The sequence below is a fragment of the Chroicocephalus ridibundus genome, chromosome 4, assembly GCF_963924245.1.
Source record: "Chroicocephalus ridibundus chromosome 4, bChrRid1.1, whole genome shotgun sequence".
Taxonomy (NCBI): Eukaryota; Metazoa; Chordata; class Aves; order Charadriiformes; family Laridae; genus Chroicocephalus; species Chroicocephalus ridibundus.
Window position 1 is genome coordinate 78,287,939 of NC_086287.1, and position 144,179 is coordinate 78,432,117.

The 144,179-nt window shown below is 40.1% G+C and overlaps 2 protein-coding genes and 1 long non-coding RNA gene across 4 annotated transcripts; 2 read left to right on the forward strand and 1 right to left on the reverse strand.

Annotated features, from left to right (window-relative positions):
- Window positions 1–19,634: 19,634 nt before the first annotated feature.
- Window positions 19,635–26,664, reverse strand: LOC134514865 (basic salivary proline-rich protein 2-like). The gene is made up of 4 exons (XM_063333182.1): window positions 26,659–26,664; window positions 26,454–26,595; window positions 25,888–26,254; window positions 19,635–23,881 (listed from the first exon to the last, which is right to left on the reverse strand). The coding sequence occupies exons 1-4, from the start codon at window positions 26,662–26,664 to the stop codon at window positions 23,743–23,745; spliced, it is 654 nt and encodes a 217-aa protein (XP_063189252.1). The 3' UTR covers window positions 19,635–23,742.
- TOX3 (TOX high mobility group box family member 3) lies at window positions 26,579–105,014 on the forward strand. Of its 2 annotated transcripts, none has more exons than XM_063334350.1 (7): window positions 26,579–26,764; window positions 79,140–79,205; window positions 83,119–83,373; window positions 97,707–97,976; window positions 99,305–99,532; window positions 100,897–100,977; window positions 103,173–105,014. In XM_063334350.1, the coding sequence occupies exons 1-7, from the start codon at window positions 26,663–26,665 to the stop codon at window positions 103,905–103,907; spliced, it is 1,737 nt and encodes a 578-aa protein (XP_063190420.1). In that variant the 5' UTR covers window positions 26,579–26,662; the 3' UTR covers window positions 103,908–105,014. The 2 variants fall into 2 exon arrangements, with proteins under 2 accessions (XP_063190420.1, XP_063190421.1); XM_063334351.1 differs by having other exon boundaries at window positions 83,122–83,373.
- Window positions 105,015–112,475: 7,461 nt separating this feature from the next.
- LOC134515439 (uncharacterized) lies at window positions 112,476–133,154 on the forward strand. The gene is made up of 4 exons (XR_010071014.1): window positions 112,476–112,537; window positions 126,910–126,998; window positions 130,590–130,729; window positions 133,018–133,154. It is a non-coding gene; the product is annotated as an uncharacterized LOC134515439 (long non-coding RNA).
- Window positions 133,155–144,179: the final 11,025 nt, after the last annotated feature.

Genomic DNA, 144,179 nt, shown 5'->3' on the forward strand with positions numbered 1-144,179 from the left:
TTTATGCTTCCCCTCCTCTTAGCGCCTCTCCCACCCCCCATTATTTATTAATGGATTGCACAACTCTTCACCAAGAACCTTGACATATCTTAAAGACGTTCAATAATTAAGCCCTACAATGAGCATCCCTATAAAGGGTGCAATTATATTATCTATTTACCAGATGGCTAACCAGGAACAGACATAAGTTAGGTAAATTGCCTTGGGTTAAAAGTTGGGGAAAGGCAGCACTGGGAATAGAATCCAGTCAGTTGAGTTTCTTTGCCAAAAGCTTGTAGTACTACGAAGTACATATACCAGCTGTTGGAGAATCGTTGTGCTGGCCCAGAATTGTCCTGTTCTAGCTTGGAGCTTAAGATCTATTATTGAATAGCTTTTCAAACTCCGTCCTTGCCCTTTTCTTTCCTAAGGGGACAACAGAAACATCTGAACTTGTAAACTTAAAATAGAAGTCTGCCTATGTTTTCAGGCCTCTCCTATACTAGTTCTGTAGGTTAGCAAAGTCTATGCACAGCTGGATTTTTTTATTCTAAAATGTGTATTAACAGCAAAACTGTTTCAGGAAGAGCGGGTCGTTGTCTGTCTGTCTATCAATCTACCTATCTGTCTGTCTTAGTGTGAGACAGTCAGACAGCCTGTCCATAGCATCAAAAAGCCAGGCTAGGTTTGTTATCTGTGCGACCATCTGGACTACATCCTGGATTCTCTGTCACCATTAAACAGATGAATCACACTTTGTAAATAGTGACTTAAGGGTTTTTTGCTGGAGCTACTTGTTTTGTGAGGCTGGCAAATTCTGCAGCAGTCCTTGTAAGATTAGTTCTTGATGTCCATGTTCACCCTTTTATCACGTGAATGACCTTCTTTGATATGTAGAATACTGAGCAGAACACAACCTGTAGAATATTCCAGATGCAGGGTTTGCAGCACATTTATGGAAACATTAACATGGCACACTAACGATTTTTGTGATATATTTTAGGCTCATTTTAAGCCTTGGGGGGATGGACAGTGTGACATTGCAGATTCATAGTCATTTCACGATCAATTAATACACTGTGATCTTGAAATCTCATTTCAGAGTAGACATTCTTAATTTTGATGCTGGGAATTAATCTACAAAGGATAATTCTTATGTTGGACAAAAGTACTGATTCTCTGCTGCAAGAGCTGCAGGCCAAAGCATGACCACTTCTATAAGGTTGGTCCCATCACCAGGCGTTATGTCCCTGCTCTCACTGTCCTAAGCTGCACCACGCCTCTGGAGGGAGAGCTGGCGAGCAAAATATTGTCATTATTCAGTTGTAAACGTGAAGAAATGACTTTTGGTCATTTTGCTTTTTTGGTTTTCGGTGTCTGACTTGAAATATTTGTGGGTTCCTGGAAGCTTTCTGGTAGGAACACCGAGGGCAGTAGTCTCCTAGCCTTTGGTATTCTCAGCACGCTTCCAAATCTTCAAGAATTAGCGCGTTCCAGGGCCCAAGGTGGTGCCTTGCAGTTGGGCTGGCTGCGGTATCTTGCATAAACTCAGTGGAGTTGCAGATCTTTAGAGGGGCCACTTGAGGTTTTGGCACGAGAAGGATTGAATGCTGCAATATAGATTGCCTTTCTGTTTTGTGGAGAAAAAAAAAAGCGCCCATCCATATGAAATTGTGCTCATTACTGAGGGAAATAAATTCTTGTCTGTCAAGCAAATGGCCAGCCTTTAGAAGTGGTTAGACTTGCACATCAATTACTAGGGAAAAACAACACCTGTGTACACTAATTATTTCTTTAATGGAAGGTTTTCAGATAGAGGGTCAAATTCTCCACTTGCATCAATTGTATGCTGGAAAGATTCCCTTGTTGTCAGTGGAATAACTACTGATTTACACTGGTAGGTGTTAGAGTAAATTAGGTGAATGTATGTTACGGCGCACAACAGGAGAGTCATCGTAATACGCAACAGCTTTAAATTTTAAATAGATATTTTATATATTCTTACATGATCGGTGTCCCCTTAAATACTGTTTGAGTTAAATTGAGTACAGTTTTGTTTCTTGTCTTTGTCTCATGTTTGTTGACTTTCTACTCTCCTTACTACTGTCAAAAACATTTTGATGCTATAAATAAAAGCATGGATTAAATACATTCTTTGTGACAAGCAATGTGCAGTGTATTCACTTTTTTCTTCTAGACGAAAGATATATTATCTTTTTTATTATTTTGAATCTGCACTCTTCCATTGTGCTGAAGATCAGTAGAAGTACATCTGAGACCCAGTTATGAAAAAATGATGTGTCTGTGTGTGTGTATGTATATACACACATATACGCGTATATATTCTGCTTGTGACGGGTATACACTTGCACCTGAAAATATCCGCAGTCATACGAACTACAATTTTAAGGAAGTTTCAGACTCTGTTGTTGTTTTTATTTACTAGAGGGGTTCTGTATGATGCTGTGATACCAGATCTTGTGGTATGATGAGATTGCATATGATTAGTAGGATAAGTCAATTAGGCTTTGAGTTTTCCTTCTGGCTAAAGAGTTAAGTGTACAAAGGATCAAAACCGGAGAGTCACCATGTGTTGGTTGTACCTCCCTGTGCCCAGGCACTTGAGGAGTTGTGTCCTAATTCCCACCGCAGCCAACCATTCTGCAATGTGTCTGAAGTTCTGGCAGCTATGTTTATGATTTATACGAATATGGCCAAATCTTTTGCTGGTGTAAGATGACTCGAGTGAAACTGTGTCTCTTTGCATTAAAGGGAAATTTCACTTATGATGTGCATTATCCCCATTGCAGAGGGAGACTGATGCTTTTTGAAAATCTGACCTTGTCACTCGCTGTGGTGCACAGGAATTCACTTTTAAATGAAACCAAGATACACACAGGAGAAAACATCAAGGGCAGTTAGGTATACATTTTAGGTGAAGACAGTAGACATTGTTGTTATATTTTCAAGTTGTATATTTGTACTGAATGCCGTATTAGGCCAGTGATGTGCAGGTATGAAAAAGATAGAAAAAGAGTCCCTGTGTAACTGTCCTAGGGTACTGTCCAAAGTCCAGTAACTGTAAGCTCTAGTCTCATCTCAGGCAATTCTATTTTGTATTTGTCTTCATTATTAACCATGCTTCGTATTCTCTTCCTCAGCTCACTGCAGTTTCCCTTCTTCATTTTATATATCAGGAAGCCGGACAAAGTCAGCTCAACTGGCAGCAGAATTTAGACTTTTATTAAGTCGGATAGAAATCATCCTACTCGGTAATCTGGAAAGATGGTGAGAATTTGTGGGTTTGGCATGATGGTCTTTTTTAATTACTGTGGATTTCAGATCTACGTTTCCCTGCAGTTTAGCATGTAGTTGTGAACTTGCAACATGAGTGTCAAACTCCCCTCTAGTGGTTGCTCTACACAGAGAATAAACATTAATTTAGCTTGATGACAAGTATTTAACTCTGGACTAAAAAAGATGACAATTCATGTGAGATTCTGATGATTGTACATGGCAAAATTTATTTTTTGCCTTTCTCCCTCTTTTAATGATTTAGTTACTTCACATGTTGAAATACTGTAATTAAAACATGAATCATTGTCAAAACAAACAAACAAAAACAAAGAAAAAAAAAAAAGAATTATGGCACTATAGTCTGCAAAATGCGAATGTGCCACCTATTGGTGATGGCTTTGCAGTTCTTGATCACTCGTGCCAACAGGTCAGCAGCAATGTCAGGACGAACAATGTCGTTTGTCCCACACAGCACAATAGAGCCACACACAGCTCTCTGCATAGTTGTATCAATGCAGTACTAGTGCTGCAATAATATACAAGCAAGAATTGAGCAATAAGTGTGAAATAAAGAACTGAGTGTTAAAAATGTGCAAAGAATAGAGTGACTCATTAAGTGTCATTAAGATTAAAGAGTTCCATTTCTTGCTAACAGAGTTCTCAGCAGCAGATTGTGAAACCAGAAATATACTCTACAAGGCAGAAGTTTTTTGCTATGTGTGAAGAGGAAAGATATGGTGAACTTGTATGTTTCTCAGCCATCTGAGCTGTAAATTTGCACCTCTACAATCCTCTCAGAGAATCTGTTAATAACTTTTTGGAAGCTATTCTGCTTGAATCTTATAAGGCAGTAAGATTGGACCCTGCCTGCACAGGGACCGTGCCTGGAAAGGGAAAAGCCTAGGGACATCTGACTTTTTGCAAACTCTTTTGTGAAGGTTTTCTTTCCCAGTTTTCAAAAAGAACCTTCATTCAACCTTTATGCATATTCAGAATTATGTTTTTGTTGATTATATATTTTACACAGGTACCTCTGCTCTTCTGTAAGTGCCAGTAATTACACTTGTGCATGCAGAGATGGAGATTATATTTTAAAACTGTAGGTCTTCTAATTTAATTTTCTTATGGTTTATATAGCAGTTACCAATTTTGCCTACTCTCCAGGATAATATTCAGTCACTGCTTGGGGTACAGTATCACCTCTACTGCATTTTATTAAGTAGAAAAAAACTTAATGGTAATGTTATTAGTTTCCTCAGCCTAAAAAAGAGAAAGTGCTGTCTAGTAAATAATTTTGAAATGTGTTTTTGCTCATAATCTTGCTGCTTAGTTTTGACGGTGGTTTGGGTTTTTTTTGTTTGGTTGGGTGTTTTTTTTTTGTGAGTGGCTCAGCTTAGTGAAAGGGCAGAGTCAACCCTGACTGGCTGCAATAAGCTAAGCACTGGTGTGTGACATTAAATGTACACACTAGAATGTAAGATGTCAATGAAAACAAAACCAGTTCTGGAGAGATAAGGTAATAATGATAGCTAGCATACAGCAAGCATGATTAAAATACACCACAGTATAGTATTTGACTAATTGTCTAAAAATATTGTTTTTCCTTAAACTTGAGATTTGTCAGAATAACAAAACAATGCAGCAACCTAGACAAAACTTGGAATGAAGAACCAAAAAATCTGCAAATATGGGGTATGTTGTTATACCCATAAACACTGTAAAGCAATAGCTGTGTCAGGTCCTCTTAAAAATAATACGTTTTCATCTTATGTCTTAATGTAAGACCGTCTTTTATAGCAGATGTTCGGGGAGTGCTCCCTCCCTTACGCAATGACAGAAGCACACCAATGCTCCTAGAGAGGTTTACCTTTCAGAACTGACAAGTGCTAAAAGAAAAGTGGGGTGAGAACAGGTTTATAATCTACATCACAGATATGTGGGAAAGGGTTTTAAAATATACTGTGTAAGGGAGAGGAGAAAAATCAGACACATTAAATAAAATCTATATAAATAGTAACAGTGAAGTCATACAATGATCTTTAGCAAAATAAGCCCTGCTGGAGCAGACCACGAGCAGTGAGAGCCTGCTATTTCTTATGGGATGCAGTGATAAAGAAATTACATACTTATTTGAGAGGAACATAAATAAAGATTAATAGGTTAATGAGTTATTTTCCTTTCATTACTATACTATTGTACTTTATTATAATTGCTTTGCACTCATTTAATTAAATTTGAACTAGGGCCAACACAAGATAATTTGTTTTCCCTGTACTAAACAATGAGTATGCAGATTGGAAGTACTGAAGCAGTAATCAGCCCTCTGTTTGCAACACTTTTCTACTCTGAGTAGACATTATAATTGATAATTTGATTGTTGCAGCACTCCGTGCAATATATTTTAAAGCAACATTAACATAATGGAAATTATGTTGTGTGCCTAATCCGAGCTTTTCACTGTGTAAGTATACGAATCCCATTCTGTAATGAATTAGGGTGCTATCCACCAAACATTCGTACAACCTCTACATGCCTCATTTTGGAGTAGAGCTATCTGCTTCTGGTCTCCATTCAACGTCTTCCCTATCAAGTTATATCACTTAAGCTGTACTCAAAAAGAGCAAGTGTCACAAGCTAAAATAGCTAAGATAAGCATTTCAGTAAAACCCGATTTGTTCTGGCATAAATCTGTCATTAAAATTAAGTACTTTTTATATAGTCCCTGTACAATTCTTGCATTGTTTCAAAAGAAGACGTTTATCCAGTCCATTAGGATTTATCTTTCTATTGTCTTTTTCCAGCTTCTGAGAAACTGGTAGCAATTCACCTGAGTAGCAAAAACATGATGTGACTCAGATACCAAGGTAGGACTTTTCAATGCCTGTAATATAAATGAAGTTACCTCAGGCTCCCTTTTTTTACACTTTTATATATATTGGACTCTTTTAAGAAACAGAGAGTGTAATTTGTGCATGTTCTACAAGAACAAAAAGAAAGGCTGGGCTTCTGTTTGATCTTTTCTTTATCCCAGTCACTTGCCCAACACGCACTTTTAATATTTAGCTTCCAGTTGCCCCAGTACCTGCTGAGGAGTTAGCCTCTGCATGTCCTTACCGAATGAAGTCCTGAGAACCGTGGGACAGTCCTGAGCAGTTGTGTGCGACCTCGGCAGTCACCAAGGTTACCTTGCCTTCCAAGTTCGGGTCATGAAAAAGAAGTGGAAAAACAAAGTGAAGTGTGATGGCTTATAAAACTCTGCCAACATTGAACTTTATTTGTTTTCTGACAAAATAAGAGTGGCTTTGCTTGCGTAAATGTTTGAGTCACCTCATTTAATATTTGCCTATTTGCTTTTATGGCCTGAAGTGTCCCTGTATTAAGAAGGTGAGTTGTGGGTTTGCAAAATAAGTTCAGTTTGTTTGAGAAAAGTGTTCTGGAGGAGAGTATTTCACTTACTGTCTCTTAGGACTGAGCTTGCAGAGCCTCCTATATTCTTTCTTGTGCAAGGAATCCTACTGAAGAATAATCACAATTAGTATTTTAGAGAAGTCATCCTGATGAGGTTAAATGTGCCCGTCGGTCTGGTTGGGAAGCACTGCCAGTGAGTGTGGAGTGGTCCAGGTTGCCTGCTTGGGCTTCTTTTGTTCTCTGCCATGTTTCCAAAGGAAGTTCTTGAAGAAGACAGGAGGCCCGACTGACAGGCTTGACTTCACTTTTGGTTTTGGTTCTAGTGTGTCATTCTTTTTTTCTTTTGCTAATGAGTATTCAACATCGTTATAAAGCCCAATATGTTAGGAGAGATGCCAGTACAATAATCCTGGAGCTGAGAGAAAATTAGAATCAGGACAGGAGAAATGAACAGTGTTACATGTATTTAAGAAGGTGTCAGAGAATGCTCCCTGCGTCGCCAACTGGCTCTAAAATGACTGATCCTCCATGAGGTTCTCTCTCTCCTTTGCTGTGGTCTGACACTATGTGCCACACCTTCATCCTTTTGGAACTTCTGCAATTTTCCAGCCATGTAATAAGTAGTTGAGGAATCCTGCCCCAGATAGCTTCTCTCTCACATACTGATTTTTCACTAATTTGGTCCTCAAGATCTATTTAAAGTCCAGAAGTAATGAGGTGGACTTTGTGTCAGTAAAATGAGATGGAGCTGACTGCCAGTGGTGGTGAGGCACCGCGCATTGCCAAGGAGCCTGGAAACCAGGTTCCCTTCTGACAGTTAGGATGTAGGGAGCTCCACTCTTCTTCATTCAAAGCCTGTAGGCAGGTTTCTTTCCCACACATAACAGCACAAAGCACAGAAGCCTTTGTAACTTCTCTACTGTTAGGCCTAGCCAAAAAGTAAGACTCTCCTGAGTCTTAATAAAGGTTGCAATCATCTCGGTATGGCTCGGTTTTGCAATAAAGGCTGGTGCCTTTCAGCAGCTTTTGAGCTTCCCAGAGATGGGTTTTGCCTGAGCAAGGAGACATGGAAGACACAGCATCATTTAGTCTTCATCTTGAAGAGTGGTGGGATTTTTCCACACCACTTTAGAATTTGTTACAGTGGGCTACGCCTTCAGAAAAACTAATTTCTATGTCTCAAGTAAAAAGTGGATCATAAGTGCTCTCTCTTTTTATACAAAGCCACTGCTATCAGCCCACAGGGCAAATCCAGGGAGGTTTCTGTTTTCCATTTACCGTACTTTTCAATTGATTGGTCAGTGGTGTGTGTCCTTTTTCAGTTTCTTTATTCCCTCTCTTTCAGACTTTGGAATATCATTGCCTGAAATCCTGAGGGTAACATTATAGATTTCTTTTTCTTTCACACAGAGACCTTTAAACACACAACATACCTGAATTGCCCCTCCATCTATCTTTAATTCAGTCTGGGTGTGTAGCCCAAATCACAAACTAAACACTGTAATATTGCTTCTTTATGCAATTTAAAAGGTTGGACTAAAAAGGGAGCAATCCTTTTCATAGACGTGCGTAATAAATATACCATGGCTAGAGTTGTAAGAACGGGAGAATATCTTGATATGAGGTGTTATAACCGAGTTAAGTTTATAATTAAATCAAAAAGTGCATGAAGAAAGAAAAGCTCTAAAAAGCATGAGGATCATGGAAAAGTACAGAAGGAAAATAAAATAGGAGATTTTCAAAGCTGAAGTTTTGGAGCTAGAGAATTATACCTGCCATCCAGTGTGGATATTTATTTGGGATAAATTAAATAGCGGTTGAGACTACTGAAATGCATGTATCAATCATCTGTAAGATAAAGCTGGTGGAGAAGATTGAAAGATTACAGAACAAAGGGATGAGTGTAAGCAAAAGGAACAAAATAAAACAAGTTTGTGCAAAGGGCTAAGATAAATAAGAGATTTTCTGAATACAAAAGAAATGAGGTCACTGGAGAAAGCAGTGGAGTTTGAGACGTTGCAAAGGTAACCTATGTTTAGTTGACAGAAACGTATTTTTCAGATGTTAAACGTTTTGACTCAGTTTTCTCAATGAAGATAAGGTTAATACAAATAAAAAAGAGACAGAAACCGACTCTGAACACTGACAAAATCCAGGACTTTAAAAAAACCAACCCAGATTTCTGTGAGAAGTTAGAACACGCAGGAGGAGACATGAAGATGCTGAACATGTCATGGGAAGTAGTAGCTGGCTGGAAATGCCTCATGACTTGAAGTATAGTAAAGACTTTTAATTCTTGGCAGATTTTAAGTCATGACAGATGTTTTGGATAGTCTGTGGTTACAAGAGAATAGTTTTGCACACAGCAGTTTCCATTATCCTGCTGTAGGACATGCTTTTTTTCTCGTTGGCTGTATAGAGAAGGGCACCAAAATGCGACCAAGTTGAGGCTGGTGCGGAGGAGCAGTGATGAGAGGCCACATCCTCCTTCTATTTGAGTAGGGTGTTTAATGGTAAATTTAACAAGTAGAGCAGTCAAAGAAGAGAAACAATCTGCCAAAGCAATGTCTCCCAGTGCTTTGCTGGTGCTTGTGTTCATCATACCGTATATAATCTAGCCCAAATTCTTCTATTATAAATACAGTAAGAAAAATTGGACATATGGAGTTTCTGTACAGGCAATTTTGGGTTGTGTATACTCTTAAGGAATATGTATCCTATTCATCATCATCTCATATAGTTCCAAACACTAGGTACATGTAAATCCTCCCTAGAAGGAGAAGATAAAGATATACAATGACATTTTTAGATAGAAGTAGGGGTAATTTTCAGAAGCTGACTTAAAAATCTGAGAAGACACAATGAACAGTACTTATGAGAATAGAAAAGACCATAAGCTTGCAGTCAAGTAAAGAATTATAAAATATGCTGTCAAAGACAGCACAAACCAATGGACAGCAGTAAGGCTGAAGAGTTTTCAACAACAAAGAACAAACAACAATAATAATCAAGGCAAACTGCGAAATGCAAATACAGAGGATTCCTGTAATCTGATATTGGTGAGAGATGATAGTGTTATGGTAGTGCTCAAAAGACCAGTCTCTGGTTTTAGTTGTGTTTTTTTTGTTGTTTTTTTTTTTTTTTTTTAAAGTTACTGTACAAATAAACAAGGTTCAAAACCAATGCTAGTATGGTACGAGGGCAGAGAGACTGTAAGTGTTTGTTAAAGTTCGAGAAAGCAGGTCTGTATAAGAGATGAAATTAAGAGGTCACCTTGTGGAGTTAGAGATAATTCTGAAGGGAATAGGCAGGATAAATGCCGCCTGGTTGGTTGAACTCTTCTGAGATGCAAGAACAAAGGAGCATGAACTAAAAGAAATGGATGGCAAAAATTTTTAGTTGGAATTTCTTATACCAATAGGAAGCAAGTGCATATATAAAATATTTCACTAATGGCAGCAAGAGTAAGAAATAATTGAAACAATAATTTAAAGGTTTAGTGTATCTAAGGTTTAAAACAGGTAGACATTTAACATTAGCATTTACAGTGAGCTGTTTTCTTTGCAAATAATTATGCATAATCTTTTTGCAAGGCAGATCTAATCTAATAAACAGTAAAATAAGGCAGAAAAACTTTGAAATAGAAATTTTAATTTAGAGGTGGTCATAATTCTGGTTATTGGAAATTTTTCTGCAGTGATTCCTCTGCAGCAGTAGCGTGTTGTGTGGAAAGAGGGAGTAAGAATTACTTCACTATTTTTGTGTCTACCATTTACCCTTTTTGAAAACCTGTATAGCAGAAGGGATTGTGTGATGTACAGGTCATCAGAGGAGTTATTTGTTTCTTTAAAAAAAAATTAAAAATTTAATTTTACATCTGTGCAGAGGAGTACACAAATGCACACATCAACTAAAACACAACACAGGAATTTGCCTGTTGTAGCTCTGACTAAAAATGGTGAGAAAAATGGAAAAGTGCTAAGTGAAATGTGAAGGAAACAGGATGCATATGTGAATTTTTTACCAGAGACAAACAAACTGCTGTTTAAATGGCAAAATGGAGAATTCTGTCTGTAGGTGCCCTGGACTAACGTGTGCTATATTTGTTGTTATATGTAAGGGTCACTCAGAAGCTCAGATGAGGCTGTTGGGTCCTGCCTGGAACTGGGAGCCTTTCCACCAGAGTGATGATGGATCATCAGATTCACTCTATCAGATAGAAATCTTAATCTTGAATAACTGAAGCTCAGGTATCGTGCAAGACCACTTCTGTTCATCCAAAGATGACCGTCTGTATAGAAGCTGTCAGCAGAGGTCCCTATGGTCTGCCGAAACCTGGATCTTCCATTTTTCTTCAAGGATATGAAGATGGGCAAAAATGTAAGTTAATAGTAAATGATGAAGCAATTTGAAGAGCAGAGAATGGCATATGATTGTAAAGATTATTGAATATTGAATTGCTGTATACTGAAGCAGTTAGGAACATTGATTACTGTGGATTTTAAATATTGGAGGGGGGGCATCCAGTATGTGCTTCCAGTGTGCGTGCTTGAGAAATTGAAATATATGTGCATAACCCTAGAAAACCCTATGGACTCAGAACTGTTCCTGAAACATGCCTAGATTGGGTTTTGCTTCACTAAGCTCGTGGGTCCCAAATTGGTTCCAATCCAGGTAATCCATCCTGAAGAACGAAACATTCCTGAAAAGAGGGGGTACGCTGTCTGCAGTACAGATCTATGCTGGGGCTGCTGCTCTTACAGGCATATCCAAGCTGGCTTGAAATTAGGTTGCTGGGCTAGTAACGTAGCCACAGCAGCACAGAGGCAGTGTAGGGCAAGCTGTTTACCCAGTTTTTCAGCCACGGAACAACATTCACATCAATGAATGCAGTGGAGACATACCCAGAATAAGAATGTGATTTATTCTTTCAATGTGAGAAGCAGCTATATGTTCAACAAAGGCTTTCCTTAGACTAATGGCCAAAGTAGGCCCCAGTGCAGCTCCTCTATAGACCGAGAAGAAAGGATTGTTTGTTGAGGCCCAACTGTCCCCAAAACCCAGTCTGCTGAGTGGATTCCGTCATGTATGAGTTCTCTGCTCACTTCATTGTCACGGGCGTTTCCGCAAGCCTGCCATGCACAGCATAACTGGGGAATTTACTACAGTGGTTGCTGATAGAGCAAATAATTCAAAGTCCTGTCACATCTTGAAAAGAACAGATGACTACTATAAACCAGTTTAATATATAAGATATTGTTTACCGATGGAATACGGGGCAATGTGATTTTCCACAGAACCTCTCATTCTCAAGGAATGGCAAAGCATTTAATGAAGGAATGAGTTAGAGTTGTAGTTGTTCAGTCCAGAGCGTGGCTGGTTTAGCACTTCAATGCAAAACCATCATGTGCGCAGCAGTGGCTCACAGGGCTGTGGCCAGTAAGGGCTGTGGTGCTGAGACAGGGGACACTGGCCCTGACGCTCTTTGTCCTCCTGAACTATTTGTCATATTGCTTACCCTCTCCTTGGATGGGAACCAGAGGAAGAAATAAGGAAACTTTTGTTAATTCTTAGCATTTCCCCAGTGCTAGCAACAATAACTTTGACCGTGTGGCATCTTTAATAATTCATTGCAAGGGCTGCCATTGGGTGAGCCCTAGTTTGCCTGTAGGAATTCTGTTCTCCACAACTATTTTCTTGGTCAGCACATGCCTCCTGTATTCTTGTGAAACAGATATGTGTTCTCCTGTTCCAGTGTGGGTACCTACCCTTCCTGAACAGGTGAAACAGCCAAGGAGTAAGAGTACACCATTTGCTTTCCAGGGTGATTTGACTTCAGCTGAATTTGAAAGCCGTTTATGCATCTAATTTGTGTAAAACTAATGCTCCTGAAAATTGCTGCTTTTTAAACCCAGTTTATAAGATCACTCATTTTGGATGCTGCTCATTTCCAGCCTTTTGGAATACTGTTTTTATTTGCATATCTCTAGCACTGATTCTTGGATGTAACGCTGCTGCATTCTTTGCCTTTCTTAGTATTCAGTTTAGGTTATCATTACGGAAAAGCAAGAGCACTCTTCCCAGCAATGAGGTGTCTCTCACCAATGTACTGCCAGCACATTCAAGCATGTGATGCAGATGTTTGAACTGCACATTAGCAGGGTTTTGGTGCTTGCACAATTTGCGGTAAACTTGGCTGGAAGTGTAGGATGGGAATAACTGCTCTAAAATAATGGTGATCAGCTGAAGGAGGGAGAGTAAGTCTGGGAAGCTTGCAGAAGAAGGGAAAAATGCACGTGTTCACTTGTCTTAGGTGAAGGTTGGTTATAAACCACATGCAAGAGCAGAGACCAGCCCAAAAGGGCTGAGCCAGAAGATGACACTGCTCATGTGACACAGAAAATTATTTTGCTCTGTTCTGCTGCCTGCCGTCTCTAAATAGCCCATGCAAGTTTTCCATTAGTGGGGGAAATTTATTTAGTTGGACTAATATTCTTCTTCTGTCTGTAAATAATACCAAGGTGGTGCTGAAATTACAGCTTTTAACCTTTGAGTTCTATATGGCCTGAAAACAATGGAAATAGCTTTTGTCCTATGCTGTGGTCATCGGGGGCACTCAAACTGCTCTCCGAAGTCTGCAGCAGACAGTGTAGTTTTCATAATACTCTGGGAACCTGAAGCCCAGTGTGGGTTAAACAAAGCCTACCAAAGCTTGCTGAGCAGGTGCGCAGCCTTGGATGTTGCAAGTGGTGCGGCTCATCTTGGAATGGCGAGTGCATCCTGAGTTTAGCTCTGTGGCAAATGAGGCAGAACTCCAGGAGCGGTGTATCTGCCCACAGTTGGCCACATGGTCCCCCTCTACGGGCACTTTGGCTTTGTGGTAGCAGCACGCTTGTAGGTAAGTAAATGTTGGGTTCCTGATGGAGGTGGCTGGAGGCAGAGTTCTGTTCCAGAATGCCCTGCAGTTTCTCTTAGCGTGCAGCTCTCGGCACGGGCTGATGCCCAGCTATTATGAGATTCTGATTGGTTTTTGTCACATGCATGATATACTGTGCAAGCACTGGCGATGTGCAGCTGGCAGGACATAAAGATGCCATGGAACCATGGGCAGAAATGGCTGGAATATGATGGCAAAATGCAAAAAATCTGGAAAGACCCGAGAGGAGGATTCCTCAAGGGAAAGGACAGATTTTATGGAAGTCAGTAGCTACCTACAGTAACTGCTTTGGAGCTGCCGGGGTCTTAGTGCTTTATTAATGAGGGGCACTGAGTGCCTTTCTTCAGTGTCAGTTTTCTGATAATTATTTAAATACAAATTAAAAAAATAAAAAAAAAGGAAAATTGTCCATTCCAATTTTTTCTAATATTTCCACTCACTGATTGTTCAGGCAGCTCACAGGTTTCTGGGAGATTTGTCTTGAATAAATACATAACAATAGAATATTTGCAATACTATTATCCCCATTTAAGGCATCGAATATTGAGGTTGCAATAAAACAAATGTGGGGGAGGTAATAGACTTTTCCTGAGAGCCCTGAATTTACTCTGCCTGGAATGATACCCTTTTTAAGCTGAATTACAACAAATCCTTCAATGAGTGAGTTTCAGGACAAATATTAAACATGTGAATTTTAAGTTACTTGTCAGAGAATATTCATCTAGAATTTCTTCTGAATGGACAAAAATGAGATTTTGTAGAAGACAATCAATTACTTCCACTTATCCCTGATAAAGAAGAGGAACTATACAGGCTGACTGCTGAAGCCAGTAAAAGCCAACAAAAGAAACCCGGTCTAGGCATTTCACAATAGATATTCACATAAATATTCACAATTTATAGGCCAGTAAGGTCTCATGCTTGGAGCATGAGACATGTTAATGGGTCCCCAGCTTTGCTCTGCCTGTTCCAGCCCTTGCGTATCATGCAATGGTGGCTCAGCCCAGAACTGCAGACACTCTCCAGCCCAGGTGTTTGCTGGCCCACACGTGGTGTGTGGAGCCCCAGAGCAGGACAGAGATCATGGCTTCGTGCTCCACAAAAGCAGAATTTCATCTGGTTGGGCTCAGCTCTCAGAAAGCAGTTCCTTATGCAGGTCTTCCTCAAGTGTGGCTTGTCATGCAGAGCCTCACAGATCGGTACTTAGAAATGTGGGTGGTCTGGTTTCAGTCTCTGCGAACAAATGCAGATTTATTGGGAAGACAAGACTTTTAAAGGTTCTGATTCAATCAAACACTTAAGCATATCCCTACCTTCAGCCATGTGGGCTATTTGGTTTTTAATGGTACTTACCTTTGGAAAAAACACAAGCTGTTCATGACATTTCGTGAACAGAAAGGGAGCCTGTGTTCATCAACTTTTTTTCTGCTGGGAATTACTCTTTCAGGTCACCCTTTTACTGTAGAAGTATGGGAGCAGGAGCGAGTCATGCTGAGCCCTTTAGGGGTGAAGTTGCTCTGTGGCATGCAGGAGGTGGAAGGATGGGTGAGAGGGTGGGGAGGGAAAGAGCTGCTACCCCCTCATGCTCCTGGGCCCCAAGCACTGTGTTGGTCACAGTCCTCCATGCCCTGGTGTGGCACAGGCTCCTCTTGCTGGCCCAGCCCTGATGCCTCCCATGCAAGAGATTGACTTCACGGTACCTCTCCGTGACTGCTTTGCCTGTCTTCCTTCCACTGTCCCATGGCATTGGTGGCCCTCGGTGTCACAGGGGATGTGCTCTCCACCCTGCGGCACTGCAGGTAGAGCTGCCCCCACCATCCCCTGGGTCACACTCAATTCCCTCTGTGCCCAAGAGAAACTTGCAGAGCCTTGATTGGCGTGAAGGGCCTTGCAGTTACTTCAGCAGTGGGACTGATGTCATTGAAAGGGAGAGAAGAGAGGAAAAAAACCAAACCAAAACCAAGTTAAGTTTTTGAGAAATCCTTGTCAAACAATACCTGTTGTAGGAGCTGCTTTCGGCAAGACACCAATGCGTTATCCTTTCATTTCTGCAACGGTTCTGAGTTGCTTCATTAATGACAGACTTGTTTTGGAGAGTGACGAGGTGGGAACCGGCCCTGTAGTTACACACTGCTCTTTTTGTGAGATCTGCTGTAAAACCAACTGTGTGTTCTCATTACCTCCAAAGACAAGCAGCGAAACAAATTTCTAACACCTTGCCCTCTGTTACAGCTGGACGCTGTTCCAGAATGGTGTGAATCATTCAAAAGTGAAAATGTAACCCATAGAAACATTATTCAGTAGACTTCATACAAAAGAAGGCATTTCTACTTGCCTAATTAAAGGATAACGAAAAAAAAATTGTATATTTTTGGCAGTAGTTGTGGAAGCTCATTGCTTTTTTCTCAAGAGTCAGATCATCATAGCACAAACAATTTACAAAGGAAAAATGTTTCCTTTTCCTGGAGTTGGGTAATTAAAAACTTTCACCCTCATCAATTCACCAAACACCGAAGGAGACATTCCGTGGCTTTTTAGTACCTGGAATTCCATATTTTATTTTTTTTTCAGTTGAAAAACTGTGGTATAGTGAACTAATATACACAGGGCTTACCTGTGCGTTTTCAATAAAGCAATGATAATCTTTGTCGTTGCTCTCTTGACTTTGTTTCAACGTGCTTTTTAATGCAAATTTCCTAATCTAACTTGTAAAACATTTAATATTTAGAATATACTCCTTTAAGATCCATCAAAAGAGGCAAAGCTGCATAACAATGCCTGGTGCTGGAGCATTGTGAGCCGGCTACAAAGGAATGAGGTGATTCTTTCTTTCAGGTCAGAAGGTCAGGCTTCACTGCATTAATTTTGCTGAGTCTCTTTGTTATTTATAACAAACAAGGTCATTTATTTTCATTTCCTTGTTTCTAATTGCATGCATCTCCTTTGGAGTATGAACTCAGTAAACAGGTGGCTGAAATGCTGGGGAAAATGCTTGAAGCTGTTCCAGAAAAAGGGCATGTCCCACACTGGTAAAGCAATTTGATGAGTTAGAGATTTAGTCATAGCAGGATGTGCACCTGCTTGAAAGCAAACACGCTTCTCTTTGGCACACACAGATACATGCAAATTAAAAGAGATTATTTCACTCTGAATGGTGGGTTGATATTTGATCAAATTTAACATTGTATATTTTAAATAAAGCCTTGGTGTATATTCGTGAAACGCAATCTCTTTTCAGCTGCTTTTGATTTTTTTCCCCCCACTTCTCTTTGATGAGTATTACAAATGAATGATATTTCTTCACTAGCTGAGCCTACAAAAAGAGTGTATCTCTGGAGGAGAACTTTATCAGAGAATCTGTATGATGAGAACTACCTCCATGCACTGCAAAAATGGAATAATGAAAAGCTAGGATGTTTGACTGACAAGGAATAAACCAGATCTTAAATTTTTAATTCTAAAATGAATTCCCACAAATTAAAGGGCATTCATTGGAGTGATTGTAGTATGTCTTTTTAATCCAGTAAGACCCACATTTCCAGGCAGCCCAAACGGAACTCCTAAATATATTCATGGGCAGCTTTTGCATAGGTAGTTATTGAATTTGCATTTGAAAATACAGGCACTGTATGGCTAAATCTGTGGCTGCTTTGTTCTGAAAGATGAGATACGTTATGGACTACCTTGATTTTAGGGGCAGTTCAGAGTATAGCAGGAAGCAGTAATTGTCTGGCATGACTTGAGCTTTTGTTGTTGATAGTTGGGAACGGTCCGGGGCTGAATCCATAAGGGAAAGAGAGGGAGCTTTTTTAGCAAGATCCTCTATTTCCCCAAAGAATGGGAGGCACCATCCCTTATGTCCACAGGCTCTGTGGAGAGCTCAGCGGTTTAAGAAACTGTCTCTGAGCAAGGAGAAAATGTGGGAGCAAAGCTGGAGAGGTGGCCCTGCCATTCCAAGGGACAATTGTTTTGTCCATTTTCTAAGATTGGGCATATGGGGGGCGTTTGGAGGAGGCTCCGCAAGGTTGTGAATCCCCCTGCTCTCCCTGTCATTTTTCTAAAGATTATTCCCGAAGAGTGGGGCAGGGAAGGCAATTTGGTTGTAAGGATTACGCTACAGCTTTCATTGTTTAGGATGCATACTGTAGCCTTTCTATGAGAAGATTACTGTCCCGGGGCTTCTCCTTCCATGCATATGAAAATACACTTTGTAATTTCAGGGAGAAAATAACTTTAACCGGTATGTTGGAGGAAAGAAAATATTTTGTATCTCTTAAAAAGATAAAAATCCAAAACCTTTCTGTAGGAAAATATTTGTTTCTTGAATGTAATTATAAATGTCATTGTACATTCTTCCTGACTTCAATGCTTATCTTGAAGAGTTCAGTGAAAATAAATTGTTTTCATGAAAGCAGAGAAGCCATTTGATAAACACACTGTCTCAGAAAATTGTTCCCGAAGCAGAGGTCGTTCTCTCACTTTAAAAGAAAGAGAATATGTTTTAGAAAACAAGCCAGGCAGCAGAAATAAGCATTTTTTGTTTCAGTCAATTCATTTTAAAAAGCAATGTGTAAATCACATGGAAAATTCTGCATTGATTATTTTGACTGCTGTAGAACCCTGGAATAAATGGAGTTGAAATGGACTTCTATCAAAGAACATTGCATTTAGTAGCAAGTTGGAGTGTTATTTTAGTACTGATTTTTTAGATTTGCTTTTGTGATCAGATGTTTTATTAAATATCAGCCATTCATGGAAATGAGGGCTGATTCTTTAAGAACAGCTTGGCACACACTGTTTATGAGCTTGGGGAAATAGTCTAGAGAACTGGATAAAATCTGTCTTCGGCTTTTCAATGTTGAAAACCCGGCCCATTGAAGCATCAAAAAAGAGAGCTCAGCTCTATAAACTGAACGAAAGTCTCCTGAATGAAAGTATAGCAGTTTGTTTTGGAGATGTTATTGCGGTCCCTAGATCACACTTCTAGAACTCTGTTAATTTTTAATCTGATGAATTTATATAAGTGTCTGTTACTACATCCTAAACTCTATTGTACAGGTTCTTAGAAAAAACTGTTTTATTTTTTTTAATTCTCAGCTAGAATTATGCTGCTATTAATACCAGAGTTATTAATACTCTCTCAGAAGACCACACCATTAATTAGGAGACCTAAAGGATAACTAATGAGTCCTTTGGAAGACTACTTCCAGTTATTGTATGGACCTGATCTATCCAAATAAAGCTGTATGTCTACAGTTATATCGAATGGGGATAATTTTTTTAGATCTTTGCATGTTCTCTAGCATTGGTCACTAATTATTTTATGTTATAACCTGTGCTGGTAGAAGGTGATGTTAATATCACGATAAGGCTCTGTACCGTTTGAAAGGGACATGACAACAGCAGCATTCTTAGATAATGATTTTTATTTTTAAGGCATGACTGTAACACTATATACATGGCTTTTTACCTTAAATCTTGGCAGTGTCTCATCAAGTCCTTCAGTGGCTTCCAAGTGATGACCAAAAGCCCATCCCTTCTATACCCACCAACAAAAGATGTGTGTTGCGGTCACTGAGAGTATAGATGACCACTTCCATGGCTTCTGGGGCAGGCAGGACACTGCTGCTCCCATCTCCCCGGGCTACCACGCAGGCTCTCAAGGGTAAGTGTGCCCTCTCTTTGGGAAATACAGTATTATTGCATTAAACCCGCAAAAATCACAGAAAGGTGTTTTCTTGATCACTCCAGAAACATCACCATATCCTTGTTTAGAAGCTTTATAATGAAACGTGTGCACCAGAAATATATCGGAAGTCATATAAATGTGTGCTATATATTTTGAATAATTACCTTATAGAACATTGGATGACATTAAAACTGAAAAACATATATGAGTGAATCTGGTGCAGATACATGGATTAAATGTAACCTTTCTCACCTGGAAATACTCTCCACCATATCTCGCTAAGACTTTTTAGATATGTTTCATTAAAGTAATTCTTTCGGTAATTAGACTTGATTCTACTGTAAAATGAAAGTTTCTGCCTGACATTCCTCTAGACTAATACAGAAATTTAAAGAAGAATTCAAATTGCTCATGGTGAGCATGTTTTTTCTTCCTGTAGACGTTGTCCTGAATCTCCCTTAAAAAGTAGATGCCAGCAGCTTCCTCTGCCCCCCTCTTTTAATAACCCTTTTAGTTTAAATTCAAAAAAATTATGAATGTGGAGAGGGCTGGAGGGGAGAAACAAACAAACAAACAGAAACATACCACACAACTTCCACAGCTTTATATCAACAGATGATATAAATGCAATATATATATATATATACACACACACACACAGACACAAAGATCCATTTCTAACCAAGTTTTCCTGTCTTGCTTTTAAAATGGCATCCCTGGAAGAAAGGAATAGATTGCAACAGTTTCTTAGTTTCAGTTAAAGCTTTTATTCTTTAATGGTAATCTAGAAACGACACTGTTCCAGTCATTGTTCTCTTAAAGACGTTAATTTTTATATTACTGGACAGTTCCTTTTCTGTTTTCAGTACTGCAATCAGTTTGTTTTTCAACGTGGTCTTTATCTCACAATAACTGTATGCTAGTATGTCAGGATACTGTAACGCTGCAGTCAATAGCAACAGGATATGCGCTCTGCCAGAAAGTAATCCTATATTGTCCATTACACACAGGTTATTTTGGAGGGTTGTGGAATACTTTCTTTAAAGCGGCAGAAACCTTTTTGCTGTGACATCGCTCAACAGTGTTAGTGGTTGTCTCTGCTCTGTAGACAACTAAAATACTTCTTCTTCTGCTAGAATATGGTTAAAATTGTTGTATGTGAGTTGAGGTGGTAAAATACTTCAGGTAAGAGAAGAGAATTCAGCAATCCACAGAAATATCAAAGCAGGCGCATGTGAAAGTTTGAAAAGTTTAATAATTTTCTTTTTCCCAGTTTCACAAAGTAATGCATTCCCTGACTTGGGCCTTGGAAAGGAAATGGAATTTCCAAAACCAAAAAACTTTCTGTTGTGATTTACTTTTTTCCTGCAATGCTCCATACTTGTATTTTGAAATAATCATTTGTATTTTTAAGGAATGCTTAATTAAAAATACTTTTTTTTTTTTAAATCCTTTGATTTGTAGTTTTTTAGGTGCAGCAACTAAGACAAAGAGAAGGTAAATGATCATCTGGCAGACAAGCACTAGACTCCAGCTCCCCCGATTATTTGGCTGCTCCCATCTGCTGGCTGACATTCCCTCCTTTACTGCAGGAAACATGGTCAGTGACTAATAAGTGTTTATTGATCTCTGCTTGAGACACTTGCTGAGAAATGTAGATATCAATGAATATTTGATCTGAATTAATGCTAAGAACAAAAGTTTTTTCTTTAGTGCCTCGTTTCTATACGATATTCATGCCTGCGTGATCACTTGTAAACGCCAACTGGCTCTACAATCTGATGAGAAAAGGGGACTTCAGTGAGATAAACTCTAATGAATTAATATGCTGTTAATTGTACTTTTTCTTAGTCAAAAGTTACCAGTGTAGTTGTTGCTTTGAGCGGTAAGTCAAAATATTATTGATTCTCATCAGCTGTACTTGATAAGTAGAATATAGGTCTAATTCAAAGCTCATTGCAATCAATTAAAGGGACTTCCTATTGATTCTAGGAGGCTTTAGATTCTTTTCTAAACCAGACCTGGTTGGCGCTCTGTCTTCCTTTTCTCCTCCTGTATTCCATCCTTTTTGTGCCCTTTCATCCTCCACATGTGCTCTGGGGGGAAGGGGCTAAGACACTGCTCCTTAAAGGTGATGTCGGGGATGTTGTGTTCTCCCATCCCCTCTTGTTCCTCCCAGTTCTTATGGGACCTAATAGATGTGGATGGACCCTGCACTGGGAAAATGAATGTCAGGTCTTTTATAATGTTGATTCTGCAGTCTTGGTCCAGCCTTGGTTCATTCCACCCCTTCTTGCCTTATTCCTCACTTTCCTGCCCCCTCCCCTGTTTGCTGCCCTTGCCCTGAGGGAGGGGGCTGTCCTGCCGGAGACAGGGGGATGGTTGAGTTGCGGTACTCATGGGAGGCTTGGCTGGCCAGCTGCACATTTGGGTGTTTGAGAGCCAGCGCGTCTGCTCTCATCGCTGCGGTTTCTTCCTGACTCTGCTCTTTGGTGGACTAAATCTCCCGGTGCCTTTGACTTCTGGATAGTAAAAAGACCGAGAACGTTACTGAGCCTCTGGTACGGTATCTGTGTTACAGACCGGGAGACTGACACGGGGTTTGCAAAGCAGTTTGCAGAGACTGTAAGGGGACCGGTTAAAGCAGATAAGCCGTAACCATTAGACACATTCCTTTGCTATGTCCTGGTACAAAGAGGACTTGCCAGGCTTGTGTGGGAACGAGCTAGGCCTGGAACGTTAGTATTTACCCGTGGAAGGTTTCTGGGCAGCAGTGAGAATTTGTGCACGCTCACTTTGGAGTTTGTATGTGACTGATTCACTCCAATACAATTTCTGCTCTTACATCAGAAAAGCAGCCTGAGTGTTCTTAATGGCTTTTAAAATTGAATTGTGATGATGAGTCAGAAGAAAGTATAGCTGAGGATGGAACAGAGTCACAGTTTGTGTGTTACTGCCTGAATCATAATTGTTGGCATCGGTAGGCATACATTTAAATCGTTATGGAACAGTGCTTTTTGAAAAGTTTCTTCGAAATCAAAGCTACCCAGGACCAGGGAAGCTACCGGAGTACTCCACTTACTGTAGGTAGATGCTTACTTTTATTAAACCAGCAGAAAAGAAGGGAATACTTACTCAAAATTGCAAAAACTTCATACTTCCAACTGCTCTGGAGGAAAAAAAAAAAAAAAAAAAGTAGAATTCCAAAGCCATAGTTTCACTGAAGGATCTTAAAGAGAATAGCTTGAGAGAAGAATTTGTTGGATACCTTTCAAGTGATATGTACAGAAAGATATAAATACTTTGGCTCATATTCCATCTTTAATGTACTCCTGAAATAAATACATTGTTACTAACAAACAGATTTGACGTCATGTATATGGATTTAAAATGTAGCAGAGATTACTCAAGTTTACTTATTTAATAAACTATGTTGCAGAGGCATTGAGAAAGGAAAACGCACACTTGCCTAGTGTTTTAGTTTGTAAAAGTCTCTCTGGCACAGTATCACATAAAACCTAATATTTTGTTTAAAAAGAAAAAGAAATTAGCATATATACGCCAGTTTCTCTTCTGTTTTTCTTTAAATGACTCATTAATTTCACTGCAGTCTTACTAGTTCTGCAAAAGACTTAATTTGGGCACTCGGTAGAGGTGCCAAAACTAGATTATAGTCAGGAATTTTTTTTGGTTGGAAATATCACCAAATTTTTCTATATTCTAATTTCATAATTGTATAAATAGACAGTATTTCAAAAGTTTTCACCAAATAATATTTTGGGGGAAAATGTTTTGCCTAGCTGGAAATGTTGGTTTTTTGTTTTTTTAATTCTTATTCTGTTTCAATTTTTTATTAACTTCCTGTGCCAGTGACATCAAGATGGAATATTTTGGGGTTTTCCTATTGTGTCTGTTCTTTTCTTTTCAGAAGAAACTGTCAGAAACAGTATCTTCATAGAATCATAGAATGGTTTGGGTTGGAAGGGATCTTAAAGATCATCTAGTTCCAACCCCCCTGCCCTGGGCAGGGACACCTCCCACCAGACCAGGTTGCTCCAAGCCCCGTCCAGCCTGGCCTGGAACACCTCCAGGGATGGGGCAGCCACAGCAGCTCTGGGCAACCTGGGCCAGGGGCTCACCAACTTCACAGGAAAGAATTTCTTCCTAATATCTCATCTAAATCTCCCCTCTTTCAGCTCAAAACCGTTACCCCTTGTCCTATCACTACACTCCCTGATAAAGAGTCCCTCCCCAGCTTTCCTGTAGGTTCCCTTTAAGTACTGGAAGGGGCTGTAAGGTCTCCCCGGAGCCTTCTCTTCTCCAGGCTGAACAGCCCCAACTCTCTCAGCCTGTCTTCACAGGTGAGGTGCTCCAGCCCTCTGAGCATCTTCATGGCCTCTTCTGGACTCGCTCCAACAGGTCCATGTCCTTCTTATCTTGGGGCCCCCAGAGCTGGATGCAGTACTCCAGGTGGGGTCTCACCAGAGTGGAGCAGAAGAGCAGAGTCATCTCCCTCAACCTGTTGGCCACGCTTCTTTTGATGCAGTCCAGGGTATGGCTGGCTTTCTGGCCTGCAAGCACACGTTGCTGGGTCATGCTGAGTTTATTCTATCACAGTACTTAAAATCATCATTATTTACTCACCATTATTTGCTTATCTTCTGAATTTAACACTTCTAACCTAGACGTGATAGTTGCCCGCCCACCACAGCACTTCATGTGCTTCATGTTCCTGGCTGTAGAGCAGAGACCATTGCCAAGGTGGTGGGACAGGAGAGATGAGTCACACTGGTAGCCTGGGGTGAGCTCTCTCAGGGAGCCCCTCGCCAGCCAAGGGAGGAATCGTGCAGCAGCCAAAGTGCTTTGTAGGCCACGCAGTGCCCAGAAGCCACATGCTGCACAGGTCTGCAGCCTTTCAAAGGCTCCTTTCAATATGGCAACGGGATCAAATCCTAAACTTGGAATCATTTGCCATTCATTCCTCACTGAAGGAATTTCCCTCTGAATTCAATGGGAATATGTTTTCATATTTCATTAAAAGTGTAGAGAACCAGAGCAAGGCAGTCTGGAAATACCTGTCTTTATATAGCAGAGCACCTCAGAACTTGGTGCCAATGATCTGCTCCTGTGCCTGAGAACCTGCTCATTCTAACTTTTACACTTGGGCTTACAGAAATGTTTGTCACCTGGTGAATAAAACAGCGCAGGTATTACTTTATTAACCTCCGTTGAAATGCGTTTGCTGTGCCTGTATGCGACCACGTTTCCATCACTGCTTTGGAGGAATGCTCTAACGCAATGTTGCATTCTGAACCAGATTCAATGTCTTTTTATTTCTGACCAATTTGTTTCTCTCAGGAGCGTAACTAATTTGTGCCACAGGTATGGGAGGTGTGCTCGTGTGAACACTGTGCTGTATGTTCCTCAATCCTTTCCCTTCCAGCAACAGAGTAGATTTTGCAGTTTTTTCGCTTTGATTAAAAATGGTTGACACAATGAATATGAAATTGGATTAAGTATTTGACAGAATATGCCTGTTTTCTTTTCTACCGAGGCATTTAACAGTTCTTATACCTTTTTTTTCTAGAAAATTAAATTCTAAATACTCCATATAAATACCGATGTATATCTGTGCTATGTTTAATTCTGCTCTTCGTGCAAAACATCATTTTTAGAAATCTTTCTTTGCTTCAAGCTGTGACACATCAGGATCAATACCCTGAGTAAGGGTGATCTGGTGTCTCTGTGCTAGCAAGGGCTGCTTGTGCCACTGTAAATATTGAAAATATGATTTCTAGGAATGGAGTTGGGAAGATATTCCCTTCCTACATGTTGTAGCTGTTGACTGGTTTACGCTTTGCTCCCAGTCTGCGTAGGCAGTGCAAAATGATGCATGGACATGAAGTGGGAGGCATGAAGCCCCTGCGGTGTGGGCTTTAGTCAGAGTTGGGGCTGTGGCACGGGCCCAGGATACCTGTCCCCGGCAGCCACAGCAGGGATGCATGGACCTTTAGAGAAGGTCTTGATGGTGGTGTACAGCTAAGCCTTGTGTACTTGTGTTGTCATTGCTACTTTGCAACCAGCTGGAGTAAACTAAAGACACTTTGGGATGTATTTCCAGTTGTGTTATAACTGCACAGGACTCGGCCCTGCACCTGAAGGGCCATTCTCCCCAACAAGGGCACATTTTCAACCTCCTCCTTCCTCACACCTTGTCTGCAGGGCACAAATCATGAGGTTAAATGGCCTTTGTACTGCTTTAGTGTTTCCTCCAAAAGTTCTGGAGCAAGGTTTTGGGTAGAGCTGCACGCAGGGTAGCAGCTAACAGCTGTGCAGCGCTGGCTAAACAAATCTGGATTAGTGGATCGCTTGGAGTCAGCAGCCAGTGACTCTGAGAGTTCAGGAAGGTTCCCGTGGGCCAGGCTACTGCGTTTTCAAGTCCTGCTCTTGACAGTACGTTAGCAAAATCTCCTTCTTCTGCCACCTACCCGGTGTCAGTCAATAAAGTGCATTATAAAAAAAAAAAAGGGGGGGGGGCGGGGAGAGAAAACCGGTGGAAGAGGTGAAAGTTACTCACCTAGACCCTTCCCGGGGCGCGGGGGGCCGCGGGCGGGGCCGGCTGCTGTGCCCCCCCGGGCCCGTTGGAGCGGGGGGGCGGCGGGAGGGGCGGCGGCGGGGCGGGGAGGGGCGCGGGGCCGCTCGCTCCTCCCGGGGAGCGGTGCCAGCGCGGCGCCGGCTCTTTCGGCACTTCTCCCCGGCCGGCGCAGCCCCTGTTGCACCAACTCCGGGGCAGCGGCGGGGCGGCCGCCACACCGCAGTGCCCCGCTCCCCCCCGCCCCCGGGCCCCCCTTTGTCGGCGGCGCGGGAGGCTGCGGCGCTCGGTCCGTCCGTCCGTCCGTCCGTCCGCGCCGGGCGCGTGGCTCCTTTGTGTACAGCAGCTGCTCCTGAATGCGGAGGCAAAGCCCGTGGCTTGGCACCGAGCTTTTAAAAAACAACAGCCCTCCCTCTCTCCCTCTTTCCCTCCCTCCTTCCCTCCCTCCTGCCCTCCCCTCCTCCCGCCGAGGTGGACGGGCACCCACCTGGGCTCCGCCGCCCACCTCTCCTCCTCCTCCTCCTCCTCCTCCTCCTCCTCTCCTTGTTTACCTGCACTTTTCCGCCGCCCCTTTCCCTCGCTGCCCCCCGCCGCCTCCCGGCCCTCCGTCGTTCCCGCTGCTCGGGAAGGCTCGGCGCCCCGCAGCTCCGGTCCCTCGGCGGTTTGCCCGTGCCCCAGCCCCGGGGAAGGCACCTGAAGGTGGATCTATTAAACCTCCCGGCGGTTTCTCCAAGTGCACTTCTTGGACCAAAGCACCGGCATGGATGTAAGATTTTACCCGGCTGCGGCGGGCAGCTCGCTCCCCGGAGACCCCTCCAACCTGGACTTTGCCCAGTGTTTGGGTTACTACAACTACAACAAGGTGATTATGCCCGCGCGTGTTAATTCCTCCTTGCTGCTGCCGGGGCCGCTTCCCCGAGAGCCGGAGCTGGGGCTCCGTCGGGGCGGGGGGATGCCCGAAAGCGCCGGGGTCCGCCCGCGGGTCTCTGCGGGGCCGTGGGACGCCGGGCCCCCGGGAAGTTGGAGGCGGCGAGTGTCGGCGGGGCCGGGAGAGCCGGGCCGCCTCCCTCCTCCTCCGGCGGCGGGGTGGCCCCGGGGACAGCCGCTGGCCAGGCCGCAGCCGGCCGCTGCCCCGGCCCGGCGCTCCGGTGCCGAGCCCCGACGGACCCGCCGGTAACCGCGGGGTGCGGGTCCCTCTCCCCGCCGCCGGCGAACAAAAGGCGGCTCTGCCGGGCGCGCAGCCGCCGGGGCTCCGGCCGGGACGCGCTGAACTTCTCCCCGGGCTGGAGCCGCTGCGGGGGCCGGGCATAGCCCCCGTGGAGCCCGGGCATCCCTGCCGGGGAGGGCAGGAAAAGGGACGCCTCCCTCCGCTCTGCTTCCCCGGGTGATCCCGGCTCTGTTATGGCCAGTCTCGAACTCAAGGGATGTAGCAAACAGGAGGATTATCTAAAAGTACATCAGCCGCTAGCACGGGAAGGTAACAACGCTTTGATTTGACGAGGATTGTCAGAGAAGTTGCAGTACCACTTCTGTCTATTCACACCGTCCCTGCGGCATGTGTAGTTTATGGAGTAAGCCTTACCGTCAGGAGCAATGGTCATTTCCCAGTGGCTACCTTCATTTACAAAAATATGCTTTAATAATACGGGGATGATTTGTTTCACGAATTACCCAAATCTGGGAAAGGCAAAGTGAAGAATGACACTGTGACTCATGCTATTTTGAAAAAGACTTAGCTGTTTGCACTGTGATGTGTCAATAGCACATTGAGCTATTAGCACTGGGCCCTCACACATGCACATAAAGATCCCTTTCACACTGTGTTTTTCCTGGTGCTATGTTTGTCCAACCTCTGGGGCCTTTTGTGAGGCACTGTATGAGATGCTGGGGAAAAGAAGGGTGCTGCGCAAAGTTTAAACTTAGGTTAAGACCTGTGTTTTTTAGAATCTTTTCCAAAGGAGCAGATAAAGTTTGATGAATTAGAAAGATCACTGTAAGAGGGAGAAATAATGTGGGCTCAAATAAGGAGGTTCCGTAGCTGAAGAAAACTTTCTCCTAGAGAAATTGCTTCTAAATAGATCTTGTGAGCGTATTTCTCTGTTGCTCTTTACGATCATCTCCATCGCCACTGCTGCGATGTTCAAGTTTGTCGGTACAGATTTGGTGGCTGCCTGCCTTGTGGAAGGGCAGAGATGTACTTCTCTGGAGATGCAGACCAGCGTCCGGGCAGCGCGCACAGCCCCTGCCTCGCGCATGCTCCCTGCGCCCAGGCCGCGAGCACGCTGCTTTGTTAGTAGTTAATATAGAAAGACACAGGAGCATGAATTAAAGATGAAATGTCAGCCTTAACTTTGAGTGCTGCTAAGGACTTCAAGAGCTCTAAAATGCATAGTAAATGTTCACTGTTGTCTGATATGCCAGCTAATTTTGGAAACTCGCAATGCTTACTGACAGCATGCTTACTGTAAATTTCACTTATTCAGTAACTTTATTGTGTTATGCGTGGTATGCATTTTTTTCAGGCTCTGTTACAGGTTACTGTACATGTTCTTTTTATTTTATTTTTTTACGCCCAAAATGTTGAATGGCTTCTGAAAACCAGTGGTTTATTGTGACCATTGAGTTGCTGCAAATGCACAGTTATATATAACCTTTTGACTGTATTTCCCTTCATCGTACAATGAGAACAGAGCACACATTCAGAAAAAGTCAGAAGTGACTAACTTTTGACCTATTCAAAATCGCATTTCAGTTGCTGTGCTCCTGAACGTAATTTTGTCAAGTATCTTGTAGGCCAGGCTTCCAATCTGCAGCAGAAAATATTTTAATTAACAGGGTACGGCTCATGGTGCATGTGTCTTATAATAGATATCTTTGTATGCAGAAGGCCTGATGCGGCGCAGACGGGCACAGGCAAAGCTGTGTTGTTGCTGTGAGCTCTTCTTTGGCTCAGCTGGGAGAGCAGCGACGTGGTGTACAGGTGTTTCAAGGACAGAGGAGGAATTTGTGAATGAGTTCCTAGAAAGGAGGATCTTAACGGTGTTAATCTAATCTCATTTTCTCCATTGTTTGTAACCTGTAACTACAGGAATCATTGTAAGTTTTTTGTTTGTTTGTTTGTCTTAATTAGTCTGGGAAAAGAGTATGTTTATTTTGAAACCTTTCCTCCCTCCCTCACTTTCTATCCGTCCTGTCCTTTTCTCTGTGCTCCTAAGGAAAATAAATGATTACTGTGTTAGGCACTGAGATGACCAGAAGGCATAGGAAAAAAAAGAGTTGAAATATTTACTCTGCTGAAGTAAATGGGAGAACTGTTATTGATTTCACTGGGGACAGTATTTCACCTCAAGTCTTTCTGAAACTCATTTGAGTATCCTGCCCACTCATCCGTGCCTGCTTCATTGTTAGGAGCTGAATCCATATTCTCCTTGTGACAGTGACATTGCTTGTGACAACTGCCAGGAAGCAGGAAGTGTGATGGCAAGGGTAAATACGTTGCCTGGTCGTATATACGTGCAGAAGCAGGATTATTTATGTGAAAGTATTCTCAGGATCGTTAAGACATAGAGTTGATGGCACGTGGCCTACCTGTGGAAAACTGCATCTTGTATCGCAAAGCCTGAAAATATCGAACACAAAAGCCTTTTAGTGTTACTGCATTGCGCCCTGCGAGACAAGGCTGTCTCCCACCTACATGCTTTAAGCAGGGTTTCCCAGGACTGTCCAGTTTTTTTCCTTTTGTGGGTAGAGCCCTGGCAGAGTGACTTGAGGCAGGGATTGGGATCTCCTTGCCCTGTGACTAGCAGTGGGAGGGGAACTGCAGCGCGAGTCCTGGGCTGGTAACCCCACCTGCTTGGGGGCTGTCCTGGACCAGACCCGCGGGTACCCTTCACTTGGTGTCCTTCTCCACAGCTGCTTTATAAGAGCAATGTCGTTCTTTGAAATTGGCTGCCAGTGCTGGATAAGCAGACCTAAGGGCAAGGGATCTCAGCTTGGGGTTTTTTTGGGTGTGAGCATTAGTTTATACGACAGGTATTTCAAAAGAGACTAAAGTACGTAAGCATCCCTGCCATTATGTGTAGTACAGCAGTTTCTAGAAGATTCCAGATTGGAATAATTTTTGTTGAGAATGGTGTGCAACATGGTAAGCGCACGTAAAGGGCAAAAGAGGAAATAAAGACACAGAAATACTGTGATTTGTCCAAGGTTACGCGGTCGGTCACTGACATAATCAGGGCCACAACCAAGGTATTCTGAGATTCAGTCCAGTGGTTTATGCTGAATCTCATTTACTCTAATAGGATTACTTACGTGTTTAAAGTAAAGCATGTGCTTAAGTGCTTTGCTGGAGCAGGGCCATATTTGATAAGTTTTCAGTGCTGGTGTGAGAGTACATAACTTGACCCTGCATGTGTCTGGCCGGTGGTGGTTTGGGGTAACAGCGATCCACCTCTGCTTCGTGGAATTGCAGGATTGAAATCATGGTCTGCCCGTTTCTAGAAGAGTCCTGCTGTGATGTACTAAAAAAAAAAAATTCACTACAAAATAGCTATAAAAATTACAGAAAGTTGAAAGAGACCAGCTGTTGTAAAACATTCTGCTTCTGTTTTGAGCCCTTTTATGGTTCTGCAGATGGAGAATGATTTTGGACATTCGCTATAGTTGAGTAGTTTTTTCTAAACAAACTTTTTCACTTATTGAAATTACATGTCTTGTACTAAAAATATTTAGGGAAGTACTATTCATCATAGCAAATACTTTTTTTTTTTTTTTTATTAAAGGAACCATAATTCTTATAATGCAATTTGGAAAAGGGAAAATAAAACTCCAAACCCTAAACTTGTGCAGCTCAGTGCTTGAGTTATCATTATATTAAATTCCAGAATCCTTACTTCATTATTTAGCTGTCTACGTTTTATAATGTTTATCTCTTCTACACAGATTGTCCTTGAAGGATACAGATTTCAAACGTACATACCTTAATTTAGGCACTAGCATACATAACGTGAATGTCAGAGCTTGATGTTTTTGGCTGAAATATTTTGCATTTTACAAAGGAAGCTCAAGAAGGTTATCTTGTTCTTCCAGAGGTAACGCAAAGACAGCAGTAGTTTAGTAGCGTGCTAAACTGGGGCTATAAGTCATTCCTATTAGTGTGTGTTGTTAGGAAAAAATGGATTACAGTTATGCAAACGATTGAAAATTACTCTTCTTGCAAATTTAGTGTGGCTATATATGCATAGGTTTTTCTTTCATCTAGCAGATGGTGAGAGACAATGGGTGGATGTATGTTGTTAAGATAGAAAGCTCTCTGCTTGCTCATCATCTGCCCTGCATATACGCTCGTTTACATCTGGGCTCTGCCCTGATGCAGGCGGGGCACTCTCTGGCGACTGGAAGCTGATGTGTGCCGTGGTCGCGCGCATAGCTGCAGCCTGACCGTGGCAGAGGTGGCCCCAGGTGATGGAGAAGGCCAGAAAGCACCAAAGAGCTCCCACAAAGCGGAGAGCAGAGATGCATAAGCAGAGATGCAAATATGGGTCTTGCTGGAGACAATTCAAGGAAGGGATTGGGAATTTTCTGTTGCAGTGTCAACTCAGTGAATGCCGCTTTATCTTCAGTATTTCCCACTGGTCTTCTGGCACATGTGGCAAGTGTGCTGAGCTGCTGCTTTCCCAGAACAGCCCTCCCCTGCCTCTCATATCTCAAAACCTCAGGACTGTGCAGGCAACTACTCCTGGGGAGCAAAAAAGTTCCCCAAATATTTGTCTGTCCAATCCAGCACTAAAAACGTTGGCCGTGTGATTCCCAGCGCTTGGAAGAGGGAGTGCAATGATCAGATGTATACGTCCACAAGAATACGAATTCTGATTTGTATCATCACCCCGGCTTGTGTGATGCTGTTTTTCAGGGGCGATCCTCCCACAGGCTTCGTGCCGTGGTTGAGGAGCTAGCTGGGAAAGGAAGCCCCTGTGTGCCACGGGCAGCAACTCTGCAGGACCCACGTTGCTCAGAAAGAGCATGTGTGATGTGTATACCAACTGGATCGTGCAGCATACAGTTTTTCTGTTGCTCAAATAACGCAGCTCCTGTACTGAACGTACCATTTGAGTTGGTTGTATACAAAGCATACCTAGTAGAAGTTGGTTTTTAAAAGTATTTTTAAGATGTTTTTGTTACAATGGGTTACAATTGTATTAGTAAGATAGTTGTAATAATATCCGGTAATATATGAAGAGCTTAACGCTTAGAGGTAATGTGGAGTACTTATGGTTTGTGTGGAAATGACTAGTGTGTGTGTTTTAAAATAATGATAATTTGTAGTGATCACAAGGCTGATGTGTGCGTGCCACGGACATGGACACCGACTCCCAGGTCTGGTTCTAGCGTGGGGAAATACCGACCAAATGCTCTGGGACGGCAAGAGCCATGTTCCCGTAGCATCGCCCGCATCAAACGTTGACTGCACACAGGGGTGCTGAGTCCAGCCTAACCCTAAAATGAATTATTATGAATTTCTAATAAACTCTAAAATAGAAAGACAGGAAATAACAGCTTATATTCTTTGGCAGATACTCAAAATGAGAATAGCTTGCGTCGCCTGTAAGTTGTGTGACTCATTTGTTGTGGTTTTGTGCAGTGTTTGGCAAAGCGAGGCCAATCAAACTGCGACCTTTGGGTTGTGCTGCAGGCTTTTATTAAATTTAAAGTTAATACGTGCCTATATATTTGTAGAATTCTGACACTCCCTAAAAACCTAACTAGTGCTATTGAAAGATGATAATCTAATTTAAGAGGAGAAGAATTTGTACAGCACTAATCCTACCTTTTTATCTGTAATCACATTTCTGCTGCCGTAAAAATTGAGTACTGTTACACAGACCTAATAGCAGGGTTGAATTTTCAAATGCTTCAAACTCTTATCTGATAGCCGTCTTCTATACTGTTGCCTGTCTGTGTGATGTATTTATAGAGTGCCAGTCACCATAGTATCTTTGCGATGATTGCTACCAAAATTGAGAACTCTGAGGTGAAAATCTAATCAGGACTTTAGATAACAATGTCACACAAGAGCCTTCTGGTCTTTGCCACTCTGCTCCCTTCAGATGAGGACTTTGATGAGATCACGCTTGCTGCCGCGTTATTCATTATTTATTTCTGTAACAAGATTTCTATTTCATATCTTTTCCACTGCACGTTAGCACCTGTCAAACCAATCCAAATTCTGTTTTGAATGTATTCTCTCTGTTTGTACCTGAAACAATATATTGAAAAATACAGGCGGTGCAGGGCTGCTGAACTAGCAAAACCAAAAGGGGAGACGGGCGTTTTAGACCTGCTTCTGCCACAGGTACCTCGCATAGCCGAACAGATGTTTTCAAAACTTTTTCAGACACTTCATGGGAATGGGCAGACAGGCTGAAAATACTATTTTTGTCACATTAAAAATAGCTGAGTTTGATGAGCAGACTGCTGGAGATGTGATTGACCAGTGCTGCAGACTCAGGTCTGTTGGAGAAGGTGCGCCACTAAAACTAGGCAATATTAGTTTATTACTGAAAATGAAAAACGTTTTAAACAAACAGTTCATCTAGTTTTCAGTTTGTTTGTATTGTTCACGTGCCAGCTCTTGCCATCAGTGTTCTCTGCTCACTCCTGCACGGCCAGTTTGCCCAGCAGCTTGCATTTTGTTGAAAAGCCCTGTGTTAAGTATCAAGAGGGAAAAGAAAAGCGGTCCATTCTCAGAAATGGCCAGTTGAAAGTATCCCTTAATATCCCTTTAAGCTTGATTAAAAAAAATAATAATCGTGGATAGAAATCTGCTTCTCCCCGCCCCCAGCACTTGTGTCTCAGCTTTGTTTATGCTCATTGGAGACTGATTCTATGTGGGCATCTTTCACTTACTTATATGGGCATTATATCAGGCTTGCCCTTGGCCTTTTCATGGGAGAAGTTGTTATCAATTCCATGTTTTATTTTTGCTGTTGTAAAGTTATAGCCCTTCTTACTGTCTGGGTCACGTCGACCATATATTATCATTCCTGGCCAAAGACTTGTGAGAGCTAAGACTAAATCTTACAGAAAAGAGTGGGTTGTGACATAGTGAAGTTAAAAATGAAGGGTGTGCTGGGATGAAATGCCAGCATTTGGACTGGCAGCCTCTGAAGTAAGGGATCTGTTTGTCTTCTGCTTTTTTTTTTATTATTATTGTTTTTAATTGTTTTGGCATGACCTTGTCTGCTACTGGCTGAGGTGAGAGCTGCAGAGGCAATAGCATGGGTATGTCCTCGCTTTCCTCATCTGCTTTGCAAAGTATGGAACCGATGATTATGTAAAATCATTATGTTAAAGCAGAATATTGCTTGAATAGACACATTTACATTTAGATTTTCTTTCCTCTCTATTTGATATTCTGAAGAGTTTTGATCAACTGGGCAACCTAACAACAGGTTGCAAATATGTAAAATTACCAGCATGGTAGGATTTGTGGAAAATGAAGGCTACATGCAGATGGTTGTGGTCACTTGCAGCAAGTTGTCTTCATCTCTCCGTTTGCTTTCCTTCAGAGAATTTTTCAAGAGAAACTCTTTTGTGTTTAGCACCCAAAGTGGATGCAGTTTACGCTGTAATTTTGTAAACAGTTAATATGAGAGAAATTAGATAGCGATCTAAAACCTAAATAGTTTTAGATATATAAATATAAATTAGTGAAGTATTAGTTTTTCTGTTTTGGGGTGGGTTTTTGTTGCATTTGTTTTGGTTTGAGGTTTTTTTTGCAAGGAACCCATGCATGGAAACAACCTGAGCTGTATGAATCATCCTTTCTATCCCAATGGAACAACTCCTGTATTTAAAGTCACTGAATTATATAAAGGTTTGTGGGTTCACGACATATTTAAACACCTCAGTATTGATTAACTGTCTAATTTTGATATGAAAAATTGTGTTAAAACCATGCAAAAATCAATTGCTGCATAGTGGAGTAGCTTATTTTTGGAGCAGATCATATTTATCTGCTGTTCTTTTTGTGCTACTCTCTTTATAGTCATATGGCTTATACAAATAGTTGAATTTTGAATGGCTTAGGATACTGTATTTCACTATTACTTTTTTATTAATAAAAGAGCTGTTGTTGAACTGTACTTTTATCAGTAAACTATTTTACTGATAGAGGATTAGCAGTTCTCTTTTTTTTAAGCAATTTGCTTTCTGAAATAAATAGGAATTTGATTAGACATGGGAAAATAGTCATTCTGTTTGCTTTAGTAGGTTAATGCTGTTACTTTTGGTGGGTTCTTAGTAGGCGTGTGGATGAAATGATGATAATAATAGGCGGTCATGTAAATATGGGGATATCATGGTATTGATTTGTTCCAGTGGAAATCTCGATAGTTGTGGTTTCCTACCACAACCCAGCATGGTTCCTTTTTTCCTATTGTTTTGCTTGATATGGTTTGAAAAACATAAAACTTCTATAAACAAACAAAAAAGCCTAATCTCTATACATGTGGCAAAATAAGCGGAATTCTACAATGCGTTTTCTGTTCTTTTTCACAGCAGAACTGTAAGTAAAAACAAGACTGATGTCAAGACTGTACACTGGGCATACAGCAAATGTAAATAGGTTGTGAGGTGCAAACACAAGAGCTTAATTTAGATTTGCTCTACAAAGTAATCATTAAAGTAAATAATATGTTTATACCTATGTGACTTCCTGTTTGTGGTTTTCTGAGTGTCTAGTAACTGTATTTCAAGTGATAAAACGTATCAATTTATTTTGTCCTGCCAAATAATTTACAAGTCCAAGATATTATTGAATAAAGGGATTTAACAGATGCTTCTGCTGCCCTTTCCTTCTGACGTTTTAAAAACCTACTTAAAGTTATCTTTCTGCTCCCGAGTGGTAAATCGGACGCTGTGTCATACGAAGCAGCCTGGCTTCCTCAGCGGTGGCTTGGGTCATCGCTGCTGTGTGAGGAGAGACCTACCTCTTGTTTATGACATAGCAGAAGTAAGGGAAGCCGCCTTTTTTTTGTTCTCGTGCCTCCGTCTAAGCCTTTTTTAACATGATAGCTTTGCGCTGGGATGTTGGATGATGTTTGTAAGGTGCATAGGGTGTTGTATGGCTTGTTGAAGATACCAAATGGTTGTTTCAAGGATTTGACGAGCCATACATAGGGGCATTCTCAGTTCTGATGGTTGTCTTACCTTGGCCTTTTTAAAGGAATGTTTGAATCCGACATGTGCATCAGTGGCTCCAGTGCAGTGTTTCAGAACCCCATGCTCTCCCAGTCGTCATGCCTTACGGGATGATGACGTGCTTCTGAGATTTTGCCTTTGTGGGTGCTTTTCCTGTGGGAGGACCCTGGGATCGTGCTCTGCGTCAGCACATTCCTTGGGCGGCTTTCTCACGTCCCCATGGCTTGCCTGCCTGCCTTGGCCTGGACTCCCTGGCTGAGGGCACACACCAAAGACCTGAAGTTCTGGGAGCCGCCCACAACAAGGACAGAATTTCGGTTGATGTGCAGCTCTGACTGAACAAGGCGAAAGGCAGGCAGTGTAATCTAGGGCTAAATATAACTCAGAGAGATTAATCAAAGACCATGTGAAAGGAAAACTTAGTAGTTCTGCTCATTAAATACCAACTTAAGTAGGAAAACCAATAGCACTTCAGTATGTTTCGTACGCACATTTGTGGTATGTCCAGTGTACAGCTTAGAGATCAATCTTGCTGTACCTGTAATTCTGCTCAAAAAAACAGCTGTAAGATTGTAGTCTGAGCTTCTATGTTTGTTTTGCCTCAATCTGCAATGATAGCTTGCCCAGTTTAAGTAGCAAACTGTTTTTTCTAAATTTATTTGGCAAAAAACTTGTGATAGGATAGCAGCCTTTTTCTGGCTTCTCTGTTAGAAAGTGTTTGAGTAAGGATGGCGAAGATTTGCTTTGGCTTCTATCAGCACAAATATGTTGCTGGTGATAACGTATCATTCAAGTGTGCTGCCTATCTGCCTGTATTCTTCTCTCTAGTAAATAGCAGTTTTTCAAGGAAGGTCTCAGAATTTGCCCTTTTGTTAATAGTCTGGCAGAGAGTTTACATACCAGAAAAGAATCCTGATTCTTCACTTGATAACGTATTAAGGGTTGGGGTTTTTTTTTTTTGAGCTTTGTGTTGGTTTTTGTAAAGAAAATTGTCAGCCATTACTTGTAATACATGTAACTAATAAAAGTTGAATCAAAAACGTGACTCTTGTACAGTCACACATTTTTAGAGCGCAGACAATGTGTATTGGTCTGCATCAGTCGTAACAACCTTCCACTGCTTGAGAAATGTTGGGGGAGGCTATTTGCTGCTGTACAGGGTACATATGTCAGGATACAGACATCTTCCTTGGAGATCATGGGGCTCCTTATCATTGCTTGTAATTTCTGGATTGCTAGTTAACTGAATTCTATTGTAGTGCTCTCTGCATCATGTTCCGTGTTATTTGTGTGTTTGTGCAGAATTATTTCTAAATAAAAGCTTTTAAGGTTATTCCATCATGAGGCATAAGTGAAAGACAGCGATGATAAAGAGCTTGATTCACATTATGACTAACTGCAGGTGAACATTGTGGTGTTATGCCTCATTCTCAGTGTTTCTGTGACTCAAAAATGATAATAAACTCCATTAAGATACTATGACATCAATAGAGTGAGTATTTAAAATGCGTATGAAAGGATAAACCATAGGTAGAAATCATAAGGATATAATAGCTATCTATATAATTTTAGACTCTATAAAGTATTTGTAGATCTTCTGAGTTTCATTTATTCTCTGCATGGATGAGAACTGATATCAAGCATACACCTTCCTTTCTGCCCCCCCCAGATGTAACCGGTTTCTTTTAAAATAAATGTGAAAGTAAAAGAGAAGGAACGATTTCCATGGAGGAAAATCAATTCTGGTCCTTCAGAATCGTGAACTCAGATTGATACTTTGCAGCTGCAGTGAGCACAAGCAACGCGCCACAAATCTGGCATGGAATTTTGACAGTGAGAAATCTTTGCTCTCCTACGTCTTTTTAACTACAATTTTTCCATTTCTTATTTTGTTGAGTCCTACTGTTTTACTTCATCTTCCACGCTGCTGGGGTAGGAAACAGTCGTTGCGTTCTCTGTTGCCAAAGGAAATGGCCATTTGTTGATTTAGAAAAGAACAGAGAAATGCCTGTGAAACACCTTAATGAGCAAGAGGGAATGGTGGCTAGGGAACACTGCTCAATATTTACAATTTGAGGATCAAGTATGTTCACTATGCCTGAGTTCCTAAACTTACCGCAGTCCTGGGTGGTGGTTGTTTTTTGTTATGTTTTTTTTTTTGGGTGGGGGGGTGGGCAGGAGAGAGAAGATGGCGAAAATACATGTTTTTCACATTTAAAGATTTCCTATGCATTTTGGAGAACTGATCTTTGGTTCTCATGTGATCAAAAGAAAAAGACAGGTTCATCTTTGCTTCTTCATTCGGTTGGCTTATGGCACCCAAGCAAAGGAGCTCCTATCTGCAGCCTTTTTCCAAAACTCTAGTTGCCAGGGATCTTTGAATGTAGAAATAAGAAATAGGAAGATTTTAGACGATGAATCTCAGTATGTATGCTAGAGCAAGGCCAGTTGCTTTATCGATCCCAACTACTGAAGTTTTCCCTGTGAAGATGATTTATGTTTATCTTAAAAAAACTCCCAAACAATCAATGAGAGAAACAAACTGAACTTCATGTAAGAGCTGATTAAAAACATGCTCAACTTCTTCTTTCTCATCCTTACTTTCTGAAGCCTTCTATGGGTTCAAAAGAAATGGGTGCAGTCCTGCTCTTGCACATAGGAATATATCCTCTTTGAAGAAGAGAGATGTTTCTGCTTTTGAATTGAGCTTCATAAGCTTGCTGGAGAAAATTCAGCTGGGAGGATGTATTTTGAAGTAGTAGTTTCTTGGGCACTGAACCGTTCATTTCCTAAAAGGATAAAGCCACTTCTTTGTACCTGCTGACAAAACAAAGGAGTCGGTGCTGATGATACGTTACGTGGGGACAGGCCGTAACGTCGGTAAGTGTTACTGGGGCTGCTGAAAAGCACCAGTTCTGTCTGGCCTCTCATCCTTACCAGAAGCGACACATCTGCCTCACTAGAAATCGTAAAAATGGTCTCCACTCAGTTTTCTCTGCACTTTTACTAAATGACTGAATCACTATTATGTTTTCTCCAGCTTAGATACCGTATGAGAATGAGGCAAAATGCTATATTCACCTGCTTCAAGTTGGGAAGGTCTAGATAGTCTTCATCTCTGAAGTGTGAAAGAACTGACACATAAAATTGCAGGTCTGGCAGCAAAGATTTTTTTTTTTTTTTTTTTAAATAAGTACCTTACAGTTGGAGATATTTTTTTTGTTAGGAAAAAAGATCTGAGAGACCTGAAGTATCTGTGCTTTAACAGTAATACTGGAAACAGCAGGGTGAGAGAGAAGACAGTGTTGTTACAAGCGTGGCTGTGTAAACACTGGGAATGAGAAGAAAGCCTCTGTCTTCCCAAGGGGTCAGGTGCTGAGGCAGCCTTCCCGTGGTGGTGGGGACAAGGGAGCAGTAGCCGCTTCTGAGGCTCTGAGTTGGTGCTAAATATCATATCATGTAGGTGGCTGAAACAGGAAGCGTATGGTTGATTATAGTTTTAATCTTGTTTAACCTGATTCTTTCAGGCTTGATGTTTACGTTCCTAAACGCGCGATAGTGAAGTTGTGTTATGCACTCTGATCCCACGTGAGTCTCGGGTTTGGATAAGGCGACCACAGATGTGATAGTTACAGACTCAACAACAGTTTTGGAGTGGTGCATAACAGCTAGTACAGAAAATTTGTGTCTGAAGTCTAATTTTAGAGTGGAAAACTATTATAAGTGAGATTTATAGATGCTGGGGAGTTGCCTAGTGTCTGTGAGCATGGAGGGACTGCTTAGTTCTTCCTCCAGAAGTGGTGTGCTTTTCCTTGGTGGTATGGAGGTGGGGCGGGCCTTTAAGTTTCTGAAAGAGATGATGGAAAAATCCACATCTAGAAGTTTGTCAGTCTGTAGAAGCATGGGATCAAATGATTAGATGGTTTGTCTTGGCGTGGGTGTTTTGAGAGTGCACATCTGCCTCCTTACCGCCATGCTCTGCTAACTGGTAACTGCCTCAGTTCCAAGTTTCTAAAAATATTCTGGTCTTGTGGATCTGAATGAGAACTTCATTTTGAAAAAGCATTTGGACAGTGGAACTAAGCAGCCCTTCAGAGACGTATATGAAACACTTGCAAAAATTTGCAGCCCATCTTAGTATCCATTTGTGTTCTTGAGCAATGCAAGTCTGTTTCTCTTCTCTAGAGGTCATAAAAATTGGAAATGATGGTAGTGGGTGTCTTGGTTTTGCCTTCAGTACATGAAGGCAGAGTATGTAGTCTTGTTTGTGTAAAAAGTTCCATCTGCCAGCACCGCTGTGAATATTCCAGCCTAGGAAGGGGCAGCTACGACAACTACGCGGTTCTTTGCAGTTATGCTCCTCCACCCCAAGGCTGGACGCTTAATTACTGGTAGCCTGACCTGTTCGCAGGTGTGGCAAAGGGAAATTGTGTGGCAAAGGGAAAACTGTGATCCCTTCATACATTTGGTGGTTTCTGCTATTGTAGCCTCTTCATTTTTAAATTTAAGCAAAACTGTTGACAGTACCAATTGTTTTCATATACATGATAAAAGTGGAATTACAGTAGGGTAAGTTAAGGATTAGAGTTAAATTATGGATTACTAGTTAATATCAAAGGTACATCGGTACAGCATAATTCCATTCTTTCAATCTGTCCTTGAAAAGTCCAGTTTACAATCCTACTTAGGTAGCAAATTGATGAATTTTATACAACTCCTCATATAATTTTATAGAGTATTTGCATTTGCAGACACAGTGATGAAATATTTCTTCTTGGCTGGCATTGCAAGGATGCTTCTATCTTAACTTTGCTAAATCAGTAAATTAATTTGAAAAGAATTCAGTTCTAAAAGAGCTCTTATATTAATTTTCTGTAAGCAAATTAGAAGTTTTTTAGAATGCAGCATTCCCAGGAAACATGCTTTATGCTTTAACCTGTGATGTTCATCTGTATCTGTTTTTAGTCTGGTGTACAAAAATAGCAACATAATTTCTTACCTACTCATCAGGGATATTTCTACTGCCATCTATTATTATTATTATTATTGTAATTATTATATCTTTCTAATTGCTCTTACAATTTTTTTTCTGGTCTATTTCCTTTTCCCGGACTATTATATGATAGAAAAATATAGGTGGCATGTTTATTCATTTTAAACAAAGATGATCTGGTTACTTCCTGAGACAGTCCTCTGGTCCGAGTATATAGAAGTGAAATTTCCTCCAATTCATTTTCTTTGAAAAGTTGCATTAAATAAGGGTAAAACCGAGCAGAAGTTGTATGGCAACAAACAGGATCTTGAGAATTCTCCAGCTGGGGTGGAATGAGTTTAGTTGTTGTTTGCAAAAGAGATGGCCCAAATGTGTGGTACAATAGTCAAAGGCCCGGTAAATCACAGATGTTTTTGCAAGGCTGTCGTCTGTAGCACTGAACATGGTAGGCTGATGGTTTTGGAAGCGATCATTCAGTTGGACTGGTTTTGAATCTCAGACTAACCAAATCTGTAGGTTAATTTTGAAAGTCCTGGAAAATTTTAAATGTAGCAAATATCTGCTAGTTATGAGGTTTTTAAGAATTGGATGGCTCTTTCTGGACACCAGTGGCCACATTTTTGGAGGTCTGCTTATTTGCATTTGTGGCATGATTTCCTGGGAATTACTGAACTCTGAAAGGTACTGTGAAGATTTGCTGCTTGGTTATAAGGCAGTTCGAGCGCAAAAAATCTTATTGTCAAGTTTCATTGCTGCTATTTCTTAATATGTCCTGGGACAGGTGCATAATTTTGTGCACTTGAAGTGTGATTATAAACCAGTAGACAAGTTTTTAAAGAGGGTTCTAGCTTTGTCTTTTTTTGAAGTGTGGGTTCATTTGTTGTTGGAGTTAAACTTTGAAGCAGGTGGCTGTAGCTGATGTAAAAGTTTTCTTCAAAGCCTCAATTATCCAAAGTAATGATTTTTCCTACTTCAGCTGCTTAATACTAACAATAGGATATTATTTGTTTATGCTCGTGCATCAAATTGGTAATTAAGTATTTTATCTGGATGAAAAAACGAAAAATAAATTATTTTCTTTTCTAGTAAAGTGGACTTTAAAAAAGGGTCGGCGGGATCTGTGAGGCTCTTCTAGCATCACCCAAACCCTGAATCATAGAATGGCTAGAGCTGGAAAGGGACCTTAAAGACCATCTAGTTCCAACCCCCTGCCCTGGGCAGGGACACCTCCCACCAGACCAGGTTGCCCCAAGCCCTTTCCAGCCTGGCCTTGAACACCTCCAGGGATGGGGCAGCCACAACTTCTCTGGGCAGCCTGGGCCAGGGGCTCACCGCCCTCACAGGAAAGATTTTCTTCCTAATATCTAATCTAAATCTGCCCTCTTTCAGTTTAGCTCAATGTCAGTGCATTTATCCTTGGCCTAATGTATCAGAAACCTTTTATGGTGCACTGGTTTGAGAGGTATGGGCTGGGGTCTGACTGGCTGGGAAGCGGATCTCTCGAAAAGGACCAGTGGGTCCTGGTGGATAGTAACATAAATCAACAACCAGGAGCAAGCTCATGGAGGGCCAGCAAGATGATCAGTCCCTGTGCACTTGCCCTCTGAGCTTCAGGGAGCGGGACTTGTCCAGCTTGGAGAAGGTAAGACTTCAGGGGACCTGACAGCAGCCCCAGTACCTGTGAAGGAGATGGAGCCAGAATCCTCACAGGGGCAAATGGGGGGAGGATGAGAGGCAAGAGGAACAAGTTGAAATGAGCGGTTCAGACTGTATGTTAAGGGGGGGAAAAGGAATCACTTTGAAGATAATGAGGTATTGGAACAGTTTGCCCAAAAGGGTTGTCTCTGTTCTTGATGGTCTTTAAGACCTGACTGAAGAAAAGCCCCAAGCAAGTAGTTCCTGAATTCAGTGCAGCCTGTGCTTTGAGCAGAAGTTGGATTAGAGATCTCCTGATGTCCCTTCCAACCTGAATGATCCTATGGTTGCACAAGGTGAATAGGTAGCAAAGATTAATTTGATCCTCCCTGTACTCTTTTAGAAAAACATGGATCTGTAAGAGTGGCATTGTTTCACCCTTTGCCTGGAAGGTCCATGCAGCGGGAGAAGCAAGCACTTGTTTCATGTTCAGGATAACTATCTTAACTCTGACGGTGAAGAGTTTGCTTTCAAGTTGAAGAACTGGGATGGGAATCCCAGTCCTGCAGGGTATGCCTGTGCATGCTGGTGTGAGCGAGCTGATAATTGTGACCTGTCTAGAGCATACGGATTTAATACAGCTGGCTGGATACCTCTCCCTTTGTAGTTGCATGTTAACTCATGACATCCTAAAAGAAAAGATTTTTGTTTCGCTCCATGTAGTCTTGCTGTAAGGGATTGCTAGTTAGAGCCCATCAGATTGGTTTGGCAGATACAACAGTGTAGAAAATAACAGCGTGCAAAAGCCTGTTTGTTTCAAACTCCAATCTGGAATATGTGTCACTGGTACCTCTTAGCTTTTTATACATGTGACTGGGCTCTTGCTTCTCTAATTAAGTTCTAGAGTTTCCTGTTCCTTTCTTTCTTCGGAATTATAGTCACACGATAATTCAATTTTTATTCTCTTTACTCTTTAGAAAAATTCATCCAGAGGAAGGTAGTTCAAGCACCAGAATTTCCTATAAACCCTGTTACTTTTGACACATAGAAAAACAAATCACAGTAGTTTAGCACAAATTTGGAGCTGTAAAGTGGTTTTCCTAGAAAATAAAACTTTGTTGTGCACAACAGTCATGGATGAATGTTTCTTGAAGGACACTTTTAACTTAAGTAGGCATTAATTACTGCATTGTTCATTTCTTCTTCCTCTCTGGTTTGATGCCGATTGCTGGTTGCGTGGAGGCTAAAGTGCCCATGTGTGAGAGGAATGGGGAATATGGTGAACTTTAAAATCATAGATTGAATAATTCGCTATTTTTTAAAGTCCTAGTTCCAACCAAAATCTTTGTGGTATGTAATGGTACCCAAAACAGTTGCGTGCAGTAGGGTATTTTGGATTCTATATTTAAGATACTAGAAAAGGATCTGATTTTCAGAGGATGAGTATTTCAGTTACGAAAACGAAACCCTTTAAAATGTCCATGTCCAAACCCACCCTCCTGATCACCATCTGTATTGTAATGAATTAAGCATTGACTGTTTAGTGCAATCTGAGAATAGGAAGCGTGAGAATCATCATGGTAGTGATTCAGATCATTACTACTAGAGAGCAGCCTCATCAAATTGCTTTGTTGGGGGGTGGGGACAAAGGGGGGACAGGACCCAAACACTAAAATCGAAAAGAGCTCGTGATCATCTTCCAAACCCAAAGATTTCACTGTCATTGAGATCTACTCCAAACATCGAAAGGAATAGTAGGTTGAAAAGAATGTAACACCACTTTTGTATCTTGGTACATTTCGAAGCAGCTTTATTCTTACTGAAGTATTTTATAATCGCATCAGTTTATTAATCAGAAATAATTAGCTTTTCCAGGTTTAGAGATATTAGTCGCAGAAGTCTTAGAGAACATGGACAAGGATTTCTTACATCTGGCAAAAACATGGTGCTACCTTTCTGGAAATGGAGCTTTCCCCATGTTCTTTCATATTAGTTAACAGAAACCCTCCTTGAAGAAGGATACTCATCAAAGAATGTTTCACGAAACAGAAAAACAGTACTCATAAACCCTGCTGGATTCCAAGAGTTATTACATTTTACATCATATACAGTTTATTTTTCCAGATGCCACAGTTCAAAATAATGTATTTTTAATACTACTTGTAGAATTCTACAGATTCATAATAGCACGTGACATGTTAATATCCTCTGTGACATCCTACTGGTCATATCCAACTGTGATAAACAGTTGTATATGCTATCAAAGTGACATCTATTATAAAAATAAGGATAATGCAAAAGGATACAAACAATCCCTTAAATTTGTAAAGACTGTTACAAATCTTGAATGTTAAATTGAAGGAAAAAGTACATGCTAATGCTGAGTTTATGCCTTCAGTTAATAGTCCTTTATTCCTTCAGGAAAAAAAATCAAGCAGCTATACTTTAAATGAATTTAATGAACTGCAAAGACTGACATTTTCACTATAAAAGTCACACTTCATTTAATGAAGTAGTTAAATATTGATGCTATATTAAAATACAGGCTGAATAAAAATGGCAATATGGTTTTCAAAATAGGAATTTGATCTGTTTTTTTCTTGTTATATTGAAAATTTCATGAACGGAGAAAAGGGAAATACAGCAGAATATCTCCATAATAAACACAAAGCACTTTGTTGAAATAACATTAAAGTTGAAAGCCACAAACCCGTAAAAGCAAGAAAATTAAGTCACTGTACTCTTAACTCAGTCTCTTTGTGCTTGAGCACTGAATCTCTGAAACAAATGGGTCCGACATTATCAGCATTCGATGTGCAATATTTTCTAAAATTCTTGAAAACTAAGACAGATTGTAACCCTGTGCTACAGGTGGCACATAAAAGTCCTAGCCATGTGTTTACCGGGGATGAATAGTTATATCATGATATTGTTTGATCTTAATTCAAAGTCCTTATGTTTCAAGTGCTATGATTTCAATGGCAATATTCTGGCAAAGGTGTGTTTCCTGTGTTGTGGCTTCCACACGTGTCCATTGCTGTAATTTGAATTTTCAACTTCATTTTTATATCTGCACTTTCGCCATAACGGCATAACATTGACAGTGGATAAAGGAACATTGATGGCAAACGTGGCTGAGGTTTTTCCCAGCTCCAACACCTATAGAATGGTAAAGGGAAAAGAAAACAAGAATGAATCTTACCATAGATGTCAGTGGGAACAATGATTGAGTGACGATATGATCGGCTTCACTTTGATGGATTGAGTTATGTTGTACTGTAATTTATAAAGCTGTACTAATTCTGACATCAGGCTTCTGTGTATAGTAAAATACTGAGGATGACATCTTTGGCCCATTGAAGTCAATGGCAAAACTCCTATTAATTTCAGCCGTCTGTGATTTCATTCTCAGTGGCTGACTTGTAAAACAATGGCAAATCGATTTAGTATGCTTTTTTTCCCCCTTGGGAAAGATCTCTACTCCATGTAAAATGATTTGTCTTTTGACTTGCATGCCCTTACCCTGAAAATAAGAATTTTAATTCAGGATAAATATAGTCTCATTTCTTTCCCATAACTATTGTCACGTAAACATCAAAGATGATGGAAGAAAGTGGAGGTATTTTGAAGGTGGTTGGTTGTATACACAGCGGTATATGCCAATTACTGATAGAAACCAATGATAAGGAATGCATCTTTCCTATAGAAGACTAACAAATCATTTCTGTAACTAGCAGCTGTCAGATGTGGTTATCTACATGTGTTGGTGGAAATGTGGTTTAGGTGTTTGGTTTCTTTCCCGTTATATGCAAACAGCTTTTCTTTAAAACAGCAACAAAAATGAAAACATTGGAATCTGAAAAACTAATTATATAAATGTATTTGCGTTTGGAAGACCTGCAGTATTTGTGTTTATGGTAGTGATCCTCAAAATTCTTCCTAAGAGGCTAGATCAGGATCTATGTGCATAGTTACGTCTCCTGGTATTTTGCCACAGCAAGCACTGAAATGATCTACTTAATAGAACATAAAATTTTGTACGGTATTATGTAAAATCACCAAGATTTACCTAGAATTAATAGAGCATTGAAGAATTTCTTCCTCTTCTAGACATCCTTCCAGAAAAGAAAGAAAATGTATGTCAAATATGAGTTCGTGCTATTCATTGTCCCAAACTAGTTCAGGTTCTGCAACAGCCGTGGCTCTTGGTTGCTGATGTGCTTTCCGCTTAAGGCAGCGGTCCCGCTGAATAGAGAAGGATAAGGAATAACCCAAAGAGAAGCGCTTGATTGCATGTTTAGCAATCTCTCTCCTTATGTCGGTAAAGCTTTAAAGAAAGAATTGCAAAAGATACCTGAAAAGGTATTTCTATACCGCAGATATTCAATAGTTACATATTAGAATGCTAATATTAAAACTGTAGCAGTGCTGCTGTCTTTAACAGTAGCGTAGGGAAAAATGTTTTATTAAACACTAATTTCACTAGTTATTTAAGAAGTATCTGGCTATGCACACATTAATCTCTTTTTCTTTTTAATTCAAGGTTGATGGTCTAGGTCTTACACATTGTATTTGTGAATAGGGCACTCAATAACTATGCAAAATATCTATTTCTCCCATGGGAATCTGTGCTTTGATATATTCTGATCCTTATTAAATTTAAACAGGATCAAATTTATACAGCTTTGGCAGAGATTTATTAAAATACACTGAGTGGACAGCTTGTGGGAGTGCAGTGTGCTGTAATAACATATGCCTCTTACCAGAGAATAGTAATTATTGAGAATCAAATAAATCTGTAGGAGGTTAAGTATATATGGAAAAGATATCAATTGTAGTTTCCTACAACCAGACAGAAGTACTGTCTGAAGATTTGTTGCCGTATAAAGAAATGAACCACCCTTATAAAACCCTGAAATATTCAAAATGTCATTTACCAACAAAGCTAGTATTCATCCAGTCTTCAAAAAATGTTAACGGCATTTGCTCAGTAGCATTAAATTAGTTGTTCAGTGCTCTTCATCTGCATAAGCAGATATTCGCATTTATACCAAAGATTTATTAAATGTAATTGAAAACTATGTTTGTTACAAAGTTTTGTAAATTTATTTTCTTAATCAGGATCATCATGTCCTTGGAAAGGAAAATACAAACTAATGGTTGCAGATTAAACAGAGAGGTTTTTTAAAGTTAAAAATACATAAAGTCCATCATTCATCTAAAGTTCAGCAATGGTCTGTTTAAGATTAGGTACTTTAACATTTTAAATTATTGTATGTGGTGATTTCACTAGCTTAAGAATTGAAAAATTGCTAGGTGGGTCAGTAAAAGCAATAACTTCTGTCGTGGTTGTGGTTCGAATCTGTATTTTGTGATACAATTCTTAGGAATTTCAAAGCTTGAGACGTGTCAAAATGGTAATTGTGTCAGTAAACGTGGAAAAAAAGACAAACCAACCATCAGTGGGTAGGTGGGAAGGCAACAACGTATATCCTGTCCCTGTCTTCACTGCTCCTGGCAAAAAGATCTATGGTTATGTGTTAAGACAGGAGGATTTGGAGGAATGCGTTCAAGTTTGTGAATCTTGGGCAGGTTGTGCTGTGCTCTCAGGGAACATGGCAGAGACAGTTGGGTGGTTCTGGACCTTTCGTGGTTTGGATCTTCCAAATAAATTTCCTTTGGAAGGCTAAAAAAGAGGTCTCTTCACACAGCCACCACACTGGTTTCTTCAGTTACATATGGAGTTCTCAACCTTGTTTTCCATCCGTCTTCTCTACTGATTACTACAATCTAAAATAGATTTGGTTTTGAAGCAGTAGTTAAAAATCCATAGTTTTTGTGCACTAGTAATTTGTAATAAGCCATTATTGCGGCTTTTATGGGTTTGGGATGTTTGAAAGTTAGCGGTATCCCAGTAGACTCTCTGTGATGTGTGCGCGCGACCGATTCAGCACTAACGTGACCTTCGGACTCTGGGCTTTGCTGGAGATGGTTTAAGCGAGTAGGACTTCATTCGGACTATTCTACTTGCATTTCTCCCTGTGGCATGAAAGGAATGGAGTAATTTCAGCAGGAAATGTATTTCTCAGGGCTTATTGTATTAAGAAAGTGACTTTTTAAAGCAAATGCATTTAGATAGAGCTTATATTTGATTTAAAGCTAGTACCAAATGAATAATTCTGCATTTTATTATGAATATCTAGTGAAAGCTGTCTAGTTTCTTGGTGAGAAATGTAAAAGAGATTAATTTTGGTAAAAATCTTTATGCGTAAACAATTGCATTCTTTTTAAAAATTTCACCGATTCACATGGATGTGGATGTAATACAAATCTAGTTCACTCCTTATCAAATTGGTGGTGGCTCTTTTATTAGTCTTTTGTCCTGTAAGTCTTCTTTCCTCCTCTGGTTCCAAACATAGTTCAAGATTTTTCTAAATAAACTAATGAAACCCAATTACTTCAAGCTAGCAAGGGTATTCTCATAAAATAACATATGTTCTGTTTCTGTCCTTTATTATGAAGAGAAGAAACGCTGCGTATTTGTTAAAATAAAAGTCAGGGCATTTGGGTTCCAATCCCATTTCAGTTATTACATTGCTGTATGACCTTGGGCGAGCCGTTTATTGTGCCTGTCCCTCCCTGACTTTTTCTATGAAAATAGAGATGATAATATATAGGGACCTCCTGGTAGTGTGCTGAAGCTTAATTCATTGCTATCTGTGGAGGGCTCTGGGAGACCTGCCTGGGCACTGCTGCAGACTTTTCTATACCTTCATGCATATTATGACTGTGCGTAATATATGTTGTTATATATTAAGTATATATGCATATATAATGTGTATCAGCATGTTTGACTACCATCCTGTGTAATTATAGTTTATATTAATGAGTCATCTTGTGACACTACTGACATTTTTGTTTCCATTTATGACTAAAGTGAAATAAAGATGTACGAAGTAGGAGGAAATTATTTTTGTTAAATCCACAGGTGTCTATTTCTGTGGGTGTCAGGATTATTTTTTTTTTAAAGTAGGTACACAGTAACAAGATACACATGGATTTCAGTTTGTATCGGGTTAATAAAAACTGAATAATTAAGCTAAAAAGAGGAATTGCAAAGTCAAATCACTAGAATAGCAATCCACTTACATCTTTATGCAGACAGGAATACTGTATGGTAGGTAGCTGCCCAATTGTCCTAAATTTTGGTGTTTAAGGCTGTATGGAATCAAGTAATTGTGGAATAAAACTGTGAGTCTGATGTGCTGCAGTTCTAAGAAAATCTTCATCACATCTGTTAAATATTTCTAGGTCATGCTTTTCATTTTCTAAGCCTATTAAAGAAAACATGATGTTTTGCAACTGATTCCTGTAATGTTTTCTTGGGAATATACTGATTTTCTTTGGTGCAATATAGATTAAGGTGTCCTTTGTTTATAAACAGACATAAGACAGTTTCTAGTTTAAGCACGGGAAATTTATTGTTAAAAAAGATAGCTTTATTTGTTGATGGAGACTGGCTACGTTATGCTGGTTTGTGTTTACTTTTATTAAATCTGATGTGTGATAGAAAAATTGTAAATCTTCCAGGGTTTTAAAGTATAAGGACGATAATGTCTGGAAATTATTTCCTCTTTTAATGTCTCAAATCAAACATTTTGTGACAAGCTATCATAGAATGGTTAGAGTTGCAAAGGACCTTAAAGATCACCTAGATCCACCCCGTGCCCTGGGCAGGGACACCTCCCACCAGCCCAGGTTGCTCCAAGCCCCGTCCGGCCTGGCCTTGAACACCTCCAGGGATGGGGCAGCCACAGCTTCCCTGGGCAACCTGGGCCAGGGCCTCACCACCCTCACAGCAAACAATTTCTTCCTGATATCCAATCTAAATCTCCCCTCTTCCAGTTTAAAGCCATTACCCATCCTGCTATAACTGCATTCCCTGATAAAGAGTCCCTCCCCATCTCTCCTGTAAGCCCCTTTAGGTACTGGAGAGAGGTGCTCCAGCCCTTGGATTATCTTTGTGGCCCTCCACTGGACTCACTCCAACACGTTCATGTCCTTCTTGTGTTGGGTGCTCCAGAGCTGGACGCAGCACTCCAGGTGGGGTCTCACCAGGGCAGAATAGAGGGGCAGAATCACCTCCCTCATCTTGCTGGTCACACTGCTTTTGATGCAGCCCAGGATGCAGGTGGCTTTCTGGGCTGTGAGCGCGTGTTGTTGGCTCATGTTGAGCTTCTCGTCAACCAACACCCCCAAGTCCTTCTCCTCATTCATCACAGTAAATCAAAGTGACACAGTGGCTTGTAAAAGATCGTCATCGATACTGGTATCCTCAGGGTCAAACAATCACATAGCTTCTTACTTTGAATGGGTGCTACTGCCTATGTGCTTTACAACAGGCCCTAATAGAGGGGAAAGTTCTTGACTGTATTGGGGGGATTATTAAGGATTTTAAAAAATACTTTTTCTTCTTTTTGAGTAACATTTTATCTTGACTGCAATATTTTGATGTTTTGTATCATGCAACGATAAAATTTGTTTGCAGATGTAAAACAATATGTAATAATTATGTCACGGTTTTTGTGCCATGACATACTGTTCTACATGCCATGCTGTTCTACAAAGACAGCGTAAGCTAAAGGTAATAGCCTTGTAGTATTTGAAGACAGCTAAAGAATTGTTCTAAAATGTCAGTGGCTGTGGCATTCCAAAGCCACTGACTTTGTCTTGAATGACATCTATTTCCTCTTAGAATCGCATTGATTAATTAATAATGTTCAGGTAGTAAAAGTTTTAATTTGAAGATAACATATTAGGTACAAGATATTAATTGCACCAAAGATAACATGCTAATTAAAAGGTTCATGCACAGTTGTCTAAGGTTAACAGTGTGCGCTGGAATACTTGGAATAAAAAACTAATTATAGTCTATTATCTGAATGCTGTATTTTTGCAAAGGTAGCATCTTTTGTGCTTTCTGACTTTGCTTTTCTGGGGAAGAATTCTTTGTGCAATGTTCCTTTTGCAGTGAAGGTAGTTTGAGAAGAAAACAGGCATTGTAAGCCAATAATTTAGAGCAGTATAAATAGTTCTGCATTGACTGTTAGTTCCAAATGCAGTTGCAAAGATTGCATCAAAACAAATGTATTTAAAGTCGTAGTTTAGAAAAGAAACAAAATGGAAACCTCTCACATCTTTTAAAACAAGGAAATTGTTTTCTTGCTAGGTGCTTTATTTTAGATAGAGGAATGATGCACTGTGTAAGCAAAGTAATTGATAAAAGTCTTAAATATTAGTGCCTGCAGTTTGTGTGGTGATCTGGAGTCTGTCTCCTGGGCCAACTTCCATCTTGTCCTCTTGGCAAAAATGGAAAGGAGAAAAATGCAACTCCTGTGGCTCTCCTATGATTTATCCTATTGCAGTGCAATTTTCCAGCACAGCAGTTTCTACTGCCTCTGTCCTTGGCAACCTTTGGGAAGTCTCAGTGTCACCTTATCTAGCTCACAGGAGCGAAGCAAAAGCTTCTAGTGCTGGGAAGCACTGGCTTTCATCTACAGGAAGGCTGCATGTCAGTGCTGGCTTCAGGCTCAGTGAGGTCGGTCTGCCACTTGTGCCACGAGTAATATAAATAAATAGCATACATAATGCAAGTGTTGTAGTTTGAGATACAGAGATTATCTCACATTTGAACAGTCATGACTTTTTATGCATTCTCCATGCAGGGCTACACAGTGGAATGTACTTCCTAGACTAAAATGAAATCAGCAACTTCATAGCAGAATAAAACTCAATGAAATGGTAGTGAAGTGGGTTCCAAATTCTTACCTGCATGAAGGAATGGCTCTGGACATTGACTGGGAGCTCACACCAGTGTTAACATTCATTATTTGTTGGCTTGGAGGCAACAGCCTTCCTTAAACTCTGTAAACCGTTTATAAAATTCACTAGCTCAAAGTGCAGAGGCTGTATCACTTGTATTTTAAATCATCAAGGTGAATAATGGAAAAAAGTCTCTGTGCAAGACAATTAGTCAAACATTTAAGGAACGTAAATCTTCAGTGTTGGCTTTCTCTGTATGAGGAGAGGCTGAGGGAGCTGGGCATGTTTAGCTTGGAGAAGAGGAGACTGAGGGGAGACCTCATTGCCCTCTACAACTACCTGAAAGGAGGGTGTAGAGAGGTGGGTGTTGGCCTCTTCTCCCAGGTGAATAATGACAGGACCAGAGGAAATGGTCTGACGTTGCGTCAGGGGAGGTTTAGGTTAGATATTAGGAAGAATTACTTTACTGAAAGAGTGGTCAGGCACTGGAACAGCCTGCCCAGGGAGGTGGTTGAGTCACCATCCCTAGAGGTGTTTAAGAAATGTCTAGATGTGGCACTTCAGGGCATGCTTTAGTGGCAGAGATTGTAGGTTGTTTGGTTGGACTTGATGATCTCAAAGGTCCCTTCCAACCATGAAGATTCTATGATTCTATTCTATGATTCTATGATTCTCCAGTGCTACCGTAGGCGGCAGCAGCAGCAGTTGCTGCCCTGTACAGTGATATGCATGTGTAAGGGGAGGTATTGAGTTGCACATGAATACTACACGTATAGCTGAAATAGCTTCATATCACTAATATTCTACATTCTATAGTTATACTAAGAAAAAAAAAAAAGAAGTCTTAAATTATTTGAGCCAGCCAGATGACTTACTAGAATAAAATCCATCATTCACTTGTTATGAGTGGTTGTTTCGTTCTGTAATTCTGTAGTGCCAAGAAGTAATTCACCAAATAATGTTTCTGTCATTTAGAAACCTAAATGGTTTGGAAGTTTACAGCCTAGTGTGTAGGGCTGAGCTCTAGACAGAAAGTGTCTAAATCCAAAAATACTAGCTTTAAAAATCTCTGTTTCAGTGTTCTTCTCCCTAAAGCGTATAGGAACGTGTGATTTTTCTCAGAAGTTTTTATACCTAGAAAAAGTTCCTGTGTTGCTGCAGATAGCCAGCAATGCTGCCATTTGCAGAAAGCCTGGTAAAGAAAAGACCACAGCTTGGTAAGACCTAGATCAAAGAGAATCCTGCTTTCATTCAGGGCAGCAGCCTCTGTCGCGGAGCTGGGATGCCTGCAAGTTATGCGCAGGCAAGAATCAAAGCACAGTGTTTTGCAGATCTAGCCCTAAGCCAGCGGAAGGGGACTTGGTGTCTTGAATGTGGCACTGTTACACTTCAGGAGCGAGCAAATGCCAGGCGGTTTCCAAAGGCAGACTACTATGTCTTGACTCAACCTGTAAGCATGTGGCTTTCTCTTGTTGTTTTTTTTGGTTGTCCAATAGACGTTACGTAACAGAAGTAGAAGCAAATATAAAGAATTAGTGTCTAATCAGCCATTTTCTGTAAATAAAGGCTGTATGAATATTACCCCTCTTTTGGCCTCCTTAATTTGATACCCAACTTGATATTAACATGCGATCTGGTGATTAAATTTTGGAGCCTGATTTATCCTTTATCTTATAGATTTTAGTGCTTTTGGCTTATTCTCTTTGCCTTTGGAACAATAGTCCTTGAGGTTTTCCTACTTAAGTTTTAGTGTTACCTAAAATCTATACCCTGTGATCTTAGAAGTTTTATTATTTTCTTTAGACACCCAGGGCCAAGAGTTACAGAGAAGTTAAGTAACTTGATCAAGGTCGTGCAGATTCAGATGGCAGAACTAGGAATTGTACGTATCTTTTCTTAGCTGTAACTCTATCCTTCCTTTCCTAGTGAGTGTTTCCTTGTAAGATGTGGAAACCTATAGGTAACTCCATTGAGCCTGTTACACGTGTATCAGTGGCTTCCAGGGAAGAAATTAAAAAGCTGCATTGGACTGTAACGAGTAAAAGTCCCTGGGCTGAAGAGATTGTGCTGTAGCATTAAAACTTTTCCCCCTACCCCTTGGCACTGGTTGGGTGTTCCTAGGCTACCCCCTTTGTGTGTCTGAGGCCTCTCTAACTCTTCAGGGAATCGTGTTCAAGAAATAAATAAAAGAATCTGTCTTCCAAGAGTAGTGATTCCAAATCAGCCCTAACAGATGTGAGAACAACTTCTTGTGCCAGAAAAATAAAAAATTCACAGGAATATGTTCCTGTTGGTTATTGCTCAGGGATAGAGACACTTTCAGATTTGATTCTAACTTAAATGACACATACCATTGTTTAAAAAAAGCTCAAAATGAGCATACATAGACATACAGATAAAAGTTATCAAAGTTACATAGAGTTTTTCATGGGGTATTTGTGCTTTTAGTAAAATGCTTTTGTTTGGGCTGGACATTGTTTAGGTGCTCTTAATTTTCTTTTTCTCTTCTTTCAAGAACAGACCTTACCATGCAATAAGGTGCAAATTGATTTCCTCCAAAATAAAAAGATATCTGAACTACCAGCTATTTGCTTAAGCAGTAAAAGACAAAGACGTTACCTTTTGCAAATCAGATTTTCTGCTTATGTTTTTTTCTTACGTAGGCTTCAAAATACACTAAGCCTCATAGAAGAGGTAACATTTATGAATGTTTTCATGAAAAATACTGAAGTATGTGTTCTGCATCACATTGCAAGGAATTTTTCTCTTGGCATTCAAAATACTGCTTCTTTTTTCAAGGCAGCTTATTGGTAGCATGTGGATTTTTGAAAATAAAGAATCCACGTTTCATGGTCAATAACATCTCAGGCCTTTTCAGCCTGTACATGTCTGGGTAACGAAAATTTGGTATGGTTGGTGCTTCAGTTCAGCGAGTGCCAGAATTCTCCATTATTCATGATTTATATTTTTTAGCATAGTGTGGTTCCATGTAAGAAGATGGTCTTCTGTAGACAGTAGTTACCATCTTCACTACGGAAATGAGTTTGATGTTCTTTGCAGCAGAATCCTGAAAGCGCTCTTTTGAGTGGGATGGGCTGAACTGTCCTATCACATTGAGCAGGTGATGGTTAGTACGTTGCCCAGTGGTGTGACAACTTCCAGATGCTGAAAATACGGTCTTTAGGGCAGTTTATCTAACTCTGCGGTAACAGCAGAAGTTAGGGCAGTTATCTAAAAGTTAAGTCTTTCAGTATTTCACAGAGGTTATTGTTTTGGAGTCATTATAATTATCCCAGAGATCGGTATTTCATTGTAAGAGAGGGTCGCATCAGAAAATGTGGAAGATGGTGCTTCAAGGAGTTATTGTCTTGGCAGGTCATGAACAGGTGTTTCGGTTCAAAGCTGGTGAGTGTGCTGTGTTGGAGACAGCAGCCAAATTCCATGTTAACAGAATCTTCAAGGGACAAAGGACTTTTTCTTGCACCTTTGGATCAGCTCCCTCTAAAGAGAAGTGCTGTTAGGAGTATTACTGAAATAATGTCAGTGGTATAGTCCTGGAAATGATCATCGGCAGCTCCTAGCGCAGCATGTTATGTCAGAAGTATTATAGCCAGCGTAAGAGGTGTTAGGTAGAAAAAAATCTATCTGAGCACAGTTTAAACAAGCTGTAACACGAACTAAGGCAGATTAAGCCACTATGCTAAATGAGGAAGAGATGCTCAATGAAATTATATCCTGGGGACAAGATGTGTCAGATGCAAATGTATGACTGCCTCTAAAGGAAAGCAGTGTTGGTTTTTTTTAAATTTTGTTTAAGCGTAATAAAGAGTTGGCGTAACTAACTGGTTTGACGATTCAGGGCTGATTATTGGGGAGGGAAAAAAGGAAAGGAAGTTGAATTTTAAAGTATCATAGTTAGAACTCAGCTGCGTAGAGCAGAGAAGCTGTGTACGTGGCACACATAGTCATTGCTGCTCCTGGGAAGCGCAGCCATGCCCATCTGCAAGTAGTTGAACTAGTGGACAAATAATTGTCAAAACCTGGGCTTCTCTAAGCCCTACCTGTGAATGAGACTGGTGCAGACCATCTGAAATCACACTTCCCCGTGGCCCAAGTTGTTTCAAGCCTACTGAACTGAACTTGGGAAGAATTCTTTCCTTTGCAGGAACTGGAAGCAGGCTAGGTAAAGCTCTCATGAAAGTCAATGACTTTCTAGGCACGATGCAAGAAGTGCTTAAATTTTGAACCTGTGCATTGAAGTCTTTCCTTGCCAGCTTTTTTTATTGATGCACATTTCATAAGTGAATGGGTTCAGTTACAATGCAGTATCGCTGTATTTGTTAAAAGAATCAATGTGTAAAAGTCCAATTTTGAACAAGGGGAGGCTGTAGCTGTGCATACACAATGATTGGAAAGCCCAAGCCTGCGTTGTACGTGCAGCCCGGTCTGACAGCAAGCTGTATCGTTCACTAGGTGATTAGCTGGCCTTCCACCTTGAATGTACTACTTACTCTTTTTAATGTTATAGTTACTATTACATGCTCTTCTAATCACTGTTTCTGATGCCCGGCTAGTATAGCAAGCAGCTCTATAGTCCGCTTAAAATATAAATGAGTTTTCTGTGGTTTTTTTGCTTGATGTCAGCTCACGTATCATAACGAAAAAGAGGAAGAGAAAAGCCACGGCACCTTAAGTTTTCTATTAGTTTGTGTTGAACAGTGCTTAAAAAATTTTACAGAAGGGACAAGAAAACTTGCAAAGCCTTTATGAAAACTTATTCCTTTGTGCTTGATTTTTCTACTGGAATAACTGTATCAGGAAGGGAGTTCAAGGGTCTTAATTCTTAATGTCTTCTCCAACAGTAAGAATGTATCTCTTTGAATTTTGTGGAATTATTTTAATAACTTCACACCTTGTTTAAAATTTCAGATTTTTGCCATTGTTATAACCTCTGCTAATGAAAATGTCCATTAAAGTGTCACGAATATTTTAAATACATATTCATGCTGGCTTGAAATCCTGCACATCATTTTCTAAACTAAGCCATTAGCATTGATAGGTACTGTTATTTTGCAAATCTTCACTTCAGCAATTTGTACACGTCAAATTTAACCACTGCACAATTCCTATATAGAGTAATAAAACCATCTGAGTTTAGCGCTGTCTATACACACGGCTCTCAGTATCTCTTTTGACGGTTGATAACGATCATGCTGCCAGATATGTTTTTCACTGTATAATGCGGAACACAGGTCACTGTTGGTAAACCTACTCTAATCATGGCTTCTCAGAACACAAATCCATTAACCTGTAGCGATAACCCTGCTGCAAAGACTCGACACAAACAATGCTGTGCTATAAATGATGGAGTTCATGGCTGAACTGCATTTGAAAGGGCATTCTGAATAAAGTTAAGAAAGTAATGTGGAAGAAAATTTAATGAAATTTAAGATGAATTGCCTGCTGTCAAGGTACAACTGCTTGCTGAAGTTTCTACTCGGAGAAAGGCTAATTCCAACTAGAATATTGCACGCATGTATGCATAGCCTAACTCAAGCAATATAGAATACTTTCTTTTTTTCTGAAGGTGTTTAGCAAATACTTTTACAGGTTGCTTCAGTGTCACTCAGTCTTGAAGAACTGAAGAGCCACTTCATCATCAAGAGCCATGGAATAATTCTGGCATGACAGACGATGGTGATGGTAAAGCTGACATTATCATAACACATCGTCATCACTTTTGATGAAACGTTCCACAGCAAACATCAGCTAGCCAAGGTGAAAATCTGCTTCGCTTCTTGTTTGACTCCACTTCTTGGAATATCTGTTGCTTGCTTGGGTTTTTTTCCCCTCTTAACTCTAGCATATAGGGATTCTCCCTATATATATGTGTCTTGGAAGCAGATGAAATGATTGCTTTTTTTGCTTTAATCAGGTTCTGAGACCTAAGGGTAGTTTCTGTGACACGCCTTCTTAGACTTTGATGTAACGTTATCTCTCTTGCTATACGTAGGATCACCTCTGGGGCCATGCTGAGATCTCTCTCTCACTTTCGTTTTTTTTTTCAACAAGCTCTTTGAAAACTGCCTCAGGCCTCTCTTTGTCATTGTTCAGTGTTTTGATTTTTCTGGCTCCCAACCTTCGCAAAACAATTGTTTTAATGTTGTTGGAATCGGGCTCCGTTCAGGAACTAAATTCAGTAAAATATTGAAAAGTCGTTGTCATCTTGTAACCAGAGACTCTGATTTGAGTGGTTTGTTTCATTATTAACTTGTTATTAACCTTTTGGAAGAAGTCACCTCAGACAGAGAGAACTGGTAGATAATGGACATGTGGCTGATCTTGAGAACCACTGAATCTACAAGCTGATCTTTCTAAGTTGCTTTATGTTGAGAATCAACTGTCTGCAGCAGTCGTAGGCTGAACCACACGTGAAAACCGCTTGTGAAGTTTTTTAATCTCTCTGTCATCGCAGAGACATGCGCTCATTCTTGAGAAAAATCTGTTCATAGAAAGAAAATGGCCAAGGCTGATGTCGTCAGTGAAAGAAATGTGACAAACTTTGAACTTGGAATTGATGGGGAGTGCCTGAAGTCTTCAGCATCTCGGACAAGGAAGGAAGAGAGAACTCATTTTGTTCCTTCCAAAGAGGGGCTCAGTGTGCATTGGTAAAGGCATTTGCAGTCACAGATACTAATGCAGATCATACTAATACAGCGTAATACTGGGTTGGCTCAGATGAAACCTAATGCCACCGGTGGCTTTCTTGTGAATTGTCCATTGTCTTGTCAAAGCCTGCTGGAAATGGCGCTGGGGATTGTTGTGTGATTGCTCTCATGCTGATGTAAGAACATATAATTATGATTAAAAAGAAGCTCAGATCAGCATTCCAGCTCATAGACAAGCATCCCGTGTGTTGTGCAGGGAAGTGTACCATTTTAGCAGCGATTACTTAGTTACCACCTATAATGTGTTCTGTAGTCAAAAAATTAACGTACCTACCATAAATACACCTATGCCAGGTCTTGATTTTAAATTTTGCACATCTGTTAATATTTTTTCTTGTCCACGCTTTTGGAAATGTTTCAGTATTTCAGCATAGTTTCTGATACTTGTAGAACCCTGTAAAATAATGACAGAAAATAAGATGGTCTGCGTTTTCCCTTGAAGTCAGATACAGTTTGAATGCTCTTAAAAAGAAAAGTAATGATTTTAGTGCTATAAACCCAACTCAGCATGACTGAAGTCTCTGTTCATGAAAGGACTCTATTTGGCTTGTATAAAAGAAGTCTCTGGTCATTTTCTGGTGATCACAGTGAAATCCATCTTACCTCAGTACCGTAGGTTCGTACTCGCCGTTTGATTCTGCAGTCTTTCCTTGCATTCAGCAATGTTTTCCTGGATGAGTAAGTCCCTGGTGTGCTTAGCAGCTGTATGAAACCACTCATGTAAGACCTGATCAACATGAAAAAGGATTGAAGAACTTACTGCCTAAAAGAAATCTATGTGGGTGTATTTTAATTGCTACATTACCATGACAGTCTACAATATTTATAATTCTAAAGACTTCTTTGAAAAAAGAAAGATAAGCGGCTTGTGTGCGATAGAAAAAGCAGAGTCAATACATCAGATGTTTGCCAGATAAACATTGTAGATCTACCCTAACGAAGGTATTGCAATTGCATGAATGTCTGAGATAGTTTTAATGTCAAAAGCTTAATGCCTTTTGGTGCCTTTAGCCGTTCTGATTTCCCTAAGTGATCATAAAGTTATAAACAGTCTTTCTAGGAGGTCTCTAAGAATCCTGTTAGGAGCTTTTTATTATACTGGCAAATTCGTATTGAATTGGTGTTCATTTTCACTATTACAGAATAATCAAATCAGTGCTGTTATTATTATACTGTTGAAAAAGAAAATAATGGGGATGTAATGTAAAATGGCTAATGTGATGAAGCGCTCTTATTATGTTAGGTTAAGAACGCTATGGCTGCTTGTTCGGGCTTGCTTCAAGCAGTGATGGAGGGAGGAAACGGGGGGCGTTTCGTTTGTGGCAAGAGGTTACGTACATTCTCATTTGAACGTGTAATTTTCTTTTGATGGCCGAAAGGGCGATTGCTTTGCCCGCTCGTGCTTTCTGCCAGGCTGTGTTGTTGGTTCTGGACTGTAAGAACTGTCCTACTGTCACACATACGGTGCTGCGATCTCCTTTTTTTAACCATGACTAGCATCTGATGGGTCTCTCTCCAGAAGAAATGGCTCATATATTCTTTTATGTTCATCTGAGCTTTTTTCCAAAAGGGAATAGAGCTTTTAGAGTACATTGTTAGAAAGTACAACAAGCCCCCTGAAGGTTCAAATTTGACAGGGATGTTAGGAGGCAGGTCAAGTGACTGCCTAATGAAGATGAATGGAGAAAATTGCTGGTACAAGAATCACGTGGTGGGCGCTTAGCCCAGGTTGCTGAAAGTGTGATGGAATCTCACGGCTTCATTTATCAGTGTCATATTTGGGCTAAAAGTGAGCAGTATTGTTCTCATTTCTTCCAGATGGATAGGTCAACTTTAATATTTATTGCTCTTGTAGAACATTTGTTTGATGTATTTCCATTAGCCAGGCAATAATAGAAAAGCAGTGGAGAGAAACATAAAACAGCTCCCTTCCTCTTCAGCTGAAATATGGCATACACTAATGTGTAAATATTTCTAAGACTGTCGCTGATTTTTTTATTTTTTTTTTTTAGTTGATGACATGATCATATATATTAAGGACTTTTGTAAAAATAATGGAAAAGCCACATGAAGGAAATATAAAATATTTGACTTTTGGTGTGTGATTGTTAATCTTTTAACTTTTCGTGAGCTTATAGTCCTTTTCAAGAGTGGCTTTTGCTTAAGGATGTCAACTATATATATATATTTTTATATATATATATGTATATATGTAGAGAGAGAGAGGGAGAAAAGACACAATAATGCTGTATTTGAATGACCGTTACAAGACTGGGAGTATTTTAGCAAAATCAACTTACAAATTTGGATTTCTTAAGTGGAATATAAAGATGTTTGTTCCTGTCATCTTTTTTTCTTCATTTCTGTCATCACTAATTACTTTTTCTATGATGAGAACAGACCACTTCATCTGGGTTGATGTAAAATTTTAAATAAATAAGGGATCTAACCATTGCAAAATGGTGGCTTGTAGCTAATAGTGGTAACCCCTGGTTACTGTTATTAACGGCTTTTTTTCCCCATTTATAGGAATCAGGTTCAAGGTGTTTGACATATATTATTTTATACTCTGGAAGGAAACTTAGCTGTTTGTGAAGCAGGTGTTGTGTTAAGTGCAGTGCAAACATCCTAGCCATATGTTTCTATAATTTAAATTAATTTGGTACAGTCATACTGTTAATCTTTAGTGACTTGTTGATTGGCATTTTGCAGACATATTTCTGGAAGGCACCCAATACCATTTTCTGTAGCCTTTCTGGCAGTAGCAGAGAGTAACATTTCCACAAATTGGAATCTTGTACAGCTCTGGGAAGGGAGCCAAGATTTAAATTAGACAATAACCTCTGCTCTGTATATAGCTTCTATTCTTCAGCTGTAGGGAAAGTGATTTGTTTAATACAGTCAGCTCTGTAGCATATAATAGACTGATATATGAGTCACTCCTTGGCAATGTGTGTTTCTTAAATTTATATAGATTGAACAACTAGTTGGTAATGTACTTAGTTACAGTTGTGCAAACAATAACTATTAGCAGAGCTGAGCAGACCTAGAAAAAATTGCATTTGGTTGGTGTTTGCTACGGATTCTGCAGAACTGTTGGATTGTAGAACAGTCCTTCTCTTCAGGTGCAGAGGAAACAATTTCATAAACACGGGTATTGTTTGAGCTTTAGAAAATCAATGACAAAGCTTTTATATCACAGTTTAATGTTTCTTACATTTTGTATATGAACGCGTGTACAGAATGTTCCTTAAAAATTAAACTTCGCATCAGTCTATGTTGTAGCTACATAATTAGGTTGCAGCTCTTTTTGTTTTGCCCTTGTATGTTTTTTTTCTCTCCTCATGTTAAAATCTGTTGCTGTCAATTGATATCTGTGAATGCAAAGAATTCTTTTCTTTCCAAACAGCAAGGATCTTTTCTTAAAAGGAGAGCTCTTTACACCATTCGGTTCATGTTTATTTAAAAGCTTAAAATCATTAGACCAAATCTCACTTTTTGTCCAACAGAAAATTGATTTTGCTAACAAAAATGGTGTGGGCCTGAAAGAGAATATTCAGAAATATGCAAATAAGTAGAGATAGAAATCTGTTTGAGCAGCTGAACAAAGCAATCAAATTTTTCCCATTGAAAGTTTATTTAGCTTCACTGTGAATGTTTTTGAACAAAATTATAAACTGCTGTTAGTGAAATACTTCTTTTTATAGGGAAAAGGGGATTCTTTTTAAGCAGAACTATTTTTAATACTCTACATTTTTCTGCCAGGTCTTGTATTTACCAAATAAAGCACATTGTAAATATTGAACAATACACAGATACATTTCTTAACAGTTTATAGTATGCTGCATGTTCTGGGTGGGTTCCAAGCAGTAGTTAGTATAAATGATATGCCAATCAAAATTATTTTTGCAACTATAACCTGTTATAATGCAGTCTCTTATCTGAAGCGTCAACTTGATATAAGCCAGATCTCTTTTTTTCCTTAAGCTTTAACTCTTACACGTATAATTTCCCTTGTCCTGAACCTAATCCTGCTTCTGTCCCGTAAGCTTCTCGGTAGTGCATGATAGCAAAGCATAATTTATCTGCCGGTTATATAAATCTTAATCATCACTGCTTCCATTAGGTCATGTGCATTTTATTCCTTAGTCAGGATTGAATTATGTACAGAGTATCTGACGTACTTCAGTGAGTGAATGAGATTTGTGAATGTCCAACATGCCCCTTCCAGGCCAGTTTTCTAATAATTCAGCTTCTGCGTAAAAATCGGCGTTTTCAAAAAAGTCCCCTGTAGCCGGCAAGATTACTGAAAATCTGACCATTTCTATTGGTAAATAAATGTGTGGTTTCATAATGTGCCAGATTTGTCATCGTAACTAGCTTAAGGAGTTCCTTCCTCAGCTCTTCATCCCTCCCCCAAGTGAAAAAGAGACTTCAATTGCATTTACCTCCCCAAATCCTTAAGACTTCAGTGTTTCTTTTTTGCAGTGGGACCTCAAAAACCGTTGTATCAGCCTAAGCAAAGGGATGCTGCAGGATAGAGCAAATAACTAACCAAACAAGTGGCTGGAGGTTTGAGGCACGATGTACAACGAGATCTTCTCTGGAGCCCGAGGTGGCACTGAACGACATGGCTGCAGGTGCCAGTGCTCACATTGTGACTTCGAGTCACTGGAGTGTCCTTTACTTTGGTACCCACTGCTGCTGATAGCCGAAATGGAATCCTGCATGTAACCATTGTATGGAAGCTGGCGATGCTGTACACCTCCTTCCTTGTAGTTAATGCTCATTCGAAACGTTGATGACTCTGTTTAGATGACCTGAGAACTTCTGGTGTGAGGGGAGTGTGTGAAATTGCCATTTTTAGATTCTGATAATAATAAAAAAATCCATAAATGAGGTTGAAGCACTGTGATGTTCACAAGCTGAACACCAGTCTTTATCTCTGAAGGAGACAGAGGTTACTGGGCCAGCAGCATGGGTTGTACTCAGACCACAAGGGACCTGACTTTCCCCAGATTTACGTTTATGGAGCAAAACGTAGGAGAATTGAACACAGTAGAAAAAGAATTTGCATTTGAGAATGGTGATGGATTTATAGAGGAAATGTAAGACTTGCCATATTTACAGAGATTGGGTGTTCTTTCAATTTAGTATTCTTTTTATGAAGCATTTAGCGCGTACTTCTCTGTACGGAATGTAATCAATACGTGTGCCCTCACTCACTCCTTATCCCCTTTTCACACATGCATGGTTAAATATTACAACGTGGCAGAAACTTTTTTCTTATCTCAGGAGATGATATATTTATATGTTGACATGAAAATTGATAGCCCTTTTATTTTTTTTATAGTAGCTAGTTTAGCTACAGATGATATTCCAGTTACTGGAATATCGCACACCGCCACCATCTGAATGAGATGGTACAGCCTGATTTATGTTGGCAAATGTCCCTTCACCATTTTTCTCCTTGGTGAGTACCGTTGCAGATTTCTGGTTTTCCTAGGTGACCCTTAAACGAGTTATTGTTTGCGTTTTGATTTTATGAGAGATGTGGGAGTTTTGCCTTTTGGTGTATATGGTTTGGTTTTTATATCTGGTTGGATGAAGGTGAGATGATAGCCCTGGAAGAGATTCCTGTGTCATGTGTAAGCTGTCATTGTTGGTTTCAGTGGTGGTAAGGGAGGTCCCTCACAGAGATGTGTGAAGGCTCATCATGGGCAGGTTACCCAGAGTTTCCCATGGACATGGACAACTGTTCCATACTGTTGGGAAGACAAAACCGAGATTGTATGGGAGACAAAGGGAAAAGACCTTTTTCTCTAAAACTATTTGTGTTCTGGAATTATGAGATTAATTTAAATTCACTGTTACAAGACGCCCAGTTTTTCAAAGTATGAAAAAATGTCATTCATATGAAAGTGTATGTAAATATAGATGCTTTGAATTGCTTCTAGGTGCTCTCAAAACCATGTTTTGCAAGATATCACAAACTTCTAAATCTTTTTTCTTTTAATTTTTAATACCTCTCCTTTGCGTTAATCTTTCCTCAAAGTTTACTTTCATCTCTTTTCTCTTACCAGTTTTCAGTTTATCTTTTCCTCAGTTATCTGATCAGCTAATTTTTATTATCCTGCTCTGATAATCATTGTCTTATTGTACCGTTCTATGTGCCTTTCCTCCACCCTTTCTCTGCCACCTACTACCCAGCACTTGTACTTCATTTTATAGCCCTTGTATATCATTTTATTACTCTCAAAACCAAACTATGTATATTATATTTGACAACTCATTTCTCCCATGAAAACACATATATTTTTATGTGGTTCTTAACAAGTGTTGAAAATACCATTAAGCGACCTTGTTTTGATTAGCAAAGGAAATCTTTTTCACTGGAGAACTGTTTATCCTAGATGCTTACACAAATGAAGAGAAAGTCATGATTTAGAATACCATTTAGTTTTTACTGTGACCAATTAGTTATTTCCCCACCCTTGGTTGGTATTTTCCTCTTTTGGTGGCAAGAGAGCTGCCAGAACGTCATGTGCTTTTCCTCTTGTTCCTGCCTTTTTTGTTGTGCTCACATTAACAGTGTGCAGCGTCTCCCAATTCAGGTAGAAAAAATTACTGAGAAATTTTGTGGTAGAGCAAAATCTGCCCCGTTTTGCAGACAATGAAGCAACGAACCATGTGCGTTTCCTGTGATTTGTTCTTACTATGAACACATTAAGCAATTTTCATGTTTCATACTCCCGTGCATGGTTTTGCATCCTTTTACTTTCTCACCAGAACTGGAAGTGGGATTAATAGTTCTCAACTCTTATGCAATTTTGATATCACAGAAACATAATCTGTCTGTGTCATAAAATTTGGCTAAAGTTATTATGTGGTCCGAAATCTAATACAGTAATGAGACAGCGTTAGCCCTGGATATTTGGGGGAAAAAAAACCCTGAATATATAGGGTTTTCTGAGAGTGCAGCGAGTCCAGGTCTCTACGCAAAGATTTCTGATCTCTGGGAGATTTTCTGTTCTAGAAGTGGGATGGAATGATAAGGTTCAAGATATAAAATAAAAATGAGAGAACTCCGAGTAGTTTGCAGGTGGTTGTAGCAGGCATCCGCCTGCCAGAAGCACATGCTTATGGTGCGAAGTATTATTTGGTTTGATCAGAATGGTTTCTGTGTCAAAAATACCATCTTGGAGACACCTGAAGAAATGTTTCTGTAGAGCTCAGATGTCCATCATGACGTCAGCTGATAAGGAAAACTTGAGCGCTACATTAATATAAGCCTGTAATATTTCCCATTTGAGCTCCAGTTATTAACCTGGCTTGTAATTAACAGGTATTCCTAGGAACATCTTGCATTTTCTGAACATTCAGGCAAAGAAAGTTCATGAAGAGATTACAGCTAATTCATACATCTAGTTTGAACTGATACTGAAGCTTAATCTGATTATTTTAAATTCAATAAGAAGTATGCAACTTCTTGCACATCTTTGGTGTGAACAACATGAGACACTGAATTGTCTCAGTCCACTGAATTAGGAGAATATTTTCAGAGCATGAATTGTGAGCTGTGGAACAGCTTGGCAGCAGAAATGCCACTACTGTCTGGTGTCTTTTATACTTCAATAAAAGAAACTCACGAATTTACATGTATCAAAGCGCAGGCTTGCTTACATCAAGACATGAAGTGTAGTACTTGACTATTCAAGAGAGCTTTTATTACCATTTTTAGGCATATATTAAAAAACATTGGTGTTTCTTTTTTTCTGTGGCATCTGAAAATTATGAGGAGAAACTACATTACTGAAATGCCTGGTGTGCTTTTTAATATGCACTTAATTCTAACGCTAATTAGTCATTTAGTATTTTGAACCCTCAGTGCTGAAGATGACCTGAAGACTTGAGGGGCCTGGCTTTCGTATGGTGCTGGACATTTCCAGCCCTGCATTTGTGAGGCTACTGGTCAGGTTGCATTTGAAATAAGATTATAAAGAGAGCAACCTGATTTGTCTTAACAGGCATGAATTTACTTTTTATAAGTTTTCGATATTTTAACATTAGGCTTTTCATGGTTTGTGTTTTTTTTTTTTTTAATTTTATTTTTATTTTGTTACTGGGAGTGAAGGTTTTGATTGAAACTTTATTCATTTCACTCGTCATAAATGGAATTTGCCATGTACCCTTTGTGTGCCCTCCACTCTCGGCAGAACCTCAGGGGCTGCAATCAATATCAGAAGTAATTTCTGTGCCCAGTTACAAGAAGAAATACACTGACCCAATTAAGTGAAGAAAATGCTAGACTGTAGTAATGGATGAAAATGCAATTAAAGTAGGTTACTCACCTACAAAATAAAGTTGCTGCTGCCCAAAACGTCGCCTTCAGGTTAGAATGAAACAGTGGGAAGCTAAAGATAGATAAATTAAGCCTGATTAGTCTCAGTGGCATAAATTAGGAGTACAAGCTAGCATGAGGGATTATTCCACTCTTAAATTTAATTCTCCTCTAGCGTTATTGTGGAGCATTGCATCCAATTCAATCTTGCATGTTTAAATAAAGTTAGTTGTTGCTGAAGACTCTCCAGAGGCCTCCCTGCTGTGGGATTTGTAATCCAGCCCCAGTTAAAAATAGTGAAGAAATCCTCCAGGTTTAAGGTTGATGTGAGATGAACAGGAGGAAGCGACATGTCATGTGTCTGTTTCCAACATGCATCTATAAACTGTATTATGTCGCCGTACATAATTTTTCCAAATTGGAAACTGCCTTCAGCTGAGCAAAATTCCCAAATCTTGTGCTTGTCACTCAGTGTCTTGTACAACCCCTGCTCTTCCAAGGTATGAAATCCTTGAAGCCTCATCTGGGCTTCCCTGTTCTTCCCCCGCAGAAGGGCATTTCTTACTGCAGCTTAGAGCGTTGGTTGAGGGTAGCCATCACTGGCTCTAGCACTGCAGTGGGTGTATTTCTGGGGGGCTTTTCTCTATTTCTTATTTGGATATGTATGTAATAAGAGCAGATTACATCCTACAGACTGTCTTTGCAATAGATGGCTTGCTTTGGACAGCCTCGCATTTAATGAAATAGAGTTAATATAGATTTTACAAAATACTATTCTTCTATTTGATTATGATTAGTACTTCTGAAGTGGAAAGTATTTAATTTCAGAAAAAAAATATCACAGAGAACCCATGGTATCAACGTGACCGAGAGTTGAGACATTTAAGATTTCATGCGTGTACTGATTTTAGCCTGAAAGTGTTTTGACTAATCCTCCATTATGATTATTATAAAATGTCTGTATCTGCTTCACCCTTTCTCTATCAATTTTATATTTAAAACTTGATATAATTTGCTAGTGTAGTAGAGCTGAATCACAGTCTAGAATGGAATTTACGATTTTCTCTGGAGTGAGTGAAATTTGATATAAGATTCTAAGAAAAGCTACTTAGAGCCCAATTGCAGTATAATCACATCACTTTAAATTCATGTGAGAAAATGTTACAGTAATCTTGAATATAGTGATATAAAACTATTTCTCGGGATTCTAAGAATAAAATGCTGTCATTGTGTTAAGAAATGCTTAGATTCAATGCTTGGACAGCTTATATAAAATAAATATGGAGGGAGGAGGCATGATTAACACCTTGGTTGTATGAACTTAATGCTTCGAAGAGGAAGGTAAAAGAGAAATTTTCATAAGGCAAAAACAGTTCTGTATTTATGCATTTTGTTTTTCCCCTCAGAAAAACCTATTAAAATAACCATTACGTGAGCTAAAAACAAACTGTTGGGGGCAAAAGGATACTCACATGGAGGTGTAGTTAGTTGTCTTACAGCCCTGCTGAGGGGGAGTTGAAGAAGGGCCCTCAATACTGACCTTGGTGTATTAGGGCCCAGGGGGCATGGTGCTGCTCTCCCTCAGGGCCTCGCTGGCTTTCTGGTCCCACGTGTGCCAGAGGATGCTTGTCCACACACAGGGCACGAGTTGGCCACCAGTCGTGGCCCCCGGTGCTGGCATGGGTGCTCCCGTCCCAGCCCCGAGGTGCGTGGGAAGGCAGGGTGGAGGGGCAGCCCCAGAATCAGATCCACAGATTGGGTTGGGGTCTTCCTTGCAAGTCATTTTGCAGTGCCACGTGTACATGCTGGGGCCGTTCTGAGAGGCTGCTGATCTTTTTCCACTAGGTAAATGTCACAGAGAGTAGAGATGTTTCCACCCTCTCGCAGGGCTGTGGAAAGGGAGCAATCGTGCTTTACCCTTGCTTGGGTTCTTTAGAGCTGTTGTGGAAGAAAGCATAATTTAACTGCCATCTGTCCTCTCATGTCACCAGAAATAAGATCTCATGTATAATGTGAGCTGTTTAGATAAATGTAACCCATAAAATACATACATTGAATGGATGCTGTGAAACTGCATATTTGATAAGACCTTTCTCAGGTGGAATCTGAATTGCTACAAAGTTGTAGAAAAATAGATATGAACAAGAGACCTAACCACGTAAGTAACTTCTTTGCGTTTTAGCAATATATTCCTCCATGACATTTACGTCTAATCTGGTTTATTCCAGCAACAAGTTCGTGCTCATGGGAGTGATCACAAAAATAATTTTGTAGTTCATCACCACAAACAACTCTAGGTTAAAAAGCAAAGAAAGAAAACATATTCTTTAAATATTCATATGTTTTTAAGCTAATACTTAAATCACAGTGGCTGCTCCTTGGCTTTGTTACTGAATGTGTTTATCTGAACATTTGGTCCCTCCCCATATTTTAAGCTTCAGGCAACGACAGGGTGTGATGATAGTGAATGTACTTCAGAACTCTTTGAAGTAACATCTGTAGATCTTGTGGAGTCTTTTTAATGCGAAACTTAGTGGGTTGGTCTAAGTTTGATATTTGTATTAGCCTTCTACAGAGGAAAAATAGTCTTAGTATACGTAGGTGGATGCAGCGATATACCCAGTATCCATGTTTGAGTCTCCATTTTACTGCCTTTGAAGCCAAGGTGGGCAGAATGGAAAAAACCATTCTTGCCTACAAAGAGCCAAAACTGTAAATTGAAACTCTTTGAACATGTGACAGCAAAACATTTGGTACATTTGTCTTGGAGAGAACTTTCAAGATTCAGAATAATTTTGTAACACCTTAATCTTGTATAAATATTAGGACCAGGGCTGCACTTTGGACCACCTTTTAATATTTATGCATTTAAATATGGAATAAGTAGCATTAAAAATCTGGCATATATTGAATGGCCTTGACTGTCAGTCAACAGAATAATAATACTGTGCATATTCATACGAAGTTACTTCTTGCATATAAAAACTTTTAGAGACTCTATCCTTCTTAAGAGATCTGAAAATGTCTAACATGAGACCATTAAACATTCCTTTCATTACTGTTCCTAAGACTTGCACAGTATCACACTTGGCAAAATATCATTCAGTTACTGCTTTTGGCCGTGGAATTCACTGAAGGAGTTCATATTAAAGAGTTTGGCTGGGATTAGGGAGATTAAGTCAGTGCTTTTTATTGTTATTGTCAAAGTTTTTATTTGCTGGCTGAAAGCTTTTAAAGTCACTTCAAATATTTTCATTCTAATTGCTTTCCTAGAAGTTTTAAATCTGTACTGTCTGCAAACAGTGTGTCTGATGGAGATTTGAGGATATATGAATAAAATATAAATGTCTATTTTTCTTTAGGATCTTGGTCGAGTATTTTATCCCAGAGATTTTTTTGACTCTAAGCAAAGATTACAGAATGTGTGTGTACACATATATACATGCATAGACACACGTATGTAAACATATATATATATAACAATTCGTGCAGCAGATGTTTAATACTCAAAAACTGGAATCTAAATGGTCCCCTGAATTAAAGGCTTTTAAGATTTTAAATATCAAAAGATTGTCAAATGTATGATTGTACAGACACTTATGTACAGATTCAATAATTAATGAACCACTAATGAGATTATTCATTTGCCTAAAATTCAGCATTGGGGATGCGACTGCAAAACTGGGTGCTTAAATACATTTATTTTAATATTTTGTGCTCCTGACTGTTGGTGGGTAGTTGCTCATCAGCGATGCGTTCTTAAGCAAATTAAGCTTTCTGGTGTGAAATTCCCTATAGGAACTCCTTTTGTTTCCAGCGGGGCCTGCTTCTCCTCCTGATTATTGCAGGGTCCTGATATGGTGTGTTAGAGAATCCTGATGTGGAAGGAACGGAGAGAAATAACTGTCGTGTAGTCAGTTCTGCTGGCTGAAGTCACTACGACTAACACTTCCCGGGTAGTTTTTCACACGTACACCAAGATTTTTCCTAGAGAATTTGCAGGCAGAACGTAGCAGGAAATGAACCTGCTTCCAGAAGATATTGTCTACTGAAAATAAGAATAATACTGTAGTCTGTCTCAGAAAGCTGATTCCTATTGTACTGTCCTACAATAATCGCTAATCGTAAATTTGCTGTAAGAGTGTGAATGGAAAGGCTCAATTATAAACTTGGCATATATAATACATGTTACCTAGTGGTTCAGTACTTCACGTTTTGCTGCCGAAAGCATTGTCTCTGTGCATGTATCCGTACCCTTGTGCACGCACGCACATAGCGGTTTGATCTGAGGTAACTTGGATGCATTATCTGCTCCCTGACATTTGGTCAAAGGCTGACCCAAACGGACAGCCTTTTGATGGCATCTGGTCCAACTCTCCATCGCCTTTATACTCAGTGGCTCAATCCTTAACCTCCAATGGCTGCACGTTGTTTATGGTAAATAATACTTCTTGCACCTGGCAGCGCGTGATATTTCTTCTAAAATGTTAGCACCCTGCCAGAGGAATATAGACATTTCTACGGGGAGCTGTGTCGTGTTAAAAGTCGAGGGTACCATTTTGCATTCATTCTGAGATGAAATTGCGTCTTTCTTTACAGGGTTTTAAAATTCATGTTTCAAAAGATGCTTCATTCATTATAACAATGTATCATTCTAACTCTATAAATCCCTAACAACTTTAGTGGTCTTTGTCTGTGAACCAGCCGCTAAAATCTGCTTCGTTGTTTCTAGTAGCAAAAATAAAACAGAATACTTGTATTTTATAAAATAATATGAATACCACCTACTGCTTCTGAAGTATTGAAACCGTCATGAAGGACCTGCTCTTCCAGAAAAGAACACTCTGCTCCTGCTAGGAACACATCATACTTAAAAGTAAAGGCTCTACAGAGATTAGCTGGATATCCATCTAGAACAGACGTGATTGGAGAATTCTCGTCTGTTATTTTTATGTTCATTGGGAAAATCCATTGTGTTTCCTGATGAGAAAACCCAATATTTAATTTAATACATCTGATGAGGACACTGGTGCTCATAGATTGTGGTAGTTGATACTATTTAAAAAAACAAAAAAAAAGAAAAAGCCCCCTCTCCCAGCCCTCCTCCCATGCCATCTACTTCTGGTGCCAGAATAATTTTAGTGTATATTGTTTTGTTTGGAGTAATCAGGCTGAAGTAGCATTAGTCCAGCTTCTCATCTTTTAATTACAGACAGTTTATTGTCTATGCTGTCCCACTTTCTGCATGGTTCCCCACCAGCCAGCTAGACTTAGCAATCTCCATTAATTTAATTTGGCATTTCATTCAATCAGACAGGCTGTGAACATGATGAATTTTTTTTTTTTTTTTAAATAACACAATGCTCATTCTTAATTGATGTCCTTATCAGACATTGTATTTGCCAGAGCTGTAATTATTGGTCAGGCAGCAAAATCAAATCTGCCCAAATGCAGTGAAGATGTTCTCCGGTGAAATTATTAAGATACAGTACTTAGACCTGCAAAGTAATTTAGTTTTGGTCTGTAATTACATCTTTTGGGATCGTTATCTTTCTTTTTACTCATAAGGATAGTGTAACCTCAGAGGAATTAATTTGCCAAATATGAAGATAGAACTGAGATCCTTGCCATAATATATATTTGTGCAAGTAGATATTATTCTATATAAAAAATAGGAGCATGCTCGCACCGTAAAAGAATTATTTTATTAATGGCCATGTTTTAAAAAATATGGCTTCTAATTTTATTGCAGAAATACTGGAAGTGTGATCAGTTGAGGCTGCCATTTTCCATAAGCAATAAACTGGCATCAGAAATGACAGAATTTGGACGTGTAACTATGTAAAATAGATACGCAAGCGGATATGTAGTGCTGTGACAGAACTAGTGCAGAGCTAGTTCTGCAGGCAGTAGTTCAGCATTGAGCCGGTGAGAATTTTGTCTGGAGATAGTGTCCCGAGAAACTTTAAATGTGTATTTTGACTAAACATTAACTAATAATTTTGAAAGAAATGCTAGTGCCATGATAACTAAGTCTGAATTGTGTTTTGCAGTAAGGGTTGGGATATGGCTTTCTTTAATAAAATTAATTTAAAAAAAAAAAAGACGGGGGAGTAGATTCTGTAATAACTCTATTTATTTTTTTTTTATTCTCAGATATATGATATGTATTCTTTGAGTACAGAATTGCAATCATTCCTTTTAAGCAAAATGTAAGTCTCTGGATTAGTTAGGAGAAGATGGTAAAATGTGTTTCATTCCTGTGCTGGGTATAGTTTGCTTGAATTTTTCATTTGGGACATTTATTCACATTCCGTGGTTTTGATAGTATTCTTTGCTGGAACAATAACCCTTCCAATGGTTTCTTCTTGCTTGTGGTTTCACTATTAAATTAAGCAGCAATATTATAAAAAGAATTATTTAGAAAATCTAACATATTTGCCTGGTGAATGTAATGTCACTCTTGAGCATTAAAATACTAGTATTTTAAAAAATCATTTTTGTTCCATTGAGAAGCTCAGATAAAAGTCTGGGCTCCTCTATGTCTGGTTGTAAGTTACTTAAGTATTTGCACTTTTCAGGAAATGAATAGTGGGTGTGAATTCTAATGTTTTTTGGATTAGAGTTGCACGATAATTGAGTCGATTTACAGACAGAAATGTAGTTGTAATAAATACTAATGACTGAGTCCTGTAAGTAAAATAATTTCTACATTAAAATCAGTAGCAAAATTCCCGTTAACTTTTATAGGTTCAAAATGTTATTGTGTGTCCGTAACACCTTCAAAATTAGTTATTTGCTTTACTTTTTATGCTTTTTTTAAATATTATGGATTTGTGGTGTAAACTTCTCTGTTGCTTGTTTTGTTTCCTGCTGTGGCTTTTGACTCATCACAGTTGCAAAAGAAGAGCTCAGACAGTAGCCACTATTTAACTTTTTGAGATTTTTCTGAAGATTTTTTTTTTAGGACTCTGGACATTTAATCACTGATTTTTATCCTGAACTGCCAAGGTTTTCCGTGATGTTCATCGTGAACTTCTTTCTTAACACAACTGATAGTTAGTCTCAGCTTTTGTAACCCACCAATATTTAAGCTTTGGTGAATGCAAAGGGTAGCTTGAAAGCACATGTAGCATTGTATCGTGCTGATTCAGAGTGGCTAATCCCTTGATTCGCAAACAGGTATCGTAATGTCTGGCCTAGGATGGTCTATGAAAACGCAGAGCTTGTAGAAGTGGGGCAGTGATACAGTTTTTATAGCCCCAGTCCTGGGCAGGGGTTTATTTGGTCTTCACTGGGGCGTGCGCTGGGGAAGGAATAGGGGGCATGACTTTTCCCTTAGCCCTGCCAATACACACCCTTCCTAGAAAAGGTGAATAAGGCTAGATGTTGGGCCTCAGGTTCGGTAGTCAAAGCTAAGAGAAGAGCTTCAACAAGCTATTTTATAAATAATCAATTTTCTTAGCATTCTTTGTACAACGTATCAGTAAGCAAACGTCCAGTCGCTCTCATTACAGTCTTCATGTTGGTCCTTACAGATGTTAGTAGGGCCAAGACTCAAGTGCCCTTGCAACATAAATGAGGAGACAACTGAACTGTCGTCGTTTTAATGCAATGATTTGCATGAAGAATGAAAGCTGTGATTCACAAAAAGTTCCAAAGAGGTTTTGTTTGTTTGCAATCCCTTTCACGATATCAGCGTATGTGCGTGGTTTCCGTTGGTGTGCTGTGGCAGTGAGTTGTGGTACTCATGCTTAATATAGCTAAGATGGAGTTTAATAGAGTTAAGATGGAGTCTGTTGAACTCCTGAAATTAAAGGAAACAAAAAGTTTGTGATGCAATGGTATGTGTTGCCAGAGGAAGCTGAAAAGACTTTATCCTTTTGTAGTTACAGAGATCTTTAGATGCAAAAGTTTATGCAAAAGTTTATGCAAAAGCTACTAATTGCTATGGCTAAGTAATGTGTAAAGCATCCCAACGCCAGCACGAAGCAAAAAGAATGCTGGGCTAGGTGCTGCATCTTACTCTCCTTCTGTCCCAGGGAAATCCAAGAGGTGGGACCCCACAGAAGTATACCTGGGCAGAGCAAAGTGATGGATCTCACCTTGAATTGGAACGTCCGCTGTCACCTATGGGAATGCTCCGAGATGTTTGAGGGGTCTGAGCAAGGGATCCTTTAGAAAATAAATGGAGAAAAATGTTGACTGCAACAAGAGTCATTTCACAAAAAGCATCTTTCCCAAATTATTTTACTAAAATAGACAAGAACCCCTTGTTCTATTTAGAATGATTTATAACTGTTCCCAGCTGATCACAAAGTGTTTCTAAATTAAAAGCCATTAATTATAGCCTTATATAGATACAAAGATATGCAAGAAGTGCTTTGTAATTCCAGCTCTGCACTTCAGGTGAGAGCTTTTTAAATTACTTGGACCATTGGAGCCACCTGCTTGACTAAATGCTGAGGGCCCTGTGTTTCAGTACTCATCAGTGCATTGCAGTGTTAACATTGTTACTGATTTTTCTCATTTCTCCAGGGCAAATACTAATTAATGGATACAATTCACAGCTGATTAGCTGTAGTTTCTTCAGTAATTACATTCGCAGACTAACTGTTCAGAAGAGGATTTCTAACCCAGTTCTTATTTCACTCTAAGCTTAATTTGTTTTTTGAATTGTTTAGGTCCTTAAGATAATAACCATTTTATTTTCTTTTGTTGTTATAGGTACCGTTAGATAATAAGGAATTTTAATCTTAGAAATACTGATAATTGTTGTGTGCCTTCAATGGATTTCTAATTCAGAGACAAAAACCATAAATTTAAATAATATTAGTTATGATCCATACTAACAAAAGTCTAAATATGCCACGTTCTGACATCAGTGCGTGAGTCATACACAATAGGGTCTTAAATATTGTATCTCAAGAGCAGAATGAATCTTAGGATATGTTCTTGTAACTTTTAGCTTTGACATTCCTCGTTACATCATTTGCTTCCACAGTCTTAATAAAATGGAAAATTATGTTGTCACTTTCCCCTTTGTTTTACTTTAATAGAACAAAAAGGAAGAAAACCACTTGGCAATCAGAACGGCAGTGGTTGTGGTGTGAGGAATACATGTAGATCAAAACAATGTAGAATTTTACTCTTCAAGGTAAAAATCAGCTACATTTCCATGTTGAGGCACTGGAGCCCCTAGGATGCTAAAGCTCATTAAAATAGGATAGGGTTTGTTCCTATTTATTTACCCAGTGTTAGAGCTATATTCGCCTATTGTACCTTTGCGCTTAGGTGTAATTTGAAAACCCGATTTCACTTTTTTTGTTACTGTGGAAAGAACAGCTCTATTGGAGCCATTGGAGTTTTTCATGTAAATGCTTCTTAGTTTGCCACTAACTGACATGAAAAAAATCCATCCCGTCGATCTCACTGTTGTGCTGAAGTATGATGTCTTTGTACAACAAATCCGCACACACATAGCCTTATGTGCCAAAACAGTCATTTGAATGTGCAATTTTATTTGAATTTTTTAATCTCCAAAAATGGGTGACATCTGGGCTTTTAAAAAATGGGTGACATTACTTGAGTATCTGCATAGCTGGGGATAACAGAGTTTTAATAGCTATGAGGCAGCCCACATATTGTGTCAAGGCCTCTGTTGCTAAACATGTGTTATAGGTTGAAAGATTCAGCGTGATAGTACACAAATGGAATTTGATACTTCAGAGTGAGGACTCTCATTCCTTCCTCCCCATGATTGTCTCCTGATTTCGTTGATGTTCTGTTCTGTCAGTCAGACCGTTCATCAGGTACATGAGGCTCTGATTCTTTGTGTTCATCTTCCTTTTTTCATCCTCTATCACTGTAGTTTCCTCCTCTTTTTTTTTTTTTTTTTTTCTTTTTTCCTCCTTTTAACATTTGGTCTTACTTTCAGAAACGGATTTTGGAGTTTTCAGGGAAAGAGCCTTTCTTGAAAGGATGGCTCTGGCCTCTCCACTGCTCTAGCATGCTGGAGGAACTGGAGAGAGTCAGGCTCTGAAACGCTTCCCTGCTAAAAACAGTCAGACACCAAGTACTGCAGTAGCGAATGGAGCTGGAGCAAAGTGGTTTTCCTTTCAGGACAGGTTCAGCTGCTCTGAAGGCACAACAGAGTTTCCTGCAAAGAACAATCTGTGCGAGCGTGTGGTTGCCCATCCTCATGCACTTGTTGCAGAGCTTATGCTGGTGGTGGTGGTGTTTGCTGTTGTGGTTTTGGGGAGGAAGGTCCACCAAGAGTTGGCAAGATAAAACAAAGCCTTCCTGAAAAAATTTGCTTTACAGAACTCGAAAATGGGAGTTAAGGGAAGAGTGCTTGGTATGGCTGTAGCACAGTGATGTGGCAGGGTGTTGTAGGGAGAGCACAGGGACTTTTCTCTCCTTTGATACTCCTACTTTGCGGTCTGCCTGATAATAGAAATGCGAAAATGTGAAAGCCTGTGATTTAGTGTCTTAGTGGTAGCTGCGTGACATGTGTGGTATTTGTTCCTTGAAGCAAAGACTCTAGATGCCTGCCTGCTCCAGGAACACATGCAGAAATAGTTACCAGACTACCTGCTTTTTGGAAGTGCCATTTAGGGAATAAGGCACACTAGTGCCAATTAACCAAATGCTGATAATCTCTTTCTTTTATATGCTCCGTCTGAAAAAAAAAAAAAAAAAAAAAAAAGAGAGAGAGTAGTTATCTTCAACAAATGTTCACACTTGAGAATTTGGAGGAAATGACTGTGGCATCTGAGAGGATCCTTTCAGATCACTCGTGTGTGAGAGGAGTTGCACCTCAGTGGGAGCAAGCGGGCACTTGGCCCACGCCACCCTGGGTAGATCTCAGGGTCTCGCTGTGATACAGCTCCTCCGATTTGCAAAATCTTCTGGTGTTAACATTCACTGGGGGCGTGGGAGCTCAGCCGGAATGAAAGATTGACAAAGGGGGATTGTTTGGCTTTTTAATTTTGTGGAAAGAATGGGATTTTAAGAACAACGCTGCAGATTCTCGTTCTTCCCCTTGTTGACCTTCATGTCTTTAAAACACGGTCTACTCGGAATAGTAATACGCCAGCTACTTCCAGCTGCAGCAATCCTCCGGATCAGGATCATCTGCAGAAATACTATAACGTGTGTCAGGAAAGATGTAGTAGAGTCTAAATGTCTTTTCTGGAGAACAGTCTCTTTCTAATGGACACTTAATTTCCAAAGTCACCTCTAGGACTGTGGGGTGGCTTTGCTACATGGACAAAGAAAGTTGAAGAGCCGCACTTGGATTTATTCCATGTGCAGACCTGGGGATGCAGAGTATGTAATGATAATAATGCTGAATCCAATCTAGTTCTGACTTCAAAGAACATCTGCAAAATTACCTCTTATCTGTTTGTTGTTTTGGTTTTGTTGGTTTTTTTCAACTGTTTTCTATGCCAGTGATGGGGTAAAGAAAAGTTTATTGTGGCATGCATTAAAATCCAAATATTTGTTTTTCTTTCAGTTTGGAAACAATAACAACTACATGAACATGGCAGAGGCAAACAATGCATTTCTTGCTGCAAATGAGGTAGATGTTTTTCTTTTTTATCTATGCCCATATTCTTCTGTTTGCTGTGATAATTTAACAGACTTTGAATGGATGAAAAGTGAAGTGACGAATTTCTGTGTGTTTTATGGAGCACAAAATAAAGACTTTAATGAGAAAGAAAATAACCTGACAGCTCTCCATTACTAGTCAATTTAGCTGTCCATAAGGCTGTTACTTACATAGCATGTCAATAGAAACAAATCTGCTTTATGTATGAAAAAAATTATAAACAGAAGGAAACAAATAAAAAGCACAGTAGGTGTACACTTTGAAAGCAAGCTTAGTAATAGTCCTTTCTAGCTAATGTGCTAATTTCTGTTATAGATACAAACATTTGAATTTGGGTTCTTAATACCCATAGAAGTTAGAAAACCAAAATCGACTTTGTTGCCTGAAAGGGCAGCCCGGGGGCCGGGCCGATGGAGGCTGCTGGCCTGTGGAGGTTTGATGTGCCTTTGAGCATGGAAACAGGAGAAAGGGATGGCAATGGTGGTCCCCGGGTATTTCTTACAGTGGTGCCGCCTTGCAGCAGTTCATAGACCATCAACATGCTAATCCTGACCCCAGCTCTAGACAGAAACACTTTTTGCTCATCACTAAAACCTCAACGGCTCCTATTCCAAAGGGAGGGATGGAAAGTGCAAGACGCGCTGTCTAGTAATGTGCATAGCGATACGGAGAAGAACAACTAGATATTTATATAGGGTGCCCGCCATAAATTATCTTCTCCACGTGAGGAAAGGTTAGAAAACTAGGCAGCCTTGATTTTACATGTCGTAAAGTGGCGATTCAGTCGCAGGTATTCTTGTGCACTTTTTAAAAAGTGATCTTGGAGAAAATAGGCAGAAAGGTGTAACAATAAACACGGAGGTTAGAATCAAGAGTCGTATTTTATGATCATTTGTACAATGGTCACCATCTCTTTTTACCCAGCAAGACTGCTTAGATAAGGGAATATTGTTTGGCACTAGCTCCAGTGTTATTTGTGATAATGAACACAAACCCCATCTGTAATGACAACATGATGTTTCTTTCTGTAGAATTTCTTTCCTACATTTGAATCAAACATTGATGAAAGCTCTGCTGCCAGCAGCTGTTCAGAGACAATTTAATTCCAGCTGTGATAATTCACCGTGTCAGACATTGGCTGTTATATGTTGATACAACAGTTCTCCAGATTTGCATTTTTATCAAAAGGAACAAATGTTTTGAACATTTCAGTACAGATGGCATTTAACCATGCACACGTTTTTTTTAAAAAAATGTGTAAGATATAAATATTTGAAAAGTTAATAAAATCACAATTAAAAAGTGTGATTGGTAAGATAAATCCCACAAACGTTATGCCATCTTTTGGTGGTAACAGCACCTTCCTGCAATCCCAAATTGCATACTATTCAGGCTCTTTTAACAGACTGAATAGCCCAGTGATTTGGATTTACGACTATTTCACTAAGGGGCTTTCTCTCTTCTTAGATTACATCTATTTTATCCTCAGTCTTAGGTCCGTTATGTGTTTTTTAAAAAACATGTATACGTATTTGGACAAGTTATATTGTGAGAATTAAATTCACATTTAAAAAATGTTAAGGTATTAATCAATTTACTCTCCCACTTGTAATAGGCTGTAAGTATTAAGATGAATGCTACTTTTCTAAGTAAAATATTTTATTATTATATTATTATATTGTGTTATATATTTACACAGCTGTCCTAGAGTTATTCTGTTAGACGAGGAAAAAAGATCCAGTTCTTATAATTACTCCTATCTCATAAATATGTCAAGTAAAGAGAGGTTCGAATGTACTATAATAATACTGATTTCACTGAACCCTTTTGCTTGAACAAGGAATAAAAATATGATTAAGTGTTAGTGTTCGCATTAAAGCGTGAACCTGGCTTTGCAATTACTGCATTACAATGTATTTAATTACAGTGTTTTTACATTAACGTGAATGTAGCTTTCTCGCTATGATTTTGGGCCTGAGCACTGCTGAGCTAAAGCCCATTTTATTCCTGTAAATAATGCCTTAAGAGTGTAATCCTAGAGCACATTCAGGCTTAGAAACCACGCGTTTGCTTTATGTTTTCTGTCTCCATGTCATGATTACTACGACCCATTTTAAAGCACCTTAAATATTTATTGAAATAATATTTCAAGTGTTAATTACAGTGGTAATGAAAACAGCCAAATGCCACATATCAAGAATGAGTGTTTATTCGTATTGTTAATGTGATATGTTAGATTTCATTAAGCAGTAATGGGGTAGCAAATGAGTCACAAATTACAGTTGCATCTGTTACTAGACCACATTAGTGCCAAAATAACTGCAAATGCAGCCATAGGGTTATGTTCATTAGCCAACCACTTCTCCTGGCCAATCCATCCTTTGTGTTTGTGAGCTTAAGGGGTTCACGGGAAGAAAAATTCACACCTTTTGTCGTACAGCAGCGGGGAAGTCAAACGTCTCCCTCGTCCAGGCCCGGCTTTCCGTCCAGCGTGAAGTTACAGCCTTGCAGATGGAGGGAGATGGGGAGAGTCTCAGCAGAGCCTGACGGTGCTGCAGACTGCAGCAGGCTGGGACCTCATCATTTCTGGTGTGAGACCAATAATGACAGCTGACAGGTTCTATAGGCAAGCGGAGGTTTTTCTTGTGTTTCAGTTTCCATCTTCTCTCAAGCGGTTATTAATTTATATCATCATTAACAGTTTGAAGGATGACAATTTGCAGCAGTTAATGAGATCTTTCACTGAACATATCATTTTTAAATTAACTGGCATTAAGTCACTCTTTCAAACAATGTAAATAATACATAAAACAATCCCCTCCCCAGCCCCCTCCCCCCCCCCCCCCGAATCCTGAACTAATGCAAACAAACAAATCCCAGAGCAGCCTTGCATGTCCGGAACAAGACAAAAGTGCCTATTTTAGGATTGCCAACTGCCCGATTTGATCAAGACAGTCCTGATTTGGGTACATTTAAAATGGCCTAATTTCAAGCACTGAGTTTCTATTATTAAGCAGCAGTGGACCTGAAATAAAAGATGAAAGTTAATTTAGCTCGCAAGAAATTTAAATAAGCGTAGCTCATTTGTTTCCCAAATAAAAGTCAGCAGTGTTGAGGCCAGATATAGACTCTACTTGAATAAAGATTATCTTTGACAGACGCATGCACCCGTACGAACACGCACAAACCCTGCAGATAACTGGCGGTAAATGTTTTTGCTCAAGGCATCTTAACAGGTGTTTAGTTCGTAACAAACCTACTGTTCAAACAAAGCTGGCTGGCTTCTGAAAGCCCTGGAAGCTGCTGTAATCGCCTGCGCTCTTTTAGACGTGTCTCTCCTCCAAATTACAGCCCTTCTTTAAAAGGGGGCATCGTACTTTTGGGACGGAAAAGAAAAGAAATAAAAAGACCAGAATTATAATAGTTTGTGTTTATTAGTGGACAAAAAGGAAAGAAAAGATGTGAAATGGTCAGTGCTGAACTAATGTTGTGTGCGCACTACAAAATTGTCAGTATTTTATGAAGCATGAGAATAATGTAAGCTGTTTGTGCTATTTTACTAACATATCAATAAAGTGGCAATTTGTTATACAGCCAAATCCAATGTAGCTGATATGCAGACTAACAACAAAGACAGATGTTGCTAATTAAGTACGCATTAAAAAACTGTTAATACTGATACTCCATTAAAGCCATATGATAATGAGACTTAAATCTTTAATCAGAATGATCCACAAACCCCATCAGCATATGAAACTTTAAAAATTTGGTTGCGTATAGAGTTTGCATTTAAGAACCAAACCAGATTTGGACCGCAGGTCCGGAGGTGGTTGCTGAGAGCAGCGTGCCCTGACGTGGTTTGCCTTGTCCTGTGCTTCTCTAGCAGACGTTCCACACGCCGAGCCTTGGGGACGAGGAGTTTGAAATCCCACCCATTACTCCCCCGCCCGAGTCAGACCCCGCGCTGGGGATGGCAGATATACTGCTGCCCTTCCAGGGCCTTGGTGACCAGCTGCCTGCGCAAGGAAATGAATTTACACCTCAGTTTCCCCCCCAGAGCTTGGATCTTCCCTCTATTACGATATCCCGAAATCTCGTGGAGCAAGACGGCGTCATCCACAGCAATGGATTGCATATGGTAGGTGCGGTTCTGTTGTCTGTCGAAGCACGGTGATGTAGACTTGTGTCATCTATCAGTTTTAATTGACCTCTCAGAAGATCTGTGTGATTCCTTGGTGGTGTAGCCTGACCAAGCACTTGCCGGTGTTCTGGATCATGTGCAGGCGTACTCTGTATGAATGATGACACGTGTTGTCACTGTTACACAGCAAACAATAATACGCTATTATTCAGTTCCCTAAGGTAGTTGGCAAATGGTTAAGGGCTTAATATTGGTGGATTCAGGAAGGTAAACGTGGTTGTTAATGTACAGCGCAATGCTATTCTGTGTGTGAGCAGACCTCTTGTGAAGAAGCAGTCGGGCTTTATAAACACAGAATTTTAATTTTGGGAATGGACTTGGAAGCCCATATCCATCAGCATCATGTGCACCCCAAGTGCTGATGAAGTTCAAAAATGTGTTACACAATTGACACTGGCATCGAGAGTTGAAAGACCGTTGTGTTGGCCGGGGTGAACTACGGCATTTAGAAGGAATTGCTTGTCTGTATTTCAACTATAGGACCCACATCTGGCAGCCATCAGGATATTTTGAAAGTGCGTTATTGAGAGTAGCTCGGAAAGGGAGCCAGACAGCATGCCTGCAGTAAAAACCCATATAGTTCCCTATATTCTGTGGGCTAAATCTTTGTAAATGAAAATTGATGTTGGTTTGGTTTTTTTTTTTAAAACTCATAACGGACGTGATAGGTATGTATTACCTTGACCATACTCAGCAATACAGGGCCATAAAAAGACTTTGTTCTGTCCAGTGCTCTTGTTGACCATAGCAGCTGGGGCGGGTTGGGCCTGTTCTCCTGCTCCTGGGCTGTTCCCGAGCCCTCCAGAATGGGGAGGGGGACGATCTGGGTGTGGGGAAGAGCTTAGTGACGGGGACTGTTAGGCTAATTCCAGTGGTCGTTCCTGCTAATGAGAACAATCAAAACCAAAGCTGGATGGAGTCTTCCCCAGAATCTATAGGCACCGTGGGGCTGTGATCTCCATGGGAGGGCACACGGGGCACTTCCCACTTTCTTGCTGTATTTCCCTTTCAGCTTTGGGGGATCTCCCTGCCTGGGTTTCTCTAAGCTTTGAGCAGCAGCGTTCATACTCGCAGGCATGAGACACAGCTGTGAGTCGCTTTATCATGCTTAGCATTTTAAACTCAGTGGCTACAATTAGAATTAGTGCCTGTATTGTGCATTGAAGACAGACTGAATGTTTAGCTTGAACAGATATTTTACATCAACTGTATTTTCTCTGATTGGCTGTTTTATATGGGACCTCTTGCTAAACTCAGTGTAGTGAAAATAAAGATTTACTGCTGGACTGTAATAAAGGTCAACATGTTGTCATGTTATGATTTCATGTAGATCTTTTTTCTTTTTTATTATACTGGCAAGAAAAAAATAATTAAAGGTTTACAAATGAACACACACCAAATATTTCTCTGGAATTTCGCAGGCGACTGGCTTCATTACAAATTATAATATTTCCTTGGAGGTCATGAAGAGTACCTAACACTAATACAGTATTAAGCACAAACTGTTCATAATTTAGGAGGTACAGCATTCAGTAATTCCGTAGATAAAAAGCAGGGACTGCCTAAAACAGGCCTTGAAGGATAAGATACTTCTTTTTAGATCCCATTTTGCATGGGATATTGTATGCACTGACTTGTTGGGTGACTACTAAAGAAAGATCAGATTAACAAAACCTGAGAGTCGGGAATGTTATGCCTGAAAACTTAAGTAATGGAGTGTGTGTACACTGAATACAATGAAGCTTGCTCAGAAATATGTAATAAATATCACGGGCTGGGTCAGCGTTGGGCTACGTGTATGGGTGTCCCCTCAGTGTTGTCAAGTGGCTTGTATTCTGAACCCGTTTTGCCTTGTAATTTTGCATCCGTTGACTGAATGTGATTCTTCAGTGAGTAAATGCTGTCACCTTAACAGTTCCAACCAGAAGAGGCCTCCTGGTTAGATATCTCTGTTCGCACAGGATGAGAGGCTTTACATCTTTTCCTTTTTTTTTTTTTTCTAGACTGTGCCATGTAGAAATTAATGTCATAGTTCACATTGACTTCAGCGGTAAGAATTTGTTCTCGTAGGGGCAAAGAGAAGATCTAGAGAAGCTCATGCTGCCTTAGCCCATAGTCCAGTGGTATTTTCTGGTATGACTGCCAGTTCAAAGCTGTGGGTTGGCAACTTGTGTGTAGTTTTGCTGCAGAGAAGTGATGAGAGGAGCCACATAGGGAGGTTTGTGTGTCAGACACCTGCCCACAACTGCTTGATTTGTTTTACACTGTGAGATAGAGCGGCCTCTGCCACTGTATTTTAGTCAGTGGTCTTTTTCTCTTCTGCTTGTAAATGCTGAGTAGCTTCAGAATTTTAAAAACATTAACAGAGGGTCCTTGCTTAGGACCCTGAACTCACATAGCTCTCTTTAGTACTCAAATTTTCCAGCAGTTAATCTGTATTTCAAAAATAGAAAATGAAAACATTATATCATTTTTTATGTGAAAAATGTGCACTTTATTAAACTGGTAAATATTTATTAATAATATTAGAATTCATCTTTAAATTAGACATTTCATGAATTACCTTGCCTTGGAGCTATAAAAACTTTATTGCAGCAATAAAAAAAATGTAAAGGAGGCATTTTGACTATGAAATTTCATTTCATGGTCAATTGAATTTACTATATCTGAAAGAACTAAAGATGGGGTTGTAAAATAATTATGATGTTCGTATACACTTACAGAACAATGTTCTTACCCAGCGATACTAGGAGAGTGTTATTTAAAGGCTGCATTAATAGTGTATTGCTAATCACTAAAGCTTCTTTAGCTGAATACAAACTTAAATTATTTTAATATGAACTACATTGAGTTTATTTGCTACCTTGTGAAGCATTAGAGAGCTTTACTGTAAGCAATATTTAATTTAGATAAATGTAGTCCTACCCTGTTGAAAAGTCCGGTAGAAGAATTTCACCTTGAAGAAATGTCATGAGATTTTAAATCACAAATGTTGAAAAAATAAAATGGGCTTGGACAGAATTATGATTAATACTGTGTGTCTTTGGCTTTTTTCCATGTACTACCTGACATGTTCACCTATAAACTTGAATGCAGAATCGCCAGAGGCATGGTTAAAAATAGGTTATGTCAAGGTTTTCCTATGTCTCCCTTAGGGTACGGAGTTGAGTTGGCTAGCTACTTCGTAATACTTCTGCAAGTATCTCACATATTTCCCACAGGAAGACCAAAAAAAAAGAAGAAAAAAAAAGAAGAAGAAAAAAAAAAGGCGTCATTCTCTTTTTAACCTATTCTTTGTGTATTATTATATTGGAAAAATCATTCATGGTGCAAGAAGGGTATTTATTCTCGGCATAAATGTGGCCACGTGATTATTAAAAGATCATATTGATGAGTTACCAGTTGTTCATACCATTAAGATATACGTGCTATGGAAACAATGACAATTTGTCACAATGCTGATTAACTTCATTATTATTGGCAACAAGCACGGCGCATTTCTCTTACTTAACAGCATTTTTCTACATTTAAAAACAGACAACAGCAACAAGAAAAGGAGATAAAATGGAGGCAATTTGATTGTGTTTAATATTTTAATAATATGCAAATAAAATCCTGATGTTCAAAAGTGAGTCACTGAAAAATGGAGTGTGGATGTACATTTGACTTCAAAGAACACATGGATTTACACGATGCAAATATTATCCCTATAAATACTTGAATATAAATAAGTGGAAATCAACTGCGATATCCTCATTAAAAACCAACCCCCAATATTTTATATTAATGCTGTTTTCTGTTGAGCTGCCCATAGAAAAATTATTTTAATCTGCAAACTGTGGCAATTCTGTAAAACTACAACTTGTGCTCCTCAGGGTTCCTTTTTTTAACACCTCTCTATAATCTGCCCAGCCTGCTGAGTAGCATTGACATCAGTAGTACATCAATTTCAGAAAGTGGATTATTTTTACTAGACAGCTATTGTGACATATTGGGTCAGTCATAAATGAAAGATATTCATGCAAGCATGCAATACTTGTAATGAAGTCTCACTCTGACCTTCTGTATGATTGATTCTGTAATTTAGTTTTCTCAGGCAGTGCCTGAAATGAAATGAAATCATGTTGAACAAGTTTTGAATACCCACAGTGCACCAGGAGAAGAAAAATCTGCAGCCCTAGAGGCTTGAGAGAGAGCAGCTGAACGATTTATCTCCATGCTATTATAGCCTTTGCCAGCATTCAACATTTCTTTTTTTTTTTTTTTTTTCTTATTTGGCTTAAGTACTTAATTCTGCAGGTAGCTGTAAATGGGAAAATAAAATGCTGTTCAGATTTAAAATGACAGGACAGGAGTATGTGCAGGGGACTGATAAAATATCTTGAATAGAACTGACCTTTCATGTAGCTGAAAGTTACTGGGGGATTCATCCTCATAATTACCATATAGATTATTTTTATTTCTTTCCTGCAATGAAACATTTCAGAGAGCAGTAGTGCTGATTGAATGAAAATTGAACTTGTTAACATTCTTTTCAGCTTAGCCTGTTGTACATAACAGAAGGTTAGCTTTGATGAATTTCAAAATTCTCTTTCTGATATCTAAGAAACAGACAGTAAAATAATTGTCTCTTTTCAGTCTGATTTTTTTTCTTTTATTCAAAAAAGTACAGATGTTACAAAAACAGACTGGTAATTTTACATATATTGCTCCTTATACTACTTATGCTGCTGGAGAAAATGTGTTTCCTATTTGATGAAGATTTGAGCCTGTTTATATTTTATAATTGTTGCCGTGCTGTCAGTGCATTCAGGATCCCACACAGATAAGGCTAATTCATGGTGGAATACGCTCATCTTTAATTACATTACTACTTAGGAGTGGCACTGTGCTCAAATCAAAGACGTGATGGTGACTATTGCTTTTATTTCAAGAAGAGACTTTTTAAATAAACAGCTCAATGATGTGTCTGTGAAGAGCTGAGTTGCAAATTTGAGCTTATTAAAGGCTGCATACAACAGAAATACTCATGTTTCAGAACAATGGTGCCTTTTACTTAAAGGTCTAAATCTTTTTTAGTAATTTAAATTCCCAAATTACTAATTAACTTCAAAGGAATAGATGAACAGAAGATTGCAGGAATAAAAGCTAAAAAAAGTTGTTTTAAAATTGGCAAAAGGCAGTCATTTCACTACTCACCTGACTGCATGCCTCTAATTTGTATGTTTAATTTTCCTTTACAAAGAAACTTATTTGTAAATCTCTCTTTTTAATACCCAGTCTGTAATCTCCTATCTAGAGAGAATGGAGTAGGTTTTCAATTAATACAATGTTATAACAACGTTGTTTAATGCGTTGCAGATGAAACAGTTATTTCATGGGTCATTAATGTGTTTAACGCCTGGAACGGTCTATTAAAACAAGCCCTTGTTATTGTTATGAACATGTTTATTGTCATCTTTAATACAAAACACACAACTAATTCCGGAAGGTTGTAATTATTCATTTATAGGAGCAGCAACTATTCTTACTAGAGAGAGAGATTATCTTCAGAGTTTTCTTGTTTCTATTTGTTCTCTGATTGCTGTGGGGGGTCACTAAACGCAAGGTTTAGATCAAGAGTGTCACCCTGGTTTGTATTGGACTTTCCCAGCAGAAGGGGTTGGCTGTTACCACCGCTGTTTTTAATAATTTGTGGTACCAAGAAAAAATTATCTCAAAATTAAGTAATACCAAATTAAATGATGCTCTGGTGGCTCAGATTGCTGACATTTGGCCACATACAGAACCTTTCAAGTGGTGGCTGACACTTTGTGAAATTAGACCTTTAGGACTCCGTTGGGATTTTGCAGCTCTGTGCTTTGCTGATGAACTTCCAAGTCTTTGCATAGTCTTTTTTTTTTTTTATTGGTGTATAGTTAAGTATTTTATTTTATGTCTGGTGACGTATTTGTGCATTTTTTAGTTACCTTTCAGAGAGCATGTGTGCACGGCTCGCGGGGCCTCAGGGAACGTGGACAATGGGCTGGAAACCCTGGAGGCGGCAGACAGCAGTGGCTTCTGCACAGGAGCTACGTGCTACGGCTTTAACACGACATGAAGACGGTGCTAGCCTCATGACGTACTAAATAATAGAGTTTTAACAGCGTGTAGATTTTCATGTCCTCAGTGACGTTGTAATACTCGGTGTGGTTAATATAGTCACTTTTCTGAGACGTGCTCTTCCCTGCTTTCTCATCCGTACAGTCGCGATGGGCCACCTGTTAATGAGCTGTTGTTACGGTTGGAGAAGGAAATGTAGTCTGGTGTTCTTTTCAAAAATAGGCAACTCATAGTAACTACAAGGACCTGTCCGTAGGAAACAAAGTGGCAGCAGTTGCCAAAGACACCTGTCTGAATAGCAGGTACTGCTGGTGGAAAAAAAAATAAAATTAAAAAATGATGCAAGTAGGTTATTACCTATCGAGATACATGAGGGATTTCTGCATGAAGGGAGAGAAACCCTGTAACATTGGTGGAAGTCTGGGAAAAAAGACTGTGCCTATTGTATATTAATAGTGCCTAAATTAAGATCCATCAGCTGCAGAAAATATTGCGAGGTGCCATATGACCATGTGGAATATGATCCACCCCACTGGGAAAGCTGTCAGGAATTGGAGCAGAAGCTGAATCTCTGATACTCCCAAGAACTGAGCTCAGAAGGAACACGGATGTGTATGACCGTGGACACCAGCTGCGCATTGAGCCTGGACCATGCCCTTCAACTATTCTGCTTCTTGAGTTGACACTCTAAAGTCAGGAGCTGCTTTCCCAACCCAGGCAAATGAGGCAGGTGCTGCAGCTGGTCTGGATGTGTTGTACCTGGCCAAAGGCTTTGTTGGGTCCAGCCACCCTCATTCTTGGGTCATTTGGAAACTTCCTTTGAAATTCATGCTATTCTCTGCTGTTACCACCTGTGTTTCCCCTTGGACAGATTACGCAGTACTCAGCTTCCACTTCAAGTTCTCAGGCTGTAAAGAAATGCTAAGTCTCTGTAGAGTTTTAAATTATTCTATGTTGTCAGGTAGCTGGAAAAAAACCCACAACCTGTCTCTAGTAATACAAAAGATAATGAGACCTACTTTTCTGATTTGCTTTAAAAGCCAACAACAAACAAACAAAGAAAACCCAAACAAAAAACCCCATCTCCCCACAAAACCCAAAGAAACATACCCCCTTTGCAGAATACAACTACCAACGCTTGTAGCAATTTTTGAACAAACAAATGCCATGTAACCCCCAAGTCTGTCCCCCCTAATTCCTTGCACAATTTTTGTTACCTTTGATAATGTTTGTTAGTTGTCATGCTGCCTTGCGGTCTCTCCCCATGTTGCTTACTGCATAATAAGGAGCTTTGAAGTCTGCCTTTGATTCGGTAGCTGAAGCACCTGAAGTTGCAGAGGTTGTAACAAAACTGCTAACAGCATTTATCTGACACTCTGGGACTCGGTTTTAACTCTCCGGGGTTTGTTTGCAGTGTGCCTTCGCTGTTTGCATACAGCAGACCCAAGCTTGTACTGCTAATGTGGAGAGAAGCTCCTCGTGCCAACAGACTCATCCCATCGGAGCCCAGATCTGTGGGGTCTGAGTCACACGCACATTGTGATCGTGCTGTTGGGTTCCTTGTCCAAAAGGAGTGCGATGCAATATGCTTTCAAGGATGGTAGATGTTCGGGGAGAAGAGAGAGGAGAATCTGTTTTTAAATGCCTCTACGAAATGGTGTAAAAAATTAAGTTTTCAAGAAGCTGTGAATTAGGTGATGCTAAAGCATCAGTAGCAGCCACTGTGCATGGGTGGAGGGCTGTAGCAACCCCACGGTGCCATCCGTCTGTAAGAGCAGAAGCCTTTCTAGAGCAGGAGGACTCAATAGCAAGCAAGGCACCCAAGAAGCATTACCCCTTCAGCCCACTCTGGGGACTGCATGAGGGACCTACAGGGTCACAGGAAAGTAAATGGGTAAGAACAAAGCTCCCAAACAGCAAATGCTCCATGCTAAGGTGATGGGGCATCCCGGGTAAGGATTACAAGCATTTCAGAGAAGAGTCTTTGTCTCTTAATTTGGTAGTTTTGTGTGATTTTTGGCCTAGCTGTGAGTTTCAGTGTTTCTTCACCATGAAATGCAGCGTTTTGTTAGAGGTAGCTGAGCATGCTGTGGGTGAGCTGGTACCGGGGGAGGCCACGGAGCAGTGTTGCAGAGGTGCCTCTTCCTGGGGCCCGGAGAGGCTGGCCTGGCAGGTGCGCGGGCTGGTTGGTCCTGTCCCTTGGCACCTTCTTGCTTGGAATGGCATCTCTGAGGTGGTGCTGCACCGCCTGGCCGTGCTGTGCTCCTACTGCCTAACGCCTGAGTGTGGTTCCATAGAAGAAATGGTTTGAAGTTGTGATTTGGTGGTCTCACAGCACTCTTACCACCCCCTCTGACAGGTCAGGCCGTCTGTTCTGAAGGAGGCCCTGAGCTGCATGGGGGAGTACGAGGAACACCAGCCATGCGAGAGGTCACTGCAGACATGGTTGCAAATCAGACCCCAAAGAAGAGCAAGGGATACTACGTCAGAAAGATTCCAATAAAACATGTTAAACTAACTTGGAGGTTGCAGCCATGTAAGAAGATTCTGTCATATAGCAGGAGGTGAATTTTGAGAGACATCTGAGATTGTCAGAACAAAAGGAGACAGTTGCTCAGTTTGGAGGAATAAATCAGTGGACCCTCATGTTTGTTGGGTTTGGTTTGATGTTTGGTTTTTTTCCTCTTCATGTCCCTTCTCTGGTTTGTGTGCTCTGTGTGAACAGAAAAGAGTAATTTCTGGTGTAGCGGGACTGGGGGAGCGCACAGACCAAGAAGTTGCATATTCTTCGTGTTCTTCAGGCGGCAGAGTGCGCGTAAGCCTCCTGTCACCAACTGATCTTTTAGATCCAGCTGCAGACATCATTGTTTTCCAAACCGACATGTACAGTTTGTTGTAGCCTTTACTTGGGAATTAAGCTAGGTAAGGTTTACTTTTCTACAGAGACATGAAGCAAAACATAGGAGTTTTCTCATTGCCTGGGAAAAGAAGCTGCTGCTGCTTGTAGTGGATCTCCTGATAACTGCAGTTTGACAGATCTATTACTGATGGCAGCATCTGAGGAGGGGAGAGGAAGGACACTTCTTCAGTGGTGGCAGTACCAAGTGCAACTGTTTTGTATTCTATTAAGTAGGGGTTTAATCTCTGACAGAAGAAAGCATCCTGTTAGTTTGATTTGTTTTGATTGGCAGTGAATTCCAATCTTGTAAAAATTTAGATTAATGGATCCTTTTATCTGTACTTTACTCGTGGAGAAAAAGGAGTATTGAGGATTTCTTCTAGAGATATGCTGACTTGCCCAAAAGGAAAGGGTGTAATTTACAGACAGGGACAACTGAGGATTTCACTCTTTACATTGCAGGGCATTTGCTTCAACTTAAATATATCCTTTAAAATATTACATCAGCTTATGTTACACTGACAGTGATGAATTCCTAAGGCAATAGAATATATAATGTTTTAAGTCAACTTTTGAAACCAGGGCACAGTGAGCATAACCGTAAATGCTGGGTTTTGCACAGTTATTTTTGTTGGCAGATTTCTCACCTGCCTTAAAAAAAGTGGCTCATGCGGTGTAGGGTCAGATGCCAGCCCTGCATCTTCCTGGAGGCATTTCCATGGGCTCAGGCCTGACGTGGCTAGAGAGAGTCTCGCTGCAGGTGTTGCCTGTTTAAATGATTGAAGGCCATAGACTTTGATTTTAATCAAGACTTCAATATTACTCAAAATGTTCTAGAAAGTAATTTCCTAGCTATATTTTAAAATATGATTTTGAATGTTCCTAGAGGTTAAAATTATATCAGGGTAGAAACCCGGGATAAAACTGCTGTATGTAAATGATTCTCAAAATGCAGGGTGAGTGGAAATTAGGGCATGTCTCGATGTAATGGCTGGATGCATTTATCTGTCAAAATAAATACTAGCTGTATTACTAGCTGTATTAACTACTGGATGCTTAATGAGTTGATAGCAGAAGAATGAACTATCTTGTGTTACGTTGATTTTTCCCTTAGTACTCAATGGTATGTTTTGCTTTTGCTGGCTCAGGTACAGTAATTGTTGAAAAACCCCTTTGGTAACGCTGTATGAATTAAGTGTGGGAGTTCACACATTCCTTTTTTTTTTCATTACTCTGTTGTTTGCTTTCCAGTGGCTGTTAAGGAACTGATATTTTACCAATTTTTGAGAACTTAAACTTTCACAAATCAAAGTAAAATAAGCTGTATATTTGGCGCATGCCGTGAGACTTGTGTCCTTTTGGCAATATGACTAAATACGACTTCTTGAGCATGACTATCCAAACAGATTAGAACAGTTGAGAGTAGGATAGTTTGATGGACAGATAGCCTTATGGTTCCTGTGATGAGGCTTTCCATGCGCCTGATGCCGAATGTCTCAGTAACGTGTGCTACTGGAGCTGCGCGAGAGAGTGGTGACAGAAAGCCAATGTGCCTGGATACAGTCACCGTACAGTTGTTTTGAGAAGGGGGAAGCATTTTGGACCATATTTTGCCCTTTTTATCCATGCGTATAATTGAAGAGACCAGAGAGGTGGCTGGCATTCCCCTCAGTAAACATCTTTGTAGCTTAGTTTTTTTTGGTAGCGCTCATGTAGGATAACAACAGAGAGATCTGAGACAAAGGCCTTTCAGTCTGCAGAGGAATCACACAAGTTATTTCTCTTTAGTTCTCCGTTTCACACGTTATGTCCCTGTTTGATTGTCATGCTGAGTAAACCAGTGGTTGAGTTCTGCCTGACTTGTGTTCAAATCACCAAGTTTTGCCTATAGCTTCAATCCAAGACTGTAAAGCAGATCAGGCTCAATCAAAACTTGATTCTGTCCGCTTGAGAAGGTCAAGAATTTTTGTCAGAACTAATCTGTCATTTTTGCATGATGTTACAAAAATCCTGAATGCTTCTAGTACTTGTGTATCACTTCTCTTTCAGTTTCTGTGAAATAGCTTGTGATGTTCTCTAAAATTTTCACAGTATTCTCAGTGGGTTATTTTGAATACACGAGCTTTTCAATTTTCATGTAGTAATGTAATTAGGATGTCACGTGGACGTTTCAATGCACTTGTATTTCCATGCGTGCTCCTGATGTAAGATGATTTTTGTTGTTAAACATTTCATTCATAAACATTTTGTGCATAATCAAATGCCACTGACCCTTTTGGTTCAGTATTGCTTTTTGTAGCATAAGGGGGGAAAAAAAGAATCATTGATGGAAATTATGTTTTCTTGATTATAGATTCCTCCTCCGAAAATTTTGTTTGCTCAGGAGCTATATACAAATGCTGTGGGCTTTCATGTTGCTACTGACTTAGTTCCCCTGCCTTCTTGCTACTTGCCAAACCACTGTAGAAACAGAAAATATGGTTCATGCTTCCTTGTCTGAAAGCTCTTCTATAGGTAACAGACGTTGTTGAGGCCCACAACACTGTACGACAAAGTAAAAAATGCAATTCCCATTCATTTCTTTGTGATTTTTTTTTTAATATTGATTAGCCATGTAACTTAAATTCAAAGTGTAGAAAATACAGTTTGCCATTATATGCACATACGATGTAAATGATAAGAGATCAAAAATTATACAAAATATTTTCTTTTATATAATATATTTTATCTGTTTGGTGCTAGATAGCCGGTTACAAAATACTCTTGTTTCAACTTCTAGCTTTTACTGAATTTTTTTAAGTTTTTTTAAAAATGCTTTAAAAATTAGGAAAAGATACAGAAAAGAAAAACTGGAATTAAATAAGTGGATGTAAAAAACACACAATCATCAAATAGTGTCAGAAAAAGGGACACTTAAGAATTCATGGGCTTGTGTATAAAATTAGATTCTGGGTCAGTGCAAGTCAAGAGAATTTAGTCTCAATAAAATCATAGATGCAACTGAAATGACAAGACTTGGAGTAAATGGTTTGTAACCCATGTCATCGCATTTTTTTGCCTGGGTGTGAAGGCCAGGAAGGCCTGTATTGTGTAACAAGAAAGAGAGAACAAAAGCTAGCCTTTTAGGTGTAGAACACCTCCAGGAAAGTACTGCCTGCAGCAAAATAATGAAGAAAGTTAATTTCTATGAGAGAAGGTCATTCCGATGAACTCCCCCTTTGCTTTACCAGCAGAGATTTTTTCTTCATGCAATAAAGTAATGTCTGTAAACTAAAATGAACGGAATAATATGCAGAGAGTAATATCGTTTTACAAAAGACTTTGAATGACTTCCAGATGCCGCTGCCAATACAAGTCACAATGAAAACGACCCTATAGTTAACGGTAGTAAATTTTCACAGAAAGGTGCCCCGAAGCAAATGGGTATTTCAGCCAATATGTCTGATGTTTTGATCTTTCTGTATCAAGTGCTCCACTTCTGGCACATGCATTCATCTCTGAGGAGCTACACTCCTTTACTGAAAATACTAAAAGAATTTAGGAAGTAGGAGAAGCAGCGTGGTGCGGTACGGGTGGTGATCCAAGCTGGCAATGGCTTGGAAGGCATGGGGAAAATGAGGGTGAGACCCAGCGTACAGGATGTGGATCATGAGCTCGTGGGGTTAACTTCATCTGTACTGGATCCAGGTGCAACACCACATGTACTTTTATGAAGGATTTCTTTTTTCTGTGTAAGCTTCAGCAGAAAGACACATGAATGCCAAATTGGGCATTAATATGATTTACTGCTGTAGGGAGGCAGTGTGCTGCAACCCTTGTACGTCAGATGGATGAGGCGGCGGGGGGACGTCTTCTCTAAGGAGTGAATTGTCCCTTTGTACGGCTGCACTGCTCCCGTCCCAGACGAGGTTTCCAGGGGCGCGGAACCGCTGCCTCTGCTGAGGGAAGAGTCGTGGAAAGGAAGAGGAAAGTCACTTGGGCTGAACTTACCTCCACGCTGACGCAGATTTTTTTGAAGACTGGTTCGGGCTTGTCCACAGTTAATAAGGGAGCACTGGGGAGGCCAGGCTCCGTTGTGGGAGTCCGGTGGACGGTACGCCGGGCTGCCAGCATTGCTGGTTTGTTCTGTGTCATTTCATTAAGGATCATTGCACCTGCTGCTAATTGCGATGTAGGTTATTAAAAATGAAAGAGTTGGCAAAATCTAATTTATTTCTCATGTTTCTGTCTGTTCAAACAATGGCCATAGATTAATCAGGTTGCTGAATCAATTTGTGAGCTATTTATTCTCTCCACTTATTAACTGTTTTAAAAAATCTTCTTTTCTGTTTAAACGTTCCTTCATTGTGTAATGATCTGCGCGTGGTTAAAAATAACAAACCTGAGTTGTTCGTAGGCAGATTCCGGTTCACTTTACCTTCAGGGTCTCACTTTTATTTACAAATGTCGTAAGTGTTGTGCAGATGTAGAAGACGACATAGTTTGTGCCCTCCAGAAACAGTAGAAACAAAACCGTGCACGCACTTGAGTTTCTGAGTCGTGAAGAACAAGAAAAATGAAGTCAGTGATTGGTCCCTGGCTTGCTACTTCCATGTGCGTTTGGTTGTTGGATTAAAGATAAAAATATGTAGTTTTGTGCAGTACTTGCGAACAAGGATTTCTAGGAGTGATTAGGGTTGCTGGAACGGTTCTCCAGCGAGCTGCGGCATCTGCAGCCGAGCCCTGGCAGGGCAGCGTGCTTTGTCTAACACAACTTTCAAATCCCTCTCAGACAGGATTCTTTTATACCTACCACTGCTACTAGTAACAGCAAAGAATAATTGAATGTCAGTAAAGGAAGATGCTTTTCTCTCTCTCTCTCTCTCTCTCTCTATATATATATATCCCCCTCACCCTGGTTTTGTTTACGTTCTGCATTTGACAGCAGTTTGTGTCTGCTCGGTCGCAATGTTTTCCCTGTATCATCAGTCAGCCTGTTTCCCTGTTGTTAATGTGGGTATTTCACACCGCACCAAGAGAAGAAATGTTTAAAAATGGGGAAACGCAATTTTTATTCCACCAAAAAACCCCACTCACAAGTGGGGGAGAAGTGAAGTCCAGGGCAAGTTGCTGCATTTAATTAATTAAAAATGCATTTTTAATTCATTAAGAAACAACGAAACAAACTGCCAGTTGTCAGTGTCTGTTCTGTAAGCCTGTGAAAATAACTTCACCTGATGATGCTGTATGGTCACTGCTAACGACTGAATACCGTTTCAATCTCTTTTAGGATCAGAGTCACACACAGGTTTCCCAGTATCGCCAGGATCACTCTCTGATTATGAGATCCATTGTCCATATGACTGATGCTGCCCATTCGGGAATTATGCCTCCTTCTCAGCTAACCACCATTAACCAGTCTCAGCTAAGTGCGCAGCTGGGGCTAAATTTAGGAGGCACTAATTTGCCACACACTTCTCCCTCCCCTCCTGCGAGTAAATCAGCCACTCCTTCCCCATCCAGCTCTATAAATGAGGAAGACGCAGACGAGTCAAACAGAGTAAGTGATTCCATGCCCAGCAGCGGGTGAGCGGTACGTGTCCGTGTGCTGTATTCTCATGAACGTGGCAGTATCCTCTCGGCTGCAGTGTGGTCATATCAAACACAGATGTTACACCACAGGGGAACAGGATTCATGTGCTGTTTAGCTTCTTTACTTAAGAAGTTTCCATATCTCCATAATAATAAATGTAAGAATATATGTATATATTTGCTCTAGTACATTCATAATTCATTTCAGATTTTATAGATGTGGTGAATCTCTTTACTCGTCAACTTTGGACAGTTTTGTCATTTTGGTATTCTCTAGAGTCACATAAAACATAGATGCATTTAGATAGCAATAAAATAAGCTTTCTTCTAACTGAAAGTTTAGTTAATTTACATTTTGCTTTAAATAAATCTGTTATAAAAGGAAAATTGTATCAAAAAATAAAGCAAAAATGTTATTATAGCAGTATATTTAAAGGGCCTAATTTAGACTGTTTAAGATTTAAGTTAATGGAAATTGTGCTTATGGAAAAATCATTGTACAGGATCCTCAAAATATCAAAATTACTAGTGAGTGGCACACCTAGAGCCACTTTATCCCCTTGCAGCAATATCTGTGCATCCTTCAACAAAAGAGGGCACGGGATGGGAGGAGCCCACGGGGACCAGAGTCACCCGTAATCCTGGGTGCGCTGCTTGGGGGGTTCCCCATCCCCGGGGCGGGAGGGGGATGTCGGTACCGGCCATAACGCGGAGCCTCCAGCGCTGCTGCACGGGCCCCCGGCTGCACGAGGAGCGGGAGGGAGGTGGGTGCCGGACGCGCTGGGCCTTGGCTGCAGGTGGATAGAAACTGCAGAGTGGTTTTTGCCTGAAGGGGTGGGTTTTCAACGTCTGACCCACATCAAAGTCCTGGGAATCAGGACATGCCTCCAAGCTCTTGTCTTTTGAGTCTTTACTGTTGAAATTACATCTTAATAGAAGAGCATAGATTGCCTCAAAATATACTACAGATTAAATCTTAATTTTTTTTTAATACAAATTAGTGTTGGGGTGTACTTTTTTAGGTCAAGCTCATAGGATTGACTCTCTGAGCCATGCTTACAACGAGTAGTAACTATCCATGCATTTAGTTCAGGTAGATCTGATGAGATTAAGCTGAGACTAAGTACTATTTGGTAGGACACTATTTGTGTCTTCGCACAACAGGGCTTTCCAAAACATTGCCTACATAGTAGCTTTATCTGTGTATTATTAAGAGAGACTGTTAATATTTTTTTTTTAATTAATCTGTTTTGTTTCATGCATGTATTTATTGTTCTTGTTATTACTGTTTCTTAGGCTACTGGAGAAAAAAGAGCTGCCCCAGATTCTGGCAAGAAGCCCAAAACTCCAAAGAAGAAGAAAAAGAAAGATCCCAATGAGCCACAAAAGCCAGTGTCAGCATATGCCCTTTTCTTCAGGGATACACAAGCTGCAATTAAAGGGCAGAACCCAAATGCGACATTTGGAGAGGTTTCAAAAATAGTGGCATCTATGTGGGACAGTCTAGGAGAAGAACAAAAACAGGTAAAAAACTGACGCCGGGTTGTCTCACAGGAAGTAAAATAGTAGTCCTTGCAAAAAGAATCCTGCTGCCGCTGCTCTGAGTGGACCATGCTGCTTGCTGATGTAGACCTCTCACTCTGTAGAGCTACATTGATTTTTGAACTTGCTGAAGACTTGGCATCTAAAAAGCATTTTGTCGTAAGAGCCATTCTGTAGTATTAAATGGCTGTATTTGTCTTTAAATTTTAAAGGGCAGTTTGCAAAAAAAGCTCAGGTGATATTGTCCTAGAGTCTTCTTAAGACCATCTTTTGATGATTCCTATTTCAAAGCTCTTGTTTCCTATTAATCGGAAGTTAGAAGAGAAAAGGGGGAAGGTACAGCACATTTACTATTTTCCTTTGATCTGCCTTATGAATTTGTTACAAAGCGCGTTGATTTCCAACCTTTGAAGCCAATCCTTCGTGCCTCATTACACCGTTGCGTGTGAAATGTTATCTCCAGCTCAAACTTGGTACAGAATGATGAGTTTTGTTCTTCCTTGAGGGTTGTTATTCTTTCTATACACATGTAACTCCTACACACGGATTGAAGGAAAAAAAATATCCTTTGAGGCTGTTTGCCTGTTGATACTCCCTGCAGCTCCCAGGAACAGTTAATGGCAGCTGCGATGGAAGAGTAGGTTCCCATATAGGACACCTTCTGGCAAGATATGAATGATTCTTGTCTGTGAAAATTTGGAAACTTTTAGTCTGATCTAACAGATGATGGCGAACGTGATTTAGAGGTGAACTTTAAATTTACTGATGATTAAAAATACAGATTAATTCATTTTTGCCAAACCGTTCTTGTTTAACTCAATAGATTCTCTCATACTGGGTTTGGGGAAAGTGCATTGTCCAAGCTCTATGAACCACCTTTTATAAAGGTATAAAGATTTTTTTTTTATATATGTATATCAAAGATTTGTTTAAAAAAAACCCACCTTGGCATTCTTTGCTATTTTATACTACTTTGGATACTTTTTAGCATCTGAAATACTCAGTGTTCTAATATCCCTGTTACTTGGAGTCATTAAAATATCATTTCCTGGGGAGGTAAATAGTGCATAGGGAGTCTTGTCAAACAGTTGGTTGCTCTCGCAGCCTTTTTTATTCACAATAAATCAACATAAATTGTGGTGCAAGTCCAGCGAGCAGACCTGAGAGCCTGTAACCACCTGCAAGAACATTTAGACCTTTCAGAGAAGAAAAAGTGCATAGAACAGTAGAGTGTTTTCGGCTTTTTTTGGTCTGTGCTTTTTGTTTCTTTGCAAATGATTTTGAGAGCATTCTGGCAAAAATGTCTTAATAATTGAAGTTGGTGAAATTGTGGTCTCTTTTCATAGGTATATAAAAGAAAAACTGAAGCTGCCAAAAAAGAATACCTAAAGGCACTTGCTGCCTATAGAGCAAGCCTTGTTTCGAAGGTAAGCCTAGTACGGCCTTCAATGTAATGCAAGTTAGCTTTTGGCAATGGTGTTTAAATATGGGCGGGTGGGGTGCTATGCAAAATAAAAGTAGAATCCTAGGATTTCTGTCATACAGCTCTGCAAGGTGTTGTGCTGCTGCTTGAACCCTGCTTAGGCTCTGCAAAGAACCAATTTCATCTCTCTAATGGCACAGTCATGATTACCAAATAATAACCTTGTAAATGTGCATCTTCCATTATCTACGGAGGCAAAATAATGCACTTCACTACAAAAGTAAAATTCAGTCATGAAAAATGTACTGACTTTTCAACACTAACGTTTGCAAGCTATTTGCAGGGGTTTGTTTTTCCTCAAGTGCTGCTTCTCGAAACAGACGTGCTTTGCGTGGAGCTGGAGAGCAGTTATTGTACGACAAAGCTTAAGTATTTCTTGCAGGTGAGGCGGGGGAGAATGCACGGTGGCTCTGAGTTTGGAGAGTCCTCACAAATGGACTAGCTGGCAGTGAGCCACGTGGAGTATTTTAGCAGATCCTGAGTTAAAATAAAACTCATGAAGAAAACAAAGCTCTGCTGTCTTACTTGAGAATGTACCTTTTAACCGGCAGCACTGCACTGGTTGTAGATCTGTTGCATCTCAATACCATGAAAGGAAATATGCTTGTGGCCATCTAAAATGTGGGTAAAAATTAATCAAGAGGATTCTTTCTCTAGTAATATTTCATAAAGATCAATTACAAAAATAGCTTCAATCACAAGAAAAAAACAGAAGAAAGTGATGATACCTAACTCCTGAGAATGTTAATTTGAATGTACATCTGCAGAGCATTAGTAAATCACACAGAAAGTTGCTGTGTATTTTAATTATTGATTAAAAATGCAACAGCAGAAATAATAATATACACATCCATCCTTGAAAGCTGGAAGATTTCTTCTTCTGTAGAGAAGCTGTGTTTTTCTATTGTCTCTAGGACTTAGATAATGTTCTCAAAGCCTGTAGTATCACAATGCTAAATTCAACGGCAGCTGGAGTTCTAAATACCTTTGAGAAAATTTATTTTGTTGGCCCTAAGTTCCCTTTTCAAAAACACCACGAATAGTATTTTCTTCCAAAATCCGTGGGACCTGGGCTACCGAGTAACTTGTGGGAAGCCTGTGAGTGGAAATTACACTCTAAGTCCAGTATTCATCTCATCTCCTCTAACTTAAGACATCCTTGCTGTAGCTCTTTCATCCGAGGTGGTTGCTGAGAGTAGGGTTGGAATAGGCACTTCTGCAGCACAGTTTGACGTGTTCTAAGGTAAATGTCTAAAACATGTCAGTTAGTTGTGCTGGAAGAGACTTTTTCTCTCTGTTGTCTTTATATAGGCAGCTCTTCTACGTGTCGTGTACAATGCAGATGTGTAGAACTATGAAAGACGAATCCTACCTTTGGTGCATAAATAGATTTAATTTAAGCATACACAATAACAATATTTCTAGATTTACCTAATAAAACTAAGCCTTCAGAGGCACCATAACACCTCATTTATTGCAATAGGCTTCTTTGGACTGTAGTTTTCCTGCAGTTTTGCCTCATCGGAAACCTGTGGGACACTGGGAGTAGGCAGGATTCCCTAAGCAGGGCACCCCCTGATGCGCCCATACCCCTTCCAGGGTACTCATTCGCGTGCCTTGACAGTGTTCCCTTAGAATTTCGTCTGTTGTAGATACCTGGGACACGATGCCTTAGATGCAAAGAACTGCAACAAGCAAATTAAAAAAGTTGTTAGAGAAGTTTCATTGTTTGTACGCTACTCTTATGCCATGATAACTGGTGCGGGGGGAGACGCTTCTGCTCGTATTTGTCCCCCAAAGAACATGGCTTTTTTGAAAACATGTAAGTATAGAAAGTGTTGGGCTCTTTTCAGCTCTTTCAGCCACAAACTGTCTTTGACATCTGTGACTTTCTGGTGTTGAACAAGGCACAAGTTTTTTGTCCAAGTAAGAACTGGCGGTACCGTATGCAGAGACAGATGCAGAGGTGATGTGGTGGGCCGGTGGATCACTGATCTTTTTCAGATCGATGATTGATCTTTCCTGATAGAAAAGAAAAGACGAAAACGTCTCCCTGAGTAGCTGTGACTTTTATTTCCATGTAAACAGCAGTAATGTTTTTTCTGTTAAAAATACGATGAATTTCTTTTCCAAACACAGGCTGCTGCAGAATCTGCCGAGGCCCAGACAATTCGTTCTGTTCAGCAAACGTTGGCATCCACAAATTTGTCTTCCTCCCTTATTCTGAATACTTCTCTTTCTCAACACGCGACAGTATCGGCATCTCCTCAAACTCTTCAACAGTCCCTTCCTAGAGCGATCGCTCCAAAACCTTTAACCATGAGACTGCCCATGAATCAGATTGTCGCTTCTGTTACCATTGCCCCCAACATGCCAACAAACATTGCAGCTCCCTTGATAAGCTCTATGGGGACAAATATGGTGGCAACACCATCTTCCTCTCAAGTCAGTCCCTCCATGCAAAGCCAGCAGCACCAGATGCAGCAGCTCCAGCAGCAACAGATGCAGCAGATGCAGCAGCAGCAGCTACATCAGCATCAAATGCATCAGCAAATACAGCAACAAATGCAACAGCAGCATTTCCAGCACCACATGCAACAGCACTTGCAGCAGCAGCACCTCCAGCAGCAAATGAATCAGCAGCAAATGCAGCAGCAGCTGCAGCACATGCAGCTCCAGCAGATGCAGCAGCAGCAGATGCAGCACATGCAGCACCAGTCCCAGCCTTCTCCTCAGCAGCACTCGCCGGTGGCCTCTCAGATCACTTCTCCCATCCCCGCCATTGGCAGCCCGCAGCCGGCACCTCAGCAGCACCAGTCGCAAATACCATCTCAGACACAGACTCAAGTGTTGTCGCAGGTCAGTATTTTCTGAAGATAAAATGATCTGGCGACATGGCTTTGTGTTGATGGAGGGGGTAGGGGTAAACCGTATGTGGGTGAAAACTGTAAATTGTTGATGGTAGTTATGCAGGGATGCATAACAGATCAAATGATCCTCTAAAGTGTCTATTAGATAGGCAATAAAGAACTACAATGTAGCTGTGTATCATCTTTTAGCTGACTATAAATCATTTTGTTTTTAAAAAAAAAAAGAAAAAAAAGCTGTGCTCTTTTTCATGTGATGCCTTTTTAATTTATTTAAGCTTTACCTACAATATGTGAATCAAATGGCCTAATGAATACCTGGACCTTATGACTGCAAAATGGCCTTTTGGAGTTATATGGTATAACCCTTCTTTCTCTAAAAGTGAATAATGCACTTCAAGGCAGTATGATGAACTCATGAAGCCCTTAAAGCACAGTTGTAACTACCTGTAAAATGATGATTGGATTTCATACAATCATACTTGTATGACATGAGTTAGTTGATGGCATTTTTTGTCATGAAAAAATAGAGTAAATCACAGATTTTTGCCAAAGCTCTTAATTTTTTTTTTCTCTCCTAAATGTCTTCAGAAAAACAAATGCAAGTAACTGAACTTAAATGTTTGACCCAACCTTTCACTTCATTTCTCCAAATAAACCTACCATAGTTTGTAAGAAAATATATATTGACATTTACCCTCTTACGTTAATTCCAGTTACAGAACAAATGTGAATATTATATTCTGTGTTGAAGTGATGAGTTTCAGATTTAATACACTGTATTTTTAAAAGGGAAATGCACTTAAATAAAACTGTTATTACAGAAAGCTAAGATGAAAAATGCAAGAGTTTTTAATACGCTGTAAAACCAGTAGAATATTTAAATGAAACTCCACAACCGAATGATCAATGTAAATATTTTCTTTAAAAGTTGTAAGTTTTCATATCATGTGTTGTAAAGTTTTCATAAATGAGGCTTTAATGTAAACACTGGTAACATGAATTATTAATTGCTACATTGCTTATTGTGTTTTTATGCTGTTTTATACTTTTTTATGAGTTATGATAGCAGCAATTAAGTTGTTTGTATTTTGCTTATCTAAAATAAATGCTTTTATCTTGCTATAGAATAAACACATTTCAGTAAAACCCATGGGCATAAGTCTTTGGTAGAAAAACCAGAAGTGTTTCCTTATGAAAACACTTTATTGGGAAATTCATTTAACTTTTTGGATTTTTATTTTATCAAACATACTGGGTAAATAGGTAGCGATGGGAACCGAGTGTGGGATCGGCTCTTGTATCCATCAAGATGTGCTGCTGAAGGGTCACAAACAACTTCTCTGGGGTTTCTCCACCTTCCTTCAGAGAGGGAAAGCAAGTGGTGGAGTTAGGAACCCTTGGTGGCGGAGGGAGTTAGGAGCCGTTGGTGGCGGAGGGAGATAGGAACCGTTGGTGGCGGAGTTACAACCTATTGGTGATTCCGTGTTCCCTTTGTCCGCAGGAACAGGACAGCAAACCTGTCTCCCAGCAGTAGTGTTCAGAGATGTAAATAAGCACAAATTGTGGTTTTCTTTGTACCTTTGAGTTTCAGCTGTAGGCGCAGCTATTGCCATGTGCTTCCCATCTATAAGCCCCCAACTCTGACTCGGGCTGATCCCGAGTTGTCTGATGTTTATTTTATCATAAAAGTAGGGCATGGTGGAGGGGGGATGGAGAGGGCAGGTATTTCATACAAAACGTTCACATCCAATACGTTGTCAGGTTATTAGTGCTGTTCACATATTTTTACTCTTGACGGAGAGGAGAAATCCTTTATTTTCTTCTTTCCCTTCTTTGCCCGCAATAGCTGTGCTGCGAGTGCAGTCTGACCACTATCCCCAGTTGTCTTGCATGATTAATTACAGCATCTGTCCTGTCAGAAGCTATAATGAAGAGGTCTTGATAAAAATTGCAAATTACCACTGGCAACAATCTTAAACTGCTTATGATAAAATGAAAATTAAAAACAGCAAGTGTCAAACCTGAGCAGAATCCTAATCCTGTTTGAGGCGGTGTCCATGGCTACCACGCGCAGGCCACGACCGAAAAATAATGGAATATAGATCCCCAAAAAGTTGCAGCCAGACTTGAGGGAAGAGGTACAATACCATGTGAGTTTATTAATAATGAATTCAGCTTTCAATATTTCATCATCCTCAGGTACTCTGTTTATTATGTACAAATATTGAACAGCAAGAGGTTCTAATTATAAATTTATAGATTTCTTGGAGCAGAAAAAAATCGTGTATAAATTGAAGCTTTTCATAATAGGTGTTAGTTGACAGGTACCCACGCTCCTAATAGCCTTAGTATGATATCTGATAATGTCTGGGCCGGCGGATGTTGATTCCGCGCGGGAGGAAGCCTGCCTGCATTCGCGCTGGCACGGCAGAGGCCGGTGGGGAGGGAATTTTGTGTGTGCCGGTTCTAACCAACCTTACATAACAAAGGGAACCATTTTATCGTCGTTTCGAAACCTTTAGACAAATGTCTTCAGAAATAATTGCTAAACCGCATGTGACAGTAATTGTGTATTAGTTCCATAATTGTCATTTTGAAGACCTATGAAGTATCGTTGGAAAAATGTCACTAGTGATAAGAGTTAATTACAACTGAAGTCTGTTTTCAACTATTTGCAGCGAGAAGCAGGTGTTATTGCACTCATTAAATGATTTCATAAATCCTGGGTTTTATCACATTTGATTAAGAGCTGCTGAACTACTGATGGTCAATTCCAGGAAAAATAGTTTTAATTACTGCAGCTAAACAAAATTAATCATCGAGCAGGACTGTACATTTTAAATATCAAAATTTGAATCTTGAAAAACTGGAGCATCCCTCCGCTTGCTACAAAATTGTATTTTACATTACCCACAATAGCATATTGCGGAACATCTTGTGTTTCAAACTGTGCAAGTTGGTGTTCGTATTCCCTAAGTCTAAGTGAATAACTTTGCTATCATAGGTCATAAATAAAACTGCTAATTTAAATCGCTTAATATGCAGTTTATACAGGAAAAACGCAGTATCCGTATGATTTCAGCGTCGTGCACGGTTTAAAGAATGTTTTCCTTCATATCATTTACAAGCACTTAACTGCTCCCTGCTTTTCCCAAGGTTTCAGATGCTTTATCACCCCGGTTAACCACATTCTACTTTCACATTAACCCAGGTTGACACATGATGAAAGAACATAAGGAGGTTTAATTTTTAGCTGACACAGGGTCATTAGTTTCTAACTTGGAGAACAAAGGCTTTAAATACCTCTATGCAACATAATCTCAATTTTATATTATCACCTGACCATTGTGGTTGGCAGGACAGATGGATTAAATATCTCAAGTTTAACCAGAAGTCTTGCACTGGCTCTTTTCAATGGGGATTGGCTATTTGAATGGCTCCTTTTCCATTTCTCACTTCATGGACTATTTTGCGGCACCGGACTTCATTCTAACCTTTCCCTCCCCCCTTTGTTTGGCTTTTGTTTTGCAACAGCTGTTATTATCGTTTTTGGTCAGCTGTGATTGCTGGAGGCAAAATAGGACCAGATGGTGTTTTGCTATGCATGAATGGCGAGTTAGAGGAGTTTAGATTGAATAGGCCAAGTTTGAATGGTGTCTATGCACCACCTGCCCTCTTCAGCAGCAGCATACACATCATCGGAGCATGATCTGTCTCAGACCTACTAGAATTGGATGGGAATGGAGAGAGCCTCGTTGGATTTTCTCCATATTTATTGATCTTCCATGCACTAACAGCATAATGCAGTACACAGTCAATTTGAGTTAATTGGATATGACACAGCATGTACATGTAATCTATCACTGTAGTCTCCTGGTACACTTTAGGTTTTGCTGCCACAAGAACACGCAGTATTAGCCTGCATTAATAGGCTAAGTGGATGGAAGCAAAACAAGATCATTGTAGGGCTCGATTTAACAAAATACACTGTAGTTTTAAAATGATACCCTTGAAACGGCCAGAGACGCAGTTAAATGTGAACATTTCGCGTCTGATAGGCTGGACTGAGTATTCTGGCACGGAACAAAACGTACCTCGTTCCCTTACTTCCCTGAGAGGTTCGCCAGTGAAATTGAAACGAAGGGTGGACTAAAAGTAGGGAGCGGCGTCAGCAGCCACGAGCTGGTGCCGTTGGCAAAGGGGCGTGTGTTTATGTGGAGGAATCCACTTCGTAGCAGAAGGGATAGTATATTAAGCAAATTCTGATTTCCAGCCCCTAAAACACAGAAATTAAAATTAGGCATCCAAATTGCGTTTAGAGTAGCAAAGGGCTGCTTTGGTATCCTAAAACTGGTCGTCGAGGTAGAATTTAAATGTCAGAGAAATTTAAGATCTGTTGCGTCCTCCATTAAGGTGGACTGAAAGACACCGGCCGTACAGGAGTTGTGTCTGGACCTTATGGAAAAAAATACATAACGATAACATATAATACATAAATCGCTTGAATTCTTGCATCAATTGGATGTTTAAAAGCCTACATACGTATGTAACCGGGGGTTGTGATCACGCTCTGCCTAAGTTGGCAGGAGCTGCTTACTCGGCGTCTTTGTCTGTGGTGTCAGGTAGCCGAGTGAGCTACTTTATTATGAAAATTGCATTTAACTGAAAAAATGCTAAATATTTTCAAGTGCCTGTGGGAAAAGCGAGGTTTGTATTAAAGGATTTGGTTCTTAAAGTCACCAAGAAGCTAACGCTTCTCAGGTGCGTCTGAGGGAGAGAATTTTCGATTATAATACTAAAATCTTTCAGAAGAGAATGTATTGCTTTGAATGAGCCGTTCTGACACTTCAATAGGCTACGCTGGAGATTTATAATGTACTCTGTTTACCTCAGTTAAAAAATAGAAGTGGTATTTTAAATAGTGGGTTTTGTCCGAGTTCTTGGAGCATTAACATCTTCAGCCCCTACACAAACCCACGTAGTGCAGTTTCCTTAGGAGGTTTGAAAAGAAATATGTTTTAATCTTTTAGGTAAAAAAAAAGTTGAACGGATAATTAGTGGTGTAGTTGTACGGGCACTTTCTGCAGGCATCATTTCTTCTCTTTCCTCTCTGGGAATACCTTTATTGATGCACCCACCGTGGGTCTGTTATTTTCTCCAAACTGGGGTTGTTACATTACTTTAACTCTGCTGCTCCAATTGAAACAGAAAGGCTTTGATCCAGCAAATCACTTAAAATGAGTGGATAATTCACGTATATAAGTAGTAATTTCATTAAAGCGACCACTCGTATGTTTTGTTATACAGTTGCTCAAGTGCTTTCCTAGATCAGGGGTCTAATTGCAAAACCTTGTATTTGTTTTCCAAACAATTCCTAGTAGTGGTAATAAGAATAATCAGAACCTGAAAGTAACATAACCTAACTTAACATTTCCTCCATTTTCTTCTATTAAATTCTATTCTAAACAAGTCACAGGTCTGATTTTCAAGTGCAGGTATCTAACCTTTATGCTGGTTCAGCGACTGTGCATCATCATAGATGTGTAAAGAATTAACCACCTGTCCGGTGATCTGTACGCTCAGTGGGGTAGATGGGTTTCTGCTGCGCGCGGGTCTGAGAGCCTGTACCTGGCTCAGCAGTCCCAGCTCTTGACGGAGCAGATGCCTTGACCAAATATTTGTATGTACAAAACAGAGAAGTAAAGGCAGGCAAACAAAGCACCGTTATACCTACTGGCAATATTTATAAAACCTAAAGGGTATAGTTACTGCAGGCTGGTTTCTTTTTAATGCTATATGCCGTAGCGTACTGATAACAAACATACACGCTGCATTAGCATAAAGTACATCAATAATAAAGCCCATGTGTTGGGCTTTTCTCACTGGTGGTTATAGGTGCTTAATTTTGGAATGGGTTTTGGTGTTCCACGGATCACGAGAATTGACCATACAACATGGATTTTAAAAAATAATAAGTAGCTGTACCATTGCTTACTTTCTTTCCTGTTCCTAATTTTGGAAGTGCGGAAAATCACAGGTCACTTTTGAAAATTCTGCCTTCTCAGCTGTTGATCAGGGGATTCTCACTGCTCCACCGATGGGTGGATGGAAGTGTGTATATGTAAGTATAAATTGGGAGTAGCGAGCAACCCATGGATGTGCTCCAGCCTTACACAAAAGTGCTTTTCCGTGTGTGCCCTTACCCCAGGGTGGTGAGCGTCTGGTTACTGACTTCAGTGATACGGGGCCAAACAGCTGTGGAGCTGCACTGGGGCATCAACCATGTCATATTCCCTGTTCCTCCCACCTTCTTCTCACTTTTCCTATTGTCCCTGTCTGCATTTCTCCCTGTCCTGCTAATCACAGTGTCAGCCAGGGCTTACTTGCCCCACGCCAGCGCTTGCCCCCTGCTCCTGCCTGGTGACCACTTAGGGAAAGCGCCTCCTGCAGAGCTTCTCCTCTTCCACACCCCCTGCTGCTTCTTCCTATTCCTGATGATCGCAAGGAGATGAATAAATAGTCCAAATACATGCTACATATTTGTTTAAAGGGATGTCCAGATGTGTGCATTTAATTGTATGTGGAAAACGTCTAAAATGTATGTAAAAATGAGGCATGCGTTTGGGGGCTTTTGGGGTAATATTCTAGGTGCTTCGCAGCACGTGCTGCCAAAGGATTTGGTTACTGCTCAGCATACTGTGGCGCTGGCAGAATATAGATGGAGCTGGTGATAATTGTCATCCTTGTATAAACAGACTTTCTGCCTTATAATGTTGTGGCAGATAAATCTATAACTGTTTTGGTCACTTACAACAAATAGTGTATTACAGCAGATCTTGAGCTCCTGGTGGAACACACGTAATTCCAAGTGTCAATTTAGAAATACTTGTGTTTCTATAAGGAATGAGCAGCCTTTCTTTTTTTTCTTCCCCCTTTTTTTTTTATCCCAATGCAAATGAAATCCTAATCCTTCACTTCAGAAAACGGCCAGAGCTTGCTAGCAGACTTGGAGAAATTAAACATCTTTGAACAAAAATAGTAATAAAAATGTAATATTCTCACATTCACTTCTGTTGAAGTCTGCTGAAGCTGTTCTTGGCTTTGAACCCGAGGCTGAGTTTGTTCTGATTATTTCTTTCCGTTTTCAAAGCTACTGATCAGCAAAAATTAATTGATAGATGATTCTGCATCTCTGACCGTTCAGCTGCACAACGGGCACGTCCCCGTTGGGAACCTGTGCCAGGCCCGGTGCCCGCAGCCCAGGTGATGGGCACGGAGGGCACTGGGTGTGAGTCCCTCAGTGTGGGCTCCGTTCTTATCTCATTTCACGTCATATTAGTGTTAAAGGTCAACGCAAGATGTAACTGATCATTTCAAAGGGAGGAATACCAGCCAGTTGTGGACCACTGCATCTTCTCGGCCCTGTCGCGATGGGTTGGGGCAGGAGATCATTTCTATGCCATTAGGCCAAATTCTCTGCACAAGCAACTCCACAGAGCACCGGACCTTTAAAAAATTAAAGCCAACTTTGCAGTGTACTCAGGGCTAAATAAGAGGTCCTGAAGCCAGTAGAAATAATCCCAGTGATTTCAGGGGACTTTGGGGCAGGGCTTTAGCTGAAGATGGGCACAAACCCGCAGCCATTATGAGCGTGCTGGTAATTTTTTCAAATGATGCAGGAATAATTCTTGCAGAAAGAGAGAGAATTCGAAGGAGGGGGAAGAACAGCAATTTTTGTCCTGAATTGAGAAAATGGAAACTGTTGGGTATGTGTTGCTATCGCAGCAAAGTGTTTCTATCCAGGCTCAATGCTTCAGCATGTAAACAACTTCCACGGAAAACTGCAAAGAGACTGTGCAGAGCATCTGGGAAAATATTCATGATTTAAATGCATTAAGCAAAATGATAATGTTATTTGACTTTGGTTAATCAATAACAGAGGAGAAATGTAACGCTTCAGTTTGATTAACCTTCTGCCGTACAACACAAAGTCAATGAAATCAGAAATACTTTGTTCTTTTTTTAAAAATTTGCATAACTTATAGTGGGGTTTCATTTCTGGGAGTGTGTTTTTTTCCTGTTGTTATCTATATATTTTATCTGAAGTTTGTTTATTGCTTTAGAACAACGCATTTGTCCACTGTAGACAAAATATGCATTTTGTTCAGTTCCTTACTTGAGGTCAAATTCTCTTGAGGAGAACAAGTGTGGGTTGTGTAGCTGTCAAAAGAGGGTTTAGTGCTTGACCCTAAGAAGCATTCAAAGCCCAGATCTCTCTTTTTTATTGCTTTTCGTTTTCATTGTTTGTACTTTATACTTAAGAAGGGGCCTCTGCAGAGGGGAAAGCCCCTGCTTTGGTATTCACAACTAGCAGCCTTCTGCTGAAACACCTCAAAAGCTTTTCACGGCAAGAATTTGGAAACCACTGCTCTGTGTCGACCGCTGGTGCTTAATCCCAGCCAGGGACGGAGGGGTTGGGGCAGGAGGCGGTGGTACACGCGCCCGAGGGAGCCCGGGCAGGACGGGGTGGAGGTGGAGTCAGGGGTTCAGGGCATGTGCATCAGTGTTCCTGCAATAAAGTACTGGAGGTATGTAAGCTTGGATGCCGTGAAGCAGGAGTGTGAACCCAAAAGGGTAAGTTGCTGAATTAATGTAGTTTAGAGGAAGATAGAGACAATAGCTGTTTAACTGGATGCGCACTGAATAGTTGATGGTACAGTTTTATGTATCTGTGCTCAAACAGAAGTTGCATCTTACATTTTCTACAGATGGTGTTTATATAGTGTACACAAACTCAGCGTTCGAACTAGCCATAAAAAAGCCTGAGGTTTTGTATAATTATTCACAATTACTATTGTGCAATTGGAAAGTGTAAGTATTACATTACATTTTCTTTTATAGAACTACAGTGCAATTACACTTGGTAATAGCTGTTAACAGTATGAGGTGCCTTATTTGTAAAAAATGCAAAATACTTGCAGTATTCCTAACCGAACATGAGTTTTGGCTAACATACAAATGTAGTGAAGGTGGATTCCAGGTCCTTTCCATCCCAGCTGGCAAGACTGTTGGCCTTATCTTTTTTATCTCGGGTAGTAACTCACAGTTCTCCAGAGCCATTCCGAGGGAGGCAGGAGCACTAGAGGACCAAACAAACAGATGGACTGAGATAAGAGGAACCTGAGCAGCAGAGGAAGGTCACCTCTTTGGAGAGTTACACAATTCGTGTGCCAGCTTGTCCACGGCAGGGCCATGGCTCTCACTGGGGCAATTTCAGGTGCTGGCAGGTGTGTGGGGGGGGGTGGGGTGCAGGAGCCCTCCCCTCGCTGGTAAAGGCATGAAGTGGAAGTAGTCTTGGGAAAAGGCAATGACTAGATAGTTTCTCATCTGCATATCTTGGGATAGACTACATATACTATGTATTCTGGGATAAGAAACCCTAGCGAGGAGCAGTTGCTGCCCTTCTCGGAGCAGAGGCTCCAAATAAGCATTCATATGGGGAAGTGTGGCTTTAACTGCACAGATCCCCAGCCAACATCTGGGAGCCAAGGAAACGCAAGGGGACATGAGCACCCTGTATCAGCATCACCTGGTTCAGCAAAAGAGAAGCATTTCACGTGGTAGTGTCTCGACAGAGAATACGAGCAAATAAAAGTTGAATAAGTCAAGAAACTGTGCAAAGAAGAAATATAGCTTTCAGCTTTTTTGAAACTACCAGAAATGGAAAAAAAAATTCTCTCAAGATTATGGACTGCATGAGCTTTTATGTGCAGCAAAAAATTCCCCCAGCATTGTATTTGTTGCTCATAATATTCAACTGGGAATAACATGACAGGCTTGCAGAGTCCCTGCAGGGCGCGATGCACATATAGGCACTATCCAATACTATCCCTACATTCTTGAGGGCAAATGTTGCTTTCTGTTTGTTACCACTGCTGCAGTGTACTCTCATTTTTATGCAGGCTTGAGGCCATATCATTAGTCCCTGAAGCCTGTTCTCAACAGCCAGGCAACCTCAATGGTAAAGTGACTTTCAGGATCATCACGGGAAGTCGCTGAGAGATGAGGGAACCTTCCCTGTGAAACGGGGCTCGGGGCTCGCATTGGCCCGGCTCTGGGATAAGGGCGTTGTGGCTGCTGCCCGCATCAGGGCTGGGGAAACAGGAAGATGCGCCCGCTTTGCAGGTCTGGAGCATGGACCTGGGAGGTCATCTCCAGCTCTGCCCGGCTGATTTAAGGTGCTCCTGGAGGTGCTGCTTGGGCAGGGGGTTATAGGAAAGAAAGTGTGCCCGAGCTGGAAAGCTATGTCTGCTGTGCTGGTGCTGGAGGGGGCTGGTGGCCTCCAGGGCACTGGTGGCGAGGAGGAGCCCTGCGGTGGCCGCTGCGCTCCACAGGCACTGCTGGGAGCCCCAACGGAGGCTGGTGGCGAAGCACCAGACGTCATGCAAGCCCAGAGCCCTGCAGCAGCATCAACAGAGGAGCAGAAAGAACCAAGCGCAAGGCCGTGAGTCCTTTTTGCCTTCAAAGACCTTCACTAGAGGATTCAGAGCTCCAGGAAAGGACTAGTTTAACGCCCATGCAGAAAATGTTATGTCTCCCATGTAAGATTAAAAGCCTGGGGAGGAGAAGGAGGGACAGGAGAGAGATGATTTCCAGCCTGTAATCCTGCACTTTTGAAAACGTGGATTGTTTGATGTTTTCCGTTTCTGTTGCAAAGCATTAGCTTTTGAATTGCAACGTCTTGGGGTCAAGGATAGTTTGTTCTTGGGACAGTAGCTACCACAACGTGGCACTGATCTGTCCAGTGGCTTCTGTACGCTACCGAAAAATAAATGGTAACAGGGCAATGCGGAGGAAGGTAGGACTCAGCGTGAATGGAAACGCCTACAAAAAGAAAGCAGTTCCAGGGGTTTGCTGCCACCCTCCTGTTGGTGCAGTCTGGTGAGTGCGAAGAGCATTACTAAAGCCACGTTCAGCTGGCTGGTCTGGTGACGGACGTGGGGATCGGGACGGAGCACAGGACACCAACCCTTGCGGGCCGGACTAATTGTATTTTGGCCTTTACTGTACAGGGCAAAAGCATGTGACCAAGCCTAGAGATATTCAGGTGATAGCGATTCGGCAAGTGTTTAGAACTAAAAACCTGCTTAAATTTCAAGGATTTTAATTACAGAAAAATTATAAACGCTAGTGAAAGTCCCGATCAAATCAAACCAGTCTAAATCTCTCCCAGGCACCAACGTCCTCCGCTGCCCTTTGAACCTGGAGATAAGCTAATGATATCTGTGGCCTGCTAAGAGACCTTTTCTGGTTGCCAGCGTCCTGACCCTACCTTGTTCCTCCTGGATTCAATGACTCTTAAGCACGTGCTTAAAGCTAAGCTCCTTATGAAGTATGTTCCTGAGTAGGAAACATAATTAAGATTTAAGAACAGTAGAAAAGCCTGTAACTGCTCATAATCCATCTCATCTTTCTCCAACCTTGGAAATAGAAATAATGAGAATTCCCAAAGGATTTATGCTTTACTTTTATTTTAGTTTTTGGTTCTATTAAGATTTCGCTCTATGAAAGTGAAGTGAGAAGAAAAGTTTGTTAGGGAGGTTTTTGTTAAAACTGAAGCAGCAGATTAAATAGGTGACGTCATGAAAAGCTGAACCAGGTTGCTATTATTCTTGGTGATTAATTAAAGTCCGTGATGTTTAAGTGCTGATAGCTGCATCTGTTTCTTTAAAACATCCTCCTGGGTTTCCCACATGGAAAAGTGCAGGGTGAGAGGCTGGTTGGCTGTAGCTCAGGGCAGATATTGTTGCAACTGAGATTTGCTGGTCAAGTACCGAAAGAAACTGAGTCCTTGGAGCAAAGTAGATAGATGACTCCTCTGTGAATTAAACAGCCCTTGAATAAAGATTCATTAACCCATTAAGAGTGTCATATGTAGCATTTCCATCCTATGTTTTTAGTTTAGTGCCAGTGAGATTTTAACCATCACCTCTTGAAATCAATTGTAAAGCTCGCAATGGCTTTGGTGCTACTGGACCAAATCTTGACGGAGCAGCTTCAATACTTTTATTAAATAAAAGAATTATTACAACTCAGAGCCACGCTGAAATGCCCGCTGTGAGCGAGGTGAAGGCCGTTTTGACTCAGAGCCCAGTGCAGCCCCGTTCAGCTTTGCAGCACTGCATGAACGATTGTGAGCGATACTGAGCTTGGGGAAAATTGAGGATGTAGCTGGTGTTGAAAGAGTTGATACTCTTTCTCCTTGAGGTATTTGTGAGTGCAGTGTCTTGCCTTCCACACCTAGGCAATTAAGCAGCTAGTCATTACAAAAAAAAAAGATGCTGCCTCCACAGTCACAATATTTGTTCACAAAGCAAAATCAGTATTGCTGGGGGTTTTTGCCTTCATATAGCGGTGGGATTAGATTCTCTTCCCTACTCCTTTTCCCACTTTTGGTCCATATACAGCTCTTTAAAGCAATACAGGTTTGCTTAAAAAAAAACCCACCTCAGTAGCACAAACCAAAAACAACGTGTTCATTGAAGTGTTTTGTACATCACAGTTGCTACTTACCATTTTTATTCATCTTGCATTTATAGAGAAAGCCAGTCTTGATATCTTGAAGGCACTTTTAATGAGTACACATCATGAATTTCCAACTGCCTTTAGACGGAAAATGATTTCCTTTCTATTTGACACAGAATCATGTTATTTTACATTTTAAAAGGTTCTTGCACACCTCCCCGGCACCTGGATTGTAACTGATTATTGGCTATTGTAGTTAGAAAATGAAAGTCTGTAGATTTTACTTCAAGCCTGTTCAACTAAATAAAAAAGTTAACTTCTGCTTAAAAAAAAAAAACAAAACAAAAAAAGGAAAAAACCTGCCGCATAGCTACTGTACTCTCAGCTACAGACCTGCTCTGACATATTCATGAAAAAGGTCAAATCCTGCCCTCCTTGTCTGTAAAGCACCTCTACCGGCCGTCCCATTGCTCTCGCAGAACGTGTAATCAAACGGTCAGACTCCCCCTGTCCGGATGCTAAACGTTCACGTGGGTTCAAAGGATGGACAGGTCAAACTTATCCAGGAAAATCCATTCAGGTTTATTCAACCCAATTTCTGGTTTGGGCACCATTTCTGGTTCGGGAAGCCCCCTAGGTAAAACTTGTTGGAGACTGGAAGGCACGCTGGGAAAAAATACCATGTTGTGCGTGTCTTGCGCTTAGCCTCGTAACACAGCAGCTGGCTCTGGGAATGGGCTGGGTAAGCTTTTGCTATGCCTATATTTAGGTCTTACATTTAAAGGACTAATTTAAAAACCACTTGCAAAGGTTACTCCAGCTTTGGGAAGTTTCGGAATGGGGAAGGCAAAGCTGAGTTTCATGAACAAACTCTGTAGGCAAAATCTGTGAAATTGGGAGGTTAAGAAAATGGGAGGATTTACTATATTGAGTTAAGTGAGTCTCTTCCAAGCCTTAAGCCTGATTGTCGCGCACTGAACAGTAACTGCAAATGTTCTTTTTTAACCAAGCTGTAAGTAAATTAGGAGGGGTTTTCTTATTTTATTTTTCAAATATTATTAAAATTGAGTACCACTCAGCTTTGACCTAACCCTGCTCTGCCGACCTGTCCGAGTAACTCCCAGTTTCAATGCGAACAGATGGAGGCTCCTGCCTGTAAGTGGCTGCGGTTTGATCACCACTAATCGGATGACTTTACTGACCTTCACAATTCAGTGTAAGAAAATAGTGCGTATTTTGGACAGAACCCTGTAAAACTTCAGTTTGCATTTAAAAATATTTGGAGTGAAGAGGAAGAATGAACTTTCACTACCCACATTATATAGATAATTAGGAATATGAATATTAAGAAGCTCAGTTTAAAGAGCTACTGATTGATTTGCTGCAAGTTACAGTGAATAAGGTCTGCAAGGAGAAAACAGGTTTACAATTTAAAGATTGTAATTAAATCATTTAGAATTTGTACCATTTCCCATTCTCATTACATTTGCAGGAATAAAGGACTTCTGTCACACAATTTAGCAATTACTAGGGTAAAAGAGATTTATCTTTTCTGTTGTTAGTTATTTTGACGATCATACAGTCCATGCCAGAAAGCAGCCCAAAACCATTGTTATTTTTAATGCAGGTTGTTAACATGCTTTATTGTCTGGGCAAACATGGCACAGAGCGGTAAGGACGATGTCCCACGGATGGCATGAAATTAAAAACTTGCTTGCAGGGTTTAACAAAATGCAGGAAGAAATCTGCTGGAGAGCAGCACGCTTCCCACGGGGACCCCCGGCGAGTGCAAATCCTTCCAGCGTGGCAGGGGTGACGCAGCCAAGGGCTGCTGGGTTTCTGTGGTGTGGTTGCCCACACTTTGAGCACTTTTCAAGTCTTCCCGCTCCGAATCCAGTTGGGCGGGTTTGGGGTCAGACCGCTAATAGTGGCCTTTGAAAGGGCGCCTTGAAATGGGAGGCTCAGCAGACTGCTGGCAGTTCTCGGGGCTTAAGCAATTTAATGCTGATGCCTGACGCCTAGGATCTAACATACAGTCTGCTCAGTGTTCATATTTAAGGACAAATTTGCAGACAGGGAGCAGAGAAATGACTTGTTTTTTAGCTAGCTATCACATATGGCTGTTCAGTTTTTGTGTGAGGTCTTTACAGAGAGATCTAAGACTTGTTTTCCAAAACTCACCAGCAGAGAATATGATGGCAGTTCTTATTAGGAAACAAACACAGCTCTATTTATGCAGAAAAGCTGTCTGTTCGTTAATGATCTTATGTAGGTAATAGCTAGCAGTAGCGATGGTAATTCATTGCTTGGAACACATTTACCCAAAATACTTGTATTTATTTTCAGAGAAGATGACATATACTGACTTGTTCAATACAGATATAAAGAAATATCTGTTGTGTTTTACAGAACAACTGTCTTTATTCTCTCTTTTCCTTTGTCCCTTGAGCTTTAGAGTATGACTATTTAATTAAAGATTGAACGAGCGACCAAGTTTAATTTTTTCTAAACAATAAACTCCAACATATTCAACAATGTCTCATGCCTTCCTGGCATTTTGACGTACGCCTGCAGCAGAGAGTCTATTGAATTTGGTATGTGACTAAAATCTAACAAAGAACACTCTCTACTGAACTCTAAATCTGCTTGGTTAAATCATTCAATGTGCTGTACAAGTTGTACAGCTGAAACTGAAAATAAGCAGAGCCCTTGCAAAACACAGCCAAGAAGAAGCTTAGCTAAAATTCTCAAGACCCGACTTGGGAGCTTTGGGGTAGTTTTGACAGTACAAAACCCACTGAAATTGTCACTTTATAGGAATTCATCTTATTTCTTGTTACTTATTACTATTCCATTACTGCTTAAATTGAAACTGGGAGAAATGTGTTTGGTTGGATCCTTGCAACCAATTACCACAAGGATTGTTATTTGGGTAAATGCATTATTGCAGTAAGAAGCCTGTCGGACTGGGACATGGCATTGGCTCAGCATTGACATCCATACAGTTAGACAATAAATCCTTCTTGTTCAGGGTGTGAAAAAAATGCCCTCTACTGAAAAATAAAAGTCCTCTTTTGCATCTCCAGTACGTTTATCTGTCAGACTGTACTCTGCAGGGGAGACACTCCATGTATTGGCACATTGTAAAAAATAGAAATAACAGTAAGGCAATACATTATCACATCTAAATAACAAATAAAGAAAATAGGAGACAACACCCTCTGAACTTTGAGAGGTCTATTAAGACTGCATTTCATGCTAGATAGGGCCTAGAGGAATGGGCAAAAGAAGATGAGAATACTCTTAGAAATCTGGTGAAATGGTGTTTGTTATAAATCCTGGGCTAAGGCTTCATCTTTGGTCAAACTCTGTTGAAAGCAGTGATTGGAAATAAAAAGTGAGGATATTTGTGAGCTGTTTAATACAATAATCTGAAGCCATGATAAATCTAAACGACCTGTTCCACATGGAGATTGCACCCTGAATTATATTGGGGCAGTTATAATGAAAATAGCAGGTGTCCTATTGCTTTTTGGCCAATTACCATAGTTAATGAATGAAGCATTTTTTTTATTACCATTTAATTACCCAAGATTGTTCAGCTCACTTGCAGCAGCTGTTTTTCTGCAAAGCCTTACTTTTGAACCCATTTTTTTTTGCAAGTAGGTCATCTAGAGCACAAAGAGCTTGATCCAGCACTGTGCATACAAACTTCTGCGCTTGGAAGATGGGAGATGAACCCCAAGGGTTCATTTTTTCTGCATCCGCGCATGCTTCAGGCTGGAACTATTGCATGCAGCTGGGAACCAAAGTCTTCCCACCTCCTTGCTTTTTGCCAGAGCCGTGTTTCTCAGCATCACGTTTCTTTCTACCAATGAACGTGACCACCAGCAGCCGAAAGATGGGATTAATGTAAATATGGTCTCTGGTGTCTGGCCGTGACTTCTCCACATGTTTAAAGCCAGTTGCCGTAACTATTGAAGAAAGAGTTCCTTTTAAGTGCTTTCCCTGGATGCTGTCCTGCCTGCTCTTCCCTTGCTGTACCCCAGTACATGCTCTAGCGAGTACTACTGGCCTGAGCACTCCCAGCCTGGCGGCATCTAGCCCAAACACACGGGGCCCAGCTCTTACAACTGGGATGTCAGGATGGCACAAGAGTGCTTCACTGCACTGTGTAGCCTTGGCATAGTCATTGCAAAATAGCCTTATAACTTGCTGTGCAGTAAATGCACGTGGTACTGAGATGCACTCCTGCTACCAGAAGACATCAGCTCAATAAATGAATTATTGAGTAAAACTATATGGTCAGACTAGGCAATCACAGTGATCCCTTCTGGCCTTAAAATCTATTATCTTAATTCTCATTTACCCTAAGGCCATTTTACCCCCCTCTAGCAATATAAATGGACCTTAAGGTTTGAATATTTATATCCCCTTTGAGGTACCTTTATGATGCCAGAGTGATGCCTCAGTAACCTTTGTGCGAATGAGAACGCAGAGCTTCGAGTCCCTCAACTGCTGTGTTGGAAGTTGGCTCAGGGGCTGGGGTTTTGCTCGTTTCTGTGGTTTTCCTTGACTAATCAATACGTGTAGACTGTTTGGGAGTCCTTGTTTTAATATTTTATTAACATTGATTCGTGTAACTTTGCTTATGTCTTCTGTGCTGGGGATTGACTAATTAGTGACATAACCAGTAGATCCACCTGCCCTTGGCATATTGCTCAAATCAAGGTGCACACATTTCCCAGATGAGATGTGAAATAATACCAACCTGTGGAGAACTGAAAAGAAACCAAACAGCAAATGTAAAATGGTCTGGGCTATAAGCTTGGAAATGAGTCCTACCGGCCCACAGCTGGATGTCAGATGTCTCTGTAGTGTTGGTGAATCTCAGCTGGTGCAAATCTGGGTGGCACCAGGAGCTCCGTGTGAAAGTAGAACAGCTTGACCTCAGGGCTACCTATTAATGTTATTGTGTCTGTGCCCCCGGGATTGGGTTTTCTGCATTAAAACCTGCAATAGGATGGCCCTGATGAGCAACACATGCATGCACACTCTAGTAGTAGCCTCATCTTTCTTGTGGTCTAAACATGATCTAATAATAAACAAAAACTCATGGTGGGTGCTTGGATTAGATGAACATCTGCTCACTAATCTGTTTTTAAACTGCACAGTGGCTCTTCCCCGTAAGCTTTTCACTTGGATGAAAACATAGTAAAGAAGAAGAAAAAAAACATACACCGAAACAAAAGAGAAATTCAGATGCTCCAGATTCCTGCTGGATAAACACTGGCATTCAGCGCTTCCTGGAGCAGAGCACGCTGCTCCCTGCGTGGAGCCCTTCGCGCCGCTAATGTCGACCCAAATGCCTCCTACAGAGAGGGGCTCTTTTTGTTTCATTGGGTATTGAATGCAGCGTTACAAGCCATGACTTATGGCAGGAGAAAACAGACACCCGAGGACAGATTCCTCTGTTGCATAATTCCATGGCTGAGAAATGTGCCAGGGAATGCAGAATTACGACCGACACTTTTCCAGCTTTCCTTCTCATTGTCTTCATGGCCCAGCAGAAAATTGTGACAGCTGGAAGCGAGGCAAAAATGGAGCTTTATTGCTTTCCGGACTAGTCAGATGGCCTTCAGCAGTTACTGTAAGAAGTGAGAACTGGTCCTCTTAACGGATCTGCCACAAACCTGTGGACCTGGTCTGCATATCTATTGCGATTATTCACTCCCAAAGTGCTCCTGGGGGTCTCTGTATGGTAAATGCCTCCAAGATCGTTCCACTTGCAAATCAGCGACCAAAGCTACTCCCTGCAAGTGTCCAAACCATCGCTGTGCCTCCTCACTGCAAGAACAGCAAAGTGGGACAAGCGAAGCTTAAAACTACACGTCTGGTAAAGCACCATTCATTTTCAACCTAAAAGTGGAAGCCATTCAGAGTAAACAGCAGGGAATAACTTTTGTTGCTGTTGGTTTGGGGTTGGTTTCTTCTGTTTTTGTTTTGAAATATGGGAACCGTCAGCAGGTCCGTGCTAGGGTATGTCCCCGCGTGCCCCAGCTGCTCCCTCTGCCCAGGACCCCTGGGGCAGGTGGCTGCAGCATGGTCTGGCCACCCCAGTTTGGAGACCGGCGCGGGGTGCTGTGCTGACCCTGCTTGGAGCGGGGTGCTGGGCTCGGCAGACTGGGAGTATCGATCGCGGCAGCACCCAGCCCTGTTGCACAAGTGCTTTAATGAGGCAACGGGCTCCTTAGAGCTTATTGCTTTGGATTACACCGTGTCGCCTTCTGTTACATTGTGTGAAGCCCTAAGCTGGGCTGACACGGTGTAACTCAGGGGACCTTGATGTGGAATGACATTACATGATGCAGCGTGTGAGAAAATCAAAGTTTGTCTCTCCTGGCATCAAGTACTCGCTCCCCGTCTCCGCAGCGGCCGTGCAGTCCAGCCTTCAGCAGGTGATGGCAGGGTAGGTGTTCGGAAGAACTGGGATATTTTCATTAAGTAACTTCAAATCTCATTAGCAAATTTTCATAAAGTGATAATGCAGTGGCAATATTAGCCTTATTAATCCAATATGAAAGTCACTCTCATGACAGAGAAAAGAGCCAATAAAAGCCTTTCGTTTTGTACAGGCTAACAGCACACTCACCAGTGTGCTCTTAATGAATGCAGAATTTTAATCTCCCAGAATCAGTTCAAAGCTTTGGAGTGCAGTGAATTAATACCAATGGAAACAGTTTTAAAGGTCCATTTTTACCTTCATAACAACTGCTAGTACTTGCTGAGATCAAGAATCATTTGTTTTTTTAAAAAAAAAACAAACCCACAACTAAATAAAACCCCCGAAACTTTTCATTTAAGCCTGACAGGCAGAAGAGATTTGTGTTGTTGTATAGCTCCAGATAAAAGCAGCATCTAGAACTGCGTTGCAGTTGCTAGGACGACTACCCACTGCACACACACAGACCTGCTGACTGCAACGGGGAAAAAAACCCGTGTGATGGATCAGCTCAACCATCAGCCTCCGTAGCAAAATAAAACAGCAGGGCTATGGTGATTTCTGGACTATGCTCATACTTGGCCAACGCTTGATCTGAAGAGAAAAAAAGTAGGGCCACCATCTATTTCTAATTTCATCTTCAGACCTTAAAGCTTTTTGTAAGGAGATAAAATGCAAAGTAAGCCCAAATGTTCATACATTTTGCAAGCCAGTGGCTTTCCTCTTGCTCAGATGTTTTGCTCGTGGTATGCAATCTGTTTTGTAGATTGCACCGTCTAAAGCCTGTCTGAAATCAGAAACCACATGTTGCCGCGTGACTGATTGCAGGGGGAGGAGGGAATAGGTGCAGGGCAGCGCTTGCCCTTCTCCCATCTCCAGCTGGTCCCATCGTGGTGGGTCACAGCGAGACGGACCAGCCCTCTCAGCAAAGAGGTGACCTCCCTCTGCCACAGCGGGCTTGGTCTCACTGTCCCCAGTAGAGATGCAGGCCCATACCTGTGTCACCTCCATCATCTGGTGATGATGTGTCACCTCCATCGTACCTGTGTCACCTCCGCGTGTGGAGCATCATCTGGTGCTGAGGCAAGATGCAGAGCTGCACCAGGTCTGAGGTGGGGCCAGTAATTAATTCCAGCAGCAGTTACTGTTGCAGACGAGGACTAGTTTATGCAGAACAAATTTAATTAGGTGCTGGTTTCTCTTTACCGAGTCATCAATTAGTGCACGCACATAGTGGTTTGTTAAAAGATCAATAGGGTGGGGTTTTAATTACTTAGAGAACATTATTTACGTTATTTATCCCATGGTCAGTCAGGTGTTTTTGTGTTTATAAAAGGGACTTGGAAGGTTCAGGGCTGCTGCTGCAGCCCCAGGGAGGCTGGTTAACCACTCGTTGTGCAAGGGATGCTGCTCACAGGAGTAAGTGCCTTGTGGTGTTGTCAAGAAGTGTAGATAAATGCTTCCTAGAAGTAATCAGTTTCTTTAGTTTCATACTGCATAAAGAGTTTCTAACTTTAAAGACTCTTTTCATGAATGGGAAAATATGAAATCAATTCCATTTATCTGAATGAATCTTTCAGGAAGCTCAGGGTTTAGTGTGGGGGCACTGCAGGCAAAATGTAACAAATGCAGTAGCATAAAAATGATTAAAACATGATGAGCAAGGTTACAGAGATAAAAAATGAGAGGGAAAGATTTGGAAAAGTGGAAACAAGAAATCTGTGTGATACTAAAGGGTTTGTCTATTTTTCATGTTTACTTCTTCTGTGTTCATAATTTTTCAGTCCATCATCAATCACTGTCAATTTGAAAAAGTGCTATACTTAGGGTCATTTATCCAGGGCTATTGAAGGCTAAAATTATGCAGTTTCAGTCAAATATACATGAATAAAGACTGTCATTTCTGATTAATGACATGTGACTTCAGTGTCTTACAGAATCATCTTGCCATCCAAGCTTTACAAAAAGGTTATTATGTAAGGCCCTTTCCATAATATATCTACTTTTCCTCCAAGAACGCTGCGGAAGCCATTTTGCTCCCATTAAAATCAGCGCTGATATCCCTTATTATGCTGGTGGTAATTGCTCTGCAGATTTTGAGATTGCCAGAAAAAGTAAATTTTTGCAGGATTTGAAATTACATTACTGAGGATGGTTACCAAGCTTGTGGTTTTGGTGCTGCTTTGTAGTTTGCTTTTTATTTCAGTTTTAAGAGAAAGCCTAGTCTTTTATTGGAAAAAAAAATATCCATATAAAACACTAATCTCGTGCAATGTATTCAAAAAAGCGCCACACATGGCATTTCAGCATTAATTACTGTTTTTCATGATTCACCATTTCCCTTATCTCCCTGGGCATAACGCAGCCTTATTATATGCATTTGCCCAAGAAAGGAGAAAGAGCGTGAGTTTAGAAACTTAAGGGCAACGTCAAGGAAGGAGGGAAAGGGAGAACAGGGACGATCTCGTGGCCGCCTCGGAAGCAGCGCTGGGCAGCACAGACCGCAGCGTACCTTACGTTCTGCCTCAGCCTCTCGGGTACTTCTCACTCCTGTGAGCGGGCTGCCTACAGCAACCATCATACCAGCGCTCTCCTCTCAAAGCTCCCCTTTCTACAGCTGATGTGATAGTGGTTAGGCTGCAGCTGTATTTATTAGCAATCATAACCTTTTTTTCCTGGTACTGTTGCTAGTAACGAGTGCTGCTCCATCAAAATATAGAAGGGCTTCTCTGAAGTCTGGTTCTCACACAGGAACTTGGAATTCTTTTTCCTCTTCCCTGAATGCCATGAGCAAGACACGCTGCTTCACCTGGGTGGCCATAAAACAGAGGACAGCGCGATGAAGGACAGGAGCATCGGAGGAACTGGGGCGCCTGCTGAGAGCGCAGTTGCCCATGGAGCTGAGCAGGCAGTAGTGCAACTCCTACCCTGGGTCATCCTTTAAAATCACCTTTTATTCCCCCTGGTCCTTAGAGAAAAAGTCCAGTGAGCAAATAACTCCTGCCCAACACTCTTCTCTGGCCTTTCTTTTCCCTGCATACCCTACACATATGACTCAATATCAGCAAATTAGATGACGCCAGGCGCTGTGTATTTGGGCTTGCATTTTCTAAAGGAAGAATCTTCTGCTCTTGTCTTAAGCCTTTAGTAGGAAACCCCAGGAAAGCCACCGCGTGAGCTTTGCTGGGAGGAGGCAGGTTGCACAGAAGGCTCCCGGGTCCGTTGCTAATGGTTCACCTCTCGCAGGCCTGGGGCTCCACACTGCTACTGTTTGCTCACTGTGCTAAAACCTGCCGTACAGCTCTGTGTCTCTCCGCACGCAGGAATAAAAACAGACTTGGGATAATCCAGTAGAAAGGCCTAACAGCCAGGTGAATCGATATTTGCCGTATCATGTCAGAACGGAGCTATTGGTCCAGACTCTCCCCTTGGGACCTCCTACTTTTACTACTTATTGCTCTTTTTACTATGTTTTATAAAACTGGAATTTGTAATTCATGTGAATTCCATACAATGAATGAGAGGAATGGCAACAGCAAGGAGTATATAAACTAAAATGTGGGAAAAAAAATAAATTAAAAATTAATTCTTTCTCTTAAGCATATAATTTTTTAATATTTCTCTGAATATTTAGGTAGAATTTTGTGTTGCTGTGTAGGTACACAACACATTTTTATACTTCTACCTTTCTATTTTATTTGTTCAGATTTTTGTCCTTTGACCCAAATAGAAATACATTTTTCAGAATAAATGTTGAGCCAGACAGAGTGCTCCTTGGGAACCGTCTTTCCAGCCCCATGAGGTGCCACTGTTGGTGAATGTGCTATGAGTGAGTACTGCCCCTCGGGAAGTGATTCCTGGTCCATGACAAAAAAGACATTGGAAGAAGCAAGCAGCTTTGAGGTGGGATGAGGTTGAAGCCCACAGCATCTCCAGGAGGGTCTGTTAGCTAATCTCTTCATTGCTCTTTTGTTTCTAGATGCTTCTTTTGTAAAAGCCTTCTGTTGTGCTGAGGTGCCACCTCCACTTCCCCTTCCCAACTCAATTGAAGGTTCAAGTATTATCCCTGTAAGTTGCAAATTTTTGTCGTTATCTAAATGGTCAAACAGACTAGATTTAAAGGAAACTTCCCTAAAACGAGCCACTCTTTGTCTGAAAGTAAAATGTAATTTTCTTCCATTTCTTTTGTATTTATTGCTCACGGTACTGTTAGTAGATAAAGACTTGTGTGTTTGGCTGTGATAATTCACGCCGTGTTTAGTAGTTAGGAGCTACAGACATGGTCAATGAACTAATTCAATAATGTCTCACCTTCTGCTATGTGATGTGTTATGGGACCGTGTCCTAAATGGCTGCAGAACGTCACGTCCCAAAGCGTTGTTCTGCTAGGACATAGCAGGGGCTCCAGGGGTGGGCACGCATTTTGAGAGATCAGCTACGTAATAACTGCCTTGAGACTTGGATGCTGTCACCACTTAAATTTATGACTGTGTTTCTTGTGAATTAGCCTGTGTAATATATATAGAATCAAAATTTGTTAATATATGTATGTGTGTATTATTGTCTGGGAAATGTGTGCACACAAGCACACACACATATAATGTCTATTATATGCATTAGTGTTCAGTTACTAGCAGTATTAATGGACAAATTTACCTACTGCAAAAAAAAATGCTCAAAATGTAAAGGTTAGGAAATAAATTTTTTTTAGGAAAATTTTATTAGGAAAATAATAGGAAAATAAATTACACAAAGGAGGAGAAAATAAGAATAAGAGGAAAAAAAACAAGATCAGAAGCCAAAGGAAAAAGATTTTGGGTAATCAGTAGACAACAACAGTAAGAGTAGTGAGGAATGTGCAAAACCTCCTATTTGCATTGCATAGTGCAACACTGTCCTATTTTATGCTATTTTTTCTCTGCAAATCAAATGGTATCCAGAATCATGGCATGATATAGTTGAACCAACTCTCATCCATTATATTTAAAGACCACAACACAGGGCATCTGTAATATAGGGCTGTACATATTTCTTGTGGTTCTGATACTATTAAAGCTACTTAAGTGTCATGACGTGTTTATTTATGAGATCATCAAAGCCACTTAATAACTTTCTCTTGGTTACTTGTTTACATCTGTGTAACGCAGAGCCAGATTGTGCAGCCCACAGTCACATCGGCGAGCACTTACTCATGCGAGTTGTGCCACTGACATAAGGGTTTCACAATCTGGCCCATAATGTATCAAAATACATGAGGCCAAGATCTTATCACTTACAATCATGTAAATCTGGCTTTAATCCATTTAAGCTCCAAGTTAGGTACCTAGATATAAATCAGTGAAATTTCGTTGGCTGCAGTATTTGATTCAGGGGAGCTACTCTGATTTACGCTGAGAAGATCAGGCCCATTAGATTTGCAATTTAGAACTGCATTTGCTCCACTGCATGTATAAACGTTAGGATAGCTGAAATTAACTTTACCACAAAAGAGATTATTTTCAACACCGGCTATTTAAAATATCTCTTTGCACAATATAAACAAAGAAAATTATGTCAGAGTTAGAAGTAAGAAGGTTTAAGAGTCACATACGTCTTAACCTTTACACTGGCTATGAGTACATCAGTTCCTACAAGATGAACTGCATTATAAAGTAAATAGATCTGCTTTAAAAGAAAGGTCAGGACACATGTTCTGCTAAAATCTAATTTCAGTCTATTGCCCTATAACCTACTGCTCTCTGGAATACAACAGATATAATAGTAAAGAGCCTGCATTTAATTATCTATGATATAAAGCCTCCTTATCCTCCTGAGAATATTCACAAGAATAATAGAAGGTATTCTCAAAATACTGTATTTACTTCTGTATAGTGTGTGCATTCTGTTTTAACTGTCTTTTCTGCTTTCTGGAAATATTATTCTAGCACCTCTTCTACCCTTAATCCAGTGTTATATTACTTTTATGTCCTGAAAGACTAGATTGTTTTACAGATCCAAGCAAACTGCATTGCATACCGTTAGCTAGTGGTAGGTTCCTGTGAGCGTATTAAGAGCGAGCTTTGCTCATCATCCTTATGCATTAACTGTTTGCTGCTGCCTGTTTTTAAGATGAATTACATTAGGATTCAACAGCTTAATAATAACATTAATTTTGCTTGATATAAGCCAGAAGAACTTTAAAGTGAAGGGTACTCGTCACAATCTCAGTGTTAGCCTGGCAGAGAAACACCTAAGATAATGTGTAGACTTAAATAAAAGAATAATTAAGATGGGCTTAGTCATGTTATAACTGATGTGCCATGCAGCCCTGAATCAACATGTCATTTAGAAAGGAGATGGATGGTAACTTAGCTTTTAATGGTGATCATTCAAACACAGGCCTAAAATATTTAAACAATTTTCAGGAAACAAAAGAGAAAAACACCTGTGTAGGGCTTAGATCTAAATGAGGATATTTTTGTCTCATGTTTGACACTGCATATATCATTGCAAACAGGCATGTACAAAATATATTCCAAACAGAATCAGCTGGCCTAATTACTGAATAAATTAGAGTAACTCCACCAAAATACAACAGCTGAGGATCAGGCCTGAACCAGCCATAGCAATCCATCCCACCTGGGACCTGGGAAGGACTCTCCCAGAGGATGCTTTGAAAGTAAACGTCCCCTAAGAATTAGCATTTTAGTGGACTTTAAGAGGTTTCTAATTGGATTTTTGCAGATGGGTAAGGATCGATTCCCTGTAGTTTGAATCCAGAAGATGATGGAGCTGACCGCATTCAAAGCGCACACTTCTGCCTTCGTTCCTCCATCCTTCACCAACTCCACTATCTTAAGATGATTGTTCAATATGTAGGTGAATTAGAACTTCATATATTTATACAAATACTTCCCTGGAGTCTTTTCCATGGAAGATAGTGATAGTCATTTAAGGTAGTATTCTCTTATCATTTGAAACTCATCGTTCTCACTGAAGTCCAGGGTGTTCTGAGAAAAGGAAGAAATTGATGGAAAAGGAAAGGAAAAAAACAAAAAGAAAGGAAAACGAAGGAAAGGAAACAGGATGGCTCCTAAAGGTGTCCCAGGAAAAAGAATAGTGTGAATTCATACACCTGTGAGTAGCTTGGGAATGGGATTGGAAATGCCTATGAAATTGTTACACAAAAAGATGTGATGTTCTCTTTTCTTATGAAATGTCTTTCTGTGTTACTGTCTTGTTAGAATGTGCTGCTTTGGTAGAGTTTACGGCAGAAGCTCCTTGTAAGAAGCACATCAGTTTCGGTATCATTGTGCAGTTGGTGTTGCATCCATGGAGGTCCTCCTTGCTGCCAGGCCCCTAGTAGCTGAAGCACACGAAAGGTCTAGCAAGAACTAACGATTAAACATTTTGCCAGAGGCTCTGGCAGGCACTGCATGGTGATGAGCTCGATAGCATTCTTTGAATCTTTCAAGAAAAAAAAAACCAATTAAAAATAAATCACAAAATAGTAAATATTTATCTTACTTCAACTGTTTCAGTCTTCCTGCTTATTGATTTCCTGGCCTCCTATCTCCAAAAGGCCTTCACACCTGGTGAAAAGGCAGAGCACAAAATGAGTTACTGGGCCACTGGTAGGTGCAGATTTATTTTTTATTTTTTTTCCTGTGTTTCTTTCAGAGATCACCACAGACCTCGCTTTCAGTCTGGGATTGCTGTAGCACAGCTCTTTTGTGGAGGAAAAATGATGTGATGACCCACTGGGGGGGCAGGGGGGGCCCTGAGTGACCTCCCTTGTGGGAATTTTCTTGTCCTGCTTGGTAAGTCCGTAGAACTATTGCAATCTGATGCGCTTCAGGAGTATAAAAGATGCTAAGGCGTGTGACTGTGCTGGTGAAGCTGGTTTAATCGTACTCAAAGGAGAACAATAAATTCCACCTAGAAGCAAGAAAAATACCTCTAATTCTCCTTTAGGGAGCATCTCTATAACTAACTTTCCTATTCCAGTGCAGTGAGACCCAGCAGTCTCTGCAGAGACTCCAGGGTTTACTGTTTCAAGTTTTCTTAGAAACCTTAATACTTCCACACGGGAGAGTTCCTTCTGGGGCATTAAAATACAGATCCCTAGGACCCCTCTTCCGTTTCTTGCGAAATTAATGGTAATTACAAAGAACGATTAGCAGCTTCAGTGCTTATTAGTCTTACTTTTTAAAATTCTGAAACAAATGTTTTTTTCTTCCACTGTAACTGATCATTTTAATTTCCCTTCTTTGTCTGTAATAAAAATTGACGTTAAAGGATGCCTGAGGCAGTGTAATGAGAAAATGAAATTAGTTTTTCAGTTGGCTGGTCAAAAGCATTTTATACACGATAATAAACAGTTTATTTTACTCTTTTGCTTATGACATAATAAATGATAAAAACATTTTCTTGAAATAGATATTGCCCACTATGCTACTGAGAGCTCAAGCCAGATCTTTTTCCATTCATGAGGTCACATAACAACTCTGAGGAATGTTTGCCGCCTTGATCTGCTTTTCTTAACCTTTTTTTTGGTCATACGCCATAGTGGGTCTCCACACCAAGCATGACCCAAAATTTAGGGCTTTTTTCTTCCTTGTTGAAGACCTTTCTCAGAGATGCGGGGTCAATTACGCCGTGTCACCTAGGAGTAAATCTGTGCCAACGCATTTCTGAAGAGTGGCTCGGAATTTTGTATGATATCCTTAAATCCTGTAGCCAAATCCTGTATTTAAACCAAGTTGTGCTGTTTCCATTGTAAACTGTTGAGCAACAGAGGGAGCCCGAGCAGGAGCACCATGCAGCCAAGCAAGCCCACTCTGCTGCGACACCCCATTTCTTCCTCTCTCTCTTTAAACTTGGGGAGGGGGAAAACTGGGGTTGTTAATGGTTTGCATAAATTTTTGATCGTCAAACTATCCACAGATTTCTGAGGCCATATTGAGAATATTTGCAGATAAGGGGAAAAAGAGGCTTAGGCAGTTGTTCAGGGTTCAGTGGAAGTCTGTGACCACTTTGAGATTTATCCTTTTTCAGCTGCCTACCCCTGCATCCCCATTTTGCGTGAATTGTAAAAGCCTTTTCTTCACAGAAGCTCTTTCTGAAGTGAAGACATGAGATGCCTTGAATTGTTTAGATTGGTTCAGATTGATTATAGTGGCTTCTTCAAAGCAAGAAATCAAGATAGGCCAGTGGTGAGATGAACACATAACATATTGATAAATGTAGTTACATATATGAACAAGGGAAGAAAAAGAGAGAAAAAGCTGAGTTTCTTACACATGATTCTTACAGTTCTTGACAGCTTGAACTCCCACATGCTTGAATAGTTCAATACTGGATTAGTGTGATGCCTGCTTGGCGGATCCTGTGGGGCATAGACTCAGCAAGAAACACATCATTCAGGATTTTGGGGACAGCTTGTAAACTGTCCAACACTACCGGCAATCCCACTCCAATCAAAGTCAAACTTGAAGATGGAATGAGTGGCGGGGGGGGGAGGAGAAGCTCTCTTATTTATGCTCCCATAATTTATGTTCTGAATTGCGATTAGTCCATTTCTGTAGGACAGCGCCAATGAAAGATTTATTTGTAAGATATGAACTGTACTGAGCAAGCTACAGCACGCTTAATTACAAAAGAAAGAAGGAAAAGCAGAATGGACATACAAGGACTGAACTGAAATCCAGATTATTTATTTATTTGTACTGAAGCCTAGGGCAAAACTGTCATTACATTTAACAAATCCAGGGGTAACATGTTAACATCAGGGTCTGATTTTTTTTTCTGTGTTTAGGGAAATGGAAAATTCTCACTCAAGTACATGCGAAACTTTTTTGTAAATGGCAAGCTATTGTGTTGACTGATACTCTTTTTAGAAAAATAAATATATAAATAAATCCAGCATTGAAAAACTGTTGAAACCTTTGGGATCCTAACATAAAGTAGTATCAATATTCCTGTTAACATGTTAATAGCATCAATTTTATTATGTGCCAAGCTAGTTTTTGATAGAATAATCAAGATTTAAGGACAAAACCTGTTCGCACATTTCTACTCATTTACATTTTCCCATTGACACTGCTAGGACTGTTCATGAAAGTGAAGACTGCATTTTTGGTAAGACTTAGCCTAAGGTACGACATGCTGCATCTATATGACGGTGAAAATCTTCAAATAAAATGTGAGTATGTGTATGTATTAGAAATGGAGACCTGATACTACAGTGCTCATGAATCCAGCAAACAAACCCATAGTGCAATAGGTGGAAAATGACCATCAAGATTCAAAATAAAGTATGGCATAAGTTTATGTTGGAAACACTGCTCAAGTGGTCACCTGCTGCAGTTCCTAAGGGCAGGTCCTTGGGAAATGGAGCAGACTATACTACAGTGGTTTTTTTTTCTGACAGATGTTTTGAATCTGTCTGCAAAATCCTCAGCAGGGAGAGCCGTTGCCTCGTCCACTCCTCAAGGGGCTGCCCAGAGTCTCTGCTGCACAGACAGCCCAGTGCTCCCCAGCATCCCCATCACACGTGGTTCCTTTCCTCTCTGCCGATGCCTTCTACAAGCTTTGGAAGACTACTGCTGATCTCCCCCCAGTATTCTCCCTCACCTCCTTTCTACTAAAGAGTACAAGTTTAGTTTAATTTTTATTCTTGAAGTGAGTGGAATGCAAACCCAGCTGAGGTTGCACTTCTCTAGCAGGATATTATAAGGATAATTAAACAGCAGAAGTTATGAACAAGGAACACAGTCCATTCTTTAACATCATTAAATCACAGTGTATCTGCTGGTATAAATGCAAAATACTTGGATGGATTATTGGGTGAGATTTGGTGGCCTCTGCTCTGCTTACAATTACAAAACTTGTTTGGAAACAATTAGCTGCAGATATTTCACAACTTTTAGGAAGCAGCTTACTTGCTATCCAGATAACTGTGTCACTCTTCATACACGTGTACTTGAGGAAGCCCCAGGAACGTGATGAGAAATGTGACCCTTCCCTCTGGGTTCCATTTCCCTGGATGAATAACAGATATTCCAGGTTTCAGTGCATCCCTGCTGGGATGGGGCTGTGCAGAGTCTGACCGTAGCCACACATCCCCGGCTCTAGACCCAAACGCGAAAGGCTATTTCCTTGTCTTGGCCCCAGCAAAGGTAGCGGAGGAAGGAGGAGTATGAAAGCTAACGCAGTGAGTAAGACTAATCACCTAGCTTATATCTTGAAATTTACTCCATCAAACTACAAATGAATTATATATTCATTACAAATGAATATGTCATTCCAGATATATTTCCTGAGAGAGAGCTGATTTTGGATGTGGTGAATTCTCCCTCTTAAATTTCTCAAGGTTACATAATTATCCTTCAGATACCCAGAAAACATTTTAGCGAATGTGAACATTGTGGCAGCAATAGCAAACCTGAACCTGTGTAGAGCTATAATTAAAATAGGGACTGTTCTACAGATATTCCAGTTCTTTTTTCTCCAGTGGTGAAAATTGAGTGAATTTCTGAGGAAAGAAGTCATTCGTGCTAAGTATTCCTTGCTTTTATAATAATCTCTAAATTCCTGAAGGCTGGAGTGTTTTTCCTATGAAAAACGTGCAACTGTTTCCTACCTAATTTTCTTGAAAATGAGCAAATTGATATGTCAGCTAAAATAACATCTACCTCTGCTTAGCATTTGATACCAAAATTTCATTTGTAGATATTATGCCCCAAATATTTTATTTAATTTAAGTGTTTGTCATAAGTTAGATGACAAATTGAGTTAAGAATTTCACCTGGCTGCGCCTTCATGGGGTGTGCGGAAGAGGTCATGATATCTTCCACATATCTCTGACTTTCAGTAATTCTCCAGGAAGCCCAAGGACAAGCAGAGTGACCTCCCTTTTATTTTGAAACTCAATTATAGAAAATAGAAATGTGGGAGTAAAAAAATAAAACTTTTTTTGGAGAGGAAACAACCACTTTGTGGCACTCAGTATTGCTTCTCCATTTCCGGCTCAGCCCCCACTCACGTGCGGGGTCCATATGGATGAGGTTTATGGCTATATATGCTCTTCTAACACATCCAAATATTTACCTAGTGCATTTCAGTACAACATCATTAATTTTACTAACCTCCCATTCTCAGTAAGTGCCAGCTGTCTTTGGGTTTCCAAGGCACTCGGATCTGATAAGTGAGCTCTTGTGTTAGCACTGTGACGGTCAAAGGTCCATGTCAGGTCAGGACCTCTGCTCTGTGGGAGAGATAAACTGATTTAAAACTACCAGAGGAAACAAGTAAAGGGAAAAATGGAATTTATAAAGCTTATGAAATGTCATGAGACATGTTGCAGCCTTTCGGACAAATGCTGAATGCAGTTAACCTGGAGGAAAAAGGGGGAGATCAAAAGATCACCTGCTACTAGAAAAAGACCTGGTACTAAGGATGAGTGGGACATAATGAGATCTTTTTTAGCTGTATCAGCAGTGATGCTTCGATTTCCTTGTGAGAATGGAGAAGTATAATTAGGAACATTTTTTTTCCCTCTACAGATTCAGCTTGTGAGCTTTATGTATTACAATAAAAAATCCAGAGAAATAAAATCATCATATTTAATTTGAGTTCACAGTATAATATTTGTTAATATTTGTCTATTTTTATTTAGAGCGGATAAATCACATATAACTATTAAATATGCAAGATATAAACCACAGTCAATTAAATGATAGCTAAGGTACTGTGGCAGACCTGATTAAATTGGTGCGCTATTAAGATTATATACACAACATCAGCGGAACAACATCTCGGATATGTGCTGTGAAATTGAAAAAGAAGTTTGCTGGAGTCCCAGCCACCCAGACGTGGCTCCCACGTGTTGGATGCAAACCCTGAACCTTCAAACTGTCTGGTCTGAGTAAGTCCTTCAAGTTGTCCCACCTACCTACAAAGGCGATCTGCGTCTTGTATTTATTTGTACCAGCTGTCACGAAGAGAAACAGCAGGAGACCCAGGTGGAAGGTGCTTAGGTGCCCTTATCCCCCTTTCCTCATCAAAAGGTTGTGCCGCTGGGGAGGTTCCCAGTGGAGTCAGGGGAAAAGCAACAGCCTTTGGAATTGGTGGTTGCCGCATTTCAGAGCAGGATTTAGCCCTGGACGTTCAGGTCCACAAGCGCAAGCAACACTTCACCTCTTCTCTATTTTCCCAAGTAGGAAGCGCTCACCACTTAGGTTCAAATGTGACTTTTTGAAATCTTGAATCAAATACTGTACTTAAGATTCAATGGAAAGATTAATGCGGGAAATAGGGGTTGTGTTTTTCCAACTGTCAAATCTGGCACAACATTAAAGGTGTCACAGCAGAATTAGTATCGTCTCTTCTCAAATTCTTTTCTGAAGATTTCTTGATGTGGACAAGTGAAGGTGTAAGGGAAAAGTGAACTAGTTAAGAAAATTTAACTAAATTTGGGATCAATTTAGAACCAAATCAGAAAAAAAAATATTGTATCCATCTTAATAATAAATGTCTACCGCCTTTTTCAGTTTTGCATTTTGAGACATCTGTTAGCATTGGCAGGAAGAGTTATGATGCTGTGTACTAAATCATTCTTGTGGGGTTTCCATCCACCTGAAAAACTGGATCAAAATAACATCATTCCTTTTCCTTGTCTTTTCCTAGTAAAATTTTGCAAATATGGATTAGCAGGAGACTGATTCTGCAAAATCTAAACTAAATAAAATCTAAATAAAATGCCTGTGTTTGAAATTGTAACTGGACTCAGTGAAATATGTAGTTGTTTAATCTTCAAGCATTTTCTGAGATGTTTTAAGATGACATTATGAACTTTGCAAAATTTGGTTTTGAATGAACGCAAAATATTTTGATTTGGTCTTTCGCTCTTCCATAAGATATTTGCACAGGAACAGAATTGCTGGGAAATACAGCCCAAGAATTGCATAACTCACCGTTTCTAAAGCAGATACAAGAGTCTCACGGTTGCGGCATCTCCCCAGGTACACCACGCATGGATGGCTTTTGTTTCTGCTCTGCCAGCCTTTCCAGCACACACAAAGTAAAATTGCATTATCTTGGCACTTCCTATTTTAATTTCTGCATGGCTAGATTGCTTTTCTCCTCCATTTTTGTTAAGAAGGGTGAGAATGGTGCACAGTTTTCCTGAGCTTTGCCAGGAGATGTTTCTTGCCTCTCAAGAAAATTGGGCAAAAGCACGATGAGACAAGCGTGCACATTTGCCATCTTGCTCTGCTCTTGCAGCACTGACTCCTTTGTCAGGGATAATAACATCAGGGAGATGACCTTGCGAGGTAAACCACACATTTATTTAGTCTCTAAGCTCTGCTAGCATGTTGGTTGAAGTATGATCTTTGTCAAGCCCAGAGATGTAATTACCCTGAGAGTTAATGCTAATTGGTTTATTGAGTTTAATTGGATATCATTAAAAATACTGTCGTCTTATGCAGAAACTAAGACAATATTCTTCTAAAGGAAGAATGATGATTCTTACTTTATCATTCATTTATAACCTAACTTTACATCATTTTTTCACAACAAACTTTGGATGAACAAGGTCCACCACTAAGGACATTTTATTTTTAGTTCTGCCTACCACTCTCAACCTTTTCCAAAGTTTTGGATGAAGAACTTGATAAAATATTTGATGATATCACTAAGGTTAATTACAATTTCAGCTATGGCAAGAGACATGCTGTAAAGGATTTAAAGAATAATAAAACTATAGAGGTCAAAAGAGCTGATAAAGGAGGTTTCAGTCGTCATAATGAATGATGAGTTGGAATAATTAGACAGTTTTAGTGATGATTATCAGGAATTAACATGTGATCTCACTAAAGAGTTTCAACTGCTCTTAGATGGGATTACTGATCAGGTTGTAAAGAAAGGGCAGCTTACAATTAATGATTTTTTTTTGTCATTGCTAGGACTGCAACTCTTTATATTATTTCATGAAAGAGAAGTTTAGATGGTCCTAGACGAAGATGGAGGTAGACTTTTGGTTTTGGATGTGGAAAGTAGGAAAATGTCAACATTTGGGCTCATTTATTTGTAATTTAGACGTATTAAAACAGCATAATCCTTTTTGGGTGGTCACATTAAAAAAGAAGTTACTTTCCTAAAAGAACAGGAAAATCTTGGATATATGATCAGTTAAACAGCTACATTGTGGCTGGGGAAATGACATTTTGCAGAAATGTCTGCAAAGTCCAACTCTTTTGTGCCACTTAGACTTCAAAAGTTAACCCATATTTTGTTCTGCTACTCTAATATTAAAAGGGCCAGAGTGATCTGGACTTCCGTCTATTTATTTCATATCAGATGTGATAGGTCTTGACCAGAGTCCCAAACCCCACTGTTTTGCTAATAATTTGCACCTGGTTACTGGGGGGACACCAGTTTCCTCTCTTTGAATGTTGGTGAAATCCCAACACAGGTCATGCTGATATCAAGTCATCTTCAGCACTTCTTAAAGTAAAATTTTACAGAATTGTGTCCGGATACGGTAACATGTAGAAGATGAAGTATATTGAGCTTCCCAGTTATTCATAATATATGATGCCGTAGCATAATAAAGGTAAGGATCACAGAGTGTAAATCCTTTATAAAACTTAATTTAAGCTTTCTACTCAATATTAAAAATGTATTAGTATTTCATTCCACTCTAAGGCCTGTTTAGCTGGTTCCCTTTAGTGTCTCTGACTTGTGGTTACTAAGGCAACTCTGCAATTGGAGGGAGGAATACAATGGAAATACTTATGTTATTTATTTAATGGCATTTGTTATTCAAAGATATTGAAGATACTTATTGCATTTTCATTATAAAACTTATTTTTTAAAACTTTAATTATAAAAAATATGATACATTCTGAATACTTCTTTTTTATTTAATTATTAAACAATTTTTCTCCCAGATACATGGGACAAAGAGAATCCGCGTAAGTATAAGCCAATATTTAATAGAAGAATTTAACATTAATTTTAAAAGCATTTGTGTGGGAATGGCTTTGCTTCTTATCCACTTCAGCAGCCATACATAAACCTCTATCCTAAGACAAACGCTGGTATAACTGCCTTTTATCAGGTCATCGGGATTAGAGACAGACAAAGCCCACGCTACCGAGAGCTGCTCAATCAGATTTTTGCAGGTGGGCCCAACAGAGTTGCTACTGAAGTCAGCTGAGTCTCATTTTGGCTTCAGCTGAGTGTGGCTGATGGGAAGTTATAAAGAGGTTCATTGTAAAGTAGCAGTAAGAATTTCACTGTTAAGCTTGTTTTCCCATTTTCTAGCTGGAAGTTGGATGGATTTGAAACTCATCCAGGGATTTGAAACTTCAGCAGTTTCTCTTCCTCTGATATACTTCAACCAGGCAAAGAAAATTTTCAGGCTGTATTATGACCTTAATACCTCCATATAACCCATTATCAGCTCATTATTGAGCTATAATAAACATGGAGTCCTTCAAGGACTTTTTTTTCTCCCCAAATCACTTTAAGAATGAACGCTAGCAACACTGAATCAAGGGCATTTTGTCAAATGGAATCATTTCAGGGTAAGCAGAGTTTTCTTTGAATTATGGCTGGTATTGTGGATAGATGTGTGTAATTTTTTTTTTAAAAAAAGTAAGGCTGGAGTTTATATCTAAGAGTGAGCTTAAAGGGGGTTCCCATCAGTCATTAACTCTGGTGTTTTTGTATGTATCGTATAGGAAAACTGGCTGTAACAGCATTGTATGGTTTCCTGGATGATATGTAGTATGATAAACTAGATTACACAAGTTAAGTGGCTATGTATGACCAGCAGCAGCAAAGAAGTTACATAAATAAACCAAAGTTAATTAAAATATTAGCAAATATAAATAATCCAAGGTTAGTGAACATTGTTTCATTTTAAATTAATAAATATGCAAAGGTAATGTTTATAATTAAAGCTATAATTTATCTTTATGCTCTGCTTGTTTAATAACAGTAGTAACATAATGTTACATGCAGAAATGTAGTAATAGATTTGTTTAGCACTGACATTATAAACAAATGTCTCAGTCTATTTACCCTAAGTTATGATACAGATTCTTTTCACATGCATCTGATGGCCTTTAAACCATTTAAAATGAACTACATTAATGTAATCTAATCTTGATACTGAACATAACATTTCAGTTTGAATTATCCGGAATCCATGATCCATTTTATTACTCACAAAGCACTTTATACATTTATGATAATGGCAAACCTTGCTCTGTTATTTAAATCTCATTTCAGATGGGATTTTTTTTTATTATTTTATTTTTTAAAACATTTTTGGTAGTAAAATACAAATAAAGAAAAGTCAATGCTCAGTAAGCCCTTTAACAAAGCAAACAATTCAGCTTTTTATGACATTAGCAAATAATAAAGAAAAGATCTGACATTTACACTTGATGAAATTTTATGCTATAACAGAGATGAAGAAAATGGATCGGAAATCGCACATGATAAAACCTGTCCATGAAATTCAGATGGGTCTTAAAAATAACTATTGCTAAATATTTTGGGAGCTCTCTTACTTTATTGAGGTCCGTATTTTACTGGAAAAATCTGTCCTTAAAAGTTCTTCAACACATGCAAATACTCTCTTTAGTCAGAACCATTCTGGTAAAATAATAATGAGGGACTTCAGGGGATTTATTCATGTAAGGAAGAAGGTAATGTAACATGGCATAGAAATATTCAAATAGAGGTTTGTAGGAATTAGAATAGATTTGATATAGTAGTCACAAGAAATGGATTTAGTTTTCCTGAAAACTTCTGGTAAATGTTCTTGGAATTTGCATTTAATCAACTTGATTTTGAATTCAAAGTATCTTACATTTATAGTTGGTCTAGATTTTCTACTCATGTGCCCATGACTGTATTTTCTGGTGTTAGAATATTACATGTGATGCTAGAGCAGTTATGCATATTAACTTATTGCCCTGAAATTTATTTATAGTTAATTCGCTCTTTTCCATAGATGAGGTCACTCACGTGTATAAAAATAGCACACGCAAGACCTAAACCTGAGGTGAGCAGCTACTAGCACTTTCCTTTAAATAATAAAGTAAATTGATTAAACATCAGATTTATTTGACTAGATTTTGAAAGCACAGTTCAGGCTGGCTTTCCTCATCTGCTCTGTTAGCATCATGGTGACACTGAGCTGCAGGATCAGGTACCCAGTTCATACACAAAGCAGTGCCCTGCATATTAAGGGAAGATGACTGCTATAGCCCAATAGTCAGAGCTTATCTGATCTTCTCACTGGTCTGAAATAAATAAAAAAAAAGACAATAAAACAAATTCAGTGTCTGAATACTATAGAATAAATTAAAAGAACATTATGCATTTTATGGACTTGCTTTACTTCTGATATCCACAGTAATCATGTGTGCGTAAGGCCATCATTAATAAATTGCCATTTTAAGCACTTTTAGAATTATGTCATTCACTCCTGTGGGAAAGTTTATCTTTTGAAAACTTCACCTTCAATGTCATACCCAGCAAAACTTAGTCCTTAATAGAAATGATGCATGAATATTTATTTTCTCTTTGTATCTGCGTATTAGCAAGGGATTTCAGTAGGGACATAAAAGACTGAAATACAGCTGATGTTATAGGAGGAAAAAAAAAAAAAAGAAAATCCTCATCACAAAGCTAAATCTACTCTAAAAGTATTTAATTATACTACAAAAGTAACAAATGATCAAGAAATCTAGTGAAACATGGTATGTATAGAATTTCACGAAGCTGCAATATGTAACCAAATAGGTTATAAACAGGTAAATGTGATGGTGTTTAAAAAAAATGATGCACAAGAAAGTAACAGAGGCAGAAGCATCAGGGATTGTGTGATTTACATGGTGGGTCTATGAGATTTTGGTGCCTTGGATGGTGCGTCCCCGTCAGGGTTTTGAGGCATGCACGCAACGCTTGGCCAAGAAGAGCCATTAGATTTAACCACGGAGGGGAATTAGGAGCCAGGAGCTCCTGGCTCTTAATTTTCAGGCCCCAGGCTGTCTCCTTCAACTTATATACTGCTCAGAGGCATTTTCCTTGTTGCAAGTGCGAAGTTGGTAATAGGTTATTCAATTATCTTTAAGGAGCTTGGATGCTATTGTTTAACTGATGACCATTAAACATCTTCAAAGTGAGGCATGCGTTTGGTGTCACTTTTAATTGTCATTATTAGGACAGAGCAAGAGAATGTTTTAGACCATTATTTTTAGAGGTTTCATTATGACAAAAGGAAGGCCTCCTAAAAGGTTTAAATACTGTAATTAAGGGGGGGGGGAGGGAAGAACACTTCTACAAAAAGTTAAACAGCAGATTTCAGCTGTATCATTCTTTTTAAATGATCTTTTATAATAGGAGAAAAAACAAGAAAGGTACCCTCAGCTGCGGTACCGCACTATTTTCATGTTGATTGCAATAAGTGCTGAGACTAGAGTGCATTCTGTAAAATCAGTGTTGGGGGGGAGGGGGGAGGAGGCAAAAAAAAAAAAAAAAAAAAAAGGCAGCACGAAGACTTCAGGATTTATCCTTTAAGTGCCTCTCCTGGAACAAAGCTGTGCCCAGCAAGGGCAGAAGCAGAGGCCAGGAGGAAGGAGGTGGACAATAGAAAGGCTATCGCAGGGTGAAAGGGGTAACACAACAGGAAGAGCATCAGGAGGGAACATCTTCATTAATTTTATCATGTATTTACTTTCCTAAATCTTCTTGTGTGTTCACTCAGCCTTGATCCCGTTCTGTGATATCCTTGCAGATTTATAGTAAACATCTCCCTTCAGGATAGTGAAAAAAAGATAAGCCTGAACTGTAAAAGAAAAATAAAAACCCAACCAAAAAAACCCCCAAAAACAAAGGGAAAAAAGGAAAGCTGGGTACAAAACTATCATCGCTGGTACCCTGTGATAGCACCTGAAACTGATAGTCACAAAACCCAGATACAATATAACCAAATTACTCCACTGCTCTTTCACTAGAGAAATCTTTTTCCCTTTCTTCTTCAGGAAACCCTTTCCTCAGAATAATTATTAAGGCAGGCCTAGGGAGCTGTGTTCATTTCAGAGCTTTCATTTTTAGAAAGACTGTTTAATATTTATATAAAGCTCATGCTAAGTTTATGCACCTGTCAAAATACTAAATTATATGATAGTGATTGCAAAATGAGCTATTTATCAGACAGATGTCTCTACCAAACCTGGCGTACACGGATATGGAGGGGCAGCTCCCCTCCCGCTCCCAGGTAATGGTGCTTTATTCCCAACAACCTGCTGGGGCGGGATGTGTTTAACCCTGCTGCCTCCAGAGCTGCGTGGGGTGAATGAGCTCTGCCCAAGAATGCCCTTTGCACCACAGGAGATGCAGCACTAATCACTTTTTCCTGAATAAAGCCTTGTAAAGAACGATGTATTCTGACATATAGCTTACCTTCACGTTTCCTACAGCGTTCTTCAAAAGTTGCCTTGGTTTGGTGTCGGGTGGCTTCTTTCTCCAGCTGTGGCCTTAGGAGTGAAAAAAATAACGTGGGCATACATTTTAAGCAAAAGACAGATGTTCTCACAAAATAATTCTGAAATCAACGACATTGTAAAGTAATGCTTAGAGGTGCTAAAGTCTGACCTCAACCAGCTGTAAATTGTAACTGCAACGTGTGGCTCGTTACTGCCGGGAATAGGTTAGGGTGTCAGGAGCCTCAGTGAAGGGGCAGAGCTCGAGGGAAAGGTCGAGCATCCCCAAAGGAGGGGATGGAGAGGCAACAAGTCGAGTAACGCAGGGCGTTGGTAATGCCACAACCCATAGGAAACTTAAACAGTTTGCTATAACTTTCTCCAGATGTTTCTGTAGTTATGCCTTGCGTTTGCTGGGTTTACCTGGTTGCCCTGGAGCCACGTAGGCTGCCGGTGCCTCTGAGCTGCGCCACTAAGAGATGCACAATGCCGTGTCTTATTTTCATCTTTACTGAAGAGCTCCTGTGCATCAGAAACACCCGCGTGTACAAAACGGGATATATATTAAAATACAAGTATGCTGGTCCTGGGCCTTGGATCTGGCATCTAGGAAACGTAGCACCTTGCCTCCAGCAGGCTAGGCTTCTTTTACACTATCTCAAAGAAAAAGTCAATGTCTTTATGTCCAAACTAATCTTGTGCTGAATTTTTTTTTTTTTAAATGTATTTATGAAGAATAAGCTGCATGGGCTTCACTCTG

Excerpts from the sequence above, each read along its gene's own strand:
- TOX3 (XM_063334350.1), top strand. The coding sequence starts at position 26,663 with ATGGATGTAAGATTTTACCCGGCTGCGGCGGGCAGCTCGCTCCCCGGA. Across the intron at positions 26,765-79,139 it reads GTTACTACAACTACAACAAG|TTTGGAAACAATAACAACTA; the intron begins GTGATTATGCCC and ends TTTTTCTTTCAG. Across the intron at positions 100,978-103,172 it reads GAGCAAGCCTTGTTTCGAAG|GCTGCTGCAGAATCTGCCGA; the intron begins GTAAGCCTAGTA and ends TTCCAAACACAG.
- LOC134514865 (XM_063333182.1), bottom strand. Across the intron at positions 26,255-26,453 it reads GGGGCGGCGGAAAAGTGCAG|GAGCAGCTGCTGTACACAAA; the intron begins GTAAACAAGGAG and ends CTCCGCATTCAG. Across the intron at positions 23,882-25,887 it reads GCGCCCCGGGAAGGGTCTAG|GCCAGAAAGCCAGCCATACC; the intron begins GTGAGTAACTTT and ends GTGTGCTTGCAG.